The sequence below is a fragment of the Glycine max genome, chromosome 1, assembly GCF_000004515.6.
Source record: "Glycine max cultivar Williams 82 chromosome 1, Glycine_max_v4.0, whole genome shotgun sequence".
Lineage (NCBI taxonomy): Eukaryota > Viridiplantae > Streptophyta > Magnoliopsida > Fabales > Fabaceae > Glycine > Glycine max.
This window is the reverse complement of record NC_016088.4, coordinates 1,968,780-2,094,163: the sequence shown is the minus strand read 5'-3', so window position 1 is coordinate 2,094,163 and position 125,384 is coordinate 1,968,780. Positions and strand designations below refer to the sequence as shown.

Genomic DNA, 125,384 nt, shown 5'->3' with positions numbered 1-125,384 from the left:
TCGGAAACAAGAATAGTTTTCTCTTATATATCACATTGATCGGATTCATATTTAACTGTGTATTTAATTTTATATATCAACCTCTCTTCCACCTTAAAAAATGTTTTCCACCTTAAAAAATGTTTTATTTCAATTTTTTTATAGGTCACATATATCCTTGTAGAAAATAATTTTTATCAAATTCAATAAAATTATTATAAATGGCAAAACATTCTCTATAAATATTTAACATAGCATATCAAAATTCAAATTTGATATCACGTTCCACAGTAATTAATTGATAAATCTGTATAAAAAATAGTAATGAATTAATACATTCAATGGTTGTGAAATATTTTATATAAAATGAAATCAATAGTATTTTTGAGCATTTTCCATCAAAAAAAAGTATTTTGAGCATTAATTAATTACAAAAAATTAAAGCACTTTACATTATTTAATATTTAAATATATTTCATTAATGGTTTTCAAGGCTATTTAACTAATGTTAAACACAATGAGTTATTAAAAGTTACTTCCAACCTAAAATAAAAATCATGCCAGGTTGTTTTACACAGATCAAATAAAAATAACAAATAGATAAAAGAAAATAATAATTTTATAAAATTAATCTTATATCATCATTAATTCATTTTTGTAGATTTTTTTTCAACATTTATATTATAAATGATATAAATGAAAAACATAATTAATATTATATTAAAAAGCAAAATAATAATTATTTTTGACATTTTTTTTCTCTTCCACTACAATTATCATGATACATAGGGAGTAGTATTAAACTTACTCTACATTAACTATATTAAATTTCCTAATATTTCATAATTTAAATTTTCAAATGCATGTATTTTTTATTTTAATTTATATTTGATTTAACAACAAATCAGTTTTATCTCAAATGAATCATTTCTTAATCTCTATTTGAGTTGTTTGAGTTGGGTAGGACTACCATGGTTGATTTACGTGCTTGGCTGTGAATCTTCCTTAAATAATTCTTAATTTATATTGTTTTATATTTTACCCGATAGTATCTACACTATCAATTTGCATATCATAAATTTCAGAAGTTATTTTTAATTATCTCTTATTATAATATATGGGTTTTTCCTTCATTCCACAAAAAATAAGATAACAGAAAAGTTATAAGCTAACATTTTTAAAATAAAGTGTTTTACTTTAATTAATATTCAAATATATTTAATTAATGTTTTTAATGATGTTTAATTAATGTTAAACACAATGTGAAATTAAAATTAGTGTTAAACTTACTCTGCATTAGTTATTTTAACCTTCCAAATATTTCATAATTTAAAATTTTAAATGCATGTATTTTTTGTTTTAATATATATTTCATATTAATAACAAATCATTTTTATCTCAAGTAAATATTTTCTTAATGTCTGTTTGAGTTGGAAGTATTTAATGCAGTTTTACCAACATTCGAATCCGAGATCATTGTTCAAGCTAAAATTTCATGCCAGTCGATCCACATAATTAGTGACAAATTTGTCTTAAATAATTTTTAATTTATATTTTACCTATAGTATCCACAATATCAATTTGTATATTATAAATTTTAGGAATTATTTTTAATTATCTCTTATCATGATCTTATTTTTAATTTCTATTACATTTCTTGCGGCTTTTAATTATCAGTTATGGGGTTTTCAATTCGTTTCACACAAAAAAAGATAACTGAAAAGTTGTAAGTTGTGAGCTAAAATTTAAAAACAAAGTGTTTTGCTTTAATTAATGTTTTTAAGGATGTTTAATTAATGTTAAACACAATGAGATATTAAACTTGCTCTAAGTTAATGAGCTAAAAATTTTAAAACAAAGTGTTAAACTTGCTCTAAGTTAATTATTTTAACTTCCCAAATATTTCATCAATTAAATATTGTTATTAATATCACTTGAGATATCTTTTATCCTTACTTTGGTGTTAAAACAACATGAACTTAACTTTTTTGAATTTTTATTTAGAAGATGCTAAAGTTAATAATTTTATAGTAATTTTGATGTTATTTTTGTAGAGATGTAGCATAGGCATGGAAGGGGATTGAAGAACTAAAAAATGTCACGCTCGACGCGACATTCTCGCTTAACGAGTAAGAATTGCTCCGTCCAAGCAAGCTCGCTTAACACAAGAAACCCCATTAGAAGACAATTGTCACGAGCAAGCGTGCATCCTACGGCTTAGCGCATTGCCACTTAATCTAGCTGGACATGTGCACTCAGTGCAAGCATCGCACCCAACACACAAGAAAGTTTTGATTGACCAATCAATTGGTGAATATATTTAAAAAGAAGAAAACATTCAATTTTACTTCAAAAAGAAGAAACCATAGAAAGCGGGGGAAACAAGAATAGAGCAAGAAGCCTTGGAAGTGATTGTTGAAGAAAATCACTTTCGGAGCTTTGACCAATTTGTTTCATTCCATTTCTCTTCCATTTTCTTTCATTTCATTCCACTTCTTATATTTATAAGTCTCTCATGACAATGAGAGACTAAAATCACACATTATTGAGAGTTTTACAAATCAAAGTCTCTTTGATGTAATGATTCTAAACTATTTATAAATATGATGTTGATATTATTGTAGAAAACAATTTTGATCGAATTGAATAAAATTATTATAAATGACAAAACATTCTCTACAAATATTTAACATAATTACATATCAAAATTCAAATTTGATATCACTAGTTAGGTGTTCCATAGTAATTAATTGATAAATCTGTATAAAAATAGTAATTAATTGATACATTCAATGGTTGTGAAATATTTTATATAAAATGAAATCAATAGTATTTTTAGCATTAATTAATTAAAAAAAATAAAGCATTTTATGTTATTTAATATTTAAATATATTTCATTAATGTTTTTCAAGGCTATTTAATTAATGTTAAACACAATGAGATATTAAAAGTTACATTCATTTTAAAATAATTATCATCTTATGTTTACACACGTCAAGAAAAAATAATAAAGAGACGAAAGAGAGTAATAATTTTACAAAATTAACTTTATATCATCATTAATTCACTTATAGATTAATTTTATATTAAAAAGTAAAATGATAATTATTTTAAAATAGATTAATTTTTTTCTCTTAGACGACAATTATAATGGTACAGAGGGGATAATGTTAAACTTATTCTACATTAACTATATTAAATTTCCTAATATTTCATAATTTAAATTTTCAAATGCATGCATTTTTTGTTTTAATTTATATTTGATATTAATAACAAATCAATTTTATCTCAAGTGAATAACTTCTTAATGTGTGTTTGAGTTGAGTAAGACTACCAGGATTGATTCACGCGCTTGGTTGTGAATCTTCATTGATTTATATTGTTTTATATTTTACTTGTAGTATCTATACTATCAATGTGCATATTATAAATTCCAGACATTATTTTTAATTATCTCTTATTATAATATTAATGTTTTATATTTTACATGCAGTATCTATACTATCAATTTGCATATTATAAATTTCAAGATATTATTTTTAATTATCTCTTATTATAATATCATTGTTAATTTCTATTACATTTTCTCGGGTCTTTAAATTTTCAGTTATATGGGTTTTCTCTTCATTCCAAAAAAAAAAAATAGCTGAAAAGTTATAAATTAAGAGCTAACATTTTTAAAATAAACTGTTTTACTTTAATTAATATTCAAATACATTTAATTAATGTTTTTAATGAAGTTTAATTAATGTTAAACACAATGTGATATTAAAATTAGTGTTAAACTTTACATTTGTTATTTTAACTTTTCAAATATTTCATAATTTAATTTTTTAAATGCATGTATTTTTTGTTTTAATTTATATTTGATATTAATAAAAAAATCATTTTTATCTCAAATAAATCTTTTCTTAATGTTTGTTTGAGTTGGAAGTATTTAATGCAAGTGTACCAAGATTTGAATCCGAAATCATCCTTTAAGTTAAAATTTCATGTGAGATGACTCACGCACTTGATGTACACACTTAATGACAAATTTATCTTAAATAATTTTAAATTTGTATTGCTTTATATTTTACCTATAGTATCTATAATATCAATTTGTATATTATAAATTTCAAGGAATTATTTTTAATTATCTCTTATCTTAATCTTATTTTTAATTTCTACCACATTTTCTTGTGGCTTTTAATTATCAATTATGAGGTTTTCCGTTCATTCCACACAAAAAATGATAAGTTATGAGCTAAAATTTTAAAAATAAAGTTTTTTACTTTAATTAATGTTTTTAAGGATGTTTAATTAATGTTAGACACAATGAGATATTAAAAATTAGTGTTAAACTTACTCTACGTTAATTATTTTAAATTTCCAAATATTTCATAATTTAAATTTCCAAATGCATCCATTTGTTGTTTTAATTTATATTTGATATTAATAACAAATCATTTTTTTTATCTCAAGTGAATCTTTTCTTATTTTGTGTTTGAGTCGAAAGTGTGACACCCTCTATTTCGACATACATATAAATAAATAAAACATATAAAAATATTGATCAACAAATTCACGTGGATAAAATGTTCACATTCACTTCACTATTACCATTACTAAATAAGACTTATTAAAAACATATTCGGCTCAAAACAAGGCCGTCAAAGTTTACAAAAAAAAGTTTTGTTAAATCAATGAGGTAAAATAAAATAAAATAACATCATGCAATTAAAATAAAAAATCATCTTTAATGTCACATCCTATCAGAGCATTGTGTCTTAACGTCCTCTAGCACGAGTAGCACGAGGTTCTTTAAAGTCATCTGCTCATACGAACACAAGGTTCGAGATCATCACATGATCCAAACATAAATAGTGCATAGGAAGTGAGTTATCACAAAAAAAAATAACAAAACAAATAAACAAGACGTAATCAAAATAAATTATGGAAATATTTATAACATAACTCAACTTAATACAACTCACGTCACTTCACCACTTTATCTTTAAAATTCATTTTTCAATTATTAATCACATTACACATGAATCATACACTCGAGTCAAGATACAATAACACTCATTAATTTCATAATAAGCAATTAACAAGCGTTATGCAACAATTATACTAAGACTCAAGCTTAAATGCAATGTGGTATCATGTCAGTGAAAAATCACCCTGGGGTGCTTAGGAGTACATAACAAGACACACCACACAATGGGTATGTCAGGTCACTCTCACTAAGTAAAATCGTAAGGTGACCAGTCAGGGTCACTCCATTTTGCGAGAATGTTCCAACCATATGGGATCAACATAGGCTTAAAGGAGCACTTAAACCGAGTGTTTTTACCCCCAAGGCCTAGACTCCGAAGAATCCGTTAGAGCTTCACCTTCCTGATTCAGGTCCAACCCTTAAAACAATTTTTACAAGCAAACACTGCTCATGAATTATACAATACCCATGATCTCACACTCTTGTTTCAAACACGTTTAACACATTGCGCTACAATTTAACACTGGTTCCTAACTAGGAACCTACACTTTCTCTTTAATACTGCGCATAAAAACTTTTCTCAATATAAACATTGGTCGGATTATTGTATAATTTACAGCTCACAACATAATTATTGTCACATCAAGTGTTCAACATACACCCTTATTCACAACCAAATATCATGCCCACAATTTAACATCTCATGATGTCACAATCCATGTTAACTCGTTGGCAAGTGTACCAAATCGTCACAAGTAGTAAAGTTCTCGGAAGTCCAACTGTCGAATCCACATGGACTTTGTTTGTACTTAGATTAATGCAAATCCAAATTAAAAGCAAGAGATAAGAATTTAAAATAAAAGATAAAGAAACATAGAAGATAAGGTAAAGAAAAGATAAGATATTTAAAGATAAAATTAGAAGATAAAAGAAAAAGATAAAAGATCAAAACGATAAAAAATTTAAAGATAAGATTAAAAGATAAAATTAGAAGATAAAATATTTAAATTGCAATAAAGATAACTACTTCTACGAAATTCAAATAAATAAAATCTAAATCTACTAAACCTAAATACTTACTCCTAAAACCCAACAGTAAAATAAGGAATAACTACTTCTAAGAAAAACCAACAATAAAAATAGGGAATAAAATCTAAGAAAAACCAACAATAAAAATAGGGAATAAAATCTATATATTAAAATCGCTAAAACCTGACAAGTCTAATTAGCCTAGATATATGGATTCTGGATTTGTCTGTTATCAATACCAGTGAACTAATTCTGCCCCACATCTATCCATCTACTTGCCCCTGATGCCTCACGATGACAAGCCTACCTTAATTACCTATCTTCCAAATGCCCTTTGCGAAGACTCAATAATTAAGATGCATTAAGATTACATTCTAGATGTTTGCTAAAGCATGGACATTGGGGCACTAAGTCATGTTAACCCAATGATTTCTTTCTTTTATTGTTCTATTAAGCATTACCCTCTCCGAGTGGCCTAACCCTTAAAACCGATTCACACATTCATTCCTTATCCCTAATTAGGCTTTACCTTCTCCCGAGTGGCCTAAAGACTAACAGAAAACAAAGTCCGAGATGTAGAATAAGCAAGAAAGAAAAGCAGATAAAAGAAACTGGAAGAAAAACCCTCTAAAAGATAACCCGATAATTTCCTCCTTTTAGTGTTCTCTTAAGCGTTACCCTCTCCCGAGTGGTCTAACCCTTAAAACAGATTCAAGTATTCATTCCATACCCCTAATTAGGTTTTACCCTCTCCCGAGTGGACTAAACCCTAACAGAAAACAAGTTCAGAGATACAGGATGTAAAAAGAAAGAACGGTAAATAAATAAAGAACCTAGAGGGAATTCCTCTTTTTATTGATAACTCTTGAAATGCTCAATACATCATTGGCTTTTTAGGCCTGCCAGGCCCTAGCTAGCTAGGGGGATTAGCCACTCATGGTCATGAGGGCTTTACAATGAGAGGAGAGGTGAAAGAAAGGGAGTAAATGAAACCCCTAGGAGAGGGGGTTCTGTGGTGGTGTTTTTCCTAGGCTGACCCTCTTATTTATAGGTGCAAACTTGGGCTTGGGCCTTCGTAGTCTCGCTGAGCGCGAAACCTCACGCTCAGCGCATGTCTTGCGCTTAGCGTCTTGCTGGAGTTGGGCTTCTTCTTTTTTTCTTTATTTTTTCCCCTTTTTGCTTGTTGTACCTCCCTTTTTCACATCTGCAATCAAAATTCGAAATTAATTAAATCTTTCCAAATTAAAGCATAAATAACTGCTAAATAATTAATTCTAAGTTAATTTTAGACCGATTTTCCACTATTAATTCACTATTATTTAGCAGTTATCAATCCACCATCAAGGGTTTACATGTATCTCACAAATTAACACATGTTTAACTTTGTATTTATACTCAATTTCAACAACAATATTATAAACAGACACTGCTCATAAATTATACAGTACCCACAATCTCAAATTCGTGTTTCAAACACGTTTAACACATTGCGCTATAATTTAATATTGGTTCCTAAGTAGGAAACCTACATTTTCCCTTTAACATTGCACATCAATATTTTTCTCAAGATAAACACTGATCGGGTTATTGTATAATTCACAGCTCACAACACAAGTAATGTCACATCAAGTGTTAACCACACACTTATTCACAACTAAAACTCATGTTCACAACTTCACATCTCATTATGTCACAATTAACCATCTCATGTTTACGTGTATATCGTAATTTAACACATTCAACTTTGCACTTATACTCAATCTCCATAATAATATTATAATTTCAAAGTAATATATTATTCTAAAATTCATCATATATTCAATTTACCACTTATATACAATTTCAATCACAATTTCATAATCCCAATACAACTATTTATTATGCTAATCTTATTCAAAACACAAACAAATTATACAAAAATATTTCTCGATCCACGGGGAGTAAAACCCCTCAAACAATTTCACATAATGATACAAGAAAAATTTTAATACAATAAACATCCCAAAATAAATTCTAATTTGATCCTTTAAGAATTCCTACACATGTTCATTTTAACCCCAATTGCGATAAATTGATCCCTTACCTCTAAGCGGGCTCACGTGTGTATTTTGACAGTGATAATGGCATCTCCAACAGTTTCCTGAGATTCCTCAAGCTTTTCCTTTGATTGTTCTGATAGGGTTTCCAAGCGTTAGAGAAAGGAGAAGGGATTGAAGCCTTCATTTCACTGTCTACGTGTGATGAGTATTTCTCCCTCTAAAGACAGTATTTTGCAAATCTCACCAGTGAAGATATGCGGAAATGAATAACAAACCATGTACAAAAATTTCACAACAATCCAACGGTTAATGAGTCTGGGATCGTAGTTTTACTGAGATATTTTTGGGTTTCTATGGGAAAATAAAAAGCTACGATGCAAAGGATATTTCTTTCTGTTCAGACATGTTTTTGTAATTTCCAACGGTGAAAATATTCGTAAAAGAGTTGCGAATCTGATGCTCACTTTTTACGATGATCCAACGGTGAATGAGTTCAAGATCATCATTTATTCTGAGATAGGTTTGGTGGTATGCGGGAAAAAGAGAGAGTTTTAGGAGGAGGAGAAGGGAAAATGAAATTGAGAGGAAAAGGAGACGTAGAGAGTATCGTTAGTTTGAAAACTCATCTAAGGTGCCTCTATTTATAGTTAGGGTACTCACAACCTATTATTTACTCTATTTTTTTTGCTTATTATTTTATAAATAAATATTCTATTTTATTTCCTATCAAATGAATAAATCAAATATCTTTCCTTTTTTTTCCCTTCAAACCATTATTTTAATATATTTATTTTTCCTTATTTTTTTAATTATAAAATCTCACTATTTTCTAAAAATCTATTATTTTTTTTTACTAAAAAATCTTTTTAATTTATATACGAAAAATGAAATGTTACAGAAAGTATTTAGCACAATTGTATCAAGATTCAAACCCAAAATCACTATTTAAGTTAAAATCTCACCTCAATTGATCCATACACTTAGTGGTGAATTTGTCTTAAATAATTTTAAATTTATATTATTTTATATTTTATATGTAGTATCTACAATATCAATTTGTATATCATAAATTTCAGAAATTATTTTTAATTATCTCTAATCATAATCTTATTTTTAATTTCTACCACATTTTCTTGTGGCCTTTAATTTTAAATTCTAGTGTTTTCACTTCATTCCGCCCCAAAAAAATAGCTTAAAAGTTATAACTTATGAGCTAAAAATTTAAAAACTGAAGTGTTTTACATTAATTAATATTCAAATATATGTAATTAATGTTTTTAAGGATGTACGTTTAATTAATGTTAAACACAATGAGATATTAAAAATTATGTTTGATATTAATAACACATCATTTTTATCTCTCAAGTGATTTTTTTAAAATAATTTTAATTTATATTTTCTATATTTTACTGTAGCATCTATACTATCTATTTGTCTATTATAAATTTAAGGCTTTATTTTTTAATTATCTCTTATATAATATGATTATGTTTGATAAAAATTAGAGTACAAGCTAACTAAAAAATCATAAACTATAAGCTAAAAAACAAAAAAGTTTATGAGTGATAAATGTTATGTATACGTTATTTGTATATTGACATCACATAACAATTATCTAATTTTCTTATCTTTTATTGTTACTTTTGTGTTAAAACAACATGAACTTAGCTTCTTTTGAGTTTTTATTTAGAAGATGCTAACATTAATGATTTTATAGTAATTTTGGTGTTATTTTTTTTGTAGAGATGTAACAAAGACATGGAAGGGGATTGAAGAACTAAAGTGTCGCGCTCAGCATGACATTCTCGCTTAGCGGGTCAAAATTGCTTAGCCCAAACAAGCCCACTTAATGCAATAAGCCACATTAGAAGGCAATTGTCACGAGCAAGCGCATATCCTGCGGCTTGGCGCATTGTCACTTAATCCAATTGGAAATGCGTGCTCAGAGCGAGCATCGCGCTAAGCACACAAGAAAATTATGATTGACCAATTAGTTGGTGAAGATATTTAAAAAGAAGAAAATATTTGGTTTTCCTTCAGAACGCAAAAATCATAGAAAGCAGAGGAAATAAGAACAAAGCAAGAAGCTTTGAAAGCCATTGTTGAAGGAAATCACTTTCCAGAGCTCTGCCCGATCCATTTCATTTTGTTTCTCTTCCATTTTCTTTCATTTCATTTCACCTCTTATATTTGTAAGTCTCTCATGACAATGAGAGGCTAAAATCACCTGTTATTGGGAGCTTTGCAAACCAAACTCTCTTTGATGTAATGATTCTAAACTATCTATTAATATAATGTTGATATTATTGTTCTTTCTTGTGCTCATTCACAGGTATATGGTCTGATCATCCATTTTCATGAAATGTTTTATGATTTAGACATTGTAAAATGTTTATATGCTAAGAACTTGAGAAGAACATCTAGGTGATCCATGCCTAGGTATAGAATGGTATTGTCTAGCCTATTTATGCATCTCTACTCATAATGCAAATTATTTAATATAACTCTTAAGCTATTAGGAGCGATATTAAGTGATTTAGGCTCTCTCACTTGAGGGATCGTGGTTAGAGTATGTTAGAAGATGCGGTTAATAATCATATTCATGTTAAAAAGAGAAAAATCAATTTTGATTGTATCAAAAGTAGTTCTGGTAAGCGGATCCCCCAACACGTTTCGTAACTCTATACCAACAACATTTCATAACTCGGAGTGTTTGTTTTCTTACTCTTTCCTTACTTTGTAGTTAATTTACATTAGTTTATAATTGTGCTTAATCTATGAACAAGATTTGATTTGATTCATAAATTGCTTAAACATTATATATATAACTCTGAATACAAACAAAGTCCATGTGGACTTGATACTCGATATTACTATTTTATTACTACTTGTACAAATTGGTGCATGATAAGTGTTATGCATACGTCATTTGCATACTAAAATCATATAACAATTATCTAGTTTTCTTCTCTTTTATTGCTTATTTTGTGTTAAAACAACATGAACTGAACTTCTTTTGAGTTTTTATCAAGAAGATGATAAATTTAATGATTTTATAATAATTTTGGTTGTTTTTTGTATAAGGATTTAGCAGAGGTATAAAAAAAGATTGAAGAACTGAAGTGTCGCACTGAGCGCGACATCCTCACTAGCGCACATCTGGTGACTTAGCTCGCATCTGATGGCTTAGCACATGCATCTGATGGCTTAGCACGCATGCATATGGTGGTTTAGCGAGCATTTGACAGCTTAGCGCATGATCACTTATGCCACCTGGATTTTGCATGAGCGCGCACATGCAAACTTAGTGCACAATGGAGGTTCTGATTGGTCATCAAGTGGGAAGATATTTGCAAAAAGTAATATGTATATATATTAATCAACATCCATTCATTCAGGAAGGCTTCACCACGAAGCAAGGTAGCAGAAAGAAGAGAAACAACACAGGAACTCCACCACTAGCTGGTGCAAGGAAAATCCATTTTTCAGAGCTCTGACTGATCTGTTTCACTCCATTTTCTTCCATTAAATCCCCTATAATTTACTCCATCTATCTGTAAGCCCCTCATGAGAATGAGAGGCTAAAACTCAACCATGTTGAGTGCTTTTTAATCCAAAACTCTCTATGATGTAATGATTATAAAATGTCTTTTAATATAATGTTGTTATTATTATTTATCCTTGAGCTTATTCACATACTTATTGTTTGATCATCGATCTGTATGTACTATTTTAGGATATAAATATTGGAAAATGTTTATATGCTAAGAACTTGAGAAGAATATCTAAAGTGAGTCATATCTAGGGATAAATTGGTCTTCTTTAGCCTGTGCATGCATATCTGCTGTTAATGCAAATCATTTAGTAATCAATCGTCAAGGAATTGAGAGTGATATTAAGTGATTTAGGTTCTTTCACTCGAGGGATCTTGATTAGAAAAGACTAGTAGATGCGGGTGATAACCATATTAATGTTAAAAGAGAAAAATCAATAAAAGATTACATCAAGAGAGGTTATGGAAGCACAACCCCCAACACATTCCACACTCATCATCAACTTCACACTCCAAGCATTTGTCTTCTCACCTTTTTATGCTCTGTTGTTAATTCTCATATTTTATTTTTGTCAATATTGATTCTTATGCAAAAATCTCTTAGTACAAATACAATCTTTGTGGAATTCATTAATTGTTTAATCATTATATATATATTACAAGCATAGTCTCTGTGAAATTAAATACTTGGTCTTACCATTTTACACTACTTGTGGAACTTAATATGCTTGCCAAGAAATCAACAATATACTTGTCAAGGAGTTAACAATTAGCAAACTAGTTGAATTGAAAGTGACTAATAAAATTAGATGATAAGTTAGTTGATATGTATAAAATGACGTTTAGTTATTTGATTAAAATTAATTATATATTTATACACACATACATATATTAAAATTAATTATTTTTTTATTTAGAGTCTCTTTAATCCTTTTTATAAGAACCAAATTAGAGACTAAGTTTGGTCCTTTTTATGAAAACCAATATAAAATGTCTGATGCAATATTTTTTTTCCTTTTAGAGAAATACCTTTAATTGTGAATATTTTTTCTTAAACATTAATGTCATATATTTGGGAGTCTAATTTTGTTTTGTATAAAGAATATTTTGGAGAATACTACTTTGACCATTTAGATGCATAGTCAAGGAAAAACAAAATAACAAAATATATTATTGATGAGAGAAAATAAAAAAAATAACACTAACAAAAATATTTGGCAAAAGAATAAGACTAAGTATCATAAATAGTAGGGAAAGTTTTGGAAAATACGTATAAATTGAAGATAAATTATTGTTACTAATTAAATTAATTATTTTTTAATCTTGGTGAATTGTTAATTGAATTTTAGATAGAGTATTTGATATTAATGATAAAAAATTTATATCTCTCAAGTCAATATTTTCTATATTATAAAAAACTCAACATTTTATAAAGTATTTTTATGTCATTAGCTTTTTTATGTTTTCTTTTTTTTTTTTTATAAAAAATATTCATTTTATTCTTCAGGCAAATATTGATCTTTAACTGTTTTAAATTTTTTTTATTAAAATCTTCTCTTTAATCTCAAATTGTAACGACTAATATGCTTAAATTAATTTCAATTCATCATTTCTTATATGTTTTTCCTTTTTTTAAAAAAAAATCTTTTTGAGGAGTGTTAACAACATACTTTCTTTGGTCGGTCTCAAATATAAGAAAAAATACATTTTTCTTAATTTTAAATATAAAAAAATTCAATTAATTTTATCTTATTTAATGTATTATCTCTAAAATATCATTCATTTAATTGAGGTTGAAGTTTTTATTGATTTTTTTATTCTTGATACTAAGTTTCAATGAAATAGTAATTTTTAATTGAGATTGATATAATTAAATATGATTAATTAACTTTATTAGTTAGTGTGAATCCATTTTTTTTCCTCATATATTAGAAATGAGAGAGTGTACTCTAACACACTGTTTCTGACACGTACTCTTTTATTGATTAAAATTTATTAAAAATTATATATATATATATATATATATATATATATATATATATATATATATATATATATATATATATGTTTCTACAATTTTTTTGTTATTTTCAATAATTTTCAATCAATAGAATGAAGTGTGTCAGAGAATCTTTTGTTGTTTTTTTATCTCTTTCTTTTAATTCTTCTCTTAAATCTCAATTTTTAATTGTTTATAATCTTTTTCTATTAAAAAATTCTCTTTCATTACAAATTACTTATATTCTTTAATTAATTTTGAGTCATTATTTTTTTAAAAAAAATCCTTTTTTAAATTCTTTTTATTCTCCTCTTGATTTTCAATTTTTTATTGTTTTCATTTTATGTTATTTTTCCTTTCATCTCAAATTTTAATTACTCATATTCTTAAATTAATTATGTTTACTTTACTTTCAATTTTAAATATTTTTATTTTAATATATATCCTTTAAGTTATACTTAAATTTTAAAAAATCCATATAATTAATAATACATGAAACATTTTATAATATATCAATCTTATGAATGACTTGTCTATGTGAGTAGATACAAGTAGTTAAAGATTTACTGAATAGTCAGACAAGTTGTGTTTTTAGTTAGTAAAAAAAATTAAAAATTAATTAAAATGACTTGTAAAAATATAGTCTTAGAATAAATTTTTATCTTCTCCATTGATGATTTGATTTCCCATTATTTCACTAAAATCTAATTGCTTGTGGTTTAGACCTTGGAGGTAAAAGATAAAAGATCCAAATTTTAATAAAATAATAATTTATTTGTTTATGAAAATGTTGTCTTACACTTAGTAAAAATATTACTAAAAACTTTTGGTAACATTTAAAAAATATCGTCACATAATTAAATGTTATTAACAACTAGTAACATTTATTTATATTTTGTGACATTTTTTAAATATTGCAAAAAGTTTTTAGTAACATTTTTACTGAGTGTTGAAAAAAAAAAATATTGCTAAGATCACATTTGTAATGTAATAATGGATGTCCAATGAGAAGTCTATGTCCTCCTATGATAGGTTTCTTAATTGTATTTCAGTAGACCATTAAGATACAGTTTGACAAATCATTGTGTAGAGGATAGTATACTTTCATTCTCATTCTCAATAACAAGTGGGTTCGATTCTTTATGTCAGGTACAAATTTTATCATCTAATTCTCTTTAGATTATTGATTTACAAGAAACACCCTTAATACATTGTGTAGAAATCATACCTATTTAATCATTACAATTACAAATGATTTTAAAATCCGATTGATTATTGCATTAGTGAACGAATTGGTTCAAATACAATTTATTAGTTTAACTATAGTGTTTTTTAATAAGATGTTGGCATACGGACATCAAGGCTAACACTTGACATTCCAATTAACAATGTTGACACCCCAAGCGCAACCCATCACCTGCCACAAGCCAAATGTTTTTAAAGTAATAAAAAGATCCTTACAACGAAAGTTTTATTTAGGTTAAATGTCGGTTCATTATATTTTTGGCAACTCTATCTTTGGCAATCTCTATCACTTTCATAAATGCTTGAAGCTACAAAATTATTTAGGTTAAATGTCGGTTCATTATATTTTAATATTATTTTATTTTGGTACATTTAATTTTAAAATTTTTATTTTAGACCTTTATGTTTACGAAAGTTTTATTTTGTTCCATGTCAGATCTAAAGTTTTTGATTGCCATCGAGATTTAATGTTTCAGATTTTTTAAATAGATATTAATATTTGTTGCTAGAAACATAAAAAATGAGCAAAATGAAACTTTTAAAAACACAAAGAATTAAAATATGAAACTTTTAAAATTTAATATATTAAAATGAAAAACATTAAAACATAAATAAACAAAATGAAACTTTAGAAAAAGTAAAAAGATTGAAATGAAACTTTTGAAAACATAAATGACCTAAATAAAACTTTTTAAAACACAAAGGATAAAAATAAAAACTTTTGAAACATAAAAAATCAAAATGAAACTTTTAAAAACACAAAAAATTAAAATGAAAATTTTAAAACTTAATGTATCAAAATAAAATAGCACTAAAACATAATGAATCAAAAATAACATTTAACCAATTATTTATTAATGTTTTACAATCCAATTGTTCTAACATGTGCATATATGTGTGTTTTTGTTACAACGGAACACATCGTAAGAAAATTTCCAATGATTGCCCTAATTCATGATTAAAGGAGACAAATAAAAAAAATTAAAGTTAGATGGACAATAATGAGATAAGAATATTAATTAGACATTCACGGTTTAATCTTCCAGCAATGTAAGATAGAATGAAATAGACACTAACCTGATGAAGCCACCGTCGTATTTGTAGTTTTTACCATCTGGTACGTTGGATTTAAATTTGAGCATCATAAACATTATATAATATAGTAGTACTTTATAAAGAAAGTTAAAATAACATGAAAAAAAAATCCATGAGCTCAAGAAATTCATAATCAAGTGAGATTACCTGCAAATGAGACTTAACATTTGCCAAAGTGGGATCCTTCACATCGAATGTGAAAACATGTAAAAGAAAGATTAATTGTGAAAACATGTAAGAAGAAAATTAAATAAAATAATTATTCATTTCCAATTTTACCACTTGAACACAACTTGGGGAAGATGCATAATTATTGAAAAGAATAGAAGTCAAGGGAAAGAAAAATGAAACATACTTTGGTGACCACCCCCAATGAATAGTTCAATGGCATGAACAAAGTGAGTGTAGAGGGTGGAAGTCCAACGCATCCTCGGAGCCATTATGCTATGCTTAGAAGGGGTGGTGACAAAACCATGTCTGGATATTTAGAGTTCAAGGTCATTTTTTTAAAAGAAATAGTTTTTTATCCCAAAGAACTTTACTTTACGTAAGAATATAGTCAAGATTTAATATTATATATATATCCAAGATTTAATGTTAGTCACTAAATTTTCTAAAATGATTTAGTGTGCTTTAAGAAAACTAAAGTAATCTACCTAAAAAAAATATAAGTAGCTAGGTATTGTTAACTTTACAAAATTTACTTACATTCACTTCTTTCTTGTAAATTATAAATTTTTAACATGTTAGACATTGGGTAGGAAGAAGAAGAATTGCTCAGGAACTAAATTAAATTCACTTTTCTTTTTTTGAGAGAAAATTAAATTCACTTAATATAGATAACTTCACACTTAATTTACATTATATACTTTTTATGTGTTCTTTATCTTTTTCCATCTGGCACTATCTATTAACGTTAGTACGTCTCTTCGTGGGATTGGACTCCGTCTCTCTTTCTCATCCATATCTCTTTAGGTTTAATATATATATATATATATATATATATATATATATATATATATATATATATATATTTGATTGATTGATTGAACATTGAAGTACATTGGGTTTTAAATCAACGAATACGTATGTAAGACAAGCTGGTTAACTGCGTAAATTTAGTTTGCTATTGAAGAATTCCACTGACTTAAGAAAAAAATAATGCCAATGGTTTAATACAAACATGAGGAGGGTATGTTATTAATGGAAGAAACAATGTACTCGACCAACAACCATACAATTATAACTTCGACAGAATCCACAAAGGGAAACGTTTTATTTTTATTAAAAGGGAGCGATGGATATAATCTCCTTCAACTCTGAGAGCCGCTGGATCTACAAGGCTGCTTCAAAAGACCAGTTAAGAATGTCATGTGTTTCAACCAAGTCACCAGTGGAGGCAGAGAAACCAACACTGATCCATTCGGGCAAAACATTCCTCAAATCAACAATAGCAGAGACAGTGGCATTCCTATTGTCAGGGTAACCCACAAACACACTCAACCTCTTGTCCTCGGAGTTGTAGTTCAGGCTCGCATGTGCTACAGCATTATCAGGTTCAAGTTCACTAGGCCATGGCACAGTTGCCACTGACTTAATAGAGTCAACATCAATTCCAACATGAGGAGACTGGTTTGGTGAATTGGGGTCCCAATCATTGGTGAAACTATCAAACTCAATGGCCACTATTTGGTTTTTAGAAGGGTCCAGTGCAGTTTCCGGCTTGAAAAGACCAAGATACCCCCCACTTGAGTTTTTGGGGATCAGGAAGTTAAGGTTGGCTGATGTAAGAAAGAAGGCAAAGCCATCACCACGAAGGGCTGAACCCTTAGGGTTCACGACAAAGGAGAAATCAGAGGTGAAGTCTGCGAGATGTCCGTTGTTCTTGTTCCAGAGGTGTATCGGTGTGATATGCACTACTCTTCCAACACTGTGTGGAACTGGTTTGCCAAGTTGGTCGGTGTTGGTTAACCTTAGAGCCCCACCAGATACTGAGGCATTGCCGATCAAAAGTACGTTTGGATCATCTTTGTCGAAAAAAGAGAAGTCAATGCCAACGGTTTCGTATGCTGACATTGGGGATGGGGGTTGTTGTTGTGACTTGACACTGTGATGTTGTAGCAACAAGAGGAAAGGGATGAAAAATTTGATAAGGGGACTAAGAGATTGAAGGAGGTTAGGTTTTGAGTTGGGGAAAGCCATTGTGTGGTGATAGATGCCTGAAGCAATGTGAGGACTGAGGTTATATATATAGGCCTCTTTAGCCAGCTAAGAATATAAATAAGAATACAATTGCCGAATAATACGGCATGCAGCTTGCATAGTATGTTAAGTTTAATTATTGTTGCCGTTTTCGCCAACTAATGAAGGTGGAAAATCCAAGGGAATTCTACAAAAGTTTGAATATACAAGTCCAAAACATGATGATCAGAAAAGCTTTGGATATCTGAAAACGATCAGTTTATAAGAAAAAAATAGAATATATGAAAATATGCTCCTGGATACGTATTGGTGAGAAATATTTGCAAAATGCATGAAAGCTAGCCATAATTGCATTACAAAAAAAAGTCATAGGTGTATATAGTGTCAACCATATATTATATTGGGTAACACCTTGTTTATGTAGTCATATTTAACTTGTCTTTCAACTTAAAAAAAAAAAGTTTGTAATCTGTAAACTAGTTACGTTATATTATTATTAATTATACCCGTACATTCCATCATATATTGTGGGATAATATGCAAATCCTACGTTACCGATGCATAGATGGAGGCCAAATGGGATAAGATCGAAAAATTGTTGTGTTAAATCGTTGTACTATGCAGAGGCCCTTTGTGATGCTATATATGTATAGCGCATGTTAATTAATTTTATTGATAACAAGGTATAACTCGTTTACTTGGCCGCATTATTTATAGTATAATTACAGCTGTATCTTGTTCTTTGAAAATGTCCTGGTTTATTAACAACTAAAAAATTATATACATTATTGTTTGGAACAAAGCAAATCTCTCCACGGACAAACAGTGATGTCCAAAAACATCTTGAGAAACATATCTCGGACTAATTGATTAACCTTGATTGTTTATTTTTTCATAGGAAATCTTCCTCGCTCTTTTCGCCTATGTTTGACAAAGGCCAAACAAACTATGCAAAGCCTAGTTTGGTCAAATGTATTGTTGTTAATTTAATTATTTTCCTAAAACATCCTTCATAACCCAAAGGCCTATAAATAGCTACATTCTTCCCTCGTTCTAAGCATCACCATCATTCACATCAACAACAACAACAACAACACAATGGCCAGCCATGCAGCTCAAAACCCTAAATCTGTTTTCCTTATGACCTTCCTCTTGCTAATCACCAGCGCCAAATCAGACTCATTTTCTTTCAACCTACCCAGATTTGAGCCAGATGCTTTAAACATACTACTCGATGGTAGTGCCAAGACAACAGGTGGAGTGCTACAACTCACCAAAAAGGACAAAAGAGGAAACCCTACACAACACAGCGTTGGCCTCTCAGCATTCTATGCAGCACTTCATCTCTCCGACGCAAAAACTGGGAGAGTCGCAAACTTCGCCACCGAGTTCTCCTTCGTCGTGAACACAAAGGGTGCACCACTCCACGGCGACGGCTTCACCTTCTACCTTGCATCACTCGACTTTGATTTCCCAGACAACTCAAGTGGTGGCTTCCTCGGACTCTTCAACAAAAAAACAGCCTTTAACACTTCCCTAAACCAAGTTGTTGCTGTTGAGTTTGACAGCTTTGCAAATGAATGGGACCCTAATTTCCCAGAGTCTGATTCTCCTCACATTGGAATTGACATCAATTCCATTAGGTCTGTGGCAACTGCGCCATGGCCACTTGATATTCAACCACAAGGGTCAATAGGAAAGGCACGCATAAGCTACCAATCTTCCACCAAAATATTGAGTGTCTCGGTGGCTTATCCAAATAGTCCTGTGAAACTGAATGCCACTGTTTTATCGTATCCCGTTAACTTAGGGGCTGTTCTGCCCGAACGGGTCCTATTCGGTTTCAGTGCTGCCACCGGTGACTTGGTTGAAACACATGATATTCTTTCATGGTCTTTCAATTCCTTCTTGTAGATAAACACAACAGCTGGGAGAAGAGAAGAGAATAAAATGCATATTGAGAGAATGGTCGATGGTCTTTTATGGTTTAATGGATATGTTGTTAGTCGTTACTGTTTGTGAGGTCTCTGTTTCGGGTTTCCTTAATAAGGATTGGTTCAAAATTATGAATAATATTTATTTGCATGGGCGCTAGTAATGTCAATACTTCCCTTCATGTTACATCAAATATATGTGTGTGTGTTTGTTTTTGCCTATTTCGCCTTTACGGTGTTAGGTGAATTAAGAAGAAGAGCGAATTGAGAATCATAGTAACTAGGTTTCAATTGCATAGGTCAATTCAATTATAAAAAGATAAAAATAAAAAGTAAAAAGTATAGATAGATCGATATAATAGAGACAGAGGGAGAGGGGGAGAGAAAGAGAAAAGAAGTCTATACTACTCTTAAGTGAAAACAGATAATAAAATACATAAAAGCCTTTTATAGACGACCTGTGAGAGACAAAACCTATATGCACACGGATTTCCTTCATGTTAAATGTGGTAGATCTAGTCAAGTTCAAAGCTTTTTTTTCATCTATTTCTAATGCATCAAGGAAAAATATTCACATTCTTAACAGATTGAAGGCACAGTATTGTATTGCATTCAAGAGCCATTCCAAAGCTTTTTCCACGTCCCTCTGGTTAGCAATTTCGATTGCTGTGATAACAGCCATGAGCTCAGCAAAAAAGGCATTTTGAGTTACTTCAATTTCCAAAAAAATATTGAAAAGTGTGACATTGTAAATAACAAAAAAATATTTGAGTTACTTCAATTTCCAAAAAAATATTGAGTTACTTCAATTTCCAAAAAAAATGCATGCCTTTCTTTTAGAGATTAATAAACGAAAATATTTTAAATGAATAAGATGCAGTTAATTAAAGTGTGACATTGTAAATAACAAGAAAAATTTTCATATACTTTACGACTATTTAAAAAAATATATAAATAAATAAATTAAAGAGAATAATAAATATTTTTAATTTTAATAATGAATATTTTTTTCTTATTGAGCGAGAAAAAAAACTAAAGGGATGAGATTTTCAGAATTAACGAAAAAATATTTATTTCAATAAAAAAGTTGTTTAATGAATATGTATCAAATTTTACAATATAAAACTGAAATCCATTTTAGGATTGGTTAATATTATTTATGTCTTAAAACATGGTTTATTTAAAATGTTATCTTTAATTTGATAGTGTATCAAACTTAAAATTAATTAGATCTAAGTAAATATAATTGTTTATGTATAAGGAATGAAAAATACAAATAAAAAATATACAATAACAGAAAAACATAATAAGGAAGAGAATAGTATATACTCTTATTTAAAAGTGATTCGTAAAATTTATTATAATATAAAAAATAAACTAGAACAATTATCAAACAAAATCTTTATCGACTTCTATCATGTTATCAACTGTTAAAATTAACTCTTTCATTAGTAGTCGTTTCTTTTCTTTTTTCTTTTTTTTAAGTTTCATTAATAAATTAATTAAGTTTTTGAGCAAACTGGTGGACAAGAAATGGGTCCTCTTGTTAGCCCTTTCCGGAATGTTACTTGTTTGTTTTCCGAAATAGTAAATCCAAAACATAACAAAACCTTATGGAATAATATTTTCGTACTAAACAATAACCATTCCAGAAATCCACCTTTGGGAATAGTTTTTCCGGACTACTAAATTCCCATTCTGGAATAACCTTTTCAGACTACAAAAACAATCGTTCAGGAATAGTTATTCTGGAACGAACAATCCAGAACTTACATTGCAGTTCAGGATAGGCTTTTCCATAATGATAACCTTTCGAAGTAGCCTATCTGAATACTTTTGATACTATTCCTCTTCATCGAGACCCCATTTTCTGAAAAAAAAACATGAATAAAAGTAGAAAAGAACACACCTTACAGTATGTGTGTCGAGCCATCCTCACATGAGCTATGAAGATGGAGGAAACACAGCCATAAATATTAGGGGGGGGGGGGGGGGGGGGGGGGTGAATGAACCTTTGTGAAGGCTATGGAAAAAAAACCACACTTCAATAAATGGGGACAACTATGGAAAGCACCGCCAACAGAGAGGCCACTTCAATGTAGGTGAAGGCTGCTTAAAGTAGCTGTAGGGGGTGTTTGGTGTGTTAGGAGAAATAGGTTCAGAAGAGGGAAGACGAAAGTTATAAAATGAGAAGGGTAGTAGAGGGATATTTTAAAAGTGGGGTACAGGAAGAAAAATGGGAAGTTCAGGAAGTAAAAGCCAGTAATTAATTTCAATTTAGTGATCCATTTAGTGGAAAATCACACACCCAATATATGTTCCTGGAATCCTGGTGATGACTTTTGTGACTGGACCTATTTGTCCATTACTTAAAGCCCTTTTTCCCCCTTATGGTAAAATAATGGCCCAAGTCCAAAGAGAAGATATATTACATTGAAGTAATCTTGCTGAATAATAAGATCTATTATGTACTGGAGTGTTGCTAGGTGCACCCAGCATTGTTGCTGATGCACCCAGCATTCTTTAAAAATGGTAAAACTGTCCCTGCTAATTTCTTCCCTTACAGATCAAGTTGGTCCGTAAGTTGATCTTTAAGACTAACGGATCAACTTGATCTGTAAAAGAATTACAAATCAACTTGATCCGTAAGTTTTAAAAATTAACTTACGGATCAATTTGATCCATAAAAGACTTAGGATCAAGTTGATCCGTAAGTCTTAAAAATTAACTTACGAATCAACTTGATCCGTAAGGGATATTTTTATTTTTTTGTGGTTAGTGCTGGGTGCAGCAGCAATAATGCTAGGTGCACCTAGCAGCACTCTATGTACTGTAGTGGAGCCCTAATGATTCTATTCAACTCAGTCAGATTCTGTGGAGCCCAATACATACGGTTAACAAAGTCTTTTGGCCGTGATTATACAAGAGGAAAAAGCAAAGGGAAGTTGTTTCTTCAATCTCTCAAAAAATTCTAATCAATTGACCAAAGGAAAAGCAAAGGGACCAAAATGGTCACTTACCTTTTTCCCTTAAACTTTTGGTATTTGCACCCCCGTTTTTGATGTTGATGTTGATCAAAGTCAATTAACATCTTAGTACCAAGAGCTTAGGGTATGGACGTTCGTAGCATACTGTACCATGGGTTGGAGAAAAATCACCCTTATAATACATCAGTACATAATATTATTTCTATTGAGAAGACTATGGCCTTGATCCAAGAATCCAACCACTTATATCTCTTAAAAATACTAGCAGCCTCATTGAATTAGGTATGCATTTAATACATCTTATCACTTTGGTGGGGTTATTACCGACTTGTGCATAAAAATGCATTTACTAGTATCCCATTCCCACCCATTAATGCTGGGAATTTTAGTAGTTTCGAAACCTTGGTCTACATTCAGAGATTTCAAACGAGTCCACAACAGACTTTAGTTTAGATCCTTGATAGTCCATTCTGAAACCACCGTCCAACTAGAACAGGGCACGCACGCACATATAGTATTTATAAAGATTTGTAGAATATATATATATCAAATAGTTCAATAAAAATCAAAGAAGATACGTAGTTTCATAGAGAGGAACAAAGTCATCATCTCCTCACTTATGGATGCCAGCAGCTTGCGCCTTTATGGCGACCAACTGATACAAAGCTAAAACTAGGTCTACAGAAAATAATCTAATCTAGAGTAAAAACAAAAACAAATCATAAAATAAAAATTAAAAGAGAAACATTTATATATAGTCGTAATTGATATCAATCAATGATACTAATTATCTTTTCCTTATTTAAAGTCTTGTTTTTCTCCCTTTTTAGTTAGAATTTAACTTTTTAGGAATCACTAAGTATGTTTAGATTTTGGAATCATTTTTTTTATGTTTTCCTATGATTCGAGTGAAGGTTGGAAGCTCACCATTGAAGGAGGAAGAGTCAAAGTAAAAAAGATGTTTTGAACTTTGGTCCAACCAGATAGTGGTGTGCTCACTCAGCCAAAGAGATTTCAGTCTCGAAGTGTTCCTAGCCCAATGAGCAAAAGTTCTCGTCCGACTAGAACAAGTCAGAGAACACCTCATTTTGAAGACACTTCTAGCCCAACCAACATAAGGGTGTCTTGCCCAGCCATGTAGTTCTAGTATTTATTAATGGAGGTCTAGCCCTGTGAGAATATTGGTTAGCTGGGCTAGAAATGTTGTACTGTCACTTTTTTAACAGAAAAACAAAGCATTAAAAGAGGCTTTTGCAATAGAATAAATTATTCTTCTTGGACCTAGGTTTTGGCACAAGGAAGGATGCGTGGGACTCTCTCCTTCGTCCATTTTCCACATTCTTCTTCTCTTCACCATTTTTAAAGCTTCTCTCATCCATGAGTAGCTGAGTTCCCCTTGATTGGGGTTTGACATAACTAAACTCAAACTCATCCATGAGTAGCCAAGTTACTTGTTTTAAGTACTTTCTTCTTTGGTTAATGTTTGCTTTGGTTTGATCATCCATTTGTTTGATTTTATGGTCTAAATACAATTGAAAAATGTATTTGAACTATGAACAGAAAAAGAACACCTAATGGGTATTGTTGCTAAGAATAGAACGAGATTTATTAGCCACCTTTGACTCCTTTTTTTACTTAAAACAAGTAACTTAGTTAAGCTACACAAGGGTTAATAGTTTAATCATGAGACTCAGACTCTTCATGAAAGGAATTAAGGATAAAACATCTTTATGAGTTGGTGATAACAAAAGAATGATAAACATAAGTTATTAGCTTGTTTATATTAGAGGGAGTGATTTAGTGAAGTCGAATCCCAATCATTCTCTTCTATTGTGTTTCATGTAATTTTCTTGTTTGTAACTTAGATCTTTAAGAATAAAACAACCTCTTTCTATTAGTTTTATTTCAAATTTTCACCTTAAATTTTAAATTTTAATTATTGTTAATTTAAGTTTGGTCTATATTTTGTTTAGTAAGTAAAAGTGTGTAAATTGTCAATAATTTAACAAGTCTTTTGAAAAACATCCTTAGACTTTTCATTTTACTGCTTGTACTATTTAGTATACTTGTAAAAAACATAACATTAACATCACATTATTCTAAACATAAATACTATAATAAATATTAAGTCCATTTAATATAGTCTTTTTGTCATTAAGGTTTGAGAGCATATTTAGACTTTCTTAAGCCCATCCTAAAACCAATTGCTATTGCATCTCCTCCCATACATGCTGCTACATCTAGTTCTTCACCCTTTTCTACAAACTACACCCACTGTGGTGCCTATATCTCGATCCTCATTTTATTCTCTTGCATGTAAGTGTAACTATTGTTGGGCCCGAACAATGTACGTGCATGTTCGACGAATATTTATTGGATATAAGCACCACATCCAACTCCTTAAACATGGCCAAGATGATTCTGTCTCCCTATAGTCATTAAGAGAGTCATATTTCGGAATGTACTCTCTGCAACAATATTTTATTTTTACATTCTGAAAATTAAAGTAATATTCAGAACATAATTTTACAGAGAATAAAACAACTAAAATTCAATCCTTAAATCAATTAACAAAATATTATTTGTTATTAATTTTTATAAAACAGAAAAAAGGTCACATATATTGACAAAAAGTCACATATATTAAAAAAAATGTTATATAGTAAACAAAATTATCTTAAAATTTATTTTAGACTTCATTTAGTGTTGGACTGACTTTGCATTTTGAAAAATACTTTATGAAATATTAAAAATAAATATGTTCTAAAAAGTACATTCCTAGATAAGATTCAGTCTCTCTGTAATGAAAATGATGAGGAAAACAAAAGCACTCGCTTTCAGTCTTCAACCAATCATTCCATGCTAAAAAAGTAAAGAAAAATTACTTTTACTCTCTGAAACTATGTTGGAAATGTTGTATTTTTCAGTTAAAGGGTTCTAGAGGAACAAAACTACGTTGTATCACTATATTGCTTATTACATTAATTTTCAATAAACAATTGTAGAATGACAATGAAAAGCGCTTTTTTATACCAGTGATGGTCACAAAATTCTCTTGGTGTTAATTTTTTAAATTATTAGTGATAAATGTTTTTCATTGAAAGTATTATTTTCTATAGTGATGAATTAGTGACGACTGTAATAAGTTGAAATACAGTCACAAAAATGCCTTAATAGCACATTTTTAAATTATTAGTGTCGAATAATATCATCATAGGGATGGCTTAGTATTTATTCTTTTGTCTTTTGCATTTGAAGTTAAAAGCAGAACAAACCTAAAATTGGAAGACTTTCGTTTTGATGAAAGTCAAATATTTCGTCGCCCACAGACAAGTAAAACTAAAAACATTAGTTGTCAAGGGCTGCTCTGCTAGCTAATAATTAAATTCTTTTTAGCCCACTTCATGTAAATATCTTTAGCCATCACGATCATACATATATCCGCAACATATCTTTGTCCGCAAATTATAAATAATAATAAATAAATGCTTTAATATATATGTGTGTGTGTATATATATATATATATATATGTCTCAGTGAAGAAGAGATGATAAATTTATTTAGTTGTGGATGACATAGTATGATGCGCACGTCTTTTGCTTTTGGATTGTAATGAAAGGCGGAGAACAAGTGAACCATTAACAAACAACATTCAGCAGGCATGCTAGCTAGCTAGGTTTTGAAATGAAGCACAGATGCCTTCATCTTCGTGGTTCACTTCTACTAATGGCTACTTTTGAGAATCATGTTGATGAACACACTGCACGTAAATTGATGATAGATATGGCTCATATATGAGAATCATAATTCGACAGGAGAAGGGACATACATACATTCATATGCAACTTACGAGAAAAAGTGATGTCTTTTCCTAAAGATTGATTCATTTGAGTTGAAAGAAAACGAAAAAAAAAACATAGACAATAAAATAATAAAATGAGATGAAACTTATATTCTTAAATTTTATTTTAATTCAAAATTTTCATATTAATTTTTTTCTTATATTCTTTCTATTCCACCGATCGAATCAATCCAGAGTGTCACAAATACGATGAGGGTCAGAAGAAGTATACTTATAAATGATTAAGTTACATGTGCTTCACTGATTACATGCCGCTAATTTCTTCACACACAAAAAAAAAAAGTACTTACAAATTGGCACGATGACCAGTAAAAGCAGCATTTTCCAAAGCTGGAATAATTAAACAATAAAATAATTTTTGAACCTGGAGGTAAAGTCTACTATCTTGCTAATTGGATTCCGTACACATAGCTGATCATTGACACTTGGCTAAATTCCTTAATAAGAGCACTCAACTTGCGCTAAACGATCCCGTAGTATACGTTACTTTAATCGATGTGCCATCTTAAAAAATCGGGCAAGATCGAATCTTATTGGTGAATGAAACCGTTTTCACTGTTCACGTGGGTTCAACAAATCTATACATTGAAAGATGGATATATTTGGAGACAAAGACCAAGCTTTATGACCATTTACACTTTACCTGGTCACTTTAACCACTACAAATTGTACAAAACTGTAGCCAAATCGAGTATTTTTGAACGGTTTTAAGGGACCTAAAAACAATTATGTATATTTCCAAGTATAGTAGCGCGTGGGGATGTCCCAGTTTGTGACCCAACCATTTACGGGTCGCGCAAACAATGGCACGATTTTGCTCGCCCTTGGTCTGAGCTCGACACACGCGTGCGAAGGCTTCCCTCGATTGGCGAATGATGTTCTATGAACTGCTTCGCATGTGTGTGTTCGTTCGGTCGGTCACTTGAACTGGCAGCTTTTTTATCATACTAGTACTGCTATACATTCTTGCCAAGAATTAAGAAGACTTTCTTATATAAGTCAGGCTAAATTATAATTTTAGTTTTTTAATTATTTATATTTTAGGGTTTAATTTGATTCTTTGAGTTTAAAAAGATTTATTTTGGCTCCTTATAGTGTTTAGATCAAATTGTTTTTTTAATTTGTCAGTTTTTTACATTCATGGTATCAATTTTCATTGACCTAGTAACATGTCATTAAGTTATCCACGAGAAGGAGGATTCTGGTGACTCGCATGGTGGTTCACCGTGCTCCACAGTTGAAGATTGCAGTGGTGACAACTATATATAATTTTGACGATCAAGTCAGAAAATGTTTGAGAAAATGAGAAATGAGTCAAGTTACACTGTTTGTACCTGAGAGGGGTCATATACGTAGGTGCACTTGGCGGAAAAAGTCATTGGGTTTGTTAAGTATTACGTGTGAGGTGATCACATGATTAGATGTGCTTAAGTTCATGTGTTACTTCTATTTCAGAAATTTCATGTTAGGTGTAGGTACCGGTTCTAGCTGTTGAACTTGGTATTCTTAGGACAGTCTTCACTCGCCCAAGTCATCTGAGTGTTTCAACTCAGACTAAATAAGGAAAGTCAGTATAACCTTCGAAATAATTATCCCCCAATCAGTATTGTTTTAATTAAGAATTACTTATTTAAGAGTTAAAATGAATATTACCTCTCCCTAAGTCATTGTTGTTTTGACTACGGAATGCTGACTTATGAGTAAAAACAAATATTACCTCCATAGCAGCTGTGACTCACGTGGTGATTCTTAGTGCTCAAGATCATGGTGGTGACACCTACATATATTTTGATGATTGTTAATTCATTGTTAAGTGCATCAAATTATTCCAAGTAATAAAATAAAATGAAAGTCCAAGTGTTAAATTCACAAGGACTTTATTTGTACTTAAATTGATGTATTTTTAATTTTCAAACAATTAATAAATTGAATCAAAGATTTTAGTGATGAAAAATTAAAAATAAATTGAAATAAAATTAAACTAATTATCTAAAACATACAAGAGCAAGAAAAACAAACACTTGGGGTTGTGATGCGAAGGTTGATTCAGGATGGGAATGTTAGGGCCTAGTTTTTCAAAACTACTCTTGATGTAATATTAATAATTTTTTTCTATTTACCTAATATCTCTCCTAATCCCTTAAGAGAATAAACTAAGTAAATTGGATGAGAAACAAAGATGCATAAAATATGTTAAACAATATCATTTTATCCCTAGACACATTTTCGATTCTTAGAAGATAAACATCTCTCAATGCCTAAATCCTAAAACAAATACATGAATATGAGTGATTAGACCACAGTAAGTGAAATTAAGCACAGAAAAGAAATAATAAAAATTAAAATAACATTAAATAGATAATAGGAAAGAAATTATATCACAATCATTTGGTTATTAGACTCTCAACAATGGAAGGTTTAGCCTCTCATTGTCATGAGATGCTTTACAATTGCAAGAGGGTGATGGGAAAAAAAGAGGGTAGAGAGGGATGGTGATGGAGGGAAGGAATGACTCCTAAAGGGTGGATTTCCCATGTTCTTGCACTAATCCTAGCCCTTGCTCCCTATGAGAAGCTAAAATCTTGTGGATCTTCCGTGTGTAGCTCTGTATCTTTTTCCTTTGCTTACTTTTCTTTTTATAGGTGAAGTCTGCTTAAAATTTATGCAACATCGCGCTAAGCGCAACCGCCGCGCCTATGGAGAGTCGATGGTCACGCACTTAGCGCACGACTTGCGTTAAGCGCACCTTCACATGTTATCTGACTTCTCCATATAACTTCTTTGCGTTGAGCGAGTGTTACACGTTGAGCGAGAGTCATTAGATCTTCAACTTCTCTTCCAAGTTTTACTCTTTGTTTATGCGGTAAATATAATAACAAAACAATATAAATTCACAAATTTAAATACCTACTAGACAAGAATTTGAATGATGTTAAAATTCTAATTATTCACATAAAAATAAGCAATAAAAGAAAAAAAATCTAAAAAAAATTATATGATTTAATCACAAAATTTATCTATACATAACATTTATCAATTATTAAGTCAAAAAGTGTTTGAGAGAATAAAATTCACATTAAAGGATTGCATCGGGAACTTGAGTTTGAGTTTCCATCTTCTCTTATGTCACTTGAGAAGAATCTTTAGACTCAATATGATCAAGTTCTCCAACAAAAGGATATTTTTTGGTTCCAAAATATATTAAAAATTTGGTTAATTATAAAAATACAAAATTCTTCCAAACCCAAATAATTATTAGGAAAAGAAAGAATAAAGTCTTAGCTTTGATGATGAACAAGATTTGCTGCTATGAGGAGGAAGTGTTGAAAACATGAAGCTCAATCCTTTTTCAAAAATATATTCCAAAGCAAAAGTTGTGACAACCCTAATAGTCTTCTTTTTGAGAAACATGTCTTGCATTGATCAAAATCAGCCATGATAAATGGTTAGCTTATTTTAATATGGTAGAGGTGAAAAAAGTTTTTTTTTTCCGTCGTGAATCCTTAATTATAAGGCACCTGGGCCAGCTGGATTATATTTTGTCTTCTTTCAAAAGTATTGGAATAAAGTAGGAAATAATGTTTGGGAGTTAGTAACTCAAGCATTTGTTACTAGGAATTTCAACCCTATTCTTATAGAGACTATGATTGTTCCTATTCCTATGAATGATAATCCTATGACATTAGCATATTTTAGTCTCATAAGTATGTATAATGTCATTTTCAAGGTCCTTTTTGAAGGTGTTGATTTATCGTATTCGTCCTTAGTTGAACACTCTTATTGGTCTTTTTAGAGTAGTTTTATTTCAAATCAAGTTACATGTGACAATGCTTTTTAACATGTTTTATGTCTTTTTAATTTTAATTAATATGTTTCAATTATATACAGAGAGAGAGGAAAAAAAACAGAATTATACATTAATAATATATATATATATATATATATATATATATATATATATATATATATATATATATATATATATATATATATATATATATATATATATAACCTTTAACGTGTCAGAGGCTTATATGGCTGACGGCGCCATAAAAATTTCTCAAAACTATTGAAGTAATACAATTTATTCTTGAATACTTCACTGTAGAAAGTATACAAACTAAAGTCCAGGTTATATCAGTGATCCAATTTTTTTAATCAAACCCGCATAGTAATCCTGCCCCACTGGCCACTGCCACCACAAGCGGCTTATACTACTTTCACACAGCAACCAACTTTTTTTTCTGCTTATAAAACTCTCCCAACTTGCCATCCAAAAAATAAATGGAAAGGCACCGCCACAGTACTACTATTCTTGCACCATCTTGAATACCGTCTAAAAAACACCAAGTAAGAAAGAATTCATTCATTGTCTCATCACAGCTTTAATTTACTGAACTTTGTTTATTAATTGTATTGTATTCACTTTTCTATTTACATATATATAATTAATTTCTTCAGAAACCCTAATTAGTGTGAGGTGGGGAAGAATATGGGAAGGGGGAAGATTGTGATTGAAAGGATCGACAATTCCACTAGCCGGCAAGTGACTTTCTCAAAGAGAAGAAAGGGATTGATCAAGAAAGCCAAAGAGCTAGCAATCCTCTGCGATGCACAAGTTGGCCTTGTCATATTCTCCAGCACGGGAAAGCTTTATGAATATGCCAGCACCAGGTTTGATCAATCATCATTTTTAAAATTAATTGCAATAATAATACCATGAATATTTATGTGCTTACCTATATATATACGTTCCTATAGCAGTCTGATATATAAATATGCTCATGATGTGGACAGATCTTGTCCGAACATGTCTAGCTATCTGTTATTTGAAACTTGATTTTGTTGGTCTCTATTTGACAGACTGAAACTCCATGTATTCTAATTCTTAACTTGACATAGAAATCTCACTCTTGAAGAAGGAAGAATATGATGCAACAAATATGCATGGCTACAACTTCAAAGATATCACGTTCATGGCATGTGATTGATACTAAGAGAGTCTTCTTTAATCATGGAATATATTTGCATAATTACTATACATGATTACAGGAGATTCTCCTGATACTTGACAGTCCTAGATAGCATGCATATTCATATTTTTCAGCCCAAAGTCATATGAATTAGCAAGACGTTTCTCAGGTTTCTGACAATATATAGAATTATAGATAGTAATAAAGCTGATGAATCAGGATTTAACCTGCTAGAATTTGTAGGATACTGGGAGAGTATCATCTTGGAAACACAAAAAATGTGTGCACTGTGCTGAACTATGATGAAAAAAGAACAGCTTTTACATTTTGATAATATTTCTTAGGGCCAACTATATACTGTATATTCTTAAACTTATCCTTAAAAGCTTATGAATGGATATGTACATGTACACCATCACATCTTTGAGCCTAACCTTCCTGTGCTCTCATCCAAAGGCAGAGCCCCCGAGAAGAGAGAACTATAATATTATATTCGCTAATATGCAATAATTTCTTAGTCTAGCATGACCTATATATATTATAATGAACATTTATATATTCTTGAGTCATAACTCAACTCACCAATCCAACGGTTTACTCAGCAAAATATTGGGAAATTCTGTATATGACAAATTGACAATATATATATATATATATATATATATATATATATATATATATATATATATATATATATATATATATATATATATATTAAGACTTTAGGAAAATGGTATATAGGCAGTTTCATGAAATATTAAGGTGGAAAAATAGAAATTTAAAGTGGAATTTTTATGCCCAATAAAGGAAAAAGAAATCTCATGAGTATTATCCACCAAATCATTGCCCAGTAGGGCTGCCACCCACATAGATTATGCAGCTGTTTAGATATACCTTTTACCTTTGATGCTTATCAACCTAGTTTTGCTAATTTTAGAAGGTTACATACATATAAAGGTACATGTGATTCCAATATTTGTTTGACTTTAACCATTATCAATGTAAATGGTTTTTAGCTGATATCATGCCTTTCATTAGTCGATGTCAAATATCATTCAGGATGTGGATGTATTAGGTACGTAGCAGCACACTGGTCGCTAGCTAGAGCATGTCCCTTCCCAAAAGCAAATATTCAAGTTCCATTTAGGATCATTATCATTGGCAAATGCATGCATCGGATAAAGTGTTGTCACCACTAGTTTTGATATAGACAACCTTATCATATAATTAAAATCTAGCTTCCTAAGCGATTTTGATTTAGTATATAGGTTTCATTGTCTTTATTATTCTTGTTATATATATATATATATATATATATATATATATATATATATATATATATATATATATATATATATTTTGCTCAGTTGGAATGAGTGCTTTTCAATCTTGTATTGCTTCCTAGTCTTAGATCATGATAATCAATATTAGCCCCATTCTGCTTGGAGTTTCAAGCAAGAATATTATGCTAGTGGATGCATTGAACCCTCCGGTTTTTAGCCAAAGTCTACAACGTTATCTAGAATAAGGACTCCTTTTGTTGGATAAAACTTTTAAATTTTAAAAAATCTTTTATAACATTCCCCCCCTTTAAAAATGCCTTTTCTATTTAAAAAAACATTGAAACTTTTTTTTCGTTCTAATTTCAGTTTTTTAACATATCAAATTATCTTAAAATATTTTGAACATATATTAACACATTTATTCTTTCAAAAACACAAACAAATTGACACAAATTTTAGTATGAGTAGATTGTACTTATTCTTTAGTTTTTTTCTCTGTAATACAAATTATTATTAAATATTAGAGACCTAAAAAAATTATATTAGAAAAACACAAATTGAGCTTCTTTATGTGATAAATTACAACTGTCGAGTTAAACATTGGAAAATAGATAAATATTAAACACAGAAAATGGAGGTTTGAATTGTGTTTTGTTTTGATTAAAAATAATTTGTCAGATCAAATGATTTTATCCAATAAAAAAAAACTTTAAAGAAACTTTGAAGAAAAATTGGAAATTGTTTTGTGTGTGTGTGTGTGTGAATTACTGCTTCTAAGGTCTAAAGGAATGCAAACAACATTAAGAAAAAAAATTGAAAATTTTTGTGTGTTGTGTGCGTGTGTGTGAATTATCTGCTCCTCATAAAGGTCTAAAGCAATGATTTAAGGAAGATTATCTTAAAAAATTTCAGAAATTTTTAAGTTATATAAATTTGTAAATTTATAAAATTTGAAAATTCCTCATTTCTTCATAAGACATTTCTGATTATAGTTTCATATTAAGTATGGTTTAGTATTTTTTTAAAATTATGTACGGTTTAGTAAATTTAGTGTTTCAGTTTTTATAAAATATTATGATAGAAAGTAATTTATTTTAATGACAAAATTTAGTAGTAAATATTAGTTTAGACCACTAAGAACATCTATAATGCATATTTTCATGAATGATTTACTTATCTTAATTTTGTAGGTTTTATAATTTCATATAAATTTAAACCCTTTGCACAAAAATTCACTTCAATATTAAGATTGTTAAAGTGAGTGTTTAACTTAATTTTGTAAGTCCTGGACTTAAAAAATGTTATTTATAAAAGAAATATTTTAAGTAGCGGTTTCTTAGATAAATAACGGTGTCTTCAATAATGTTAAAGTGAATAATTAAGTTCACTTGTTTCTGCTTATTTTTTGGCCTGGAAAGTTCCTTTTTAATTGATAAAAATTTAGTTTATTGGTTGCAATTTGTTATCATTGTTTTAGTTTTCATATTCATGAAACTTTCAATTTGGAATCCAAGCCAAATCAATTTTTTTTATCAGCAGAGAGAAATTTATATAACTAACTCTATTTTTAAGCTTTTAAAATTATTTTAAACATATAATGTTTTTTTTTTAAAATATAATGTTTTTTAAACCTCTCTCTGAAATTTTAAGAAAACGTTTTTTTTTTAATAAAATAAACTGAACTCGCATTAACATATTGTTTTTTATTAGCCGAAATTTAAAACTTTAAAAAAAATTAACTTTAATTAAGCAAGAATACTAGTTATATATGTATGACTTAATTGGCAATCAGAATTCATCTCATGCATGAAACAAACTTTTAGGTCTGGATTTCATTTGTAACTAGATAGTGGAGGGAATCCCTAACTTTCATGTTTTCTTTTATCTATAATTGATATATTTTAGTTAGTATACTCCTCCTTAAAAATGCTTCAATTTCAATACGAAACTAAAATAAAATGATACTCAGTATAACTTAAGATAAAAAGTAGCTATAATAAAAAAAAAATTAAAAGCTAAAAGATACTTCTTTTGTATGAATGGAACTCTTCCATAAAACATATAGCTTAATAAGAGAAGATATAATGTGTTGCTTGTGAATCGATATTATTTCATTTCGTATGTTTATGAGCTCAATTTTCTGCACTATTAGTATAAAAAAAATACTTTATCAACAAATAAAAAATTATTGTTGGTATAATTTTCTGCACTGTTAGTATAAAAGCAAGATTTCAGCAGTTTAGAGAAGCATTGAGAGTTCAAGAACACATTATTATAGGATGGGATGTTGAGTAATTCCCTTTTGTTTAATAGAGAATTATTCAGACTTTAAATTACTTCCCTTGTTCTATTTTGTTAAATGAGTTAGTGGTATCTATAACCCACCATATGCTATGTTTCTTGAATGTTAGAGACTCATATACCACCTCTAGAATACCACCAATAATTGGCTCGTGGCCAACCTAAAAGTAAAAATGACTTGCTTTGTAACAGAAAATAATTGAATTGTTCAAATATTAAATTAATGCAAAATTACTATAATATTTCTTAGGAATGCATATAGGACTGAAACCTATCGATAATGTTTTAGTTTAAAAAATGTTAATTATCATCTTTGATATCTTCATGTTCACCAACAGTGTTCCTCGAAACTAAGGTGTTTCCAGACCAAAAACTTTGTAGCTAATCATGCGATTAATAATAAATATTATTATCGATCATGTGGCCCTTTTTGCCACAAAATGTTACATATCTTGTTTGTACCTTTTTTTTCTCTAGAGGTAGGATAAGTACATATCCTTTTGTAAAATTAACAAGGTAGTTGATAAATTTACCAAAAAGTGCATATACAAATATATTAAAATTAACTTTTATATTTTATTTATGATTAAATTATAATTTTGTTTTCCTTTAATTTTAATTTCTGATCAACGATCTCAGTCTCCTGTTGTTTCCCGTGATTTTAGACTCTAAAATTTAAAAAATCTACAACTTAATCTCTATAATAGGAGGAATAAAATTACATATATAAAATAAAATGAAAATCAAAATTACAATTTAACCTTTATTTTTCTTTAACAAAAATTCATTTTCGTAAATACCTATTAACTTAATGGAAATTAACATTCATACCTTATAAATTTTTTAGGTTAAATTAGTTGTACTCTAATTTATTATTTAAGTTTAATCTAGTCCTTTGATTTTTAAAACTGATTCAATTTGATCATGTCGTCTAAATTAAATCAATGATATTAAAAATATGTATTTTATGACAGTTTAAAACTATTTAATTGTGGTTTTAAATCGCTAAAAATGTGATTTTTAACATTATTTATCTAATTTAGATAGTAAGATCAAATTAAATCGATTTTAAAAATTAAAGGATTAAATTGAAAAAAAAATAAATTAGAGGAAAAAAATTAATTTAACCAAATTTTTAATAATAGACTTACAAAATTGATCAAAAGCTCCCCGGGGACAGGCCATAATCTAAAAGCTAATTCGAATCTAAGCAACAAAAAGAATAAGATAACAAAACCAAACATATCCAGTGTGCAAATGTTTTATATTGAAGTAGTCAATAGGTCGCATGAAAAATATATAAAGCATTATACCTAGCTTGAATCCTTGACTACTTTGGTAGGACTAGTATAAGTCCTACGTACACTCCTACTCTAAGTCATGCCCCATTTCTTTACAAATTGTCTTAACAGTATCAGTTAGATTAGTTAAGTTTGTTAAGAAGAAGTTAGTTAGGATGGTTATTTTTCAGTTGTAACAAACCCTTCATCACGTGTATATAAGCTTTCATCATTCCTGAATAATACGACACCGCAGCTGATCATCTTTCTTCAATACGCTTATCTTTCTCATGCTTCCTTATTTTGTTAATATGGTATCAGAGCTCTTCTAAGAGAAGAGTTCTGCTGCGCATATGTTGCTTCTACAACTGCTATATCGAATCCACCATGAGTGAAGTAATCATCAATAACATGGAGAGTTATCTATACCTTCATCCCGGTGAGAACCCAACCACTGCCTTAGTTTCTCCGGTACTAGATTCAACTAACTACCATTCATGGAGTAGGTCCATGATCACAGCACTAAGTGCTAAAAACAAGGTGGAGTTCATAGACGGCAGTGCGCCTGAACCATTAAAGACCGATAGGATGCACGGAGCATGGCGGCGATGTAATAATATGGTTGTCTCGTGGATAGTCCATTCAGTAGCAACCTCGATACATCAGAGTATACTTTGGATGGACAAAGCGGAGGAGATCTGGCGCGACCTGAAGTCAAGGTATTCACAGGGTGACCTCCTTCGAATTTCCGATCTTCAGCAGGAAGCTTCGATGATGAAGCAAGGGTCACTCACAGTGACTGAATATTTCACTCGTTTGCGTGTAATATGGGATGAAATCGAGAACTTTAGGCCTGATCCCGTCTGTTCTTGCAATATTAGATGTTCCTGCAATGTGTTCACCATTATCGCTCAACGAAAGCTCGAGGATAGAGCCATGCAGTTTTTACGAGGCTTGAACGAACAATACACCAATATTCGTTCTCACGTCCTTCTCATGGACCCCATACCTGCCATTTCCAAGATCTTCTCTTATGTGGCTCAACAAGAAAGACAGCTTCTTGGTAACGCCGGACCAGGTATCAACTTCGAACCTAAGGATATTTCCATTAATGCCGCAAAGACCGTTTGTGAGTTCTGTGGTCGCACTGGTCATATGGAAAATGTGTGTTATAAGAAACATGGGGTTCCTTCTAACTACAACTCGAGAAACAAGAATAATGGAGGAAGAAAAACATGCACCCACTGCGGCAAGATAGGACACACAGTCGATGTTTGCTATCAAAAGCACGGGTATCCGCCGGGATACAAGCCTTACGGTGGAAGAACCACCGTGAACAGTGCTATGACAGTTGAAAACAAGGGTAACGATGATCAAGCTCAGCACCACGAGTCCCATGAGTTGGTTCGACTCTCCCCCGAGCAGTACAAGGCACTCCTTGCCTTAATCCAGGAGCCATCTACAGGACACACGGTATCCACTCAACCCAAACAAATTGCCTCGATCTCATCATGTACCGTTAACACCCTGATAAGCTCAGGTATGCCATCTTCCTTCACTTCTTTTTCGGGCCCCTGGATATTAGATTCCGGGGCCACAGACCATGTCACATGTTCTTTACATAACTTTCACTCTCACAAACAAGTCAGCCCAATCACAGTAAAGCTTCCAAATGGCCACTTCGTTCGTGCCACTTGCTCAGGAACCATTCAACTCTCACCCAATATAACTTTACATGATGTTCTTTATATACCCGCCTTCACTTTCAATCTCATTTCAATTTCAAAGCTTGTTTCTTCTGTTAATTGTGAACTAATTTTTTCTTCCACATCATGTACACTACAGGAAATGAACAACCATACGAAGATTGGTACAGTTGAAGCTAAGCATGGTCTCTATTACCTCGTGCCCAACTAGTTGACCACCAAAACCGTAAACTCTATTATCACTCACCCTCAATGCACTGTAATTCCCATAGATCTTTGGCATTTTAGGTTAGGCCACCCCTCACATGAAAGACTACGATGTATGAAAACATGTTATCCTTTCTTACGAAATAACAATGACTTCATTTGCAATACATGTCATCACGCGAAACATAAGAAACTGCCTTTCTCTTCCAGCAACTCACACACATCCCATGTCTTTGATCTTCTTCACATGGATATATGGGGTCCTTGCTCTAAACTCTCTATGCATGGACACAAGTATTTCCTCACCATAGTCGACGATTACTCACGTTTTACATGGGTACACCTTATGAAAACTAAAGCTGAAACACGACAAGTCATTGTGAACTTCATTGCATTCATCGAAACACGGTATAATGGCAGGGTCAAAATCATACGAAGTGATAATGGGGTTGAATTCTTCATGCACCATTATTATGCATCAAAAGGCATCATACATCAAACCACATGCGTAGAGACCCCAGAACAAAATGGCATCGCGGAACGAAAACATCAGCATCTTCTCAACATCACACGTGCACTTCTTTTTTAGGCGAACTTACCACCAAGTTTCTGGTGTTATGCTTTGCCACATGCCGCATATTTGATAAATTGCATTCCCACACCATATTTGAATAACATTTCACCTTATGAAAAACTGCATAAGCATCCATGCAATATCTCTCATCTTCGAGTTTTTGGTTGTCTTTGTTACATCAATACACTCAAAGCCAATCGACAAAAACTCGATGCTAGGGCACACCCATGCATCTTCATTGGTTTTAAAGCACACACCAAAGGGTATCTTGCATATGATTTACATTCTAATAACATCACAGTGTCTCGCAATGTCACATTTTATGAAAATCATTTTCCATATCATTCTGAAACCCAGCAATTAGATTCAAACAACCCAGCTCCTTCTCCGGTTCCCTTCTCCGGCAAGTATCTTGATCCACAAATAAATAATTACCCATCACAACCCACGACAGCGACACCATCATCCAATGAACCCTCCAATGACCAACCCTCTTCACATCCTAGACGTTCTACTAGAGCTAAACACGCACCCTCATACCTTCAGGACTATCATAGAGACCATGCTTCGTCAACACCAAACACTCTGGCGGTTGTTCGTTATCCCCTTAGTTCCGTACTCTCATATTCACGTTTGTCACCTGCACACAGGAACCTTGTCATGAGTATTTCCTCCAACATAGAACCTTCCTCATATGCCGAGGCCTCCCGCCATGACTTCTGGATTAAGGCTATGGAAGCCGAGTTACAAGCTCTCCAGTTGAATAACACATGGAGACTCACTTCTCTTCCACCGCATAAGACTGCTATCGGTTGCAGATGGGTGTATAAAATCAAGTACCGGGCAGATGGATCCATTGAAAGACACAAAGCACGGCTGGTGGCAAAAGGTTACACCTAGATGGAAGGACTGGACTACCTCGACACCTTCTCTCCGGTGGCAAAGCTTACTACAGTCCTCCTTCTCCTTGCATTAGCTTCCCTCAATCAATGGCACCTACGACAATTAGATGTTAATAACGCATTTCTCCATGGAGAACTTGACGAGGAAGTATACATGCAGATACCACCAGGGCTTTCGGTTGACAATCCCCAACTCGTATGTCGTCTCCAACGGTCCCTTTATGGGCTCAAGCAGGCCAGTAGGCAATGGTTTACGAAGCTCTCTAGTTTCCTATGTTCTCATGGGTTCCAGCAATCAAATGCAGATCATTCACTTTTCCTCCGTTTCAATGGAGACATCACCACAATCCTCTTAGTATACGTGGATGACATTATACTTACAGGCAACAACATGGCTGAGATACAAACTATAACCATTCTCTTGGATCGCGAATTCAAAGTTAAGGACCTTGGTGATTTAAAGTTCTTTCTTGGTCTCGAAATCGCCCGAACCTCTAAAGGAATTCACCTGTGTCAACGTAAATACACCTTGGATCTTTTGAATGATTCAGGGATGTTGGGTTGCAAGCCTAACTCGACACCTATGGACTACTCAACTAAGTTACAAGCAAATTCCGGCAACCTTCTTTCAACAGATTCTTCTTCCACCTACAGAAGATTGATAGGCAAGCTCATATACCTTACGAATACGCGACCTGACATCACGTACGCAGTCCAGCAACTCAGCCAATATATGGCTGCTCCCACCGACACCCACCTTCAAGCCGCCTTTCGTGTTCTTCGATATCTAAAAGGCACGCCGGGTTCCGGACTATTCTTCCCCGCCACAGGTACTCCTCAACTTCGGGCGTTTAGTGACTCCGATTGGGCCGGGTGCAAGGATTCAAGGAAATCCACTACAGGATACTTAGTTTATCTTGGTTCTTCCCTTGTCTCTTGGCAATCTAAAAAGCAATCCACCGTATCAAGAAGCTCCTCCGAAGCTGAGTATCGAGCTCTCGCCTCCACCACCTGCGAACTACAGTGGTTAACTTTCCTGCTCCACGATTTTCAGGTCATCTTTACTCAACCAACTGCTTTGTATTGCGACAATCAGTCTGCAATTCAAATCGCCACAAATCCTGTCTTCCATGAACGGACCAAACACATTGAGATAGATTGCCATCTCGTACGACAAAAGCTTCACTCGGGTCTTATCAAGCTTCTTCCTGTTGCTTCGTCCTTACAACTCGCGGATATATTCACTAAGCCCCTAACACCAGCTGTTTTTCACCATCTTTGTACCAAGCTGGGAATGATGAATATTCATTCCCAGCTTGAGGGGGGCTCTTAACAGTATCAGTTAGATTAGTTAAGTTTGTTAAGAAGAAGTTAGTTAGGATGGTTATTTTTCAGTTGTAACAAACCCTTCATCACGTGTATATAAACTTTCATCATTCCTGAATAATACGACACCGCAGCTGATCATCTTTCTTCAATACGCTTATCTTTCTCATGCTTTCTTATTTTGTTAATAAATTGAGCCATCGAAGTTCATAGACGAGGGGTTTAACAACTGGTTCTTCACAAATGTATCAGAATCCATAATATAGCCTGATGAGTAAGGTTGATTTGATGTCCACCCTATCAAAGGGTAAAACAAGCGGATAAAAAAAGTATATTAACCACATGCAAGTAGAACTACACGAACATTGAATTGGAGCCAGCAATGCGACACTAGTAAAACTAGGAACATGATTAGTACATAATGGAGAGCTATAAATTTGCAACAATGATTTTATAATGTAATGAATCTGTTATCAATAAGGTTGTCTAAATAGTTAGTCTTAATTTGGATGGCAGTACACATGACCTTTATTACCTTATTTTACATTTTCTCATGGAAACCAATCTATTGATCATAAATACTATATCTTTTGGTTGTGTGATGTGCTGTGTGTTTTCACTGTGTCTTTTCTAGATACAGCTTTTCTTGATCAATTGAATTCTTAATTCATAAATTAAAACAAATAAATGTAAAGACTTTTTTATGTTCCCAGCATGAAATCAATCATCGAGAGATATAACACGTGCAAGGAAGAACATCACCGTCAGATGAATCCAGAATCTGAAGTCAAAGTATGTTACTGTTAACCACTCTTCAGAATTGTCCCTTGTCTTTTTTCAGCCATAAATAACCGCTATAAGCAAAATGTACTTGAAGTCCATCCATCATGATTTATTTTTTGTTGTTGCACTTACTCATGCATCTATTTTGATAGTATCATTAAGCATGTGGTTATGTCCAATATGACAAATATTATATATGTTGGAGTACAAGTATAAAAAGAAGTCTCGCGTCGTGTAAAAATAAAAAAGTTAAGTATCATATATGTGGATTAAAGTGTAATGTTAAATTCACTTATGTTATTGGTCCTGAATTGTACAACACAAATTTTATAAACTGTGTAACCAGTAAAATTAACACGACTTCCAACATATTTTTTGTCCACTATTGACTCCAGGGGCTACAATGCATACATGTCCTCCAGAATCATCAAGAATTAAGTGTTTGCATTTCTATCATGTCATTCATATCTTACAAATATCTCATTCATATCTTACAATTTCAAAATAGCAGCAGAATGTAACATATAAACTGCTCGTGTTAGACAAATGTAAGCAAGAATCGAGCATGATTCCTCCTAACTTAAGATCCAACTTTAATCAGGGTTAACAATCGCATTTTTTTGTCATAATTGATATTGTGGAATCCTAATTAGCCAAATCAAACAAACTATTGTTTTGATGGAGTTATAAACTACAATATATGAGCATAACTCTATTTAGAAGAAGAGAAAAGTTTGCTTCTTTTGACCGAATAGTATTGCTAGAATATATTCAAGCATTAAGCCAAACAGTATTCTCAGTAATCTATAATATTTATGAGTAGATATGGCATACATAATAACAACTTGTATTATTAAAGTTTATTTTTGTTGAGTCACAATGCTGAACTATCGCCCCTTATTTTGGTTACTGATATTAATTGCAAATCCAAAGTTTTAAACCTAATGAATTTACTTACATATCTTCAATATTAATTATATAAATCTCATCACATGAAATTAATCATATATAAAAGGGAAACACAAGTTGCTAGCATTTAACTCTATTGAAACTATTTATTTTCTAAAATGGTCCTTAAGAACCTGTTTGGGATGAAAGGAGAAGAGGTGGGTGAGGATGGATTGGAGACAGAATCTGAAACAGAGGAAGGTTTAGAAGGACATCCATCCCTTACTCCCTTTCAAATGCTAAGGGAAAAAAGGAAATGAATACCACCACAACGACCTAAAGGGAGTTAATGAATGACAAAACTTTTTAAAGTTTTATGCTGGAATTAGATTTTTATTTTTTTATGCTAACTATGATTGTTAATTTTGTGTAACCATGCAAGATTAGGAATTTTGTGTTTTTCCTGGAGTGGATATTACTGTCCCACTTTTCTCTATTTAAGACAACAACTTTATTTCTTAGGGATTTGAACTTTGATTTGACTATAAATGCAGCACCTGTCAAACTTTTACAATGTGTTTGGTAGAGATAAATAAAAAGAGATGAAAGTTGGAGAAATGAAAAAAGATAGAAAGAGAATAATCTATACTATTCTCTATAGTGACTATATTTGTTTCTAAATGGAAACAGCATACTGGCTCTATAATTCTAATATAAAAAAACTGCATCTGGATATACTTATTATAAATATGACAATCTGCACCTAAATACAACGTAATGATCTCATATCCTACTGTGGGTCGTGTTAAAGCATTCGATTAGGATCTAAGTCAAAATGATAAGAAAAAAAAAAGTCCCTTTGCATTTCTTTTTCCTCTGTATTACTTATTGCTCACATCATTTTACTTGATAATTGCTAGTTTTGGCAGAGGGAGGCAGAAATTCTAAGGCAGCAACTACAGAATCTACAAGAAAACCATCGGTACAACATTTCTGCTAAATTTTAATTTATTCAGCAAATTCTTTTTATTATTCTACAAAAAGTAAATAAAACAGGTACTGTTTGAGAAGCACTTCAGTGTCAGACAAGAAGATATTACCGTACTATAGTTGACTGGCTGTGTCATAACATGCTGCATTCAATCCAACAAAATGTCCATGAAGTGCAAATTCCATTCCGTCTCAAATCATTAGAAATAGCATCCTAATTCTTGCTGACAGAAATAATCCTCCAATTGAATTTGCAGAAAAACTAAAAATTAGATAAAGAAACCATGAAGCAAAACCAAATCCATCCTAAATATTAAACAATTATCATACTCCTTTCATATTTAAGTGCTCTTGCAATAGAAAAATAAGACTTAAATATATTTTTGGTTTAAGTTAATATTTTTTTATTTTTGGTTTTTGTAAGTTTATTTTCTAATTTTAATTCGGATAAGTTTATACTTTTTTAATTTTAGTTTCTATAAGATATTTTATTTATTTTTAATCATATAAATTTATGTTTTTTCAAACTTGATCTTTATAAGATTCTAATTTTCATTTATAGTTTCATAAGTTCGTTCTTATAAAAATCAAAATTGAAAAAAAAAAGAAACTTATATAAACTAAAAATGAAAAACATCTTATAAAGCTCGATATTGAAAAAATATAAATTTTCAAGGACTAAAATTAAAAAAAATAAACTTAAAAAAATTATAAAAAAAAATATTAACTTACATGAACTAAAAAAACGTTTAAGCCGAAAGAAAATACAATGGTTAGTGTCATACACTACCAATAAGTATCCACCAGTGTTTGTTACCCAACAATTATATCAACATAAGTATATCAAATATAAAAGGGAAACCTAATTTTTTTTTTCAAAAAGTAAATACAAATAGTAAAAGGAAAGACATACAACAGAATATTACTTCTATACTAATAATATATGAGTGAAATTTATAGAAGTGAGATTGAATTATAGAAGTGTGGACCTGCAGGTTGAAATCCTCTAGTACTGTATCTGAGTCTATGGTTCACAAGAAAATCCCAAGATATAAAAATACAGACTCTTCTACAACATAAAACATCATCTTGCATAACCTACTTGGAAGAAACGTAGACTTAAATATTTGAATTTTACAGAAAATACTGCCTTGCTCTAAATTACTCACACAAGTAGTTTTTTTTTCTTTTCCAGAATAGCATGAAAAATAGTCCATGCAGAAGCAGCATTCACTTTTATCTCCATCTTAGACTACTTACAAGAAACATTAATACTATGTCCCAACAGGTACCATCCATAAAGAAGGTTTTGGTAGAAGTGATGACTCTTCTTCCTTCTTTACTTTTTTTCTCTGAATTAAATAAAGAAAAAGGAAAGGAAAACATCACATATCAATCCCAATATTATCTAAACAATTCAATAGAATAAAAATTCTACCATGGAGCTCCGCATCAATCAAACACTAGTCTAATACACCATGCAACACACTCCAAAACAGTAAAATGAAAAGAAAAAAAAATCCCTTTAAGCAAATAATGGTAACTACATAAAGAGAATGGATTCTGTATCTCATTAGGCTCTATGCATAAGATCACTAACATTTTGAGGACGCAGGCAATTGATGGGAGAACAGCTATATGGTCTGAGTGTGAGAAACCTACAAGATCTAGAGAATCAACTGGAACTGAATCTCCAAGGTGTCCGTATGAAAAAGGTCAAGTGCCTTTTAGATTCACACTGAGAAGGAATGGAAATAAATGTGCTTGATTGATTAATCCCATTAATGACCAAGCTGAACACTACAAAGCAACTAACAAGTTTAATCAAATTCTGCAGGAACAAATTCTAAAAGATGAAATCCAAGAGCTGAACCGAAAGGTCTTCTTGAGCAATAACCTTTGCTAATTTTCCTCTATCAAATTTTATAACACTGACTGGCCTTTTCTTTTTCACATACAGGGGAACCTGATCTTTCAGGAAAATGTGGAACTTTACAAGAAGGTAAATCTCATTCACCAAGAACACACACAACTATGCAAAAAATTAGCCCAGATTAATTAGTTAATATTCATGTATGGCATCCCCAAAAATTACAAGAGACTTATATTCACTTAGGCCATGAAGTGCAATAATAGAAAGCACAGATTGCTTAACAATGAGGCTTGATGTCCCAGGTCTTTGGTACAACAGATATGGCCACAACAAGCAGAAATGCATTTGTTCCACTTTCATATGGTATGCATGCTGCAGGAGGGAATCCACAAGAATTGGTCCAACTTCAGCTATGCCAGCCTGAACAAGAAGTTTGTGAGACATCGGACACAGCCACAAAATGAAGGTCAAGTCTAATTTGGCTAATATTTTAGTATTACATTTGGAAAAGAAAGTCATAATGATATTGCAGCATAATAATCATACACATCCAAAGAAGTGTAGAGTTCTTGGGGATGAATATTACTCACTTCACTCAGAGAATCCCAGCAGAGAACAATGCACACTTCCTGATATTGTATTGGTTTTATAAAATCTAATCAGTAAAATGACATCTGCCTGTAAAACTGCATATGGAAAAAAATCTTGAATAACACAGCATGGGCCATGGACATAAAATTTTCCTTCTGTAACAACTATTCCTTGGACATAAACTATAAACTACATGAGGTATATCCAACACATTCTTATTTTTTTTAAAAGGAAAAAAACAAAATATCATTAATAAAACCAGTTCAAAGCACAAGACGTGCCCAAATTGGTTCATTCATCATGGTACATGACCATAGAAAATATCCTTCTATGTTAACCATACAAAAACACAATTAAAAACAAAGCGTTGCTAAGGTTAATGTAGAAAATTTTAAATCCTGTGTCAGCTCTAGAAGCAACTATTTTCAATATCTGCCTGTAGGGAACCCCTTGGATATTAAAACCAGCAAAGCGTTTGCAACTATGAAGGTGATTCTACCAGTTTTTGTTCAGTCCTTTTTATTTTTTAAGAAAAAGTGTAAAATTCTCATGTTAAGTCAAATAGTATTTTACCACCAATCACGTGGATCAATTAGTGTAAATCAATTGCTATGAAAATATTCCAACTTAACTAGTAATCTCAAGTTTAAGTCTTCTGGAAAGAGAGTTTTGCCAGTCATAAGTAATCCTACCTGATTCAAGAGTGAAATTATCTCGCATGGAAAATACCTATGCTCTGTGTAAAAGTTCATTAGTATTTCATTTACACTAGTAACACTGATTACACGGTTACTCACGCAATAAATACTCTTATATGCAAATGCAACCGTTACTTTTTGTAGCTTCACACAACAGTTAGCGCATGTTAGAGTCATGATTTTAAATTGTGGTTGTGATCGCTATATATAAAATAATACCTCTCTGCACCGAAGCACAGGGCAAGTTGATTGTTGAATACACAAGCAAAGAAGGGTGAAGAAGAAGAAGTGGCTGTTATTGATAATTGATGGTACTTGACAGTGAAGGGAAGAGAACAAAATATCGTGGGCCAGAAACTTATTTGTTAAAATAAGTATTTATTTGAATAAAATAAGAAGTTTTTATTTTTTTAATGTATTTATCTAAATTATTTTTAGTTAAAAAAATAATTTTTTATTTATTTTAACAAACAAATCTTATTTTCTTCATAAAAAAGTACTCAGATAAAAAGTATGTATTTTAAAATTATTTTTAAAAAAATTTAAACAAATCCTCAGAATCACTTCTAGTTAATTAATCAATCATTGAAAAAGTGGCCCAACTCAAGTCAGATACGTTGCTACCTACACTAGTCATCAAAGTCTATTCCACCCAAATTAACACGTTAGCTTCTAATTGTCGGCAAGTGATTAATACGTTACCTATATCTTGGTTTATGCCAGTCAGTGTTTCATAACTATTAGAAAGTAGTGAGAGATTGAGATTCACTCACTATTGGATAAGTCGTGTATTCAGGACTTTTTCCTTACCATTTTTTAAATAAGTCCAAGTACATATATGAAACTTGAAACTTGGAACTTGGAACTTGGAACTTGGAAGAGTCCACTTTAGACCGTTTTTCCAGTTCTGGTTCGGACAATTGTCATGGCAATGAACTGTGAATGCATGTGCTACATATGGATAAAATGTGTTTTTGGCTCCACCTAAAATCAATCAGTCTTTTTATATTTTAAAAATAGTGATTTTTTTTAAAATAATGCAATGAAATCAGTCCTTAATGTTAACTTTAATAATCTTCTTTGTTAAGATGACTAATAACTATGTGACAGGCATGGCCCATAAAATGTGTCACATGTGAAGCATCTTATTTTTGATTATTAATGTTTTAATTATTGTAAATTATAATTAAAATTTAATATTGATCCCTATTTATTTGAAAAAAAATGAGTTTTTTTAATGAAAAATTTAGGTGAGTTTGATCTCATGAACTCATCTGAGTGGAGATATACCCATAAAGGTTATTAAGCGCTGACATAAATATTTACAAATCCATCTTAACAAAATTCTCATATCCACAACGAAATTTAAATTCAATTATAAGATATGAGTATGATTTTTATCAATTAAATCAATATTTATTGACTTAAAAAAAGTTATTCATGTACTTCTATTTTTAAAACAAAGTGAAAGCAGTCCTTATTATTAACTCTATTAAGATAGTTGTTCTAACGACATATGACAATTTGTGTAAGATAGATAACACATGGCAGGCAGGGTACTTACTAAAAAGTCTGATACTTAACATGGGTTACTCAAATCTAAATTGGGTATGAAAAGAATTTAATACATACTTTTTGACATCATTCAATAAATTTCTTTGGATACTAAAAATCTTATTTGGGTACTTTTGAAGTTTTTGAAAGTCAAGTGCAAACGGTTTTAACCATGGAACATGTCAATACCAAATAGGTTATCTTTGATATTGGTAGAATTTCGCAGTGGTTGTCAAATTGGAACTCCAAATGCTGAAGTTTCTTTAGTTATTTCAAGGTTAATTAAATTAATCTAAACGCCTTTGAGTTTGATAATTTTTAATTAGATTTTGAATTATTTTTTTCAAGTCCCAGTATTTGTTTTTAATTGGATCAATTCGTCTATTTCTAAGAAAAATTAACAATAATGACTTGATTAAAAAAATAAAAACAAGTTTAAAGATCTAATTAAAAATCTTCAAATATTTTATGAACTTTTTAGTAGTTTACTAAATATCATGAAAACACAAAGATATTTGACATCACCCTTTAACTCAAAATCTTAAAACTTAAGTTTACAATTTTCTTCTCATTGTGCTTAATTTTTTTATTTTTAATTTATTCGATGTGGGACTTAATCTTATACTCGTATTCTATCACATTTATCACATGATTTACATATTTATGAATTAAGTAATGATTTCGAAAATGTACCTAATAAATATAGTTCAGAAAAACTATTTACTCGTTTCGTATATATTTTAACAAGATTTTAAAAATTTTATCATTTAACGAAAACATGTGGTGAAAAGAAATTAAAACAGAAAAAATGGTTAGGTGGCCGTCATATTCCTTTTTTTCATTTTTCATTTTTTCCTGCATGATGCAAGCACGATTTCTTGACGTTCTACTTTCGGATCCGCTTCTAATTTCATATCAGCATCTAGTTCGTGGAATAAGTGTCCCTTTATGCGGTAGAATAACAAGAACGACTCAAGAAGTGTAGTGTAGCTATGCTTCCCAAAAAATAAAAAAAGTTAGAAACAAAATGCAGGTTTTGTAAACAATAATTCCAGATGCCACTAACATGTTTTTTTTGTATATATAAATAAATTGAGGGTATATACCCCACAACTACACACCCCATCAAAATAAAAATAAATAAATAACAAACAAGCTAACATGCTAACCTCATTACAATTTTGCAAAGGTATTATACATTATACATTTTAAAACAATTTCATTTTCAGTTAAGGGTGCAGTGACTTTTAGAAGTCATAAATATATCAACCATACATCATATTCCTGTGCTAGAGAGGATTTAACTGCACCCCCAGAATCTGCATTCTTCTCTTTATAATCCAAACAAAATTCAATTATTCTTTTTTCTCACAGAAAAATATGATTGGGGGGGTTCTTATTTATGTATGAGTCAGGCTAGGCTTGATCTAGTTCACTGACTAGAAAGTGATAAAACATTGGTAACCAAGCACTGCTTCAATTTTTCATTTGAGAATCCAACCAATAGAACACAGCAGCACTACACATTAACACAAACAGAATTGCAGCAATCAAAAGATTGCACAGTAAAGTAAGAAAAGTAAATGGCATCACTACATCAGTACTACTGGTAGATCCACCATATATACAAAAAGACATTAATTTTCAATTAACAGAACTTTGGTATTACGAAAAAGTATGAATGAGATACACCATATACAAACTTAAAGAAGAATTAATTTCTTTGTAGTTGTACCATACAGTAACTAAAACCTCCCATGTGTCAAAAATAAAAGGCTATTTCATTGTCCTTCTTACATTCAAGCCTAAACATGTAATAACCACAGTTACACAAAATCAATGATGTGAATCCCACTTAACATCTTGCAACCCTGGCCTAGGTTCATCAAGATGGCAGCCCTCATCGAAGTTCTGGGAGTAGCTAACAGGATCATATTGAAATGACATAGGTTTGGATCTACACAAGGTCTTGCTCTCCCTCATGAACCTTCTGAGGATGTTCCTCCACCTTCTCACCCTCTTTCTGGGGTTGTAGTGGATTCGCGAGTACTCGTACTCGTTGTGGATTGGCAAGCACGAAGGGGACATCATGCACCTGGGGAAGTAAGAGGATCGCTGCACTGTCATTGTGAGATCCTTTTCCATTTGTGTGGAGTTTGACATGTTCTTCTTCTTTTTGAGGTGGTTGTGTGTGTATGCTTGATGCTTCTTTATCTTCTCAATTATTTTCTTTTGCTATGAGTTGGTTTGAGGAGCCTATAGTGCCTGTTAGGCTGTTACCATTTGTAAATAGTACCATATGCATGTAAAAGGGTAATTCTCATTCATAGTTCTCTACTTCTCAGCTTTGTTAAATGTGTATTAATTTAATTTGTTCATTAATTATATTACATGTTAGTTTGTCCTATTCATTGTGATTAATTGGAGTTAACAATATGGATTAGAAAAATAGACATCTGTAAGTGACAAAAGAACAATCGGTGTAAGGTATAGAGGCAAATCTGAAAATCAATTGAATTGAATTATTATTAGCAAGCCATCATATTATTATCAATTATTAGTTTGACAAAAAGAAACATAGTTATTAAACTTATTATACTATATTTCTTAGTTCGTTGTGTTTTTTTAGAGAAAGAGAAAGATAAATTAGTTTTACTTAAAAAAAACAACTGCCAATAAAGATGGATAATAGTTTTAACACGATTTTAAAATTTAACTGCAAATGTCAAGGTTTTTGAGGACTCCCCAACTGCTACAAGATTGCATCAACCACATTTATTCATTCGCAATTTCTCGCAATATCAACAATCGTGATGAAATTGTAATTGCAATTTAAAACCTTGAGTTTTACTTCTTGGTGCCTTTAGTTGCTCCCAATAAAGTTATTAGTGTTGGAAATATATTTTGGGGTCGACAGATATTGCATTATACAAATTAGAATTTAGAAATACAACTTCATGTCATCGACAAAGGATAAACCAAAGCCTTTAAATATCGAATCAATGTTAGCCAAAATGAGATTGATGAGGACATGCACCAGCCCTTTCTGACTGGCCTGGACTATTTGAGTAAAAGGGGAAAGGAAAAAGACACAATATGAGCCAAGCCATTCCGTGGAATAATTTCTTTCTAAACCATTCAATAACGGAAATATTAAAGAAAAAAACATCAAGTCAAAAGAGGGTAAAAAAAATTGAACGATGGCAAAAACTAAAAGAGTAACAAAACCATAAGAATGGGTGGGGGCATGTGAAAATTTTGGTACACATCACAGCTCCACAAGCCTCACCTACCGCTGTAGTATTTGTGTGTGGGGACTTGGGAATCTTTCGTGTCTCTCTAATTCACCAAGTGGTGATGAAGCAGAGGATAGTGTCGTTAGCTATAAAAAATTTCAGCACCTTCCTTGGTTTTGGTGCCATTTCATGGTTGCTAGCTTGCCTTGTTTCACCTATTGCTGGATTCCTTTCACATCTTAATTCTCATCCAAGCAATTGTTTATCTTGCATCAGTTAGACAGGGTTTTAACTAGAGTTGAGTGATTGACCAATGTAAATATGAACTAAGGTTTAATTAATTATTTAATTCCTATACTGGTATACTTATGTCAACTTTTCGCTTTAATCTCTATATCTAATAAAAACCTATACTGGTATACAATAGTGTTACATAGTTGGGATGTTTAGCGCTATTCTTGCTTCAGCTGGCCTTTGTTTTAAAAAAAAAATCTATATCTAAAAAATTTATATTTTAATATCTAAACAGAAATATTTTTATCATTTAGTTCTTTATGTCTCCATTTAGTAGCAGATTAACACAGTCAAAAACTAACAATAGAAACCAAAAACGAAAAATCAACACAAGTATAGACAAGGAAATCTTAAATTAATGATATTATTTGTATTAGCCGAATTATTAGTTTATTTTATTTATACAATAGTGTTACATAGTTTTAGATTTCTACAGTACTACTCATTCCAATTACTCAAGTCCATTGTCATCATAAACACTAAACCGATTTTTCAGTGGTCTTGTGAACTAGCAAGTAAGGAAAATGAGATTTCTAGCCTCGGTGCTTTAAATTTGAATTTGTGTGTGTATTTCTTGTCATGACCAACGTACACAAACATAATAAGGCTTATCTGGGGGATAAGAATCTTGTGCACATGTTGATTGTGGAGCAGAAGATGGGAACAGAAAGATTGTGAGCCCACATGCACGCACGCACCTAGTGAATAATAAATCCCTATCCCCTAGCCTTGTTTGTTTCCAGTGGCCATTCATAAGTTATAAAATTAGACATAAAATGAGATGAGATGAAGTAAAACAAAGTTATCATTTTATTATTTACATATTTTATATATAGTGGAATGTAAAGGACTAAATAAATGATCATTACATTCTATATCCTCTATATTGAAAGGACGTTTTAAATGAAATAAAATTGAAAGCATTGTATCTGGTTTTTCTTTATTTTAAATCATTTTTAAAATAAAAAAGTATAATGTGATTTATTAAATATATTCTTTTCCATTAATTCATAGGCTTGGCTCCTCGGTGGTGAAAATTTTACTGTGGGGATTGCTTGATCACTGCATCCGTAACCATAAATGCCTATCAAGAACTAGTGTGCTGACCCTGTAAAATGAATAGTGATAATAATTAACCAAAATCAATTAAGCATATGATCCAGAATATACGTATCATCACGCATTTGAAAAAATTATATGCCTAGCTATACATATTGTGTGTGTAAGAGATGGCTATGATGTGAGTTGTACATGAGGGACCCAAGCACAGGCTACAGCACATATGTATTATGATGACTTTCCTTATCACATGCCTCCAAAGGTCTATGAGGATTACTGGCTAAGTTAATTAGTGAACTATAAATCTGGTTCATGAGTTTTCTAAGTTAAATATTTAGTGTTTAAAGTCATGAACTTTATACTTGGACTATTATATGTTTACAAAGTATCTTTTTACACCAGAAAAAAAAAAGGAGAGTTCTTATTTTTTTTTTCTTTAGTGGAAAAGTGGCTGTAGATGAAATATAAAACATTTTGCAAATTTGTATAAAATTGTATATTTTTTAACTGCTGACAGAATGAAGACAAATTTAGACCCCAAAAAAGAAGAATAAAGGCAAATTTATTTAGCCACAATTGGATGAATCCAATTAGACAAAGATTCGCTGTGTCCAATAAATATTGCATGGAGATCAAGAAGGGAAAAAGTAGCTAGGACTTCTATGTTTATGTACTAAGTATTTGTTATTATAATAAAAATAGACAATTTTCTTGTAAGCTGGAATAGCTCAGTTGGTTAGAGCGTGTGGCTGTTAACCACAAGGTCGGAGGTTCAAGCCCTCCTTCTAGCGATTTTTTTAAAAAAATTTCTCTATTTTGTGCTCTTACGCTCTGTATCCATTTTCCGGGTAAATGCCCGTTTGAGTGCATATCTCTCTGATCATGGGTTTAGCCCATCTTGACTGGGCTATGTGCTAATTTTTTTCTTCTTTTTATTCTGTTAGTTTTAGGAAACATAAAATTTCATTCTAATTTTAGTTTGACCATAAAAATAAATTTTAATTTTAGTCTTCTTAAAGAGGTCACTAGCTAAGTAATTAATCAAATAATTATAAAAAAAAGACAACAAAGGGATTGTCGATTGCTTAAAAATATTTAACTTCAACAATCAACTAATTGTTTAGCTCGTTTTTTATTGATTTGGGTGCAGAGACAAGGGATTGAAGGGGAATATACTCATTCAACGAACAGCATCTTGGCCACAATTCAGTCTTCTTCTTACTTTGAGTCAGAGATGGCAAAGCTTCGCCATGAAGTTGAGGATTACGCGAAACAATTTCCAACCATTGGTTTTGATAAAGCAACCATGAAATACAACAAATGAGAAAACAAATTTTCCATTAGGTATGCATTTATGTCAATCATACCATGTCTTATTTCTCTGATGTTAACATACTAGTTTTATTAGGGGACATAAAATTTTTAGTAATAAGTATTAAACTTTAAAGGTGTGATATTTAATTTTAGGGTAAAATATGTGTTCATAATTGCGGTAAAACTTAATTTTATTCTTTGAATTTCAACTTTAATCAATTTGATCCTTAATTTTATAAAAATTAGTGATTTAAGTTCCTCCTCATGTTAAAAATAAAAACTATCTGTAATGAGGAACAAAAATTACTACTTTTCAAAAATTGAAATCCAAATTGATTAAAGTTAAAGTGCATATACTAACATCAATTTTTTTTTTTATCAAAATCAGAGGATTAACATCATATTTTATCCTAAATTATTAATAGTATTTTGTAGTCAATTTCCAAATTTCAAATCATCATTTTAATGATATTTTATTTTTCTTTTCTTTTGGTGCATTACAAGCATTTTCCTTCCCGTGACTTTTCTTTTTTGGATGTTACTATTGGCCCTTGTCACCTCTTCCCTCCCTCTTCCCCTCCTCCTTCCCCTCCCCACCTCCTGTCTCCCCCAAAACATACAAGATCCTCTTCCAAAAACCTTTCCTTCTCCTCCGTTCTCTCCTTTAGTGTCCCTTTGCAATAATTTCCTTGTAATAAAACACATAACATAATCAAGATTTTATTGTTTTTTTTAATAAAACTAAGTAATGAAAAATCATGATTCGATTATGTATTTTATCATAACGAAATCATGATTCTGTTATTTATTTTTTTGGGTTTTGAATATCTTGTGTGTTTGGAAAATAACACAATGAAATCACAATTTCATTGTATGCCTAGACAAACAACACAAGAACATTAAAACAATATCCTTTAGATGATAAAATTATGTCACTATCAAACTACACAATAGTAGATAAACTCTTCATTTTTTTTGTAATATGGTGAATATCAAAATACACAATAGTAGAAGGTGTTGAGTTGCATCAAACTTCTATTTTCATTTATATTAAATGATCTACTATTCTTTCTTGGGCCATAACAAAGGTTGAGATCGCACCGATAAAATTAATGGTTTAGATTGTGAATATGGTTGGTAAGTGTATAAAAAAAGTAGTGTTCAATTAATACATATCATAAAAAGTAGTGCGCTCAACCAATTATTATAATGTTGCAATGTTTAGTCAATAGAAACATCAAATGTATTTTTTTAAATTTTTTTTTAAAAAAATAGTACAATAGATCATGATTCCGTTGTTATTTTTTCTCACCCCAAGTAATGCAACGGAACTACAATTTTATTGTTTTAAGGGAGTACTATAAAAAAATAACGGAATTGAGATTTCCTTGTATAATATATAATGAAAGAGGGCGAGCCCTGGTGCAGCGGTAAAGTTGTGCCTTGGTGACTTGTTGGTCATGGGTTCGAATCCGGAAACAGCCTCTTTGCATATGCAAGGGTAAGACTGCGTACAACATCCCTCCCTCATACCTTCGCATAGCGAAGAGCCTCTAGGCAATGGGGTACGAAATCCGTCCCATGGTAGAGGCCAATAGCAACTCTCTTCTATTTATTTTTTTAACGCTACAAGCATTTTCCCAGGCAAAGGCCCATGTGAGCGCATATCGCTGTAGATACGGGTTTAGCCCAACTTGAATTTTCCTTTTGCTATTCGAGTTGTGGGAAACATTAAACTTCAGTCTAATTGTCTATAAAAAAAATAACTTCATTCTAATTTTAGTTTGACCCAAAAAAATATTCTAATTTTAGTTTTCTTAAACATGTTGGATAATTAAAAAAAACACAAAAAACTGATTTTCAATTGTTTAAAAATATGTAATATTTAACAATCAAATAATTGTTTAGCTCTTTATTTATTGATTTGGGTTCAGAGACAGGGAACTGGAGGGGAATATACACATTGAACGAACAACACCATTTTATATGTGTACCATGAGAATGAGATCATGTGTCGGATTCTTCGTTGAGATCCTTCACAAAGTAACATATAAGTTGGTAAAATGTCCTCACTCGACAGAGAAAAACATTACAAAGCTTTGGTGGTAACATTTGTTACAAGCATTTTTGACTCATCCTATCAACTTACATATTCAAAGGACCACTTTGAGACCAAGAAATGGTGATTGTTCGTGGATAGGATTATAGGACTACTTTCATGGCCTGTTTTACTAATGTACTAAATTTTGACAAGTACGATGCAAGAAAGAAACAGAGTGTATAAGATTAATTAATTTAGTATTTTTTTATTTGGAAACTTTTTGTATCTTAATAATTGTGAAATTATTAATTTGTTTTTTGGAAATAAGAAATCAAGAAACATTTATCTTAAATATGTTTTATATTGTGTAAAATTGTTGTATTTTGGGTAATTCAAATAAAGTCACATGGTGCTAGTAGCACCTGATAGCATCACAGATAGATATTAATTGATATAGTGCATTTCAGTTTATATACTATTTTTCTGTTTTGAGTTTGTTATAGGTTTTCTGTTTTGAGTTTGTTATAGGTGTAACAGAATTACACCTGGAGTCATAGAATATATACTTCAGAAAATGAGCTGTAACTTGAATCAATTTTATTCATCAATAAAGATTCAGTTCCTCTCAATTCTTCTCAACCTTCTTCTCTCTGTTGGTGAGTGATGGATTCCAATTGAATCCAACAAATTGGTATCTAGAGCGAGTGAGATTCTGGGAAACACGAGAGCTGCGTAAGGTGCGTGTGATTCAAATCGGAAATTCGCATTGAATTAAAGATTGAAATCGAAGAAAATCACAATTGATTTTCTAGGGTCAGGGAAACACGAGAGAATTGTGAGGTTCATTTGAGTGAAGAACAGAGTGAGAAGATGAATGGAAACAGTGGATTTAACACTCACTTACCAGTGTTTGATGGTAAGAACTGGAGTCGTTGGTCAATACAGATGCGTGTGTTGTTCGGAGCACAAGATGTGCTCGAATTTGTGAATGACGGAGTTCCGGATTTGGCGGAAAATGCGACGGAAGCGCAGAGGAATTTGCATCGCGAAAAGAAGAAGAAGGATCAGAAAGCCTTGTTCTACATTCACCAGTGTGTTGATGCAAAGATCTTTGAGAAGATTGCGGAATCGACGACGGCGAAAGCTGCTTGGGACACGCTTGTGCGTTGCTATGGTGGTGATGCAACTGTGAAGAAAGTCAAGCTTCAATCACTGAGGAAGCAGTATGAGAACCTGAATATGAAGCACAATGAGAAGGTAGCTGATTATGTGTCTCGCATAATTACTGTTACGAACGAAATGAAGACCTGTGGTGAGACAATTTCTGAGCAGATGATTGTTGAAAAGGTACTGCGTTCCTTAACTGCTCAATTTGATCATATAGTTGTTGCTATAGAACAGTCTAAGGACACTAGTACAATGAAGATTGATGAATTGCAAGGTAGTTTAGAAGCACTTGAATTAAGAGTAATTGAAAGAGGAAATGGAAAAGAAACAGATCAGGCTTTGCAAGCAGCATCTAAGGAAAATTGGCGTGAAATTAAGAAGAAACAGTGGTTAGATAAGAAGGCTAAACAGAATCCTAATAGTAGTGATAAGGATAAAGGAAAATCACTGGCTGATAAGGCAGAATCATCAAATAAAGGAGGTTATAACTCAAAGTTTAATAAGAAAAAGAACTTTGATAAAAGGAAAATACAGTGTTATAATTGTGACAGATTTGGTCACTTTGCTGATGAATGTTGGTCTGGTGCTGGTAAGTGGAAGAAACCAGAGAAAGGTACAGAGCAAGCTAATCTTGCTCAAGATAGTTCTGATACAGAACCTGTTATGTTAATGGTGACAACCAATGATGAAGGCGTAGTAGTAGATTGGTGGTATTTGGACACAGGTTGTTCTAACCATCTAACTGGGAATAGGCAGTGGTTGATTAACTATGATTCCAGCAAAGAAAGTAGAATCAGGTGTGCTGATGATGAGTACTTGGTTGCTGAAGGAATGGGAGATGTGCTGGTAAAATTGAAGGATGGTGGAACTGTCTTGATTGAAAATGTGTGGTATGTGCCTGGCATGAAGAGTAATTTGATGAGTGTAGGCCAATTATTGGAGAAAGGTTACTCAGTAACTATGAGAGATGCAGTGCTGCAGCTGTTTGATAATTCTGATAAACTGGTTTTGAAGTCAAAACTGAGCAGGAACAGGACTTTTAAATGCAATGTAAAAGATTCTGGTGTGAAAGTATTGAGTACAGTGACTGAATCACAGAGCTGGCTATGGCATAGGAGATTTGGACACTTGAATTTCAAGAGTCTAACTCAGTTGAGTGAGAAGGAGCTAGTGACAGGTATGCCAAAGATTGGTGTGTGTGACAAGACCTGTGATGTGTGCTTGAAAGGCAAGCAAACCAGATTGCCATTTGCTGGTCAGTCACCTATGAGAGCAAGCTCTCCACTACATGCAGTGAGTTCTGACATTTGTGGTCCTATTGAAGTGCCAACACTTGGAGGTAATAAATACTTTATTACTTTCATTGATGAGTTTACTAGAATGATATGGCTGTATGTCATCAAGCAGAAGAGTGAAGCATTAGAGGTGTTCAAGAAATTCAAAGCTGTGGCAAAAACACAGAGTGGCCAGAAATTAAAAATATTGAGAACAGATGGTGGAGGTGAATACACCTCAAAAGCATTTGAGGAATTTTGTGAAGCTCAAGGTGTTGTCCATGAGGTCACTCCCCCATACACACCACAACACAATGGACTTGCTGAAAGAAGGAATAGGACCTTGCTTGATATGGCAAGGAGCATGTTGAAACAAAAGAACATGCCTCATGAGTTTTGGGGTGAAGCTGTAACAACATCAGCTTACATTCTCAATAGGTGTCCTACAAAGAGCTTGAAGTTGAAGGTACCTATGGAGGTATGGAGTGGCAAGAAGCCCTCAGTGAGTCATCTAAGGGTGTTTGGATCTTTGTGTTACAATCATATACCAGACGTTAAGAGAACTAAGTTGCAAGACAAGAGTGAAGTCATGGTATTGATTGGATACCACTCAACTGGTGGTTACAAGTTGTACAATCCCAAGTTGAAGAAGACGTGTATTAGTAGAGATCTCTTGATCAAAGAAGATGAGTCATGGGACTGGGAGATAGGGGAAGTGAAATTCAAGGCTGCACCAGAAATCGATATATGCAGTGACAGTGAGAGTGATGATCACAGTGCTGCAGAAGTGAATAATGATGGTGTGAATGGTGTTGTAGCACCTAATGATGATGTGCCTGGTGATGTAGTACACGATGTGCCCGCTACTCCAGCAGTGAGACCACAGAGGCAGAAACAATTACCAAGGAGACTGCAAGATTGTGAGGTGCTGCCAGATAGTGTTGTGACTGACGAAGGTGACTTGATTCACTTCGCTCTCTTAGCAGATGCAGAGCCAGTCAACTTCACTGAAGCATTGAAGATTAGTGAGTGGAGAGCAGCAATGGAAGATGAGTTGAGATCAATTGAAAGGAACCATACTTGGGATCTTGTTCAATTGCCTAAGAACAAGAAACCAATAAGTGTAAAATGGGTATTCAAGTTGAAATTGGATCCTGAGGGCAGAATTGTGAAGCACAAGGCTAGGCTTGTGGCTAGAGGTTTCTTGCAGAAACAAGGAGTTGATTATACAGAGATCTTTGCACCAGTTGCAAGGCACGAAACTGTGAGAGTGATTGTCTCTCTAGCAAGCAATAAGGGGTGGAGTTTGACACATCTTGATGTAAAATCTGCATTTTTGAATGGGGCACTAGAAGAAACTGTGTTTGTGACTCAACCTCCTGGCTTTGAGTTAGAAGGCAAGGAGGAAATGGTATACAAGTTGAACAAGGCGCTCTATGGGCTCAAACAAGCACCAAGAGCATGGAATAGGAGAATTGATGCATATCTTGCTCAACTTGGCTTCAAAAGGTGTGTGGTAGAACATGGAGTTTATGTCATGTTGAAGGAGGATAACAAGGTGTTAATGGTGTGCCTATACGTTGATGATTTACTAGTGACTGGTAATCATACAACAGAGATTGATAATTTCACTTCACTCATGATGAGTGAATTTGAAATGACTAACTTAGGGAAATTGTCATATTTCCTTGGGTTAGAATTCTTGTGGACTGAATATGGGATTGTCATGCATCAAAGGAAATATGCTGGTGAAATTCTGCAGAGATTTGGGATGGAGGATTGCAATGTTGCAATCACACCGGCAGAAACAAACCAGAAGCTTGAAGACAAGCCTGAGGAAGAAGGTGTTGATCCAACTGGTTACAAACAGTTGGTAGGCTCACTGAGATACCTCTGCAATAGCAGACCAGATATCTGTTATGCCGTAGGCGTGCTGAGTAAATTCATGAATAGGCCAAAGAAATCTCATTTCTTGGCTGCCAAGAGGGTTCTAAGGTATGTGAAGGGAACTATGCAGTATGGCGTGATGTTTCCAAGTAGTGTTGATGGTGCTGAGATGAAATTGATTGGTTACTCAGATGCTGATTGGTGTGGGGACAAGACAGATAGGAGAAGCACATCTGGTTACTTGTTCAAATTTGGTGGAGCTGCTGTGTCTTGGAGCTCAAAGAAACAACCAGTTACTGCTCTCTCAAGCTGTGAGGCAGAGTATATATCTGGTTCCTTTGCTGCTTGTCAAGCAATTTGGTTGAAATCACTGCTTGATGAGTTGAAATGTGAAGTACAGATGCCACTGTCATTACTGATAGATAATAAATCAGCAATTAGTCTTGCTAAAAACCCAGTCTCACATGGGCGTAGCAAGCACATCGAAACAAGGTTTCATTTCATCAGAGAACAAGTGAATAATGGAGTTCTGAAATTGATTTACTGTCCCACTGAAGATCAGTTAGCAGACCTGCTAATCAAGGCTGTTAAACCAGACAGATTCATAAAGCTAAGGGAAGAGATTGGAGTCATTTGTTTTGAAGATTTGAATTAAGGGGAAGTGTTGTATTTTGGGTAATTCAAATAAAGTCACATGGTGCTAGTAGCACCTGATAGCATCACAGATAGATATTAATTGATATAGTGCATTTCAGTTTATATACTATTTTTCTGTTTTGAGTTTGTTATAGGTTTTCTGTTTTGAGTTTGTTATAGGTGTAACAGAATTACACCTGGAGTCATAGAATATATACTTCAATAAAGATTCAGTTCCTCTCAATTCTTCTCAACCTTCTTCTCTCTGTTGGTGAGTGATGGATTCCAATTGAATCCAACAAAAATCACATTATAATGTATATACCCCAATTTTATGGAATAATTTTTGTTTTTTTATATTTTAGTTGGATGTATCATACTTGATCTGTAGAGAAACTAACATTTACGAATTAAAATGTTTGTCATTCCTATATGAACAATTATGTAATTTTTTGGCACTTTATTTATGTCACATTAAATGAAGTCATAGGAGCTATAAAGTAAAAAAAGTATACAACAACAGAACTACTCTAGAGGAGCATTAAGAAAAATACCTCAAATATACATAATTTGTCTTGAAATAATCCAATAACTAAACATGTATGTCTATGGGAGCAACAGGATTCCCTCACAATGTTTTAGGCTTTCTTATCTCTTACTTTTTTATTCATACTTCACAAAATAAAAAAACTTGTAAATTAATGCAAAAGATAATAACAAAAAAAAATCTAACAAATTAAATCCTATGAGTTTTTTTGGTATTACCACAAAATATGAATGAGATACACCATATAGGCATATACAATCTTGAGGAAGGATTAATTTGTTTGTACCAGACAGTAACTAAAACTTGCCATGTGTCAAAACAAAAGACCTTTTCATTGTCCTTCTAACATTCAAGCCTAAACAGGTAATAAGCACAGTTACACAAAATCAACGATGTGAATCCTACCTAGCATCTTGCAACCCTGACCTAGGTTCATGATCAAAATGGCAACCCTCATCGAAGTTATGAGAGTAGCTAACAGGGTCATATTGAAATGACATAGTTTTGGATCTACACAAGGTCTTGCTCTCCCTCATGAACCTTCTGAGGATGTTCCTCCATCTTCTCACCCTCTTTCTGGGGCTGTAGTGGATACAAGAGTATATAAGAAATCATGCACCCAGATATATTAGAGAATCACTGCACTGTCATTGTTTGATATATTCTTTTCCATTTGTGTGGAGTTTGACATATGTGTGTGTATGCTTCTTTATCTTCTCAATTATTTTCTTTGGCTATGAGTTTGTTTGAGGCCTATAGTGCCTGTTAGGCTGTTACCATTTGTACATAGTACCATATACTGTAAAAGGGTAATTCTCATTCAAAGTTCTCTATTTCTTAGCTTTGTTAAATGTATGTTAATTAATTTGTTCATTAATTATATCACATGTTAGTTTGTCCTATTCAGGTGATTAATTGGAGTTAACAATATGGTGGAGTTAACTAAAGAACTGTGAATGATTTCTTTCTAAACCATTCAGTAACGGAAACATTCGATAAAAACATTATGCCAAAGAGAGGGTAAAAATAATTAAACGAATGCAAAAAGAGCAAGAAATCACAAGAAAGGGGCATGTGATCATTATGGTACAATCACAGCTCTACAAAGCACACCTACTGCTCTATTTATGTGCGAGGACTTCTTGTGTTCCACTTTGAGGACACTTATTACTCATGTGTATACAGGGAAAGTTTCTATTGGACCTGGTTTCTTGTTTTGATTCATAGATGACAACTGAAGTTGTTTGTCACTATGTGGAAGTAAAATTTCATGTGAATGGTGTGGGAATATTAATTTGTATTGGACCTAGTTTTTTGTTTTGATTCATAGATGACACAGTAGGGGATCAACACAGGCATATGTATCTTCTTATATATGCAATACAAAGGTGTATATACTAAGATGCATGTTCTTATACATTGGCTATCAGGTTTTATGGTATAGCAAAGGGTTACTTCGTGGGGAGATGGGTCTCTGATATGTTTTTATGTTAGAGGGATTATATGATTTCATAGATCACAGTTTGTAATTCCAACTCAATGGCACAACTTGTGCTCACTTGAATGACAACTTGTGCTGAGGGTTGCTAAGTGCTTGAATAAGCTAAAATATAGTTGCTGATGAATTTATTTTAATCAGAATTGAAGGACTTCTTGGCCACAATTCAGTCATCTTACTTTCAGTCAGAGATTGCAAAGCTTCGCCATGATGTTGAGGAGTACACAAAACAATTTCCAACCATTGGTTTTGATAAAGCAACCATGAAGTACAACAAATGAGAGGAAAATTTTCCATTAGATATGCATTTATGCCAAATCATATCATGTTTCATTTCCCGGATGTTAATAATATTGATTAGCCATGCCTATGCTAATAAGCTGGCTTGATCAGCACAATAAAAGGAAAATTGCAATTGCTAATTGAAGAATACCCGGATTCCCTTATTTATCCTTATTCCTCGAATCATTTGAAGCTATTACTATCCGACAAGCTAGTGATTGATAATGTAATGGCTTTGGACTTTGAAACCTGATAACCATAAAGCTTAAAATCATATCATACTGAGTTTAACCTCAAATAAGCCAAATGCACTCCTTTTAAACTATATAAATTCAAGGCATACCACTGACCAAATGTGCCGTGTTCTGGTTTCTTCTAATATTTTCTCATAAATTAATTTATTTAACTTTTCCTAAATTTATTGATCTTAATTTGAGACTAGGCAGTTGAACACAACGGTGCAATGAAAAAGTCCACCAGACTTCACTTCAATTTCATTTGTGTGCATCCTAAAATTCATTTGTATCCCTTCGAAACTTCAAATTTTAAAATAGAAAAAGATACATATACCAAATGATACCAGTAATCTGATATTAACCGTGTGGAGAACTTCTGAAGCTAACACATGACATTTTGAATTCGTTTTTCTTTTACTCGACGAAAAAGCTTGCACTTAACACTTCTGACTCTGATCAAAATTGTAGTTTGATGATCTCTCAAGTAATTATTTTTCTATATGGCCGTGGCTGTGGCAGAGGCAGGTAACAACACTATGGTCTTATTGGCAAGCAGTTCAAGATGATTAGTTTTCCTGATTCACGGAAGAGGATAGCATAAAAAAAAAATAAGCCAGGAGCCTTTATATGCATGAGTCTAGAAAAACTTGATCTATGCATAGATACATCATACATATATGCAGTAAAGGCTTAAACTGACCAAATTTCTATAATACCCACTAGCTGGTTCTGTTTTTGAAATTGCAGTTACTGATATGTCATGATATTTGATACTACAGAAAATTACGGATTAATACGACTAATGTGGCTGTAGTTACCATCGAGATATGGTTTCAGAAACCATAAAAATCTTAATGTTTCGGTTGCAATTGTGGTTGCAGATTAAAAGACTACTTTTCCCTACTTCCTTTGGAGTGATAGCTAGTATGATAAGAATTGTTGATATTCTCCCATTAATCCAATCAGCCTCTTTCACTGCATGAAGTTCAGCTCGGTGCTGATTCGAATTCTCTTACCTCATAGGGTATTCTAAGATCAATGATCAGTTTTGATATACAACCTTACAGTGATACTATCAGCCCAATGCAACATGTTACATTATTGCTTTACTACGACGAATGAAAATGTGGAAAAACTAGTCATTTTAGAGACTTTGCAAAACCAAAACAAGACAAGGGAATCATCACACCGAACCAACGTTAAACAAAATCTTCACAAGTGACCTTAGCATATTCGAAATTTAACAAAGCATCCAAGCTTAAGAGCTAAGATGAACAACTTAGACAAGAGTATTTAAAATTATTGCGTATCTGGTTTTACGTTGGAAAAATCTAAATCATGATCTGAGGGAAACTCAAACTTATTTTCTCTGTTGATAAAAATTTCAGAGAAAAGATGGCGTCCGAATTCAATGCATGAAAAACCTCTAGAATTAAAAAAATAAGACTTTACATTTACAACGCCTTAAAGACGAGTAAGGACTCAAATCTAGAAGTTGTCAAATACCTTACTCCATTTGAACTCTTTAAAGTTCATTGCTTGTAGCTTTTGTTCAACTTATATTCTTAAAAGTCTAAAGTAAAATTCAAAAATGCCATCAATTGCTTCTGTAAAATAAAATTACATCTGATACTAAAAAAGCAAAAAAAATGCCCTCAACATTTTACTTAATAATTACTTTTTCTCCTACAATAATATTATTTTAAAAAAAATAATTATATTCAAGACACAAATAGACACTTTATAATAGATTTGTGAATCTTAAATCTTAATTCATCATTTTGTGAGAAATTAACTTCTTCTAAATCATGTAAATACTTGATAGTAGTACTTTATTATTAAAATGACAAATAAAAATTAATGAAAGTTAGATATAATAAAAAAGATTAGTCTTTATAATACGATAACTTGAGTGCCTTAAGCATAGGACAAAAGTTCGATTCTTGATTATGCAAGTGTAGCATTTGTGAGGAGAAAAATTATCCCTTAATTGATACTTTGTTCTTCTCAAATTAGTCTCTTGACTTTGGATGTGAGAATAATTACTACCAGAAAAAAGGAAAACAAAAATAAAAAGAAGTATTCAACACGAAAGAGATTTTTCTCGAACCTGGCCAAAAAAATATTCTATACAGAGACAGAACCTTCTCCAAAATGAGACGGTCATCTCTAGTGGGTGCCCTTCTTATAGCAAACATGCTAATGGCAACACGCCTTACCCTCACTCTCCCTTTCTCTAGCTCAATCCCTCCACTCTTAAACCGCACTTATCGTTCCCTTTCACACCTCAAACAATTCCCAAAATCCCACCCTTGTCCCCTCTGGTCCTCTTCCTTCTCCTTCTGCCTCCACACACTCCGCAAGTCCACTTCCCCTCTTCGCGCTTCTTCCTCCCTTTCTACTCCCTCCATGGCTGCGTCTTCATTAGACGAAGGCAATCCTCTTCTGCAGAATTTCGTGTTCCCACCCTTCGATGTCGTTGAGCCCAAACACGTGCGACCCGGCATTCGCGCCCTCCTCGGCAAGCTGGTAACAATAACAAGCTCCTTCCTTTTCTCTCGTTTTGGATTCTGATCCGGGTTTCGGTAAATGGGTCGTGGCTGATTCGGGGTTTGGGGGTCGGTTTGCTCGACGGGTGTTTTTTTGGTAGGAACATGAATTGGAGGAACTCGAACGCAGCGTGGAACCGTCGTGGCCAAAGTTGGTGGAACCGTTGGAGAAGATCATTGACCAGTTATCTGTAGTTTGGGGCATGGTTAATCATCTCAAGGCTGTTAAGGATAGTTCGGAGCTACGTTCTGCTATTGAAGATGTGCAGGTATTGTTTTTTAAATAAAATGAAACAAATTGGGTGCTTTTTTTTGTGTATTTGTGCATTTTTTCTTCTTTTATTCTGGTGGTTGGTGGGCAGTATTATGTTTTTGTATTAGTATATTTACTATTTTTGTGCAATTGGGGTATAGTGTAACGCTTTATGGGTTTAATTTCTTTTTTTCGCTTCAGTTATAACACATGAGCCATGAATTTCGGTTTTTTTTGGGGGTGGGGTATATCTTGTGTGTGTTTCTGTTTTAGGTCGTCACCTTTGATGCGCTAACAAGGATTAGTGGATTACTTTTTTGTTTGCAGGCAGAAAAAGTTAAGTTTCAGCTTAGACTGGGTCAAAGCAAACCTATTTATAATGCGTTCAAAGCCATTCAGGAGTCTCCTAATTGGCAGACACTTAGTGATGCTCGCAAACGTATAGTTGAAAGTAAGTTATCAAGATGTCTTGTTGTTGTGCTGTTCTTGTGATGTGAATTTATTTGAGTACTGCCATGTTTTTTATGCTAAAAGTTGCTTGAAATTGCTCTTGGGTTATATCCTGACACCGCTGCTCAGCTTCTAGGCTTTTGTTTAATAAGATGGAAGGTGCTGGGTGTGTAGTTGGTGTAAAATTTTCTGATTTATGGATCTGCTCATTTGGCAATTTGATGTTGAGCTTCACAGTGCGAAAGAGATATTGTGTGTGCTCTAGTTTTTGGTGTTTGACTTGTGATATGGAATATCCATGGTACTTTGTATTACATGTTGTTGAGGAACTTCTATAATCTATACTCATGATGCCATGCTAAATCTCGAAGTGTAGTTCCATTCACCGTTCACTTGATTTTAAACATATGTATTATTTGGAGCTCGCCATTTTACATTTACCAAATAACAAAATACTTTTGCCTTTGCAGGCCAAATAAAGGAGGCTGTTCTTAATGGAGTTTCTCTTGAAGATGATAAAAGAGAAAGTTTTAACAAAATTGAACAGGTGAGCAGTGTGTTATTTAACTTATTTTAACAACTAAAAAAACATATATGGTAGCTTTTATCAGCACTTTTAAATCCCAATTTTATTAGCAGTTCATGACAGTGGATGATTTTTCTTAATATCTCAACTCCAAATTAAACCAAGTAATAATTTTTTTGTGATTAAATAATGCTTTTCTTGTGCTCAAATTCCAGAAGCAAACTGATTGGACTTCATAACTTAACAAAATTTCAATTAATGGTTCTTTTCTTTTATGTTTATTTTTTATTTTCTGTCTTGATTTCATCCATAGGAGCTGGAAAAGTTATCACAAAAGTTTGGGGAAAATGTTCTGGATGCAACAAAGAAGTTTGAAAAGCTAATCACTGATAAGACGGAAATTGAAGGATTACCTGCTACTGCTCTTGGGTTGGCTGCACAGAGTGCAGTATCCAAGGTGTGTCATATTGACATGTTTTGTACTTTTATTATATTCTCAAGGTATGAAAATCAGCTATGTTGAGTTCTGGTTACTTAATGGGCAAATGCAGGGGCATGAAAATGCCACCGCTGAGAATGGGCCATGGATAATTACATTAGATGCTCCTAGTTTTATTGCTGTTATGCAACATGCTCGCAACCGTTCTTTGCGTGAAGAAATCTACCGTGCATATGTATCACGTGCATCTAGTGGAGATTTGGATAATACAGGAATAATTGATCAAATTTTAAAGCTAAGGTTGGAAAAGGCCAAGCTTCTAAACTACAATAACTATGCCGAGGTATGATTCATATGCTATATTAAGAATACAATTTAGTTATAGGTTGCTAATGACCTAATGTATAATCGATCTTTCAGGTTAGCATGGCAACCAAAATGGCAACTGTTGATAAAGCAGAAGAACTTCTTGAAAAGCTTCGCAGGTCTTCCTGGGATGCTGCAGTGCAAGGTATTGTGTATAAGATGTGCTTATTTTGTGTTTGAATCAGGCTTTAAATTGTGTGTGTGTGTGTATTATGTATGGGGAAAATGCATTGCATATAAGCTTTCTGGAGTTAGCCTTTCATTGTCATTATCCTAAATGCTTAATTATGTTTTAGTCCTTGAAATTTGGGGTGAATTTGGTTTTAGTCCCCCAAATTAAAAAAGAGACAGAAGTCATTTAGTCCCTCAAATTTGAAAGAAAATACGTCTTTATTCTCTGATCACTAAATTTGAGATGCTGAAATGATTTTTTCAAAACTGTTTTTAGTCCCTAGACAGTAAATTACTAAATTTGAAGGACTAAAACCGATATTTTCAAATTTGAGGGATTAGAAATTTGGGGGACTAAAACCAAATTCACCTCAAATTTCAGGGACTAAAAACATAATAAAGGCTATTCCAAAATAGAAACAAAAAATGTCCTTTTGGAAGGATTTCTAATTTCCAACACATATTAGGTCTGACACATGCTCTAAGTGACTGTATTTGTCTATTTACATTTGGTTTTATATATAGGTGTGTCTTCCTATAATCAGGAAATAACTTAGGTTTCGCATCTTTCTTCCTCGCAGATATTGAAGACCTTAAGGAATTCTCCAAAAGTCAGGGAGCATTGGAAGCTGGTGATTTGACTCATTGGGACATTACCTATTGGAGTGAGAGGCTACGTGAGTCAAAATATGATATTAATGAGGTTGCTATCTTGCTCTCTCTCTCTCTCTCATTTATTAGTTATAAAAAAACACTTTAAGAAAACAAGGTTAATTAACTGTTACACTGAACAATGAAATTTTGAATGATTAGAAGAAAGATTATTTTCCATTCCACATTATTTAATATTTAATACATTGTTTTTGCATAGAATTATTCATGCAATCAATACTTTTTATACAGCTATTTTGTTAGCTGTTGAATTGTTATCACTTTTTATACACTTGAATGCTCTTTCCTATGGTACAGTATCAAAAATTTATCATAAGCCTGCAAAATATTTGTTGCTGTGATAAAATATCCAATGAATGCATGTTTTCATAAATGTGATATTTGAAAGGTTCATAATTTGTGTAATTGCACTTTTTAAATTTGGAAAGCTATTATTTCTACGCATGTCAATTGCCAACCACATGTAAGATTTTCTTCCTCCCACCATCTAATGACAGTTTATGGTTTGCTAATCATTGTACACACCATTGACTAGTGTACCTGCTGTTCAACAATATTTTTTTATTTTTAATTAATGTGTCAGTCTTTCTTTTTTAATGTAAACACTTTATTGGCCTTTTAACTGCTCATGCTTCTGCTGCTGTATCTCATAGGAAGAACTGCGTCCCTTTTTCTCTCTGCCAAAGGTTATGGATGGACTCTTTAACCTTGCAAAATCACTTTTTGGCATTGAAATTGAGCCAGCTGATGGTCTAGCTCCGGTAAACTAGATACCCTTCTGTTAAGATTCGATTCTTGTATGAGGAGCATCTATTTTAAACTTCCTAACACAAGTATTCTTATTCAGGTCTGGAATAATGATGTCAGGTTCTTCTGTGTTAAGGATTCTTCTGGTAGTCCAATTGCGTATTTTTATTTTGATCCTTATAGTCGTCCTGCTGAAAAAAGGCAAGGTGCATGGATGAATGAAGTCTTTGCTCGTAGTCGTGTATTATCGCGTGATGGCACCTCAGCAAGATTGCCTGTTGCTCACATGGTGTGCAATCAAACTCCTCCAGTAGGAAACAAGCCAAGTCTAATGACATTCCGTGAGGTAACCTCAATTTTACATGATGTATTTGTCTATTTTATAATTTTTGCTATGATCATTATCTGTTAAGACAAAAGAGTTTCCTAGGCTATTTAAGCTGAATAACACTATTTTTTTTTTTTTTTGCTCAGCAAAAGTAGGAATATATTATAGATGAGTACCAGAGGTACTAAAGTACATATAGAGGATAGGTATACAGCAGATTCAAAACACTAAGAATCTGACTGAACCCATAGAGGAAATATACATGCCCTGCAAAGCTATTTGAAACTGCTACAAATATCATCACTCCCTAATTTTAGAAAGCTGCTTTGAGGTGGGAGGACCAGTAGCTAAAGTGCATTGTGAAACCCTGCTGAATAACACTATATCTTGATCACACTGCAATCAAAATATTCATAAATTAATGTGCAATGAAAAACAGAATAGTTCAGGTAGGGTTGGGTTGGGTTATCATGTTGCTCATATTTAATTTTTCATAAAAAAAAAATATTAAAATTTTGGCCTGATAAAATATCAACTGATATAATACGTTACTCACTAGAATTAGCCTAATTTGTGCACTTATCTATAAATTCATTATGGTTTACACTATCTTTTTCTCAGGTTGAGACTGTTTTCCATGAATTTGGTCATGCTCTTCAACATATGCTTACTAAGCAAGATGAGGGTCTGGTTGCTGGTATTAGAGGGATAGAGTGGGATGCTGTTGAGTTACCTTCTCAGTTCATGGAAAACTGGTGTTACCATAGGTAAGTAAATATTTCTACTTGTCTTACTTTGTTGTTATTTTCATCCTTCCTCTTGTCATAACCTGAGTGAAGAAAGAACCTTGTATGTTATTCCCCACCATATATTTTATTATATGCTATGCTTGATCCTCTTTTTGATCAATGTCTTCTGAATAACTTTTGCCTTATGTTTTGGAAAATTGATTCTTTCCAACTATCCATTGTGTCAGCATTGCTTGTTCTTGCTTTTATATTCAACATTTCAACTTCTTTCTATTGCACCTTTATGGGGTACTTGGGCATTCTTAGGCTTGTTTGTTGAGTGACCTAATCCCTTTTAACTGCTAATATTAGGTGGTGAGTTTCATATCAGTATCTTCTGTTCGTAAAGTAACATTATGGTTTTTTAACCAGAGCATTATGTATGTTGTATTTACGGCATTTTTTTTTGTTACCATAGAGAAACTTTAATGGGCATTGCAAAGCATTTTGAAACTGGGGAGAGTCTCCCTGAAGAAGTATATTTGAAGCTTGTTGCTGCTAGGACATTTCGAGCTGGCTCTCTTAGTCTTCGACAGGTCAGTATGAATGTTTTGGTTGGCTATTCCTTTCTGGATTTTATTTGAAAGTTGCATATGTTACTCTCATTAACTTATCAAATTTATGTTCTTGTCTGGTTCACCATGGCATCTTTTGGGTTTAGTACTATCAAAGCAGAACTACTTCAATTCAAGTTCAGAACTTTATTACGTGATAACTAGTTTGTCCACTTGGGTTTGGTAGTCTAAAGAAACAGTCTGAGATAGGGGATCTCCCATCCCTTATTCCATATTCTATCAGTTTTAGATACATACAGTGTGTCAGCCTCCCCCCCCCCCCCCCCACACAAAAAAAAAGAAAAAAAATGTATAATCTGCAACAGTTACACTTTGTTACCCCAAATAATTTCTTTCTGTAGTTGTTTGTTTCTAAAGGATGGAATAAAATTCATTTATAATTGCATTTCTTCGTTGAGGTATTTTCTTGGGTTCTGTTATTCTTAAGTGAGCTATGAACTAATTTGTCTGTAAGGCTTCAATCTAATGTTAATTGTTCGTAGTTTTTAATGCTGATTCTGACCTTTCTTTCTTGTATTATGTTATGTTTTTAAAATATCTATTTTTCCATGATGCCTTCTAATCTATGTCCATAAATATAATTTGCAGTTAAAATTCGCATCTGTAGATCTGGAACTTCATACAAAATATGTTCCAGGGGGACCTGAGTCGATCTATGATGTTGACCACAGAGTTTCTGAGAAAACCCAAGTGATTCCTCCATTACCAGAGGATAGGTTCCTTTGCAGCTTTAGCCATATATTTGCAGGTTTGCTGTGCCTCTTGTTTCTCTTTGTAATTATGCTAGTGTCTCAACAAAACTAAATTTATTTATTCTGGGTTTTGCATTTGTTAGGTGGATATGCGGCTGGATACTATAGTTACAAGGTACATTCTGCATTGCTTTAATGATGATTCACGTTTGTTGTGTCTTGAGGATCTTTTTTGGATGTTTCCACTTTTTTTTTTCTTTTATGATTGTGGTAGACTCCCCTTTCCTGTATAGAACTCTCCCTGTCCCACCAATGAGTGGAGAAAGAACTATTTATATCTTATGGTGAATGTGTCTGTTATGCAGTGGGCTGAGGTGCTGTCTGCTGATGCTTTCTCTGCATTTGAGGATGCTGGATTGGATAATGACAAGGTATATTTTTTTCTTTTTTTGGGGAGGTGGTGGGGTACTGTTTAGGGACTTGCCTTTGTGTTTAATGTTCAAAATCCCCTATTTTCCATGTTTACTGTTCCATATATTACCTATACTCTCTTAAGTGTAAACTACCATTTTGTTCCCTAAAAGACTGGTTTGACATCATTTGGTCCCTGAAGAAATTGGACCTAGTCCTCCTCTAAAGAAATTGACATCAATTTAATCCCAATGGACGTTTTAATGTTACTTCCCATGATTGGAGTACTAAGTTGATGTCACTTATCTTTCAAATCATCAAATGACCGAAGTGATGTCAATGGAATCTCAAAATGAATGTTTGCTCCTTTTTTAATTTGTTATTTATTAGACTAGTGGCACTGTTGTATGTATGCCATGTGTGTTGTAAATCACAATAATTTTGACATCATAATGAACAATCACATTTCAATAAAGTTACTACTGGTTAAATTAGTAGTGTTTATCCAACATTATTGTATGGGATATGCAATCAGAATTCGGTGAAATTAACTGAGTTTTGTTCAGTGTTTATCCTAGCTTGTTGTTTTACTCTCACTAGATATGCTTCCTATATACATATTTTTCTCCCTTCTGGCTTCTTTTTCCTTGGTTGGTAATGATCCTGCACACTCTAAATATTTCTTGTACAGTTAAGTATTTACTTCCTCCGATCCTCTTTATAAGAAACAAGTTTTAGTGTATTTTACACTAAAACTTGTTTCTTATTAAAAAAAAAAAGACAGTAGGTAGTATTATAATAATGAAACTGAGTGATGTCAGTTATCCTGGACCCATGTTTGGTTAGGTTGTTCTGCCTTGACCGGTTGTTACATGTTTGATATTTTGATCATTACGTCTTAATACGTACACAGGCTGTTAAAGAAACGGGGCGCAAGTTCCGGGAGACCATTCTTGCTCTTGGAGGTGGCAAGCCACCACTAGATGTAAGATACACTACATCACAACTTAATCTGTTTTGTCCACTTTTTTAATAAGACAAATTCAATATATGCATTCCTATGTTTACCTAATGTGTTGAACATGTAATGTTGCTGTGTGCAGGTTTTTGTGCAATTCCGTGGGAGAGAACCAACACCAGATGCATTGCTTAGGCACAATGGCCTATTACAAGTTGCAGCTTCGTGATAGATAGAGTTGGCCACTTTCATACATAGTTTTATGTCACGTTTTTAAACTTAATTTTACCATATTTAAATTTTGAAATTCGTTGTTCCGTGATAAACTTTTTAACATTTATTCTTTTATCACTTAAACCAACACTTTATCTACCCATTAAAAAAAAAACCAACACAATCGACGAGCCTAAAAGAATTAGTAGTTGCTAGATAATTGTGAAAGCTACATTCTAACAACTTGTATTCCTTTCCTTCACGTCTTGCGTAGTGGTGGATGGATGGGTGACTAGGTGGGTGGGCTATCCTACCAAGAAGAAACCTTTGTTTCAATTTAATGTTAAAGTATTACATTTGGTAGAAAAAATGGTGAAACAAAATGAAAATTAGCATTTATAACTATCCTTGCCCGTATTCAAGTTGATTGGAAAAAGAAAAAATAAATTACACGAGCGAGAGCAAGAATCAAATATAAGAAAAGAGTGACTTTACATTTTATTTCAGCAGGAATTATTATTGCTAAATGAATTTAAAAACTTTTCCTTATTTTTATTTTAAAAATTAAAACAAAAGTTAATATAAAGAAAAGTGTCATTATTATAATGGAAGGTGCACCTTCAATTGAAAGATGGGGTTAGGTTAGATTAGGATTATCTTCATTTCTCTCACTAGCTATCAAGTAAGTTGGTATTGCACCAGTGAAGTCAACCCCACGTACTCGAGTCTTCCATTGCTTTCCTTTTCGTAGGTGGGGTAAGCGAGTCACTACTACCATTATTCAACTCACTTTGTAACCTCCTGCCACCACATAAAGAAAAGAACAATATTTTTTACTGTCAAAAAGTAGAATCTTTCAATTAAATAACACACCAAAATGAATATCATAAAAATTATAGTTGACCTGTCAACTAATGAATATCATAAAAATCTTTTAAAGTCTTTATATTCAAAACTTAATTTCATGTTTAATTTGTATCATTGGGAATACAATGTAAACATATATAGTTAAAAAGATTATTTTTATAAAAAATAATTTGGAAATAATATTTAAAGTAATTTATAAGTATCATCAAATGCGTGTCTCAATCACATGGATTAACTAATTGACGTTATTATAGTTTAATAAAAAGATTTGGTTGAGTCATATTATACAACTTTAAATATTTAAAAGAATAACTTTATTATTTATAATAATTCTACTATATTAGACTCGACATAATTATCTTCGGTGATGATATATTCAGATAAGAGTGTAAATTACATTTGTCAAAATTAAACTCAGAAAATATATATTCAGTGAAGAGAAAGAGAGGTGTGGGAAGTAAACTGTGCATTCTAATCTGCAGAGTGCATCAGCATTGGATCTGGAAACGCGTGGAAGAAGAAGAAATGGCTCGCGCAGGAGGGATAACAAACGCAGTGAACGTGGGAATCGCAGTGCAAGCCGATTGGGAGAACCGCGAATTCATCTCTCACATTTCTCTCAACGTTCGTCGCCTCTTCGACTTCCTCGTCCAATTCGGTACACACGCATTTCCTTTTCCCACTCTGCAGAACGACCCATCCCGGTGTCGTTTTATCTATCCATGAAGCAACACCACCACTTTGTCCTTCACATAATTGGGTATCCCTGAGTGCTGGAGCACACTGAATCACGCCGAAAGCACCTCAAAGTTTGAATTTTTATTCTGCCCCGTTGACATTTAATGCGTGTTTTTTCAGAGGCTACGACGAAGAGCAAGTTGGCGTCTTTAAATGAGAAGCTGGATGTGTTGGAGCGGAGATTGGAGCTGCTTGAAGTTCAAGTGGGCAATGCTTCGGCCAACCCTTCTCTTTTTGCCACATGATTTTTGTGTTGTAAGCACTCTCCACCTATAATGTAAAATCTAAATGGAATTCTTTATATGTAAGTCGTTTATAAAGCAAAAGTGAAGTGTTTGATTAGTGTCATGCTTTGTTTTGTAACTCTAGCACTTGGTTTTGCAATTTATTGGGTGATGTATAGTTAAGTGCATTGCTTTATTTTCAACTTTGGAGAAACGAAATCCTATGGCTCATAAGCACGGGTTGTTGCAATTCTCAGATTTTTACACTGTTTGCCGTGTGTAAATGCCTTTTAACTTAGTCCCTTGATCCCTTCAATGCAGTCATGTGTTTTCACTTGTGCTGTGAGCTTACATATTCGCCGTTCTTGTGCCGCCCTCTCTGTTCTCATTTGTGACATACTTTCATGACAGACTCAATCACTTGAGGTCTGGGAAATCACTCATCTCAGACTCTTAGTTGTAGTAATGGAAAGAATACATCAATTGATTTAGAGTATTATTTTACCTTCCATTTTCTAGGGAAAAGGAAGCTCAGTTGGCAGAATATGGAATTCTTCCTCTAGATAGAAATGGATAATATCGGTTTCCTTAGTTTGACATTTTCCATATACAGCTTAAGGAATGTTATTACTATCCCTAACATATTTTTCTCACATTCTTAACAACATTCTTTTTGAGCCATTGGACGACAACTGGGCCTCACTTATTTTTCTTCTGAGTGACTCGCATTATTTCTGCTCAATCTCACTTCCCCTACATAATCTCTTCTCTCCCTCCTTTTGTTTTGTTTGTTCTCATTCTAGTTCTAATATGAGTGTTCTTAAGGAAACATAATTCAACATGTAAGAAACAGCATAGTTTATGAAGTTGATCATGCAAAAGTGTCGGTGATTAGTTGTTCAATATGATTGTGTAGGTCAATTTTTTCCTTGGAGGGGAAAATTATTGTGACTTTACTGTAACTAAGGAACTCAAGCTTGCATTTTAAAATTGGAAATGAATTCTTGCGCAAACTTTTAGTATTTCTGCTGCATAACATGGCAAGGGGAGGAAGAAGAGTGTGCAAACTGGCTCTATGTTATCACTAATAATTATCTGTCAAATTTAGAAGAGGAAAAAATAAAATTTTCCCCCCCCCCCCCCCCCCCCCCCCCCCCCCTTTTGTCAGAAACTGAAAGGAAAAACTTTGATTAAATCAGGTGCCACTGACAATGTCTTTTGCCGTACATTATCCCACCCCATTCAATCCAGCACTAGGACGTTTGTCCAAATATGATTTATTTGGTCTATAAGGACATTTTGAAGTTATCTATTAAAAATGAGAAATTTGACTACTACACGTTTTCTATAACTTTTTCTTCGATTGGGAGAAAGAGAAGGAGATAGGGTGAGATAAGATAGTAATGCCATAAAGAATATTGAAAAAAATAAGTTGTAAAAGCATGTTATATAAATATATCGTAATAAGGATATAATAACTCGTTAAAAACTATGCAATCTAATAGAGACAATCATGTGTTCAGTACCCATCAAAGAAATAGGTGCCTCAGGGACGCGATCAACTCAAAGAAAGAGGATGATTGGTTTCCAATGAAATTGTTTTCTCTAAGTATCTGTTTTAATAATGTTGTTTCACAAAATACTATAAAACCTTTCTTTCCCCTCCGTGCCATTTTAGAGTTGGAACAACCCAAAACTTGAAAAATTCGTTAAGATTTAAGTTTTTTGAATGCCCTTTCTGCTCAACACATTCCTCGTCAAGAAACCGTTGATCTAGGAAGATCCTTATGCACAACGATTGTAATTTTATCTCTAGTATTTCAATCGTGATTCTACAATAATAATAAAGAAAATGCAAGTCACCATCATTTATGTTGACTTATTTCCACCCAAACAAAAAGAGATAAAGGAACTCTTAATAATTGTTAGGCTGGACTTAGAATATTCCTTACAAACTTAGGTGTTCGTCCTGCTTTATGGAATTAGTCAAGTCCAACCAATGTATCTATAGCTTTGTAGAATGCACGGTTGAACTGTCTTAAGATTAAATCACAATCTGGTTTACGCAAACTTTACCAGTCAAGTTTGGACTTGGCAAACGATATGGCCTTTTGCATTTGACCCAATTTATTACTCATAAAAATGAGGCTAAGCAAGAGAGATTAGTTTCAAGAGGCATAGAGTGGATGAAAGTACAATCACAAAAACGAGTAGTATTCTCTCCTTTACTATTTGATATGTATTATGACTAAAGCTGTTAAGAAAAACGAATGAAAAGAATTCCATTTTCACCCATTTACTATCTTGGCTGTGGGTGGGACAAGGCTTGGGTTGTGATGGTTGATTCTGCTGTTGATGAAGTTGAGGGCAGCACCCTTTTCTCTATGACAATAGAGTAGCGGTTGGATCCTCCAAGGCTGTCTATTGACTTCATGTATTCTGATGCATTGTTTTCTATGATGAGAGCATCCTCTAACTCCCGGACAATGTCAACCATGTTTGGTCTATATGCTGAGAAGGGTTCAAGACATTGCAGGGCTACTTCCACTACTCTCCACATTGCCTCTGCATGGTATCCTCCCTTGATGCCAGGATCCACAATTTCATCCATCTTTGATACTCTAATGTATGGCTTAGCCTGCAATGCAAGCAAAGTTATTTCTTAGTGACATCAACAAAATGTGATTTAGTACAATCCAGTAAAATACAAAATTTCAGGCATGGACCATACCCATTCAACCAAGCTCCACTCGTTCCGTGGCCTCTTTATGTCGAGAGGTTCCCTGCCGCTCACAATTTCAAGTAAAACCACGCCAAAGCTGAAAACATCACTCTTCTCAGACAATTGCTGGGTTTTGTAGTACCTGCACAGGGATAAATTTCAGCTATTTTGAAAGTTGTTCAGGTCATAGTTACAAGCTGTAACACAGGAAACATATAGGAGTAGGATAGGAGTGTTAGATTCTTATCCCTTGTAATTTGTAGTTACTGATATATATGGAGCAGTCTAGCTTCTGTTTGTTTATGAATAAATATACACATCATAAAGGAAATATAATCAGAAATATTTCATCAATCTCTCTATGATTGACAGTGCCTCCATGACACAAACAATGTAGTAAAAGTCTGGGCAATCATTTTGCATATGATTTTTTTGTTTTTTAGGGTTTTTCAAATTTGAAGATGATTAATTGATTCCTAGAAACCTTTATGTGGGAAGTGTAATAATCTTTTGCTCAAAGGGGAGTAAAGCAGTATGAGAAGCTCTGGTAAAGACATGATCCAAGATGTTCACTTACTCAGGATCCAGGTACCCTGCAGTTCCTCTTACTTCAAGGGAAACATTACTGTCTCCTTCCTGAGGAGCATATTTTGAGAAACCAAAATCGGCAACCTTAGCACACATGCTATGATCTAGAAGTATATTGCTTGATTTCACGTCCCTGTGTATTACTGAACGTCCTGGAAATGTATGAAGATATGCCAAACCTGCTTAATCATAAAATTTGTTAACATTCTATCTTCTGCAACATGTTATAGATGAAAATTGTAATGAAGACAGTTAGGTCAGCAAATAAGTTAAGCTTGTGAAGAAAATTAAGCATGCATCATGCCATGTTTCGGTTTTTAACCAAGTAGATCCATGATGAACCAATAAAATCATTTTCAGAAATTGGGTCTGAAAGTTTAACCTCAGCACTCAACAGTGTCAATAACACCAAAAAATTATTAAAACAAAAATTAAGAAATTGCTTGAAGGAAATTGAAGCGGTAATAGTTGAAGAGTGTGTTCAAAGTGTTGTCATTGGGCCTGAAAGTACTATTATGAAGTGCATGTGATTTATCATATTCTTCCAGTATTCCCCCTCAAATATCTCCATCTGAAACACTATAAACTATATAGAAACCAATATGATTTTCCCCATCATTGTCAATCAGTTAATCCTCATCACTTTTCATATGATTTTCTCAAGTTTTTAATTCATTAGAGAAATCGATGTGCCTCTTATTTTATTCTCCTTCCTGATAGGATTCAAGATTATGTGTTGATTAGGTAAATTTGCTGCAGCTTAGTAAAAATAAAAGCACCATATTACTTGCCTCGTGCCGCACCAAGAGCAATAGACAGTCTAGTTGGCCAGTCTAATATTTTTCTCTTTGCAGGTTCCCCTGTTGTAAAGTTGAATTTTAGAATTAATGGGTACCAAAACAAATAAGCTGAAAGGATTTTGGAATGTTTACCATAGAGTCTATCTTGCAAAGAACCATTGGACATGAAAGGATACATGAGAATTTGTTGATCATTTTCGTTACAGTAACCAAGAAGAGGCACCAGGTTCTCATGCTGTATTGCAGAAAGTAGGTTTAGCTGCAAGATACATCACAGACTGGTCAGATGGTGTGAGGTGGAAAAGTAGGCAATTGTTAAAAATTTCAATGAAGAGGGGTTGGGGTGTGTAAGAGCCTGGAATGTAGTGACAAAAGGAGAGTATCTTATATTCTTCTTTAGCATTTGCCGGGATGCAAACATCAGCTTTTGAATTACTCTTGCAGCCTAAATTTTTTTAATTAGGAGCATTTCATGGGAACTTTTGAATATAAGATATTCTCCTTTTGTCACTAATTAAATAACTGTTGCTGCCTAAATTTTTTAGAAAGGAACATTTCATGGGAACTTAGATAATCTAATAAACTAAAAATGTCTATTGTATTTGTACCTCATTATCAAATTCTCGAGTTCCCTGAGTTGATGTGGCTGACCGGACTTTCACTGCCACTTCTTGACCGTCGTTTAGAGTGCCACGGTAAACAGAACCAAATCCTCCTTCTCCAATCAAAGTTTTGTACCTTTCTGTGGCCACCTCTATATCTTCCAAAGTGAATGTTTGAATTGATACAGACTTTATTAAGAAATCATCTTTGCTTGGCAAAGAGAATATTACATCTGCATGTTTTTGTAGAAAATTATGTCATATATTCAGTTTAGATTGAACAAAACCTACATGACACATTGACAGCACTGACATCCTTGAAGTTCTTGTCACTAGTTGTTCAAAGTGCTCAGGTGTCATTTATGCATAAATTTGCACAAGATATGTTAATTTTCTATAGATTTTCCCCTTCATTACTTTCTTAATTATACACAATATTATGAGTGAGTTCCTGACTGAAATGCTAGCTTAACCCTAAATTTGCTCTAGTTATGTGCATGGATTACAAGCGAATCAATAGAAGAAAAATGGAATTGATGTTGGGAACAGAGGCTATGGTGATATAAAATAGTGAAGGATAATGCAATTTAAAGATGTATGGCTCCTTCAATTTTTCTGCAGAACCGCAGACGCTCATTCATATTTTATCTTGCATGTTTTTTGAAGCCAATAGAAGTTAAAAACTAATTCAATATGCATGTAAAACCATGTACTATAATAAAGATGATAACCTTCAAGACTATTGATCTTAATATCTTATGATCTGAGATTGTATATAAAGAATGAAGTGATTATATTTTTGTTTGTTAATTTTAAAAGAAAATATATTGTTTTAGAATGCAGAGACACATATCAAGGACTAGAGAAGACAAAATGCCTACTTGTTTCCATTAAGTAGTTCTTTCCACCAAATCCTTCCCATGGAATCAACTTTTGTCTATAGCGGCAAACAAAAATGATTCCAACGGCCAAAGTAATCAAAAGTGATCCACATGTAATAGCACCAATGACGAATACTTGTCCAAATCTAGGTTCTTTTCCTTTGCATCTTCCATAGCTGAAATATTAATGTTAATAAAATATCAAATTGTGCTTTAAAACTTTTGTTGTTTCATTTCAGAGAGAGTATCATACTCAGTATTGATTGGTGAACTGTTCAAATTTGCTGGATCCTCTTTGCTCATGCGTTTGTTGCAGCCAAAATACCTATAAATGAATAGAATACAAGCTAAATTTGTAGAAAGTACATTAAAAAATAAATAATTAAAAGTGGCTTCCTGGTATAGATGAAGTAGAATGCAAACATATAAATACTTACAACGATTTTAGATGTGGCAGTGAGACGATTGATTCTGGAAGTGATCCCATAAGATCATTGTAGCTCAAATCTCTGCTCGTTAAATTTAAATCAATCAACAGAAGGAAGGAAGAAATAAGAGCAATATATATAACATGATAATGTTAAATCATATCTTTCCAAATATTATTCCTACAGACACTGCCCACTGAGGCATATCTGCACCTACTAAAGTATCATAAGAAATAAAGGTTAGAATGCACATGAATATTATAGATAATGCTTAAAGCATTGATATTTTATACCTCTTGTTACTGAAGTGATGCTATAAAGTTAGTTATGCATAGGATGAATGTTAGAGCATCATCAAATCAGAAGGATTTTTGAATTGAGTGCTAGCTCTAATCCAATTATGTCCATATGTGTATAGGATGCTCAATCCATGTAAAACTACACAATTATGTTTCCTCGCTGCTTCAAGGAGAATGTAGTCTAGGAACCAAACTTGTTTATTAAATCATGTTATTTGTTGCCATCTGTCTAAATCAAATTTCAGGTAAATGCTGGTTGAGCTATCTAACAGTGATGCTTACACACAATTCCATTAAGTAATTAAGTTGCATGGTTCTGTTTATTGTTTATGATAACATTAACCAGTATAATAAAAGTACTATAATTCATACTGTGTCATCCATAGTCATAGCTAAACATTAGAAGGGATAATTACATTGATATCAACAGGGAGGACAGTGGAAACGAGGGGATATAACCATTGAAATCGTTGTGGCTCAGGTTTCTGCACATAACCAAATAATTACATCAAGTCATAAAACAGACTGTCCCAGTTTATCCACCAAAAATAAATGCAGAACCATTTGAACAAGAGCTTTGAAGGCAATACAGTAGTTTTAAGTTGGTCATCTCAGTGATACTGGAAGGAATTTGTCCTTTGAAATTTCGTGCAGACAGATCCCTGGAAAAAAATGTAGATTATAATAGACAGCTTATGAAAAGGGGAATAAGCACATAAAGAGAAGACTTGATTTATCTAAAGAACCTTCTTAGCTAGAGATATTGATTGGTTATTAAAGCATGTATGGAGGATGCATTAAAGCCATTATCTATTTCAGTCATTGACTAGGTATTCTCATAAACATAGTTGTGAGACTAAGGGCATGTTTAAGAAAGTGTTTATTGAAGGAAAAATCTGTCTTTTCTCCAAAAACTCTCATCTGAGAGAGTTGTTGAATCCCTAGGCTTGAAATCACTGGCATTGTGGGTAAAATTCACCTGGGGTCACATTTCATTTCTAGCATGAAAATCAATGTTGGGTCATTAAAGCCATAATCTTAGTTGATATACTTGTGGCAGTATTTTAACAAGGATTGAAGGACTTACAGCTTAGTGATAACAGACGAACCATTTGAACCGTCACATGTTATTCCTTGCCAGGGGAAAAAACAAGGGTCTCCAGTCCAACTCTCTAGTGCTTTATTGTCTTGGTTTTGCAACAGCAATTCTTCTCTAATCTTCTGAATCCCTTCCACTAAAGAAGTAAAAATCGTTAGTGTAAGAGAGAGATTGAAGATTGGTTACAAATTAAAATTCATCCTTACTGCAAATTTAAGTGCAGAAATGAATAAAAAGATGGAACGTAAAACAACTAAATGTGACAACCCCACCCAGACAAAGGAGGAAAACAAAAACAGACAGACTTACCATCCTTTTGGTTGGTCTCTTCAATCCATGATCGCATCTGCAGGACCTCATAAGCATTCAAAAGGGGTCCAAACTCAGCTCCAGAGGCCTTGACCAAGGTTAGATTAAGTAATCCATTTGCTGAAACATTCAAGACAGTGTATGTGTAGTTGGACCCTCCAGCCAATATATCAAATCTCTCCTTTTTAATCTCACCATTAACATAGATGTCAAACACCCTTTTGCCTGCTTTGACAGTGCTATTTAATTCTAGGAAGTAGAGAAATACACGATATTCATTATCCTCAATGTCAAGGCCACTGAGGACGAACTGTAATCGGTCAGGGTGGGTAACAGCTGTTTGGAGGACTTGTAGAGGTGGTGTCACATTGGATTTGAGGTCAAAATTGCTGACATTGGAAGACAATAGAAGAGCAGATAATGAACTTGAAGTTGCTTTCCAGATTCTATCACTTGGGTCGGTTGGGAACCTAAAATTTGGTAAATAGCCATATTATAAGACCTTTGTGTACATGTACATAGTCCATGGCATCAGAGAAGCAAAACAAAGTTAATAGACCAAACACTAAGCACAATTCACTTCAAAGAGAAACTAAGGATACACCTCATTGACATCCTTTTTGCAGTTTGCACCATTTATGATATCCAGAACAAAGTGGCAACAGTAATTCTTGTAAGTCACATTATAATGGATTGAGTGATATATACACGAATCCTGGCTTTTTGTTTCTTTGTTTGTTGTTATTTTAATTCAGATAAAAAAAACTTCGTATCCCATTGCCCACAGGCTCTTCGCTATGCGAAGGTATGGGGGAGGGATATTGTACGCAGCCTTACCCTTGCATATGCAAAGAGGCTGTTTCCGGATTCGAACCCATGACCAACAAGTTACCAAGGCACAACTTTACCATGCATTTTACAGTTCTTTCTTTTAGGCAAAGCATAGGTTATCTCATGCTTTTGTAGGTAGGATTCAAGCATCATGCTGCTCAAATTGATTCTGTCTAAAACATGCCGAAGCGAGAATAACACAAATTGCAATTATATATCCCCTAAATATATTTTTTATCAGCAAATGTTAGTTATTAGTTTGTTAGTCCCTAAGCCTAGTATGTTGATGTTATATTTAACATCTATTCTATGTATGAATATGATGCTTCCATAAAAAAACATAAAGTGATAGTCCCTAAGCCTTGTAGATTTCTAGGAGATACACTTTTTTGACAAATGGAGGTGGAGTTTACCTCAAAAGAAGTATATCGCATACCTTATTTCATCTTTTGTGCCCCAAAAACTATTTCTGCTTATCAGTTTTAAAACACTGGCAGGCAAATCATGTAGATACTCTTCAGGCAATGGCCTTAATTCAAGTTGAGAAATAAAGGGATCCACCTCCCCCTTCACTAAGCAGAAGTCTATGTAGTCTTTGGTAGCTCTGAAAATTCCCTCAATTTCCAAGTCCTGGAGCCCGGATGATCTCACTGCACCTAACTGTGTTACCCCAATTGAGACATTAAAGGAAGAATTTACACCGTTGAATGGAAATGTGCCCCTTATCAGATATACTTTATTCTTAATTGTTGGCAAGTTGTAACATCTCTTTCCTTCATCTACAAAAAACAGTCGAACTTTTTCATTTAACACATCTTTAGTTCTTCTGCAACTTCCTTTATCAGGGAACCATCTGTAATCTGTTGTGTAATTTAAGGTGGTTTGGGGATCTGTGTAGTTTGAATCAGCACAGCATGCTATGTTTTCAAAGCCTACATAATAAATTAGACAGATTATATTTATTTTGTAAAAATGGATTGGGCAACATCAAAAAAGAGAAAGTGTGAAATGGTTTTAAGATTCTCAGTATTGACAGTATGAAACTAACAAATTCTATTTCCACATCCTCACAAAGAAGTTTCTTTCTTTCCCCCATTTTAACTATGATCATCAGTAGACCTTGGGTTCATATTAAAAAATTTCACTATAATTATTGGAAAATAAATCTAGTATAGACATAGTGATCTAAAAGTATTATAGTATTAAGTTACTAACCTTCAGTTGCAGAGCCAGAAGCCGATCTGATAAATATAAGCAGACAAAAAACACATGCCACAACCAGTCTTAATATCCAAATATCTGGTAACTCCATCATAATCTGAAAGAGAGGTTACCCCATTGGGCTGTAAAACTTGAATCATGCCAACTAACACTTCATCTTCCACCTAGTTCCAGAAAATTTTTTCTGAATTCCATTTCTTTCTCTGCCTTGATCTCCAACACTATTGAGTTTCCCTATAACTCTGATTATGGGGAAAAATGAAAGAAAGCTTGGTCAACCTTATAATTTTGAGAACCTGTCCCTTGTGGAAGAATTTGAAACCATTTTGCAAAAGTGCTGAATTGGATGGAGCGTTAGAAGAACAAATATTCTTGAGAAATAGGGGTTTGACTTCAAGCCTGGAAACTGCAGGAGGTAGTAGCTAGGAAAGAGATGGAAGACGAGTAAGGAAATTGAATTAGTATAAATCCATTTTTAATTATTTCTTTTATGGTTTATATGTTATTGATGTTAAGCATTATTTTTCATGGTGTGGTGGTGGTGGTTGCTTGATTGTGTGTATTTAATATTGATATGATTTATAATAATTGGACAGACTAGTACTTCGTCTTCTTCTGCCTTCCTCCCTCTCTCATTTGAAACCATGGATGCTACATGATCAAAATAATGAGTGGTATATTGGAATAAATTTGAACTTTTCAGGTATACATACGTAGCAATAGTTAGTGACGTATCGTTGAAGATATTTATTATATATTTGTAAACTTAGCTTTCCAATAATGTTGACCTATGCATTTTTATACTAATGGTTATGAGCATTATTGTGAGAGTCTCATGTTTCTGATTTCACTTTATGTAGGTAATGAAGTTATAGGGGGGAAATTCAAACAAAAAATAACTAAAAATAAAGGAATTGTGAAGAGTTTCAAAGCAGACACTGTTCAATCTCATGCCTAGCACTGTCAACACACCAATTATTCCTTTTCATATTTTGTATAATATTTTGCTTAGATAAAATTTTGAAACCAAGTATTAAGAGGAAGTGGCTCAAGGAAACCCCAAAAGAGCAGGTAACCCCTTCACATACTTGAAGTACTAGCCTAACTGTTCAGCGTGAACAGACTGAAAATACTTCACAAATTAAATTAGCATCCATCTATCAAAATTTTGCACAATTTCTGGTAAATAAAATTGTTTACCTAATCTCTTATATAGCTTAATAGTTATTTAAAAAAAAAAAAAAAAAGAACACTCCAAAAGGAATAGAAAGCAGACTCCATACTACAGCCTATTCATTATTCCTTAATCATCAACATAATTTTCAATAATTATTTGTGGAAATAAAATGTGATGAGGATCCACTCCCATTTGTGTTTGAGGTTGTTGGATATATATATATATATATATATATATATATATATCCAACATAATATTATCATGATTAAACTTCTTGTGATGTGCAAGGGATCAAATCAGGTGGTTATGCGGTAGGATACCTGAAGGTAAATTAGAATGTAGATATGAGTATTTTTTTAAAGTTTTTTTTAGCTTACTAGTCTCACTCATAGTTGAAGTTATTCTTCCTCTTCTCCAAGTTGAGTACATGTTTGGGAGTGTGTTGCATTAGTAAATTTTCACATTCAATATCTACGTTCAAGGAGAAGCAATATATCTTAGCTTTTTGATTTCTCACATTTTTATCCACGTTTAATGTGTTTGGAAACTTATTGAAAATGAAAGAATCAAACGAGATGTGGAAGTAATAGTTATTAATTCTGAAAATCATATCAAAAACATAAAAATTATATCTAAAATGTGAAACCAAACACAAGTGATAAAGTTCTAATGAATAACTAAACACAGGGTGAATGTAGCAGGTTCAGTACGTTACGTGTAATATGGGCAGGGGTATATCTATAGTCTTGTAAATATATAAAAGAATAGAAAATGGTTGAAAACAATGTCCTCGGGCTGTAAGGATTGGAGTGGCTATCACGTTGAGGAAACCGAGTGCCATATTTAATATATTGGAAATGATAATTGATATATGAAATTCGTTTGTACTTCATAAGTTATTTTAAGGAATTCAAAATAGATTATTTTTTATTAAAAATCACAATAAATATATACTAGTATTAATAAAAAAAATTAATGAAAACTTTATGTACATATTTTATTCATTAAGGCACTAATTAGCATTTTTCAATAGGTTACACCCGTTAATTATCTGGTACTGACCAATTCCTTTTTCTACTAATTAAAAAAATTACAACAACCATAGGCTGTTAAAATTTATAACTCAGTTTAGTAAATGCGTTTTTCCTATTCTAGTAATTTTTTTTATGATGTTGTTGGTATAGAGTATTCATAGATTTTGTTAATGACTAATATTTGTTAAAAAATCTGCCTAGATATCTTTAGTGGAATTTTTTTTTTCTTTCAATCACATTTTTTCATCTACAAAATTCCTACCTGAAATCTTATTTAAGAAAATCGAGTCTAGTATCACTCGCATCAACAACTGTCGTTAATTTTATGTGTCTAATTTGATGCTCTATTTCGGTAATCTCATTCTTTCTAATTTTATCTATCCAGGCCTAAAAATCCAGATTATTGGAAGGATTGTAGATACAGAAAGGATAGAATGTTTTTTTGGTCTGATTCTCTTCTTTTGGTTTGAAGAAAGGATAGATGTTGATATGCCTGACATAACATTTTGGTTGGTCAAGCCCATAGCATGCGTTCAAGCATATCTGTTTATACAAATATAAATTTGTTCTTAGTGTCAAAGAAAAAAAAATTGTGTTACCTATATGGTATTAGTCAGAGTAACAAGTTGCATAGAAAATATTATATATATTGCCGGTAATTTCAAAGCTGGTTAAAGGATTCAACAATCTATTGAAGATTAATGTTTTAAGTCACAAAAGTTTGATGCAGTCGTCATCATGCCTACTAACTACATCAGGCTAGCAAAGTTATGATTATGATTAATTAAGCTTGACACTCATCAAAATTGGTAATTTCAAATAATTTCAATCAATCTATATAGAGAGATAGAGAGTGTTGGAAATAATTTTTTTAGATGAGTAAGTGCTAGAAAGAGTGTTCCTAATTAACATTTATACTAAGCATAAATATCTTAAATTTATGCTTTATTTAGAAATCTTAGGATCTGTAAAGGAGAAAAGATAATTTTAGAAGTATTTACATGTTTCATGCTAAAAAAAACTTCGTTTCAAAATATTTAAAGAATTTTGAAATTTGAATCTCATAATACAGAATGAAAAATACTTAATAAAGATCTAGAACTAGAATTTAGGAATCTCTTTATTGGGACTTTGGAGGGTGCTCCTGTCACCAAGCTCAAGGAGGTCACCAGCCATTACCATATCGATAAAGAGGATGAGACTCTTGCTACCCTAAATGTTTCAGATCAATTGCTTATGACTGTATGAATTTGTTAGCGAAAACAGACGTTGGTTAAATCCTATTTAATGAGATGGGTTAATTAATTAAGTCTTCAGTTTCTTTTCTTTTTTTTAAATTCTGCTTTTAGTTCTTAAAGAAATGACTAATTAGTTACTCAATTTTTTACATTAAGATTTTTAGTTTCTAATTAAATAAAAATTTGACCGATCAAGATTATTAAATATTTTCAAAAAAAATTCTTAGCTTATAAATAAAAGTTTAAATTCATTATTTTTATTTATTTAATAAGTATAAGAGACTAAAAATGAAACTTTTTTTAAAGGTTTAGAAACATTAACCAGTCAACTTTTATTGAGGAACTAAAAGTTGAATTTGAAAAAAAACAATAAACAAAAAAGACTTAGTTAAACCTACTCGAATGGAAGGAGTTTGTTTATGGAAGATTCTAGAGATATAAGATTGAAGTTACCTAAGCACATATTGAGAAAGTTTGCAATCCCTGACTCTAATTTCATTAAAAAAATCATTTAAAATAAACAAAATTAAAATAATGAATATTAAATCAATGGAAATCAATTTTGTGATGTTTTGAGTTAACTTATATTTTTAAGTGCTAATGATCCATGATGACATATATTAAATCATCTTGGAAAAACTCTTATTAAGTTAACAATTTCGGTTTCTTTTATCAGTTTTTACTTTATTAATTTTTATTAATAGAAGAATCTACACTTTCTTTTTCTCTTTCATCTTTTCAATCATCAAGTCAATTTCATAATTTTTTAATCTTTTCGGTATAACTAAAGGTTTTCCCCATTGTGTATACACATACATTTTGGCTTAAGTTTTTAAATATCATTCCATAATGATGAAGTCAAGTTGGCTTGCCTATACCCGACAAAGAGAATTTGATACTTCCAATGGATTTACTAGCATATTTCTGTATTTAGCTTTGTCTGCTAATAATACATATGGCCAAAACATTTATCATAGGCCAAACTTGACATCTAAAAAAAATAAAATCGTCGAAGAGGCACTTGGCATGCACTTGGCACGATATCTGGTAGAAGACCTTTCTCATATATAAGGAAATATTTTATCATAATCACTCCTCAACCAAAATAATGATTATAAAATAGAAAACATTGTTTGTAAAAAAAAAAATTCGATTAATCTCTTATAAGTCAATCTAATTGGAATTATATATCTACTCAACATTGACACCAAAAAAAAATATCTACTTGATCAACATTAATTTTTTTTGTATTACGTCACAGGGAAATCCCAAGATTATGAAATTGAATTAATATTCATAATCTTTGGAATTTTTTACAGTAGTGTTTTTTTTAACCAATAGTAAAAAATTGCCATAAATTGTGTACTACATACAGTTGGCCACTGCTCACTTCATCACATTTGTCAAAAATAAAATTGTGAGTCTAAATTTTTTTTATTCTTTTCTCTTATTTTCACTAACTAACAAATTCCAATTTTATATTTTTCATGTATTTTCTTCTCCTCCTTTCTTATTGCTCCTCCATTTCTTTTCTATAAACACACTCTTTATCTTAACTTGTTTTTCCTTCCTTAATTTTTTTCCTCCACCCGAATAACCCCATGGTGGAAGTTCATATTTATCTGTGGCTCGGATTACATAACAGACTTGAGGCGTGACGAAAATTTTATATACATGAAGGTATATAATATTTCATCTGTACTAAATCTTGTATTTTAAAAAAATATTAAAAAATGATATTAATTATTTTTTCATTAATATTTCTAATAAATTTCATTTTAATTTTTTAATGACTCTAATATTATTCTTTTTCATCTATTTTTTTAAATTTTCATTTTAATTTTTTAATGATTCTAATATTATTCTTTTTCATCTATTTAATAAATTTAATTTTATAAAATTATTATTATTATTCATTAATTTTTCTTAATTTGTGTAAAAAAAACTTAAAATGACGCTTAAAACAACACTTATTTTAGAACGGGTGGTGGAATATGATTCACTAATTAGATCAAAAGTAAATTATACTTTAAAATACTGTTTTCTGAAAATCCAACTTAAGAGAGATTTTCAGCATTGGATATTAGGAAGTTCACAGATTGCCATAAACTCACACATTACAACACAATCACTGTTTTTCCATTGAATGAAGTCAGATCTTTATTAATAAGTTCTTTTTCCCTTTATTCTTTGCAAATAACAAATTCAATCACTGGAACTGTGATTTGTTGAAAGGCTTTTCTCTAGATCCTTGATTTACACTTTTAACACTAATAAGTGTATAGAAATTAAACTCGTAATTTATCAGGTAAAAAGTCCATCAAGTTTTATTATACAATTATAAAGCTTGATGCAAAATACAATACAATGAAGCAACATATTTAACAGCTCCTCCAGCGTAAAGCAATGTTTGCAGTGCAAAACAAATCAAATGGTTAACTAACTCACACTCTCCCTTAGATATACTATATATAGTTCACTACGACCTTTGGTTTTTTGATGCAAAACGAAGGACCAAGTAAAACAAAACCCTATATAGCACAGCCCAACCAAACATTGTAAGCACAATTGTCCTCTTCTTACGTTCATCAGTGTCAATATGTAGACTATTCAAGATATCTAAACCGGTAATCCGTGCACCATCAAGTTACCCAAACCCAAAGGTATCATTGGTCTGGTACTGGTTCATCAATAGCCCCTCATAAGGGTACGTCATGGTCGAAATTTTGTTCATCCAACGCCAATAATGGGGAATGTCGTTGCTGTTCAAGAAGTATCCACAGAACAAGAAGAACAAGGCAGTGAAGGCAATAACTACAGCATAACCCAAGATGTAGTTTGGAACCACTGAGCTCACAAACACAACAAATGAATTGGTTGAAAGAAGAGAAACGAAGAGAACAAGCAAGAAGTAAAGAAAAGGGCCTCTAAGTTTTAGGGCAAACCAAACAATGACGGCATAAGCAGTTGCTTGGAGAAGAATAAAGGGCATGTGAGTGATTAGGCCTGCAATGGTGTAAGTGGAAGCTCTATAGGCGTTGTGAGAGGTTTCCCTTATGAAGATGAACCTTTCTTGGATGAAGGCCGGGACGGCGTCGTTAGAGGAGAAGAAGAAAAGGCACACTGTGAAGATGAAGAAGCTGAGGCGGTTGGTGATTCCTTGCAAAGTTTCTTTTGGCTTGAAGAACATGGTGGCCATCATGATGCCCATGAAGGTGAGAACCATGAGTCTTGAAAGGAAGAGCTCAGGGGTGCGCCTTATGTTTATGAAGTTGCGACGCATAAGGATCCAAATCTCTCCTAGGTAGGAATTTGCAAACTTTGCTCCAAGGTGTTCCTGTGTGGCGTTTGAGGGAGCGAGGTAGTCCTTCTCATTCACTGTGTAGTCACTGCTACGGGGTGTTGGAGTGGCTTCGAGGATTTCACTCCAGTGTGCGTAGTATCCAGGTGAAGCATTGGTTCTGCGTTTCACACAAACACAAATGATTGATTAAGCATACCAAGAACATAACAAAATTTAGAACATAAATTAAACGCTTAATTAACAATTGGACTTCTATGAAAAATACTTCCTTCCTCTCAAAATAAAATAAAGTGTAAAATAAATGAAAAAAAATAATATTAATATTAAATTCAAAAATTAAAATAACATTTAGTAGAAACATAAATAAAAATAACAATTAATGTTACTTGAGATAATTCACCGACTTGTCTTGTTATTAATAAATCTCATAAGATAATTATCAATTACTTTCTCCAATTTCAAATATAAAAAGGAAAAAACATATTTTTTAAATATAAAAATTTAACTAATTTTATATTATTTAATATTATTATCTTTAAATATTCATCGTTTGATTGAAGTATTAGTTATAATAATTTATTTTATTTTTATATTAAATTTCGATGAGAAATAAGTTAATAAAAAAATTAATTAAAATTAATATAATTAATTAAGTTTTTAGTTAGCACAAATCATTTTTTTAATTTATATTTAAAACCGAAGGGACTATTCAATGAAAGTTGTCATGTAAACCAATGTTGAATAAATGCTCTAGTCATTTACCTCGCGGTATTCTGCAGCTTGTGATCATTCTTAAGCCGCGAAGGAGTGAATTTCAAAAACGCCGCACTATTCCCAGTGCTCCACGACATTGATGTGTTGTTGTTATGGGAACTTCTGAGACTGTGATCAAAACCATCAACGACCCTTCTACTCACTTGCGACGAGTAAGACAAGTCCTGAGAATTTTCCTCATACCTATGGCTAAGGTGCGAGGACGGAGCAACAGAAGACACAGAGTGTTGTTGTTGGCCAGACAAAGGAGGTGGCTTGACACCAGTGCGTGCGAACTCAGCAAGTGCCTCAACTCCAACCTCAGACTGATCATACTCTTGGATCACGTCAATGAGAAGCTCGATGGGGCTCTCTCCTTTGGGGATTTTGCGTGGCATGCGACTCAGGTGGAGTGCCACGTCCTGGGGTGAGCCTTGGAACATGAGTTGCCCTCTTGCGAGGATGATTAGGTGGTCGAGGAGGAGTTGGATTCTTGATGAGGGCTGGTGGATGGTGAGGATCACGGTGCTGCCGCCGCGAGCGATGTCGTGCACTTTCTCGATCACGCTGTGGGCGCTGGTGGAGTCTAGCCCTGAGGTTGGCTCGTCCAGGAAGAGGAGGGATGGGCCGTGGATGATGTCCACGCCGATTGAGACCCGCCGCCGCTCTCCGCCGGATATTCCTCTTGTACCTTCGTCTCCTATGTAGGTGTTTCGAGATGACTGATCAACCAAAACACAAACATGCATGTGTTAGAGATTAAGCAATTAATCGATCATGTGATAAGAAAACAAAATACCAATTACAATAAATAAATTTAATGTTATTAACTAAATATTTAAACATGTTTTATGTTTCAAGTTATTTTTTTAGTCCTTTAAATTTAAAGTTATTTTCTAATCCGTGAAATTCGTAAATATTTTTTATTCTTTTGAAAAGTGTGAATTAAACAAGAAATACGGGATTTATATTTTTTGTATGTTTTACTGTTATAATTTGATTATTAAAAATAAAAAAATTATTTTATATTTGAATCATAAATTTTTAAAAATAAAATATGGCAATAAAAAAATTATTAAAAATTATAAATTTTTTATTCTATATTTGAATCATGCTTTAAAAAAACTAAAAAAAATATTTTATGAATTTTTAGAATTAAAAAAATAATTTCAAATTTGAAGGAATAAAATAATACTTAATTTTAAAAAATTAAAAGCATATTTAAGTTTTAACTAAATTAATCAAATATCTGAATCTTACTTGCTCAATTAGTTAATTATATCTTATAATAAAGATAGAAGGGAGTAAACTAAAATACAAGATACATTGCAGAAAATACAGAGCACGACAATGATAGTCAAAATGTAACAATTCCATAATTTATTTTACATGTACATGTATTATTTCGATCAGAGTACGTCTTTATTAGCTGTTGACATGATTAAGTTCATATATACTACTTTAGAGAGAAGTGCATATAATTTTAAGGAGCCAAAACCCTAAAAACATTGATACTTAATTCTTTTAAAGTTACTCTACTTATTGGTATAATATTTTCTGAGTTTAGAATAAGTAAACAGCTCAATTAATTGGTAGCAGATTAATCTAGTACATGTAGGACTATTTCATTGGTTGCAAAACCCTTACCGTTAAGCCAAGCTGGTCAATGAGCTTCTCCACCCTCTGCTTCTTATCAGCAAGTGAAAGTGGTCCAAGACGAAAATCAGCAGCAAACATCAAAGTCTCATAGACAGTTAGCATTGGGAAAAGCCTATCTTCCTGCATGATATATGCAGAAGTTCTCTTGATCAAGCTTGCACTCACAGTTGCCCCATCCAAGGAGACCCTCCCTTTGAGGCTCCCACTCGCAATCCTCCCAGCAAGGCCATCCAAGAGAGTGGACTTTCCTGCGCCACTAGGGCCCATCACTGCAGTGATGCAACCCTTTGGTGCATAGCTAGTGATTTCATGCAGCAGGTCCACCTCTTGATTCGACCACTTCTCCTCAACCTTCTTCTTCTTTGTAACGGTGTAAGTGAGGCACTCGAACACCAGACCCCCGGTGAAGCTCACCGGCGGTTTCTTTATGTCAATCACTGTTTGATCAACACGACGGTGGCCATTGGCTTGAGTCATGTTTGAGGCTATGGTGTGGGAAGTTCAGTACTATTTTTTTTTTTATTGTTATTATTTGTAAGAATCGAAGACAGATATATGAGACTATTTGAGAAGATCGATGTTGAGAGTAGAGCCTATTCAGAAGGGCTCCTCCGAAACTGAAGGGGTGGAGAGATGAGGATGTATTAAAAGAGAAGGGAAAAGAATGCATGTGGGAAAAGGACTTTGTGCAGCCGGTGAAGATGTGCTTCCAAAGCTATATATTCACCATGCTGTCTTCATTGAAGAATCCATTTGAGGTTGTTTCCATCGAAAGGTGAAAGTGTCTTCTCGTTTTCTTCATCGCTTGGTTGATTATATTCGTTTAATTACATTAAGCATGCATACGTAATGTATATAATACTCAGTAAAGAAAGCCTGGCTATGAACCATATATACCTTTTTGGATTTATATATGGTTCATTATTGTATGTATCTGTAGCACAACGGACTTACCAATTTTATGAACTATTAATTAGTAAAACAAAAATTGGTTACTTTCGCGCGAATTCTTTCTTTTGTGGAAAATATTAACTAAATGCTATTTAACAACAATAAATATCTTTGACACCCTTATCCTATTAGACATCTAGAGAAAAATAAAATATAGATATAATAGATTATATGATTTTATAAAAAGATAGAGAGAAAAAGAAAAGAAAGAATGACAAATAGAAATTTATAATATTGATTTTTATATATCATTACTCATTTAATAATGCAATAAGATTTAATACTTAGACATCCTAATATTTTAGACATCTTAATATCTAACAAATGTTAAATGCAAAGACACATAATAGATTGATATGAACATATGAGTTGTCCAATAAGAAATTCAATTATTACTAATATTTGATTTTTGATCCCTTAGTTCACAAGTTAACTAGAAGAAGAAAAAGATAAGAGAATCCTATAGAAAATATGGTTAGAAATGCATAATGAAATCTCACCATAACTATTAAATTAATTATCTTCATCTATAAAAATACTATATTATTCCATATAAAAGATTAAAAAATCATCTTAAACCTCTCTTTTTCTTTTCTATTGCAATTTAACTAACATCTATCTTTTCTTTTCATATTAAATAATTATTACATTTTTCTCCTTTTCATACAGAAGTTACCATTATTAACGTACAATTGAATAAAAGTTGAAGGATGACACTGAAGTATGATTTTCTTAGCTGGAATCTTTTCCACCTGAATCAAAGAGGATCTATGACTGTTGGTCGATGATCTACTAGCTTTTTTATTTTCTAGTAAATAATTATGTTTTGAATTTGATAGATTTTAATCTTTTGTTGTCATAAAACACGTGTAAAACTAAAATGCACTTATTCTTGTAAAGTAAGTTAAGATAAAGTAGTACTCTTTAATGAGTTAATCAATAGTTGATATTCAATAAATGTATGATTTATTATACATATTGATGTAATATTACTATTAAATTTTCATTAACAATTTATATTTCTTATTTTATCTTTAAAATGAATTCCTCATTTTAAAAAGAAATTAAATCCAATTAAAACAGCGTCTAGGTGAGTTACCCTAAACTCTCTTTTATCAATTTAGCATTAATGCGTACACTTGAATACTTAATATAATTGAGTTGAGTAGTCAAAATTGGAGTACACCTACTTTTTTTAGAGGAGGAGTATACACTTACTTATATGACTCAAGATAGACAAATTAGGACCAAGTAAACAGTCTATATAATATAATGTAATTGTAATATTTATACATACATATACTTGCTTGTTATTTAAAAAGAGTAAAGTGAGAAAAATTCAAATTCAGAATCTTTCTTCTTCTTTTTTCAACCACCGAACAACCTTAATTATAACTCTAAAAGAGTATATTATTAAGTTATATCTTAGATACATTTTAAGAAAATCATAATTATAAATTTTAAAATACTTATTCTAAAATAATAAGTGAGTGTATATATTAATGATCTCGGGACAATTTGTTAATATACATTCATTTGTTTTTAGAAGAAGTTCATTAAAAAGTTTTTAAGAGAATTGTTATAATTTATGAACGCATATTCCAAAAAAAATGCCATAACACATTTGGCATTATTGTCATTCATGAGAAAAAAATTCGTCTATCTTAAGTCATACCAAACACACCGACGAATTTTTAACTTCGCTGGAATCGGGTTCCATCTTAGAATTTGTCACAATGCCATTATAATATATATATATATATATATATATATATATATATAAACAAATCTGTCTTGTGATTCTTGCTTGACAAATCAGATAAAATACTAGCAATCAAAGTCAGCAAATACATTCATAACAAAAATAGTGATGAAGAGGTGTGACACTCTTCAATTGAGGAATTAAGACGACTATATCAATGGACGGCAAAAGAAAAGAGAGAAAAAAAAAGTGTAAATATATTTTGCATGCAAGCTCATTTTTATCAGTCTTCAAAAGTAATCAACTCGTCTTCTGTATAACATTTTGTAGTCGTCAATGATGCTTTTTCTTTTCATTTTTATTTCTTTTTTCACTTTTATTAATAGTGTACATAAATAATATTTAGGTGAAATTTCCAGTACCCCAGAAATATAGTTGGGTACAGTCTCCGTCCCATGTACCAACGTGGATAACATTGATGAAATGAAAAACATTATTTTTTAATATTATTATTTATATCCTTATGGTAATTTATTTTTCAAATTAATAACCCATGTGTATTAACGGTGTGATTGTTTAGATAGATTTTGAAGCGAAAGAAATAGATGAGAAATAAATGAGCCAGAAAATGAATTTTTTGGTTTATTGGAAGGAGAAACATGGGGCCCCACACTCAAAGAAAAAAATCTCATGAATGCTTTCTTTGGATAATAGAAAATTCTGAAAAGAAAGATGTGGAGTATAGAAAAAAGTAGAAGAAAAGAGAGAATGGATATGAAATGGGTGGATTCTACTTGAGGCCATTAATACGTAGTTTACTGATGAAATGATAATTATTTTTCACACTTTTACTTTGTGAATAATTATCTTAATTTTTATTTAAAATGGACTCTTAAATCTGCTAGTTTGTAAAAAAAAAAAAAAAAAAAAAGAATTATGCTAACTGCATTGACAACTGAAGTCTTATTGAGTTTTGGATGATTTTCACATGAAGGATTGAAGATGCAAAGGAGAGTGGTGACTCACAAGTCTCTCACTAAAGTAAATGGTTAATCCCACTTAGGCGACAAAACTTCCATGAAGAAGAGTTTCAAGTTAAGGCTTGCTTAAGCTGGATATGGATCCGAGAGCATACACAAGGGGCGCTTAAGTAATAGTATGGTATCGCTTAAGTGACACAAATTCCAATTCAACAACAAGAATTCTCACTTAAATGAAAACTTGTATTCTCTTAATTTGATATGGCATGTTTTAACATAAACTCTATTTATAAGTGAAGAGGCGAAGGTTTGTGATTGACTCATTCATAATTTTGATGAGACAATTGTTATGTTCGTAAAGTTCGAGGTCCAGGAGTCCTCTAGAAAGAGAGATTAAGGAGAGGAAATTAAATTTTGATTATTATTGTTTATATTCTATTACATCTTTGATTCATATATATATAAGCACCAAATGCTAAGCTGATTATTCTTTCCTCAACAGGTCCTAAGGGTGCAATAATAGAAAGGATAACAGAATGAAGATCCTGGCAGACAAAGTATCTTTCCTATCCAATGAGAAGCTGCCAGCTTAGCGCTTAGGGTCAGAGTTAATTACAAAATCATCCAGGTAGTGAGGCTTGCTCGTTTTCCTTTTAGCTCTGAGGTTAGTGCTTGTCTCCTCCTTGTCTACTTGCAGCTCCCCTATGCTGGGTTGCTTCATAACATCCCCTTGCTCATCTGGAAGCACCTTGTCCTCAAGGTGGTAGTTTTCCTTTAGCTTGGTCCAAGACTCCCATTAAGTGTCTTTCGAAAGCAAGCCCTGCCACTGGACCAGGACCAACGGCTCGAGCCCATTAGCAGAAGGAGCCCATTTGGTGTTCAGAATCACGAGAGGAGTAATCACAGGGTCATTGTCCACGAACTTAGATGGTAAGTTACCAACAGGGGTGTGCGTAGAAGAATTTTGGTGAAAAGGTTTAAGGAGGGAGCAGTGAAATACAGGGTGTATTCGGGAATGAGGGGGTAGCTCCAAGTGATAAGCAATTGGGCCTATCTTCTCTAAAACTCGGAATGGGCCGTAATAGCATTTTGCCAATTTGGAGTGGGCAGCGTCGGTGACAGTGGTTTGACGGCGAGGTCAGAGTTTTACCAGCACCCAATCCCCTAAAATTGTACCTCTCGTCTATTGGCATCAACAAATTGCTTCATAGTCTGTTAAGCTTTAAGGAGCTTCTTTCTTAACATGGCAAAGACTATTTCGCGACTGGTTAAGAAATCATCAACGACATCTATGTTCGAGGTTCCAATGAGGTATTGAGGGATGGAGGGTGGTTTCTTCCCAAAGGTGGTTTTGTATGGAGTAATCCCTGTTGCGGCATGAATGGAGGTGTTATACGACCATTCAGCCCAAATAATGAACTTGCCCCAGGATAAGGGCAATTCTAAAGCACGATCTCCTCCCCTCCCCCCTCTCTCTATATATTTTTCTTCCATGGTTGATTCTTTATCTTCCACCAATTCTTCTTGGATCTTCATCTTCTTCTTGGCCTGTAGTAGCTAAACTTCATGGTTGTTGGAATTAAACATGTAATAAGAGCTCAAACCATGTAATTCTTGTTTATCTATTCTTTTATCCAATGCATTAGATTTCTATTTCTATGCCTAAATATCTGTCTGGGCTTGATAAATCTTGATTTCATGAGTTATTTTGTGTTGGAAAACATATCTTAATTCTACATTTGGAGTAGAAATACATGGAATATGATTTCTAGGATAGAACTAAGGTTCTTTAATGTTTGAAATCCTCTTTTTTTAACCTAATTTCTAGATTAGATCTTCTAAAAAAGTAGGGATCTAATATAGAAATTAAGTCTCAATTCTTTAACAAATCAATTAAGATTTGAGAACTCTATAAGGATCAAGTATGAGTTGAATTGAGAATATGATCTAAGATTTCAATAACATGTGATGAGATTCCTATGAAGCTTGATTCCAACAACATTTGCTTTCATTGATTTGTGCTTTTACTCATTTTTTGGGTTCTAGAACATGTTTAATTAAGAGGATGTTCAGTTTAAGAACAATGTTGGTGATGGAAGAATGAGGAAGAGGAAGACATCGAGGAGTTTTTGGAGATGTCAACGATGGTGCCACAAGCAATAAGATCATAGATAGAGAAGGATTTGGAGACTCTGCAACCTACCTTGACTCTAGCAGAGTAGTAGGAAGAGATTCCAAGATCTTCAACTTCAATGTTGAGAGTATGCAAGTGGAAGACAAAGACATCTTTGAGAGAAATGTCGAAGTCAACAACGGCAATAATGATTTTTGATAGGGCAGGGATTCTATTATTGCATGGCTATTTTGCTTTTGCCGATTTAATTATGACATTGTGGAGTTATTTATTATAGATGAAATATAATTTTGAGTGCAATATAATTGTTGGTGATGATGTGCCTTAATCAGACTGGCAGTGCATGGTGGAGGTGAAGTGGAACATGAAGTTTCTTGATTGGTTGGGATTATAAAGGAGTTCATTAATTGTTGGATTAATTATATTTGATTAATCAATAAATACTAATTATAAATTTTATAATATGTTGAATCTAAACCATTAAATATTTTATAATATATCAAATGATTATAAGTAGTGGTTCATAGGTGGACTACTTATTGAGTTTTTTCAATGTAAAATCGTAATAGAAAATGAGTGGATTTTTAAATTATTTGGATTGAAAGTAGAAATATATATAAAGCAGTGTGTATTGTAATGACATGTGTCCTAATAGTATATTTACATAATCTAAAATAAAAGAGTAAATAAGTCATTTTAATTTTTTAATGGACCCCATATATTTTTTTCAATTTCTTCATATAATCTTTTTAAAATAAATGTTAAAGGTGAGATTAGAACCATTAATCCTAACACACACAAAAAATTACACATATCTACTCCTAAATAAAAAGAAAATATATTATCCATATATATTATTACTATTAATTAGTATTGATAACATTATTAGTATATTAATAGATAAATCAATAATTTAATAGATATAAATATATTAGAAGAAGCTTGGTTGAAAAAAATATTATATCAATATTGTGCATATAATTTGCAAATTTTAGTTACTAAAACTTGTATTTATATATTTCCAATTAACTTTTTAATATATTTATATCATACCTAATATATTTATATTTCTGTAAAAGTATATTAATGTAAACTAATTTATATTTATTAATTATTAAATTATCTATAAATATACTAATAGTATTATTAATATTAGTTTATCAATACTGTAATTTATAATAACAATATATAAATTTATTTATTTAATAATAGTAAATACATATTCAATTTGGATGTCCAGTTTGGTCAAATTTATTTATTAAGTAGTAATAATTATATGTTCTTTAATACATGAATGAAATTATATATATATATATATATATATATATATATATATATATATATATATATATATATATAAAATGAGGACGAGCTGGTGCAGCGATAAAGTTGTGGTGACTTGTTGGTCATACAAAAATAAAATAGAATCTTTCTTATTAATTTAATTTATTTACAACTCTGCCGGGTTCGTGAAACGGATATGGTGATGAAATGATGGTGATATATAAACAAGATTCGGGCAAAGTTGCTTTTGTTGTCTGTCATCTCAAGTGTGAAGCTTCGTGAGGCACTTTGGTGTTTGAGCTGAAGGAACAACCTTATTAACATGAAAGGCTACAAGGTTTGGACCTCAACCTTCAACAGCAGCACCACCACCACCTTCATCCCTTTCAATAATAATCTCTCCCCAAATTACCCGTTAACCCCTCCATCCTATACTGCTTCAAACTGCTTCCCATCCTTCCAAAGCCAAAGACCAAAACTTATAGCTCAGAATTTCAAACCCCACATTCTTCTATGCACCTCTCTGCCCAGTAAGTATCATTTCCCCCCAATTCTCCAATCAGTTCTCATTGTTTATTTCTTAATATGCTGTATTCTTTGTGTTTTCCACATGGGTTTATGAAAAAGTTTAAGTCTTGGTCTTTATTTGAAGTGTTAAGGGTGTCACTAGAGTTGGGTAGTAGTATAATATGAAGGGGAGAGCAGACCTGCAGAATTCTCTCTAGAAATTACAGTGATATTTGTCTGGAATTTCTTTTTTTTTTTTTAGTTTACCAAATTGTTGGCACTAAGAAATTAGAATGTTGCTGATTTGTCCTGTTGTGCTAACTTGTAAGAATTTAGATACGAAATTAGTTATGGACGAATGAATGTGTTTTCGTTTCCAAAGATGCAACTATCACCATTTTTGTTCAATTTTTTTTTTTGTTCTTATTAATTTATTCATAACTCTGCCTTGTTCGGATAAGATGATATGTAAAAAAGATTCGAGTGAAAATAAAATTAGATGTTGCTAAATTGTAAGAAATTAGAATGTTTCATGTGTCTGTAGATTTGGTCTTTAAGCAAACTGAATGACATTGTGTGATTCATGTAGCCAACTTGAGCTAGTGAGATAAGACTTTTATGTTGTCCTTGCTAACAAACAAAAAATAAGAGTGAGCATCTATACATCTTTCTTTTTAGGATATCTTCTTTCTATCTCACTCCGGATGTTTTTCTGACTAATATCTAGGGGTAGTTTTTCTGTGTCGCACTAAAAAATGAAATTCCTTTCAGGTCCACAGGCAAGCAGTGCTTCCACAGCTCAAGCTGAGGAGCATGAGGTTGAAATTGCAAAGGGTTACACTATGACACAATTTTGTGACAAAATGATAGATTTCTTTTTGAATGAAAAAACGAAATCAAAAGAATGGAGGAAGTACCTGATATTTAGAGAGGAGTGGAAAAAATACAGGGATAGATTTTACAATAGGTGCCAAAGAAGGGCAGACATGGAGAATGACCCAGTTATGAAGGAAAAATTTATTTCATTGCGGAGAAAGTTGAAGAAGGTAGTACTTTACGTTTTTTTATGTTTTTCACAACCATGCCCCCTTGCAATGTTGATTTAAGAAATAGACTCTTCTATTGCTGAATCAAAGGTGAAGAAACCTTTAAAAAATAGAACTATTGTTTTATAGCTTTTTTTATGACTCTTCTATTGCAATGTTGATTTAAGAAATAGACTCTTCTATTATCCCTGTAATTTTATACATTTTGAGCCATAAAAAGGTATTAAAAAAAAAACTTCGTACCCAATTGCCCGGAGGCTCTTCGCTATGCGAAGGTATGGGGGAGGGATGTTGTAAGCAGTCTTACCCTTGCATATGCAAAGAGGTTGTTTCCGGATTCGAACCCATGACCAACAAGTCACCAAGGCACAACTTTACCGCTGCACCAGGGCTCGCCCTCAAGATAGCATTATTATTCTTATTGTTAATTAATTACTTTTGTTAGATGGCACAAACCTGTACATCAAAAATTACTTTCATATCTAGGAACTTGCTTGGTTTTAGAGCTTCTTCCTCGGTTTTGTTTGATCAGGAGTAAGCATTGCAGATTGATGATGAAATGGAAGGACACTATGAACTGCTCATGGAAATACAAGATAGCCCAATGGACATTAATGCCATAGTTGCACGAAGGCGTAAAGATTTTACAGGGGAGTTCTTCCACTACCTCTCTCTTATTTCAGATACATATGACAGCTTGGAGGATCGTGATGGTAATTAATTTGGAATACAGACGAAATGTTTGATTTTGGGTATTTTAACTCAATGATTATTGATTCTATATCTAGTAATCACCAGAAAGATTGAGATGAATTTTGATAGTTAAGAGTATTTATAATTGTAACTTCTAATAAGAAAAAAAAAATGATCATAATAAAATTGCTCTGTTGATTCTTGAAATTTTTCTTAAAATGAGATGGAAAGTTAGACTTCTATTATAAAGGAAGAAGATATGGGATGTTTAAAATGTCTGGTGAAAAACTTAATAGAGTTAAGCAGCTTTGATGGTTTATTCTTAGTCTTCTAACATGAAAAATTTTCGTAGTGAACCCGCCCCTTGCACTCTGAAAAAAGTTAATACTTTTGATCCTGCCTTCCGAACAAAAAAAAAAAAACTTTTGATCCTGTCCTGTATATGTAGGATTTTTCTTATGATTGGCATTGGTGTATTCTATGAACAGGGATTTCCAGGCTGGGCAGTAGATGCTTGTCAGCTGTCAGTGCATACGATAATACTCTAGAGAATATAGAGACATTAGATGCTGCCCAGGCCAAATTTGATGATATCCTCAATTCTCCTTCTATTGATATTGCTTGTCAGAAGATCAAAAGCTTAGCAAAGGCAAAGGAACTTGATTCTTCATTGATATTGTTGATAAGCAGTGCTTGGGCTAAAGCAAAAGAATCTACAACAATGAAGAATGAGGTGTGAATTTTATGATGCTCCATGGTTTTGATAAGCTTCTAATTGTTTGTGCCCAGCCAATATTAATAAGGCTTTATAAAACATAAACCCAAGTAGAATGTGTTCCTCATGTGGGTGTATAGAAGCATCTCTAATACCAATAGGTTTTGATCCCCTCATATCACACCTTTGGGGAGGAGTGAGGAGCCTTAATTATGATTAAGTTCTAAATAGGATTGTTTCCGAAAGAGGATATATATGTGTAAGAGGCGACTTGGTGAGAACACTTATTATTGTGAGAAATGGAATTTTAATTTTGAACCATACAACCATACATAAATAGTCAAGATTATAAGCTAATTGGTGATCACATGACTACTTAAAAAAGTCGTGTGTTTTGGCTGCACATTTTAACGTACAGGACTTGAATAAAAATGTTGGTTGATGTTATATTGCATAGTCAGAAAGACATACAAATCACATACTCTCTTGTGAAAGATACTAATTGTCAGTGGTGGAACCAGAAATTTTTTCAGTGGGGGCAAAAAATAGTCTAATATTTTCTCAAACAAAAAATTATATAAGCTTTATTAAAAATGGTAATAAAAAATTAAAAACAGTAAAATTTAAAAGGATAAAGCGGGTACAATTAGTATCAATTTATTCTCTCTTTTATCTTTTACAACTATTTACATTCATCTTATTAAGAAAATTATCTTGTGGGGACAAGATCTATTATTTATGAGGGCAAAAAAATTATTTATTCAATATATTCAACTAAAAGAATTTACTTTGTGGGGGCAATTTCCCCCATTAGCCTCCATATAGATCCACCGGTGCTTATTGTCATAAACCAAAATAGACAAGGATCTAATGCTAACTTCTGCTTCTTCGTTATCCTTCAGTTATAATTATAACTATTATTAATATAATTCTATACATACATTGGCTATGTCTATGAATGCTGCATGGGGGTGGAAATTAAGAGGTTTCCAAGTCTTTCCAATGTAATGCTGATACCAGGACAGGCAGCCAAGTATGAATCTTTGTTACAGGGGTCATAGAATATAAAGGAACCTAACTGAACTGATTGTTCTGATTTTTAAATCGATCTGTATAATCTGAAAGCCCTCCTCCTTTGTTCATCTAGCATAGAATCCATGGAAGCTTAATTTTGACTGCTCAAGCTTAGAAAAGATGATTAGACTGCATTATGCATGTCAGCACGTGTGCTCATCAACCTTGCTTTATATTGTGCAGGTGAAAGATATAATGTACCAATTGTACAGGGCCACAAAGAGCAGCCTAAGGAGTATTACTCCAAAAGAAATAAAGCTACTCAAACATTTGTTGAACATCATTGATCCCGAGGAGCGATTCTCTGCATTGGCAACTGCTTTCACCCCTGGTGATGAACACGAAGCCAAGGACCCTAATGCTCTATACACGTGAGAGATTTTCCCACTAGTTCATTCTAATCTGTATCTTTTTTTGTGTGATTAATCTGATATACTCCTTTGAGTTTGATGTGATTAAGCAGCACCCCAAAGGAGCTGCACAAGTGGATTAAGATCATGCTCGATGCATATCATCTGAACAAGGAAGAAACAGATTTGAGAGAAGCCAGGCAGATGACTGACCCTGTGGTAATTCAGAGGTTGTTTATCCTTAAAGATACTATTGAACAAGAATATATGGAAAAAGATACAACCCAGAAGTCTGAGACAAAAGATGACTCTAAATCAGAAGAGTTTTAAGGTGCTTCTCATAAACATCCATGCTTGCCAATGTGTTTCCTGTTTCATGCCTCTTTTGATCGAGAAGGAAGGGTTGAAGTGGAGAGAACGACCAAATGCTAGAAAAATGTAATGAAGTTACTACTTACTACCCTTTCAAAGATTTTGTAATATTTGCAGTTGGATGTTAACATATTTCACCTGATTTTCATTGCAAAGTTGAGGATTGTACTTCTAGGTGTAAATTATAAGGCATCCACCATATCAAGGTGGATGATGACAAACCATTTTGAGGTTTAACCTAGAATAATAGAATCAATATAAGTAGGAAGTAGATTTTCCTTCTATATATAAACAGTCCTCCTTGTTTCTATGGGAAATTTTCTTATCAAGTTAAATCAAAGCATGTTTGGGTGGTAGGAAATTGGTTCATAAAAAGTTATTAGTACGTCGTTGCACATAACCACTTGCAATCACTAACTATATGACATGATTTACAAGTTATCATCATTTTTCTCACCAGCAAAAGAAAAATTTATTATTTTTTTTTGGCTTAATTGTATTTTTTACTCTTAAATTTTTAACTTTTGGTGAATTTTATCACAACTTTTTAATTTGGTATATTATACTTCTAATTTTTAAGAAAATTGTGAATTTTATACTAGTCATTTATCTATTAATAAACATAAATTTTGAATATAAAATTTGTCAAAAAAATAAAATATTAGAAATAAAATTTATCAGAAAATAAAAAAAGTTAGATTTATCAAAAAATTAAAAAGTAGAAGATAAAAAATATAATTATATTAGAAGTAAAATAATAAGATACAATTTGTAAGTTGATAAAATATGGTAAATTAATTTATTTAGAAATAAAATTCGTTAAAAAAAAGTTATAAAGTAAAAATGCCTTTTCCTTTTACTTCTACGTATTGTATTGGCAGTTTCAGAATCATCCATTTACTTTTTCGGATAGATAGTGATGGACTGATGGAAAACTGAAATCATGTTAAGCAGCTCAGCGGTTTTCATTGAAGACTCAGCGAAATAACGTGAAGCATCAAGCTTCAACCTTGCCCTTTAACGTATTATTCGGCCTTATCGTTTTCTGATATATTTTATTTTTCGTCATGTCATGGTCGTTTTCTGATATATATATATATATATAAAGTCTTCGTGGTTAGCAACGGGTACACGAAAAGAGAAAGAGAGGAACAAGGCCAAGTTTGGATGAGAACATGTTTTGTATCATCAGTGTGGATATTTAACAATAAATATCTGCTATGTTATAAAAAAAATATAATAAGAAATTTAAAAAAATAGGATTAATATCCTCGAGCTTAACGAGAGGGGTGGGGACTTAGGGTAGTTCAAATTTTCTTGGATAAATTTGAGTGGATTAGCTAATTACCTTAGGCTATGAGTAATCTTGTTATGCCTAATCGGTTTTCACGTTTTTGTCATTGCTCCTAGCTTTGTGCATGCATTCTACCATTTTTCACGGAATAATCTTTCATCTTCCCCTAAATAAGTTATTAGGCTTTATAATATGTGTTTTTATTTTGGTCTCAAAATTTTTATTGTGTCCCTATCATTTTTCTTTTATAAAATCCGGGATGTTGAGATTTCTTATTAAGTGATAGTTTGACATTTTGACTAACAGATATTATAAATAAGTATAATATTTACCTAAATAATAGAAACTGAAATGCATAAATGGAAAAAAAATTACATATTAGGTAAGGATTAAAAACTTACATAAACATAATTTCTTAAAAAAAATCTATTGTGTTTTCAAAAAATCACTTTAGTTCTCTTTATTTCAGAATTGAGTCGAGTGAAACCTTTTTTGCATGAAAAATATTTCTTAGATAACATTAACATGAGAGAGAAAAAAAAGTGATTAATTTAATTAATGATATAACGTGATAGGAAAATAGAGATAAAGAAAAAAAAAAGGAATTATTAATAAGATATTTAAATTTTTGTATCATCAAAATAGTTGCATAGCATAAATGATTTTCTTTTTATTAAGATCAGCTTGTGTTGGTAGATAAATCATTTAGCTAAAGTCCAAAAGTTCTTGTGACAATAATGATATAAAAACAAATCATTTAGTTTTTTTGTCCCAATATATATTATTTTAAACTGTTTTAATATTATGGAGAGGATTAAAAATAGTACATGTTGAGAACAAGGGTGGGTTTGGTAGAGAAAAAATAAGGTGAAAAGGAAGAATTTTTTTTAAAAAATTAATGGAGATCCAACTCTTCTACCACCCTATTTTAATTTATTTTTTCTCTGATTCTTTTCTTTCATTTTTTTTTCACTCTACCAAACCCACCTAAAGAAGATATTTTTAATTATAAGGACATAAAGGAATAATACATTTAACGACCAAATGAGTAACTATTTTTTTTATTAATAATTAAGTCATATAGTATTTCCTTATTTATTTTTTTTCAAATGAACATTGTTGATATTTTTGGTACAAGTCATGATTGTGGATAGAGTAATTGGTTGTACTATTAATTAGATCAGACGTACATCCTTGACATTATTTTCAGCTGCAGTACAAGTCTATAAGATACAAAGACACTAGTTTGAGTAGTTGTATCATACAATGCCTATTGCAACGTCATAGAAACAGAAAAGTTCACAAGCTCAGTCAGATACAGTCATTCATACAGATCCTCCTTTTAAGGAAGTTCCCTGTCTGCAGCTACAGCCTCTGCCTCTCTGCCTCAGTTTCTGTGTAACTGGTAATCCCAAATGGCCTTTTCATTAATTTTATTCTCTTTCTGTAATGTTGATACAATGTAATTGTGTATTGGTGTATGTTGTGGATGATCATATGATGTTTGTTTGTTTTTGTTACATGAGTTTAGTTGAAAGATTTAATGGTTTCCTTCCTTTTATCTCTTGAAATTTTCTCGTTGACCAACCTGTAGATAATATTTGTTCTTTTATATTAGTTATTGTAGACCCTTCTTTAAATATTACACCTTTTTTTTTTTCTTTAAGATTACTGTGGAGAACATGAAATAGGGGAAACAAATTTTGTGGATCATGTTTTATCGCTCCATCTTCTATTTTGACTGCGAAGTTTAGACAAATATGTTTCAGAGGCACTTTAATTTACACCAAAATGTTTCTGGGAGATTGCTGTTTTTCAGTTTAAATTGAGAGATGGAACCACAACAAGAAATGGAGTGGAATGAGGCCCAAAAGATTCCAATAAGCGTGGACCTTGAGGTCGTAGCAAAAAAACAGCTTCAGTTCCTTGCAACTGTTGATAAGAACCGTCACCTCTATGACGGTCCTGCCCTTGACAGAGCTATCTATAGGTGAACATTCTATGAAGTATTTCTTGTATTTGATGAAGATAGAGTTCTTTCAAAAAACAATTTTTTGTTTTACTTTTTTTTTATAAAAAAATCTGAGCTGAAGCCAAAAATTCTATAAATGGCCTTAAGGAAGGGCATTTATGAAGATATAAGATATGTTGATAGTTAAGGAAGAAAGAAAGAGGAAAAAAAGTCACGAATTCAATCTCTTTTACTAATAAAAACTAACATTTGTTGATAAAAAAAAGGACCTTTACATTCATGTGTAAAAATCCTTCCTTCACTCATGACAGCTTTGCAATGCAGTTCCCATGAAATCTTTGCAATGTTTTTCAGATTTAGATGTCATGGATTTTCTGTTCTTATATCTATCAGAAAATAGGTCATTTTTTAAGTTTCTTGTGCTGGTTTTACAACAATGAAATTGTGTATTCAGGTACAATGCTTGTTGGATTCCCTTGCTTGCCAAGCATTCCGAGTCTCCGATTTTTGAAGGGCCATTGGTAGTTCCTCTTGACTGTGAATGGATTTGGCACTGTCACAGGCTCAACCCGGTAGGCTTCAGACCAGAATATATATATATATATATATTTGTATGTATGTATTACTTTCCTGATTATTAGCAATATTGGTTGTTTGATTGAGTTGTGTTATTAGTACTAAAATTTGGTTCATTCTATTACGCAGGTAAGGTACAAAACTGACTGTGAGGAACTTTATGGACGGGTACTTGACAACTTTGGTGTTGCCACTACTGTTGAAGGAATTTGTGGCTGGCAAACTGAAGAAATCTGGAATAAATTGTATCCTGATGAGCCCTACAATGCTGATTTGGTTAATCTTCTCCCAGAGGATATCTCTAAAAGGATTTCTAAGCTTGAAAAATACACCAAGTATGATTTGATTTCAGCTGCTAAGAGGCAGAGTCCATTCTTTTACCAGGTAAAGGAGAGTTAAGAGTTTATCCAGTTGTTCTATTTCACTTTGCATTACTAAATGCTTGATATGCTCTGTCTCTGCCAAAGCCCTGATTTGAAAGTTAGCATGGTTTAGGCTGTGTTCAACTAGACTCTTCTTCAATTTTATCAATTTGTGATTAACTATATTTTTCTTGCTTGCCAATAGATCCATGTGGTTTCAAAATACATTGTTTTGAAAATCTTAAATTCAGACTATTCATCCTTAATCGTTTGGAAGCATTTCCAAATAACATTAATATCATATGTGGTGATGTATGAGTTCAGTGTTCAGTTATTTGTCTGTTTAGTTTAGTTGGATAACAAACAATTTTGTGAAATTCATTTGCCAATGGTCTTTCTTGTGCGTGGCTAGTACATAATGCTGCATCTTCTCAATGGATTCTATATCTGTCGTCTTTTGTGACAGGTATCAAGAACGCACATGAAAAATGATCTCTTTATCAAGGAAGCTGTGGCCAGATACAAAGGGTTTCTGCATCTCATCAAGAGAAACAAGGAAAAGGGTATAAAACGCTTTTGTGTTCCAACATATGATATTGACCTAATCTGGCATTCTCACCAGTTACATCCAGTTGCTTATTGTAAAGACCTCAATGAAGCACTTGGAAAAGTATTGGAGCATGATGATACAGACTCAGACAGAACTAAAGGAAAGAAACTGGATCTTGGTTTTTCTGGAACCACCAGACAGTGGGAAGTCACATTTGGTACAAGATATTGGAAGGCTGGAGCAATGTATAGGGGTAATGCACCGTCTCCTATCACAAGTAACCCTTTTCCATCTAGCATTACTTGCAAGAAGGTTGTTTCATCAAATGAGTACCCACAAGAAATTTCGCTACCAGATCGGAAAGTTATGGAGGTACCCTAAGATCTCCTCTTATGTGTCATGTTACATGTTTTAATATCTAGCTCTGAATTATGTGCATACATATATTAACATGTCCATGCAACATTTATTGTGTCATGTACAAGAATATGCAAATTTAAGTCCTTACCACATATCATAAGTTTGTATTACTAAGTTGTTTTATGGGATCAATGTTGGTGCAAATGTTTTCTTTCAGATCCCTAGAATAGTTCTGTGGCTTGCAAAGCTTTTCATCATAACAAGGATATAAACTGTTCGAATCAAGGACAAATGGAAGGTTTGTTTATAAAGGCTCCAACTGGGTTATAATTTTCTAAGCAGCAAGCTGGTCATTTTATCTGTGCTCTAGAGCTTAACGGATGACTGTTTAGATAATGGACTGATCCATGTGCTGCTACAAAATGTAACCGTTCTTCTTGTCTTATAAATAAGACAAGTAGAGGCGAGAGCCTAGTTGTATTACACTAGTCCCTCTAACAATTTCTCTCTCTTGAGTATGTTTGTCTGCTTTGACATAGAACCATAGTTGTTTAGGATACCAAAGAAGATGCAATTTAGCAACTAAAAATAAAATTACCTGTGTATAGTAATGGCAATCTTTCTTGACTAGGGAGATCATAATACTATCACTTCTTTTGATTCAGCTTCTTGTCACATTGTACTGTTCTGCATGTATATATAAAAGCATAAGCAAACTAAACTGAATAAATATCACTGAAACAGCTTCTGTTTATATGAGAATAGTATTTGTAATTTCCTCTTTCATCCAACCAGGTTCTCTTGGAGTTCATTGGGGTTAAAAACTTACCAGAGGGACAGGAAGGAGATCTCTGTGTTTTATTTTCCAAATCACAGCCTGATGCATTTTTTGATGCTAAAAGGAGACTGAGTATTTTATCAGTGTCTAGAGAGAAACAGGTTGCATCTTTCCGGTGTGAACCAACAGGAGAGCTGCTTTTTGAACTCATGTCCTCTTCTTCTTCCAAGTTATCAATAAGAAAATCAACAAAGACACTTGGTTCTGCATCTTTCTCTATGAAAGACTATCTTGACCCAGTTTCAAAACTCTATGTTGAGAAATGGTTGGAGTTGGTGCCGGGTTCTGGTACTATGAGCTCAAAGCCAATCTTGTTACGAGTAGCCATCTCATTTACTGTCCCAGTTCTTGCCCCATATACACTTGAAATGACTCAGTCTCGTCCATTTTCCAAAAATACATGTCTCTTCAACCTTCCTGTTAGGCCTCAACATGCTAAAAGCTGGACACATGTAACAGATGAAAATGGCACCAGAATCATCAGCCTTCAAATGAGGTACAGTCTATGTATGCACTTTATGCCAGATATCAATAGAAGCTCCCTGCCTAAATGTGTTCATCATTTTCTTATGGTCATGTTGGGGACTAGTCTCTTAGTGATTTATGCATGTTGTCGCTTCTACAAGCATGATTTTCTTTGCTGTTTGTCTTGTGTCTTCGAAATATCAACTTGTTTTAATTGCATTTGAATGATGCTCGAATTACCTAGTCCTTGTGGTCATCTAATTCCTAGATTATCAATCATTTTTATCTGCCACAAATGCTTGCAAATGTCATACATGTTTGAATTCCACATAACCTATCTTGCATATATTATTCAGAATGACTGCCACTTGTAATGAAGTCTTCTTAATTAATTAAGCTCAAAAATTATCTTTCCTATCTCTGATTACATTTTAGGGATTTGAAGAATGCAAAGAACATAGGAAATCCTGGAAAGGAGGTTGTTGGCCTCATGAAATCTGGTGAAACTCGCACTCTTGCTGAGTTTATGGAAAATGGATGGTCTATTTTGGAGAATCTTTGGTTGTTTCACCTTCCAAACAAATCTACAAATGATGGTCATCTCTTTGAGCTTACTGGTGCCAACAAAAGGGTATGCATTTATTCTAAAGAATTTCCATTTTAAAAATATATCTCGTCATGCCAAGAGCTCTCTTGGTTCTTGATTACAGTGTTCACAAATCCAATAGCATGATATTCATTAGCTACGCTGGACATAAGATTGTTAAAGATAAAAATGTGGGAAATGAGATGGATTCGAACTTAGTTCTAAGGTTAGATTCATGTGATTTTGGTTAAGGTGAGAATTTTCCCCGGAAGAAAGCTAGACTATGAACTGAGACACAATGGGAAACGGGGAAATGAAATGAATTTCCTAACAGCTGTTGAATTCTCCATAGAAGAACCCTATGGCAAAGCAGTGGCATTGCTTGACTTGAGATCTAGACATGTCACGGTACCTTACTTTTTTGCTACTATGTCAAACATTTTCTATAGAGGAACATTCTTGTTTTACATTAGTTAATTTGTTTTCTGCTTTCTTCTCCCTCCTTGTTTTCTAAAATTTGATAGGCAAAGGAGAAGTGGATGGTGCTTCCTGGAATCATTTTGACTTTTATTGCTTCCAATATAATGAAAAAAGAAGGATATGAAGGCATCATTGCTAAAAGTAAAGATTTGAAGGTGAATGGCCCAAATGAGGAAAATGAAAAGACAGTCTTGAATGGAACGGGGTTGAGTTCTACTAATATGTGCAATGAAGATGAGGGGATAACATACAAATCTGAAATTTCCATTGGAGGCTGTGGAAATGCAGTGGAAAGTGGTGGCTGTGGTGCTGGTTGTGGTGGAGGCTGTGGAAATTTGATTAAGAGTGGTGGCTGCGGCGGTTGTGGTGCTGGTTGTGGTGGAGGCTGTGGAAATTTGATTAAGAGTGGTGGCTGTGGCGGTTGTGGTGCTGGTTGTGGTGGTTGTGGTGGAGGCTGTGGAAATTTGATTAAGAGTGGTGGTTGTGGCGGTTGTGGTGCGGGTTGTGGTGGAGGCTGTGGAGGAGGGTGTGGATCTATGTTGAAGAGTGGTGGTTGCGGTGGTTGTGGAGGTGGTTGTGGAGGCTGTGGAGGAGGGTGTGGAAATAGGTTGGAGAGTAGTGGCTGTGGAGGTTGTGGTGGTGATCTTATGGATAGTAAATGTGGTATTGATGAACATTTCAATGAAGAGCTAAAGTATGTGAATGAAGAAGCAGTCACTGCATGAAGCATGTTTCATGATTATGCATTGTCACTATTGTATTGTATGTATGAACGTGTGTCTATGAGCTTCTCAATTTCGCTTCTCTCTCATTGATGTCTTTCTTAGACAGAAAACGTAGAAAAATAAGCAGGAGAGTTAAATGTGTAATAATCAACTTGGAGGTAATGATTCTCAGTTAGTTACCTGTGTGTGTCCTTATGCCTTTCTGTTTATGCATGCTTATGGATATTAAGATATTTTCATGTGGTATAGATTCTACTCTTTTTTTTTATTAGTGTGGTATAAACTCTCTTGTGTCGCAAAGTTTTTCTCCCTCGTGATGGAATATATGGATTTTGATAGCCAAATTTGCAACTTGCAAAAATATGTTGATGATTTGCCAAAACTTAACAAAGGAATTTTGTAAACACTTTTATTAGGTTGGAAGTGAGTGGTGCCCAACTTTCTATATTGCTTGATCAAGACTCCATTTCTTAATATTTCACTTGGTTAAACAATTTCTTTAAAAAGTTTACATACGTGATTATACTTAATAACTATGTGAATAGTATTACATTTTTATGTTTAATCATTAATGAAATAATTAGTATTAGATATAAAGAAAATTAAACTTTTAATTATAATATATTTTCTATAAATAAAAAATAATATACATTTAAATTTGTATCATTAAGTTCCAGAATTGGAGTTTTCTGGGGTTTGGGTGCCTATCCAGAACATAAAAGTGTAATATGTTTAGCTCTGTGGTAAGCCTGAATCCTCTTAATTATGGTAAGACCTGAACATATTCCTTTCTTCAAAATTGTTGGGGATATGATATTTTTCTCGCTATATGACATTATTAGGTAAGATATGATGAAATAATATGATATGATTAAATAAAATAAGAATATGATTATGTTAGATTAGATAAGATAATAACAGTGCAATGACTCGGTCTACAATTCGGATTGTTGCTTCTGTCTATTGGGCTTGACCCAATGGGGATCCAAGGGTACACAATACAAATTTTTATTATACTTTTTTAACTTCAGCTCCTTTCTGGGATGATCGATCCATACATGGCCAACAACTACATGCTTCTTATAGGATCGAAGCAAAGTTAAATCCATAAGGCCTCCTCCAGATGGGGGTTCAATGATACGGTCATCAGCTGGTATTATCAATGGTTGAGGTTGTAGCTGTGCCTATGCTTGTGCCTTTGGTTATGACTCTACCTATGATTGATGTCGTCAAGTCAACTCTCCATCACCACGTGTTGATGCAGTCACACATTGCCTTTGTGCCTCCGGATCTAAGACAAAGACAGTATGTTTCATGCGAGCCATCTAAAAAAACAAAATATTAATTAAACAATTAAATTAAACAATAAATTAAATAATTTAAAAAATAAAAAATAAACACAATGAATATATGTTTTGTTGTGTTATTCATCAAATAACACAATAAAATCATATTTCCGTTGTGATGTTTTGAAAACAACATAATGGAAGTACAAGTCCATTGTGTTATTTGATGAATAACACAATGAAATTTCACTTTCATTGTGGATTTTTACAAAACTAAAAAATGAACATAACAAAATACAATTTTGTTCTATTTTGAGTTAAGATATACAACGAAACCACACTTTTATTGTGGGTTTTTTTCTTTGCTTTGAAAAAGTATACAATGGAAGTGCGATTTTATTGTGTTTCTTAACCCATAACACAATTAAATCACATTTTTATTGTATATTTTTTTTAAATAAAAAAAGATAATAGATATAAGATTTCATTGTGCTATGGGTTCAAAAACACAATGAAAACGTATTTTCATTGTGAAAAAAATGAAAAAAAAAGGCGAGAAGGAGAAAGAGTTGGAGAGAAAAAGAATGAGAAGGAGAGTGGGAGAGGGAAGGGGAAAGGTTGGGTGGTTTTGGCAGGGGGAAGAGAGAGTTGAAGAGGGGAATGAGAGGGGGGGGGGGGGGGAGAGAGAAGGGTAATTTTGACTATTTCCTATCATTTTTGAAAATGGTAGTAGAAATAATTATTTCACGAGCAAATTCAACTTTGATCATCAGCATGGGTAATTTGGAGGCCCAACTATAAGGGTGGTTAGTAGGTCCATATGCACCATCCTTAATTGAGCTTAGATTTGTCTTGAAAGGAAAATAGAAAATCTGCTTCCACCAAAACATTCTACCTTTGTCTCAATCAATGTTTTATTCCCTCTAAAATCTATACAAACATGTTGAATATATGAATAAGGTATTAGGATGAAGTTGGAATGTATATATTCTCCTCACATCAAAAGAAAAAACAAAGCCTCTAGTCCTCTACAAATGGAAACCAAACCACCCCATTATTCTAGTTTCCAAAATTATAATTTCTGTACCAAAATTAACGTCAATCCAGTCAGGAAAATTCATGAATAAAGTTTTGATCTGGGTGGCCCCTGTCTCATTTGGATGGTTCCAGCAAGGCTCTTTAGCGTTTGTCCAGGAATCTTTCAATTTCATATAGTTTATAGTTTAATGCTCCCCCGATCAATCTGATCAAGAGCCAGAAGAAACAAATTATGTGCCAATCGATGGATAACCCTATAACTGGTTCTTCAAGAAGCCGAAATAACAAAATAGAATTGAGTCAAAGACAAAACTTCAATTAATTAAGATGAGAAAGCCTACATCACATCTTTCATTATCTGTCGCATTATTATAATTTATACATCTTAAAAATCTAATTGGCCATCATATCATAAATATAATTATAACAAACAGTTGATACAAATGATAATAATTCATAAAAAAAGCAATCTAATGTGGATATGAATTTTATACACACTTGATAGTCTTATATTTATGACTGCTGCTGAATCAATCGAAACTATGGTCCATAGATTAAAAAGAAATGAAAATGTTAACTAATCAATTTCACCTGTGACCTAATTCAACTCATGTATGAATTTATGACTGTAAACAGAATTTACAGCTGCACATAGTTGATGGAAATGCAAGTAAGTTGCGGGAATCTAATGATCACGATCACATTTTTGGAATTTAGTTAATGGATCATCCCATTTTACACACATTCGGTTGAAAATAATCCGGCATATGAGTTTTGACAAAGCTCACAGCAATGATGTCTAGGTTTGATTTGGTAAACTAGTGACAGGTGAAAGAGAACAAGTATAAAAGGACATAGATAGAAGTTTCAATTCGATGTGATATAAAGCGAGGGATGTAAATAGTTGGAGGCTTGGACATGTCTCCACATGAAGCTATGTTTTCATTAGTAGCTAGAAGCCTATAAAGTTTCAAAACCATGAGTATCAATGGATACTGACAATGATAGGAGATTGTAATGTCTCCATGTAGCAAAGAAAACAAATGGAAATGATAGCTAAATACAAGATCTCAGTTGAGGTATAAGCAAAGTCAATGTGTGTATATAACTGAGAAGCCATTTTGAATGATCAGAATTAAAGTCCTAAATATATTCAAGCATGTGGGATGCAATCATTAGTTAGGCATGATTATTACCTCGTGTTAGGAGCATTTTCAACAGGGCCTAGTGTTCGGTATTCAGCTCTTTGATTCAATTCATTTTCCACACTAACAGGAATTACACTAGCTAGGTGGAAAAGAATAGTGGTAACATATGGACTTTTATAAAATTCAGTAAATACATATGTTTAGCCTTGACTTCTATTAATTAATCAAATGCCGAGTTCTTCAACTCTACCTCCCTATTTGGTTTAGCAGACACCTCAATATGATGATATTATGTGTAGAAATTTAATCATATATATTACTCTCATCATTAGCTAGCAAGATAGCCTTTTCATATGATATATACCCCTCATACCATCACTGACATTTCATTATAGTAATTGCCAATTGCTATTTAATGCGCTTACTCTTTTTTGGTACATCAATGCAGCTTACTTTAATTTGCTACCATGGCTTATTTCACCTTTTTGTTTTACTTACATGTAAGATTGATGATAGCTTGCAAGTATACATTGTTTTGGATTATTTTCTTTCACATCATTGTAGCCATGAATTTCAGTGTTTCAACTTCCAAGTTACAATCACTTGTGTTTGCTTTAATTAAAAGTTGTGAGTAATCCGGGTTATGAAAATCTTACTTGTATGATGGATAACATATATTTTCTCTAAACTCATATATATATATATATATATATATATATATATATATAAAAGATTTTGTATCTTGAACTTAAATATAATAAATAATTTTATCATACTTAAATTATCATTTTAAAAAAAAATCATTTAATTTTAATTTTATTTATTTATGATATCAAATTTTAATGAAACATATTTTAAAAATAATCTTATTTTTTATTTAAGATTAATAAAATTAAATAATGTCAACCATCTGTCTTAATAAATATAAAATTTGTTATTTGTGTTTATATATCATTTCCCTCATATATTATTATTTATTGGTTCCCTCATTGTTTCATGTTGCAATCACTTAGGACGTGCTCTTAATTAAAAGTTTTAAGTAGAGAGAAACTCAAGTTTAACTAACATGCGTGATTGATAGCATATATTCCTCGCATTTCATAATAATTGTTATGTAATAAAGAACAAATTATTCTAAAATAATTATTATTTTAATTTTTTAATATAATATTAATTATTTTTCTCACTTATTTACCTTATAACATTAATAATATGGACTATAAAAATAAAAAATAAATTAATGATGATAAGATTAATTTTATAAATTTATTATCATTTTTTGTCTATTTATTTATTTTCCTTGGTCTGAATAAAAAAACCTAAAATTATAATGAAACAGAAGGTATAATAAAAGTGAGAAACTTTTGATTATTTTCTTTGGTTAATTATATTTCTCTACACGTTCTTTTGTCAACTGTTGAGAATTATTTTCTTAAAAAATACTACTCCAATCCCCATTTTTAAAATATAAAGTTTCTAATATATTGGTAACGGAATTAATAATAATATTCGTTATTGAAAATCATATATGTTACTCATGGTTTGAATTTTGAAACACGCTAGTACCTTACAAGGATAGAAATTAAAAGATCATTAACCTTCTAAAAAAAGATCATTAACTTTCAAAAATCAATTTTCTTTTTTTATTATTAATGGAATGATTAAAATATATACTCCATTTAATTTAAACATTTTTTTGTTACCAATTTTGCCTATTTTAGCCTTAATAATCACGGATATATTCAATTGTCTGCACATACCTAACAAAAACTATGTATGAAATTGATTTTCCACATCTCACATATTTTCCCCATAATTGGATGCCTTTTTTTCCGGTAGTTAGGATAGTGGAAGTTAAAAAATGTATAATAACTAAACAACAAAATAAAAAGATACTGAAGAATGTTTTTCGTTAAAATAGTGTAAAACTACATCCATGCGGATGCATGATAGACTATAAAATTAAGTGTACACGTAATATTATATACATTTAATTATAACGTTGTATAACTTAGCAAGGGAGAACTAAGATTAATATAAGATACACCATTTTATATGTTACTAAATATTTATGAGTCAAACAACTGAATTGAAAGTTGAAAATGAAATGTAATTAACAATTTATCATTTAAAGTTATAACAATTTTAAAAATAAAATATTAGTCATTCTAAAGTAAATGAAAACTAAGTTTAATAAAATTAGAATATATAATTTATTTTATAAGTTGACAACCAGACTTTGCTGAAACATTCTGAGCATTTAATTGTAACCGACCAAAATGCACACATGTTGGCTGTTCCATTTTTTGCATAATTAAATGTATACGATAATTGTATACATTTAATCATAATTGTATACAATTTATCAAATAAGAACCAAAATTAATAAAATTAAAATATATAATATATTTTATAAAATATTGTTATTTATGATTATTCATGTTTTAAAATTTTATAAACAATCAAATACATATTTAATTTTATTGAGTTTTTTGTCGTCAAATATGTTATTAATATATTATTTATAAAAGATTAACTTATGAAGTAAAAATTTAAAACTGTTAACATGCATTTATCATGAATATATTGAAGATCAATTGTAAAATTAATTTGAAGTATTAGGAAACAATGTCGTATGATAAATTATCTAATAAGAATAATTCAAAGTATTTTATTTAAATTTAAAAAACAAAATTGTCGTCAAATATGTTGTTAATATATTATTTACAAAAGATTAACTTATGAAGTAAAAATTTAAAACTGTTAAGATGCATTTATCATGAATATATTGAAGATCAATTGTAAAACTAATTTGGAGTATCAGAGAACAATGTCATATGATAAATGATCTAAAAAGAATAATTCAAAGTATTTTATTTAAATTTAAAAAACAAAATTGAACCCAAAAAATAAAATAAAAAATAAAAAAATTATTTAATCTTATGTTTATATATAATTATTTAAAAAAAAATTATATAAATAATGGTTATGATAAATATGACAATGAATCACCACGAGATTTTATGTTATTTCTCATTCTTGCTTCTCAACATTGTTTCCATCCCCGTCCTTAAATCTCGATGACGATAAAAATCTTGTATTTATCCACAACTTTATATGGGATCATGTATACTTGTCGATCTTCACCCTTGCACACTGAAATTGTTATTGTTATTATTTTATAACAATATATTTTTACATATTTTGTGTCTAATTTTAAATTTATAACTAATTTTAAAAGTAATTAAATTGAATGTCATGAAATTACCTTCTTGGTATAATTGTATCCATTATTTACAATTTTGTAGAATTAGTAAATGATAACCACGAATAATTAAAAGAAAAATGCTAATGATAAAATATACAGTGATATTACTAGAGCCTAAGAGAGGGTTGAAAGACTTTAGAAACATTGTAACACTTCCTAATAAAAAAAAGTAACACCTCCAAAGCAAATAAATTTAGAAAAAACAATCACTTGAATTCTACCATACCTATCAATGCCACAAGCAACACAAGAATGAAGGCACCCTTGCTTACCATCCTCCAATTCACTCCTCTTCTGCAATGAATTTTTGTTAATCAGGTAACAAAGTGAATAAAGACTTTCAAATCAAAATGACTTGTGGTAACCTTTCAAGCTTAAGAGTAATCGTGCAAGAGAACAAATCTAAAAAAAATAATAGAAAGCAATATGAAAAGAAGTAGATAAAAATTCCTTTACTCCAAAGAATGTGTTTTTAATTAGTTCATAGAGTGTAAATCATGTAAGAAGTTTAGAATACATTAATAATTTTTATTTTTCTTAAATTAAACAAAAAGTATATTATCAATATTTTTTTAATCTTTTTTTATCATCCAATACTTCGAGATTTTTAAACATGAAAAAGATGAATGAGAATAGATACTTACCACCAAAGGTGGAGAAGTAAACAAAAAACACATAAAACAATTATTGTAAAATTATTTATTTAAAAATTAAAACTACTAATTTTTTTCATTTTAAAAGTACACATGGAGCAAAATATTAAAATCAGTGATATATGCATTAAATATCTTGTATTTTAAGGGATGCATGAGAATCAAAATTTCCACCTTGTCGTGGCCACCAACATCCCAAACAATGAAGCTAATATTCAAAACATTCCAGCACTCTCACACGCCAAATAGTAAACCCATAATAACCCCGCAACGTTTGTAAAAAGTAATATTACAGTTGTCGAAGATTATTTTATTTACATAGCAATTAGATCAACTTCAATTCAGGGTCTCACATCAAGCAAAACATGATAACCAACATAATTTGGGATCTCGGTATTCAGGCCTAGTGGTCTTGAAGTCAGTTATTATCATGAATCCTAACTAAATAATTAAGACATTAGTGATTAATTAAGATAATTCTATACAATCTTAATCGATAAGACATATTCCTTCTACATGTAAAAAATAATTAGAATAACACATCTATTAAGGTTGGAGAAAAAGAGAAAATTTAGAAACTCATTAATGGTAGGAATTGTAGTAACGATCTCTCTAAGCTTGACCTTGTAGAGGATAGTGGTCTTACCAGCAGCATCAAGACCATTCCCGTGGAATTGTACATAGACAATAAAAAAAAAAGTAATAGTTTAATTAGTCAATTTATTTAGTTAAATTAAAAGAAAATTAAACTTACACCTTTCTTAATCTTGGAAATCAGTAAAGTCCATTTGTCAAAATCTAAAGAGCCCTTGAAAATAACTTACACCTTACAACATTGTCATCAATGGCTGCAAAAACAAAATAATTGGATTACAACCCCAACTTAGTTTAATTATTTACATTATACAGGCAAAAAATATTATAGTAATTTTCTAGATTTTACGCTTTCTTCTTTTTCCCGTGCTTCATTCTCTATTTCATTTTTCTCATCACTTAGAGGAATAATAGCAGGAAATGAGTATGGATTTGCGATGACAGGACCAGAGCGGTGAGAGGTGGAGCAACCTAGAAGAAAGAAAGCGGAGCTCAACACAACGCTTTTAACCAAAACAAAATTTAAAATTAGACAAAAATCATGTGACTAACAACACATGGGAGTGCTTGGTAGTTCTTTTATTATAGTGTAGGAGATAATGCACTACTCTCATTGTTCTCCTCTCTTTGATGCAATCCACCTAACCCGGAGTCCTCGACATTTCTGATCAACCCATCATAGCACTCCAGTAAAAAAATTTGTCAACCCATACTTTGTGGTACATCAATTGCATGAACATCGTCTTCTTCTTTAGACAACACCCATAAACAAATTATTAAAAAAAACAAAATAAATAAACAGTTAAATTTGCACCCACGCTCCTTTAGGCAGGATGAGTTGATTCCAATTGAAGCACATAAGAACCAATAGTGCTGCTACTTCTATTATATTTATAGTCAACAGGTTAGAAGGAGTAATGACTTGGTTACTTGATATTTATTAAGTGTGTTGTGTGATAAATATTTATTAACCTTAGCATCCTTTTGTGATTTTTTTATAACCCAGTGGTATTACTAATACCTTGTATAATATTATTTGTTTGCATATATATATATATATCCAGCATAAGATGTTTGAAATTGTTTTATCTATGAATACTATTGGTAGGCCCATTAATGCATAAAAATTAAGGATGGAGAGAAAATTCGTTTCAAACCTAAATATATGCATAAAGACCCAAAATTAATAATAAAAGAATATAATGAAAAATCATTATCTTTTCGTTAATCATTCAACACTTATCTTTCTTGAGTGAGCAATGAGTAAGATGCATGTTTTTTGTCTCTAGTGAAGGGATCTTGTAGGGACATTCAACTCTTATCTTTTTTTTAGTTGCATCGATCATGATCTTCTCATAAATACTCATCTTAGGGACATTCAACTTCGTGAAAAATAGTAGAAGCGAAGAGAACACCATGTGATTTAATTCTTGGATATTGTTTACATTTGGCTCACACCATAAGATATGATAAAAGCATACGACCTTAAATCTAGACACAAGCATTTCAAGATAAGGAATGCACAACAGAGATAAAAGTAGAACACAAAAAGGCATGAAGTGCCTCTGGAAAATTAAAAGTGAGCTCCTCATTGTTTAGTAAAGTAAATTTTTATTCGGAATTCTACATTGTCATTGTAACAAATACGGTAAATGTTGTTTCAAAAAAAAAAATAGTAAATGTCATAAGATCATAAAGAAGTTTAACATGACCAATAGCCTAATTATGGTCTATTCGTCTAATAGGAAAACCTGTTAAATAACCACATAAATATTCAACATCATCGATAAATCAAAGTGAGATTTGATATTCCTCCTAGACACAACTAATCAGCTTTTAAAGCATGCTGACCATTTTATCTGCTCAATAAAAAGTAAATAACCTCAAAGATAAAAAAAATCTTAGATTGAATAATGTACTTTGTCCGTCATAATATTCTTGAAGAAAAAACTAACTATATTGCAATAGTTTTTAATAGAAAATGTGTATAACTTTGATTCTCTTAATTATTTTGTTTGACAGAAACGTATAAATATTAATTATAAGTTATGGTTCAAGTTTTTTGTAAAATACTGACCATTGCGGTAGTCATGTAAATTAGCAACTACTACTTCGTTGCATTTCTCATAGCTAATGGGATAGGTATTCCATGTCTTCCTATA

General features: G+C 32.3%; 10 protein-coding genes and 1 non-coding gene across 17 annotated transcripts; 7 read left to right on the top strand and 4 right to left on the bottom strand.

Annotated features, from left to right (window-relative positions):
* Window positions 1-17,252: 17,252 nt before the first annotated feature.
* On the bottom strand, window positions 17,253-18,123 carry LOC100780546 (lectin 9). Its single transcript, XM_003517636.4, has one exon. The coding sequence runs from the start codon at window positions 18,121-18,123 to the stop codon at window positions 17,257-17,259; it is 867 nt and encodes a 288-aa protein (XP_003517684.3). The 3' UTR covers window positions 17,253-17,256.
* A 1,098-nt stretch (window positions 18,124-19,221) lies between these two features.
* Window positions 19,222-20,037, top strand: LOC100780021 (lectin 5). The gene has a single exon (XM_014761959.2). The coding sequence runs from the start codon at window positions 19,222-19,224 to the stop codon at window positions 20,035-20,037; it is 816 nt and encodes a 271-aa protein (XP_014617445.1).
* Window positions 20,038-31,107: 11,070 nt separating this feature from the next.
* Window positions 31,108-46,656, top strand: LOC100795778 (MADS-box transcription factor 23). Its single transcript, XM_003517173.5, has 8 exons — window positions 31,108-31,257; window positions 31,369-31,581; window positions 42,173-42,251; window positions 44,051-44,112; window positions 45,736-45,835; window positions 45,958-45,999; window positions 46,081-46,122; window positions 46,296-46,656. Exons 2-8 carry the CDS (start codon window positions 31,400-31,402, stop codon window positions 46,455-46,457), a joined length of 669 nt encoding a protein of 222 aa, XP_003517221.1. The 5' UTR covers window positions 31,108-31,257; window positions 31,369-31,399; the 3' UTR covers window positions 46,458-46,656.
* Window positions 46,657-50,065: 3,409 nt separating this feature from the next.
* LOC100793129 (uncharacterized) lies at window positions 50,066-51,133 on the bottom strand. The gene has a single exon (XM_003517168.5). It carries the CDS (start codon window positions 50,997-50,999, stop codon window positions 50,673-50,675), a length of 327 nt encoding a protein of 108 aa, XP_003517216.1. The 5' UTR covers window positions 51,000-51,133; the 3' UTR covers window positions 50,066-50,672.
* A 3,009-nt stretch (window positions 51,134-54,142) lies between these two features.
* On the top strand, window positions 54,143-54,216 carry TRNAN-GUU (transfer RNA asparagine (anticodon GUU)). Its single transcript has one exon. It is a non-coding gene; the product is annotated as a tRNA-Asn (tRNA).
* A 12,198-nt stretch (window positions 54,217-66,414) lies between these two features.
* On the top strand, window positions 66,415-74,539 carry LOC100776634 (probable cytosolic oligopeptidase A). Its single transcript, XM_003517134.5, has 17 exons — window positions 66,415-66,836; window positions 66,958-67,125; window positions 67,437-67,560; window positions 68,030-68,106; window positions 68,399-68,542; window positions 68,637-68,867; window positions 68,945-69,035; window positions 69,643-69,764; window positions 70,387-70,494; window positions 70,581-70,826; window positions 71,430-71,575; window positions 72,015-72,132; window positions 72,760-72,919; window positions 73,007-73,038; window positions 73,229-73,294; window positions 74,188-74,259; window positions 74,378-74,539. The coding sequence occupies exons 1-17, from the start codon at window positions 66,462-66,464 to the stop codon at window positions 74,459-74,461; spliced, it is 2,364 nt and encodes a 787-aa protein (XP_003517182.1). The 5' UTR covers window positions 66,415-66,461; the 3' UTR covers window positions 74,462-74,539.
* Window positions 74,540-75,665: 1,126 nt separating this feature from the next.
* On the top strand, window positions 75,666-87,745 carry LOC100785557 (protein BRICK 1). Of its 6 annotated transcripts, XR_005886236.1 has the most exons (4): window positions 75,677-75,970; window positions 76,171-76,305; window positions 86,651-86,757; window positions 86,915-87,745. XR_005886236.1 is itself a non-coding variant. In XM_006572926.4 (3 exons), the coding sequence occupies exons 1-2, from the start codon at window positions 75,838-75,840 to the stop codon at window positions 76,293-76,295; spliced, it is 258 nt and encodes an 85-aa protein (XP_006572989.1). In that variant the 5' UTR covers window positions 75,677-75,837; the 3' UTR covers window positions 76,296-76,305; window positions 86,915-87,745. The 6 variants fall into 6 exon arrangements, 5 of the variants coding, with proteins under 5 accessions (XP_025982011.1, XP_006572989.1, XP_003517200.1 ...); XM_006572926.4 differs by lacking the exon at window positions 86,651-86,757; XM_003517152.5 differs by lacking the exons at window positions 86,651-86,757; window positions 86,915-87,745 and adding an exon at window positions 81,823-81,960.
* SYMRK-ALPHA (symbiosis receptor kinase SymRK-alpha) lies at window positions 78,335-86,654 on the bottom strand. The gene is made up of 15 exons (XM_003517145.5): window positions 86,049-86,654; window positions 85,270-85,765; window positions 84,003-84,472; window positions 83,682-83,829; window positions 83,185-83,256; window positions 83,011-83,079; window positions 82,305-82,376; window positions 82,121-82,192; window positions 81,868-82,043; window positions 80,993-81,219; window positions 80,517-80,643; window positions 80,376-80,444; window positions 79,574-79,763; window positions 79,006-79,138; window positions 78,335-78,912 (listed from the first exon to the last, which is right to left on the bottom strand). Exons 1-15 carry the CDS (start codon window positions 86,146-86,148, stop codon window positions 78,574-78,576), a joined length of 2,760 nt encoding a protein of 919 aa, XP_003517193.1. The 5' UTR covers window positions 86,149-86,654; the 3' UTR covers window positions 78,335-78,573.
* A 4,062-nt stretch (window positions 87,746-91,807) lies between the features above and the next one.
* On the bottom strand, window positions 91,808-96,094 carry LOC100778955 (ABC transporter G family member STR2). Its single transcript, XM_041004739.1, has 3 exons — window positions 95,208-96,094; window positions 93,570-94,282; window positions 91,808-92,964 (listed from the first exon to the last, which is right to left on the bottom strand). Exons 1-3 carry the CDS (start codon window positions 95,694-95,696, stop codon window positions 92,151-92,153), a joined length of 2,016 nt encoding a protein of 671 aa, XP_040860673.1. The 5' UTR covers window positions 95,697-96,094; the 3' UTR covers window positions 91,808-92,150.
* A 6,356-nt stretch (window positions 96,095-102,450) lies between these two features.
* Window positions 102,451-107,311, top strand: LOC100778416 (uncharacterized protein At4g37920). Its single transcript, XM_003517634.5, has 6 exons — window positions 102,451-102,800; window positions 103,549-103,823; window positions 104,371-104,536; window positions 105,005-105,249; window positions 106,489-106,676; window positions 106,769-107,311. Exons 1-6 carry the CDS (start codon window positions 102,593-102,595, stop codon window positions 106,983-106,985), a joined length of 1,299 nt encoding a protein of 432 aa, XP_003517682.1. The 5' UTR covers window positions 102,451-102,592; the 3' UTR covers window positions 106,986-107,311.
* A 2,217-nt stretch (window positions 107,312-109,528) lies between these two features.
* Window positions 109,529-115,481, top strand: LOC100810300 (glycine-rich domain-containing protein 1). 2 transcript variants are annotated; one of them, XM_006572922.3, is made up of 9 exons: window positions 109,529-109,726; window positions 110,141-110,311; window positions 110,748-110,865; window positions 110,999-111,253; window positions 111,698-112,153; window positions 112,937-113,475; window positions 113,880-114,075; window positions 114,283-114,438; window positions 114,555-115,481. In XM_006572922.3, the coding sequence occupies exons 2-9, from the start codon at window positions 110,154-110,156 to the stop codon at window positions 115,233-115,235; spliced, it is 2,559 nt and encodes an 852-aa protein (XP_006572985.1). In that variant the 5' UTR covers window positions 109,529-109,726; window positions 110,141-110,153; the 3' UTR covers window positions 115,236-115,481. The 2 variants fall into 2 exon arrangements, with proteins under 2 accessions (XP_006572985.1, XP_003517161.1); XM_003517113.4 differs by having other exon boundaries at window positions 110,126-110,311.
* Window positions 115,482-125,384: the final 9,903 nt, after the last annotated feature.

Excerpts from the sequence above, each read along its gene's own strand:
- LOC100780021 (XM_014761959.2), top strand. The coding sequence starts at position 19,222 with ATGGCCAGCCATGCAGCTCAAAACCCTAAATCTGTTTTCCTTATGACC.
- LOC100780546 (XM_003517636.4), bottom strand. The coding sequence starts at position 18,123 with ATGGCTTTCCCCAACTCAAAACCTAACCTCCTTCAATCTCTTAGTCCC.
- LOC100776634 (XM_003517134.5), top strand. The coding sequence starts at position 66,462 with ATGAGACGGTCATCTCTAGTGGGTGCCCTTCTTATAGCAAACATGCTA. Across the intron at positions 67,126-67,436 it reads CTGCTATTGAAGATGTGCAG|GCAGAAAAAGTTAAGTTTCA; the intron begins GTATTGTTTTTT and ends TTTTGTTTGCAG. Across the intron at positions 67,561-68,029 it reads TCGCAAACGTATAGTTGAAA|GCCAAATAAAGGAGGCTGTT; the intron begins GTAAGTTATCAA and ends TTGCCTTTGCAG.
- LOC100785557 (XM_006572926.4), top strand. The coding sequence starts at position 75,838 with ATGGCTCGCGCAGGAGGGATAACAAACGCAGTGAACGTGGGAATCGCA. Across the intron at positions 75,971-76,170 it reads CGACTTCCTCGTCCAATTCG|AGGCTACGACGAAGAGCAAG; the intron begins GTACACACGCAT and ends GTGTTTTTTCAG.
- SYMRK-ALPHA (XM_003517145.5), bottom strand. The coding sequence starts at position 86,148 with ATGATGGAGTTACCAGATATTTGGATATTAAGACTGGTTGTGGCATGT. Across the intron at positions 82,377-83,010 it reads TCCTCCCTGTTGATATCAAT|AGATTTGAGCTACAATGATC; the intron begins GTAATTATCCCT and ends TTTAACGAGCAG. Across the intron at positions 79,764-80,375 it reads TGCTCTTGGTGCGGCACGAG|GTTTGGCATATCTTCATACA; the intron begins GCAAGTAATATG and ends ATGATTAAGCAG.
- LOC100793129 (XM_003517168.5), bottom strand. The coding sequence starts at position 50,999 with ATGTCAAACTCCACACAAATGGAAAAGGATCTCACAATGACAGTGCAG.
- LOC100810300 (XM_006572922.3), top strand. The coding sequence starts at position 110,154 with ATGGAACCACAACAAGAAATGGAGTGGAATGAGGCCCAAAAGATTCCA. Across the intron at positions 110,866-110,998 it reads ACTGTCACAGGCTCAACCCG|GTAAGGTACAAAACTGACTG; the intron begins GTAGGCTTCAGA and ends TCTATTACGCAG. Across the intron at positions 114,076-114,282 it reads TTACTGGTGCCAACAAAAGG|GTGAGAATTTTCCCCGGAAG; the intron begins GTATGCATTTAT and ends ATTTTGGTTAAG.
- LOC100795778 (XM_003517173.5), top strand. The coding sequence starts at position 31,400 with ATGGGAAGGGGGAAGATTGTGATTGAAAGGATCGACAATTCCACTAGC. Across the intron at positions 44,113-45,735 it reads AATCTACAAGAAAACCATCG|GCAATTGATGGGAGAACAGC; the intron begins GTACAACATTTC and ends TTGAGGACGCAG. Across the intron at positions 46,000-46,080 it reads TCCAAGAGCTGAACCGAAAG|GGGAACCTGATCTTTCAGGA; the intron begins GTCTTCTTGAGC and ends TTTCACATACAG.
- LOC100778955 (XM_041004739.1), bottom strand. The coding sequence starts at position 95,696 with ATGACTCAAGCCAATGGCCACCGTCGTGTTGATCAAACAGTGATTGAC. Across the intron at positions 94,283-95,207 it reads TTGACCAGCTTGGCTTAACG|TCATCTCGAAACACCTACAT; the intron begins GTAAGGGTTTTG and ends TTGGTTGATCAG. Across the intron at positions 92,965-93,569 it reads AAGCTGCAGAATACCGCGAG|AACCAATGCTTCACCTGGAT; the intron begins GTAAATGACTAG and ends TGTGAAACGCAG.
- LOC100778416 (XM_003517634.5), top strand. The coding sequence starts at position 102,593 with ATGAAAGGCTACAAGGTTTGGACCTCAACCTTCAACAGCAGCACCACC. Across the intron at positions 104,537-105,004 it reads CAGCTTGGAGGATCGTGATG|GGATTTCCAGGCTGGGCAGT; the intron begins GTAATTAATTTG and ends TTCTATGAACAG. Across the intron at positions 106,677-106,768 it reads GACCCTAATGCTCTATACAC|CACCCCAAAGGAGCTGCACA; the intron begins GTGAGAGATTTT and ends GTGATTAAGCAG.